The sequence below is a fragment of the Nyctereutes procyonoides genome, unplaced genomic scaffold, assembly GCF_905146905.1.
Source record: "Nyctereutes procyonoides isolate TBG_1078 unplaced genomic scaffold, NYPRO_anot_genome, whole genome shotgun sequence".
Lineage (NCBI taxonomy): Eukaryota > Metazoa > Chordata > Mammalia > Carnivora > Canidae > Nyctereutes > Nyctereutes procyonoides.
Genome location: NW_026575114.1, coordinates 754,608 through 898,786, shown reverse-complemented (window position 1 = coordinate 898,786; position 144,179 = coordinate 754,608). Strand labels below are relative to the sequence as shown.

Genomic DNA, 144,179 nt, shown 5'->3' with positions numbered 1-144,179 from the left:
CTGAGGGCAAACAGAAACTGGGTCCCTGCCTTAAAGAGTCAGCATAATAGCATATGAACAGCATTTTAAACAGCATTTGGGACATGTATAAGGAGATGTATTTACTACTCCCAGAATATACTTGAGTGTGTTTGGAGGGGTGTGGTGGGAGAAATCTTGGGGACTTGAGGATTTCTCCAAGAAAAGAACTGGGCAGTTCCATTTCCTCCCAGACCTGAAGCCAAGACAACACCACATGTACAGACCCTCTGTGAACACTCTCTACCATGAACCTGGTTCCCTCATTCTCCTGCAGATCCACCATATCCAACCAGTCCTACTACACAGGTGTCCATCCAAAGCAACTCCTGCCCCAAAACACACTGCAAACAGTCCCAACAGTGAGTGGTGACACTCCAAACTGTCTCCTGCCCTGGGGAGAGGGGAAGATATCCATGCACACCAGTATGTCCACAGTTGCAGTGCTCAAATCTTGGCTAGTAGCAGAGAGCATGGACGGCTAATCGGTGCAACTGCAGCCCTAGCAGGTATGGCTGCTATTACTGCCCACTCTGAAAGCCTTAGGGCACAAGGCAGAGATATCATCCTCCAAGGCCCTCCAACAGTAGCTCCTGCACATGAGCTTATGGCAGGCATCTTGCTGACTGCTGACACCATCCAACCTCTAGCCCATGATGGCGCAGATTGGTCCCTTGATGGCACAAGGACAAAAATCTTCATGGTGTAACAAGCACAGTGGTCATTGCAGCCAAGTGAACTGAAAGAAATTATAGTTCAGTCACAATAATAAAGTGCACACACCCACATGGGACATATCCTTAGAGTGCCGGTTCTAGGGAACAGGGGCATTGTGCTACTGGACACTACAGAATCTCTTCTTTATAAAGCCACTCCTGTCAAGGTCAAGAAATGTCTCTGATCTTCCAAATACATAGGAAACAAGCACAGACACTTACACATAATAATGATATAGAGGACTATGTCCCTAGTGGACAAGGACAAAACCCCTTCAAAGTGCTAAATGAAACAGAAATAATATGACTGTTATCATTCAAAGGAAGGACTGTAAGATATTAATGGGATTTGAGAAGATTGCAGTGTGCCAGTGATTCTTTTGACAAAGATAGGAAATATTGAAAAGGGATCCAGTATTAGATAAATAACTCAGTAACTGAAATAAAATATACAGGAGATAAGCAATTGCAAATAAGATGATGCAGAAGAATGGATCAGTGAGCTAACTTGTATACTGGCCATGTTGGCTGTGATATCTCCTCTTTCATTGGTGATTTTATTTATTTGGTTCCTTTCTTTTTCTTTCTTTCTTTCTTTCTTTCTTTCTTTCTTTCTTTCTTCTTTCTTTCTTTTTAAAGATTTTATTTATTTATTCATGAGAGACACAGAGAGGCAGAGACATAGGCGGAGGGAGAAGCAGGCTCCCTGTGGGCAGCCTGATGTGGGACTCCATCCCAGGACCTGGGATCATGACCTGAGCCAAAGGTAGAGTCACCCAAGTGCCCTTTTTTTGATAAGTCTGGCTGGGGGCATATCAATTTTGTTAATTATTTCATAGAACCAGCTCCTGGTTTCATTGATCTCTTCTGGTATATTTTTTTTATTTCTATATTATTTAATTCTGCTCTAATCTCAATTATTTGCCTTCTTGATTTCCTGTTCTTTCTCCAGCTCTTTTAGATCTAAGTTTTGATTCTGCGTTTGAGACTTTTCCAGCTTCTTGATGAAAGTCTGTTTTGCTATACACTTCTCTCTAAAAACCGAATTTGCTATGTGTCAAAGGTTTTTGATCCTTGTGTTTTCCACTTAATTTGTTTCCATGTATTTTTTAAATAATTTTCAAAGTTCATGATTAACCCATTCACTCTTTTGTAGGATACTCTTTAACCTCAACATACTTGTGGTCTTTCTTTTTTTTTTTTTTTTTCTTGTGGTTGACTTCAAGTTTCAACACTTTGTGGTCTGAAAATATCCACGGTATGTTCTCATTCTTTTTGAACCAGTTGAAGTTTGTTTTGTGAACCAGTATGTGATTTTTCTGAAGAATATTCCAAGTGTACTCAAAAAGAATGTGTATTCTGATTAAGGATGAAATGCTCTGAATATATGTCTTATGTCCATCTCTTCCTGTGTGTCATTCAAAGCCTTTGTTTCCTTATTTGTCTTTTGCTTAGATGATCTGTCCATTGCTGTGATTGGGGTCTTAACTCCCCTACTATTTATTTAAATAATAAATTTATTTTTTATTGGTGTTCAATTTGCCAACATATAGAATAACAACCAGTACTCATCCCATCAAGTGACCCCCTCAGTCCCTGTCACCCAGTCACCCCCAGCCCCCGCCCTCCTCCCCTTCCACCACCCCTAGTTCATTTCCCAGAGTTAGGAGTCTTCATGTTCTGTCTCCCTTTCTGATATTTCCTACCCATTTCTTCTCCCTTTCCTTCTATTCCCTTTCACTATTATTTATATTCCCCAAATGAATGAGAACATATAATGTTTGTCCTCCTCTGACTGACTTAGTTCACTCAACATAATGCCCTCCAGTTCCATCCACGTCGAAGCAAATGGTGGGTATTTGTCATTTCTAATGGCTGAGTAATATTCCATTGTATACATAAACCACATCTTCTTTATCCATTCATCTTTCCATGGACACCGAGGCTCCTTCCACAGTTTGGCTATTGTGGACATTGCTGCTAGAAACATCGGGGTGCAGGTGTCCCGGTATTTCATTGCATCTGTATCTTTGGGGTAAATCCCCAACAGAGCAATTGCTGGGTCGTAGGGCAGGTCTATTTTTAACTCTTTGAGGAACCTCCACACAGTTTTCCAGAGTGGCTGCACCAGTTCACATTCCCACCAACAGTGTAGGAGGGTTCCCTTTTCTCCAAATCCTCTCCAACATTTGTTGTTTCCTGCCTTGTTAATTTTCCCCATTCTCACTGGTGTGAGGTGGTATCTTATTGTGGTTTTGATTTGTATTTCCCTGATGGCAAGTGATGCAGAGCATTTTCTCATGTGCATGTTGGCCATGTCTATGTCTTCCTCTGTGAGACTTCTGTTCATGTCTTTTGCCCATTTCATGATTGGATTGTTTGTTTCTTTGCTGTTGAGTTTAATAAGTTCTTTATAGATCTTGGAAACTAGCCCTTTATCTGATACGTCATTTGCAAATATCTTCTCCCATTCTGTAGGTTGTCTTTGAGTTTTGTTGACTTTATCCTTTGCTGTGCAAAAGCTTCTTATCTTGATGACGTCCCAATAGTTCATTTTTGCTTTTCTTTCATTTGCCTTCCTGGATGTATCTTGCAAGAAGTTACTGTGGCTGAGTTCAAAAGGGGTGTTGCCTGTGTTCTCCTCTAGGATTTTGATGGAATCTTGTCTCACATTTACATCTTTCATCCATTTTGAGTTTATTTTGTGTATGGTGCAAGAGAGTGGTCTAGTTTCATTCTTCTGCATGTGGATGTGCAATTTTCCCAGCACCATTTATTGAAGAGACTGTCTTTCTTCCAGTGGATAGTCTTTCCTCCTCTATCGAATATTAGTTGACCATAAAGTTCAGGGTCCACTCCTGGATTCTCTATTCTGTTCCATTGATCTACATCTCTCTTTTTGTGCCAGTAACACATTATCTTGATGACCACAGCTCTGTGGTACAACCTGAAATCTGGCATTGTGATGCCCCCAGCTATGGTTTTCTTTTTTAATATGCCCTGGCTATTCGGGGTCTTTGCTGATTCCACACAAATCTCAAAATAATTTGTTCTAACTCTCTGAAGAAAGTCCATGGTATTTTGATAGGGATTGCATGAAACGTGTAAATTGCCCTGGGTAACATTGACATTTTCACAATATTAATTCTGCCAATCCATGAGCATGGAATATTTTTCCATCTCTTTGTGTCTTCCTCAATTTCTTTCAGAAGTGTTCTATAGTTTTTAGGGTATAGATCCTTTCCCTCTTTGGTTAGGTTTATTCCTAGGTATATTATGCTTTTGGGTGCCATTGTAAATGGGATTGACTCCTTAATTTCTCTTTCTTCAGTCTCATTGTTAGTGTCTAGAAATGCCACTGACTTCTGGGCATTCATTTTGTATCCTGCCATGCTGCCAAATTGTTGTAGGAGTTCTAGCAATCTTGGGGTGGAGGCTTTTGGGTTTTCTACCTAGAGTATCATGTAGAAGAGTATCATGTAGAGTATCATTGAGGTGAAGAGGGAGAGTTTGACCTCTTCTTTGCCAATTTGAATGCCTTTAATGTCTTTTTGTTGTCTGATTGCTGAAGCTAGGACTTCTAGTACTATGCTGAATAGCAGAGGTGAGAGTGGACATACCTGGCTTGTTCCTGATCTTAGGGGAAAGGCTCCCAGTGCTTCCCCATTGAGAATGATATTTGCTGTGGGCTTTTCGTAGATGGCTTTTAAGATATCGAGGAAAGTTCCCTCTATCCCTACACTCTGAAGAGTTTTGATCAGGAATGGATGCTGTATTTTGTCAAATGCTTTCTCTGCATCTAATGAGAGGATCATATGGTTCTTGGTTTTTCTCTTGCTGATATGATGAATCACATTGATTGTTTTACGAGTGTTGAACCAGCCTTGCATCCCGGGGATAAATCCTACTTGGTCATGGTGAATAATTTTCTTAATGTGTTGTTGGATCCTATTGGCTAGTATCTTGTTGAGAATTTTTTCATCCATGTTCATCAGGGATATTGGTCTGTAATTCTCCTTTTTGGTGGGGTCTTTGTCTAGTTTTGGAATTAAGGTGATGCTGGCCTCATAGAATGAGTTTGGAAGTACTCCATCTCTTTCTATCTTTCCAAACAGCTTTAGTAGAATAGGTATGATTTCTTCTTTAAACGTTTGATAGAATTCCCCTGGGAAGCCATCTGGCCCTGGACTCTTGTGTCTTGGGAGGTTTTTGATGACTGCTTCAATTTCCTCCCTGGTTATTGGCCTGTTCAGGTTTTCTATTTCTTCCTGCTCCAGTTTTGGTAGTTTGTGGCTTTCCAGGAATGCATCCATTTCTTCTAGATTGCCTAATTTATTGGCGTAGAGCTGTTCATAATATGTTTTTTAAATCGTTTGTATTTCTTTGGTGTTGGTAGTGATCTCTCCTTTGTCATTCATGATTTTATTAATTTGAGTCTTCTCTCTCTTCTTTTTAATAAGGCTGGCTAATGGTTTATGTAACTTATTAATTCTTTCAAAGAACCATCTCCTGATTTTGTTGATCTGTTCCACAGTTCTTCTAGTCTCGATTTAGTTGAGTTCTGCTTGAATTTTTATTAACTCTCTTCTTCTGCTGGGTGTAGGATCTAGTTGCTGTTTTTTCTTTAGCTCCTTTAGGTGTAAGGTTAGCTTTTGTATTTGAGTTCTTTCCAGCTTTTGGATGGATGCTTGTATTGCGATGTATTTACCCCTCAAGACTGCTTTTGCTGTATCCCAAAGATTTTGAATGGTTGTATCTTCATTCTTATTAGTTTCCATGAATCTTTTTAATTCTTCCTTAATTTCCTGTTTGACCCTTTTATTTCTTAGCTGGATGGTCCTTAACCTCCATGTGTTTTAAGTTCTCCAAATTTCTTGTTGTGATTTAGCTCTAATTTCAAGGCATTATGGTCTGAGTATATGCAGGGGACAATCCCAATCTTTTGGTATCGGTTCAGACCTGATTTGTGACCCAGTATGTGGTCTATTTTGGAGAAAGTTCCATGTGCACTTGAGAAGAATGTGTATTCAGTTGAGTTTGGATGTAAAGTTCTGTAGATATCTGTGAAATCCATCTGGTCCAGTGTATCATTTAAAGCTCTCATTTTCTTGGAAATGTTTTGTTTAGAACACCTATCGAGGGGATCCCTGGGTGGCGTAGTGGTTTGGCACCTGCCTTTGGCTCAGGGCGAGATCCTGGAGACCCGAAATTGAATCCCATGTCGGGCTCCCCGTGCATTGAGCCTGCTTTCCCCCTGCCTGTGTGTCTGCCTCATTCTCTCTCTCTCTCTCTCTTTCTCTCTCTGACTATTGTAAATAAATAATAAAAAAATTTTTAGAAGACCTATTGAGTATAGAAAGTGCTAGATTGAAGTTACCAAGTCTAAGTGTATTATTATCTAAGTATGTTTTAATTTGGTTATTAATTGATATATTTGGCAGCTCCCTCATTCGGGGCACATATATTGAGGATTGTGAAGTCCTCTTGTTGGAAAGATCCTGATATAGTGTCTCTCTTCATCTCTCACTACAGTCTTTGGGGTAAATTTTAGTTTATCTGATATAAGGATGGCTACCCCTCCTTTCATTTGAGGACCATTTGAATGGTAAATTGTTCTCCAACCTTTTATTTTCAGGCTGTAGGTGTCCTTCTGCCTAAAATGAGTCTCTTGTAGACAGCCAATAGATGGGTCCTGCTTTTTTATCTAGTCTGACACCCTGCACCTTTTGATGGGGTCATTAAGCCTGTTCACGTTCAGAGATACTATTGAAAGATGTGAGTTTAGTGTCATCATGACATCTATTCAGTCCGTGTTTTTGTGGATTGTTCCACTGAACTTCTTCTTAAAGGGGAATTTTGAGAGTCTCCCTTATAATTTTGTGCAGAGCTGGTTTGAAGATCACATATTCTTTCAGTTCCTGCCTGTCTTGGAAGCTCTTTATCTCTCCTTCCATTCTGAATGAGAGCCTTGCTGGATAAAGTATTTTTGGTTGCATGTTTTTCTCATTTAGGACCCTGAATATATCTTGCCAGCCCTTTATGGCCTGCCAGGTCTCTGTGGAGAGGTCTGTTGTTACCCTAATACTCCTCCCCATAAAAGTCAGGGATTTCTTGTCTCTTGCTGCTTTAAGGATCTTCTCTTTATCTTTGGAATTTGCAAGCTTCACTATTAAATGTTGAGGTGTTGGACGGTTTTTATTGATTTTACGGGGGTTCTCTCTATCTCCTGGATCTGAATGCCTGTTTCCCTTCCCAGATTAGGAAAGTTTTCAGCTATGATTTGTTCAAATACATAATCTGGACCTCTGTCCGTTTCAGCACCCTCAGGAACCTCAGTTTAACATAGGTTTTTCACCGGTGATGGAGACTGAGGATGGCTCAGGTGGGTGGCCCACGGAGACAGAGCAGCCAATGGTGCTGAGCTGGCTGAGCCACTGGCCCAGGAGTATCTCTGCTCCACTCACAGCCGTGAAGACCAAGCTGGGTCAATAAAGTTTTACAAACGGAAAAAAACAACAACATAGGTTTTTCTTCCTCATGCTGTCATTTATTTCCCTTAATCTATCCTCATGGTCTTTTACTTGTTTGTCTCTTCTTTCCTCAGTTTCCCTCTTTGCCATCAACTTGTCTTCTATGTCACTCACTCGTTCTTCCACCTCGTTAACCCTTGTCGTTAGGACTTCTAGTTTGGATTGCATCTCATTCAATTGGTTTTTAATTTCTTCCCGATTAGATCTAAATTCTGCAGTCATGAAGTCTCTTGAGTCCTTTATGCTTTTTTTCTAGAGCCACCAGTAGCTTTATAATAGTGCTTCTGAATTGGCTTTCTGACATTGAATTGTAATCCAGATTTTGTGACTCTGTGGGAGAGAGGGCTGTTTCTGATTCTTTCTTTTGAGGTGAGGTTTTCCTTCTAGTCATTTTGCTTAGTGCAGAGTGGCCAAAAACAAGTTGTATTGGGAAAAGGAGAGAGAGTAGAGAAGTAAGGAAAAAAAGAGAAAAAGAAAAAAGGAAGAAAAAAAGAGAAGAAGAAGAGAAAGAAAAAGAAAGAAAGAAAAAAAAGGGGTGGGGGAAGCAAACACAAATCAAAAAAACAAAACAAAACAAAACCACGGGCGAGTATCCTCTGATTCTGTATACTGTAAGTCCCTTCACTTCCCCTGGAACTTTCCATTGCTGCTTGGTCAATAATTTGTTTTTCCCCTGTCCGTCCAGCTGGTCTTCTGGGGGAGGGGCCTGCCGTGCTGATTTTCAAGGTGTTAGCACTTGGGGGAGCTGCTCTGCCCCCTGCCTGGTGCAGGGCTCAGTGGGGGTTGTTTACCCGGTGAGGCCCCAGGAGGAACAGCCCCAGTGGCGGGGCCAGCCCTGGAGCCCTGGAGTCAGCTCCCGCAGTAGCTCCGGAGCTCTCCGTCTGCAGGGCCTGGAGGCTCCAGGGCGGGGCCGCTGATCTGCTCAGCTCGGGGCAGGAGCGTCCTCGCTGTCCTGGGCCCTCCCGGCCTCTGCCTGTCCCGGGGGAGGCCGGATCCTGGGCTGTGTCCCGGCGCCCTGTGCTCCCGGGCCTGCGCTGTGGGATTCGCGCTCCCGCCCCGCAGCCCCCTCCGCGGAGTCGCCGCCCGAGCCACTCCGAGCTGCTCCGGCCCCGCCGTGCGCGCTGCAGCCCTTAGGGAGCTCGGCGCACTCCCCCGGGGCGCAGGTGTCTGTTAGTGTCCCAGGGAGCCCGAGGGCATCCCCGCCCTCCTGGGGTCCTGCTCTAACTCCCTGCGGGCCCCTTTCCGCCCGGGAAGGTTGGTGCAGCTCCTGCTTCTCTGGGACGGGGCTCTCCTGTCCTGGGGACACTCGCCCCGGCCTCAGCCCGGCTCCTTGTGGGGCCCCTCCCCCTCGGAGGCCTTTTGTGTCTTTATTTCTTTTTCCCCGTCTTCCTACCTTGATAGAAGCGCGAACTCTTCTCACTGTAGCATTCCAGGTGTTCTCTCTTTAAATCTCAGGCCGAATTCGTAGATTTTCAGAATGATTTGAAGGTTTATGTAGGTAATTTGTTGGGGACATGTGACTGGGGACCCTACTCTTCTGCCATCTTGCCCTTCTGTACCTCCTTTTTAGTACAGCCTTTTTAATTTAATTTAATTTAATTTAATTTAATTTAATTTATTATTTTATTTTATTATTTTGTTATTTTATATTTATGCCTTTTATGAAGTCTTTCGCTTCAGCTGACCACACCAGTATTTGCTGTTCCTATACTTCTTCCTTTGGTTTTATTACCTAGATTGTTTTAACCAATATTCTAAAAAGCAATTTCCAGATGAATATCTGTCATAGACTCTACATAGAAGTTCACACTGTTTTATATAAATGAGTCTCCAAAAGGAACTGTGACTCAACATGTTTAAATAATACTCAAAATTTGCAAGCTTGAAGCACCTCATTGGCTCAGTCAGCAGAACAAGCAGGTCTTAATCTTGGAGTCATGTTGGGCATAGAGCTTACTTAAAAAATGCACCCCCTGAAATTTTGCAACCTGCAGAGAGATACCTGACCCCAACTGTGTCACTTGTGTTTCTTTCATCTAGCAGTTTCACATCTGTAATTATCTTGCTTATTTATATTGCATATCTATGTTTGTGAGTGTGTATGTGTGTGTCCAATATTATCCAATTGCAAGGACCTTAGCAGTTGTATTTGCTGCTGTAACTCTTACTAAACCCAAGTTTGGCTACTTGTCACCCAAGAGATTGAAAATAATATGAACTTTTTCCCCGAGCCAGCCACCTCGGGGAAAGGTAGACTCTTGTCCCAAAGCCACATTTGTAGTTTCTGTCTAGGCCAGAGGGTTTTAAAGGGATGGGTGTTGTCAATCAGTGAGGGGGTACACTTGTCTCTAATATTTCCTGATTATGAGTAGATTTAGCAATGGCTATTTAGGTTTCAGTGGTTGAGTGTGATCCAAGAGGTCTAATTCATGTTCTGTGGCACATAGAGGCTTTCTTTTCTCCTTTGCAAAAGGAGTGTAAGATTTATAGAAACACAAGGAAGGTTAGAAAATCAATCATATAAACTTAAGAATGAGTTAGGGATAAACAGGGCTAGGCAGGGCTAGGTAAAGGGCCATGGAAGCAGGCTCACAGAAATCCCAAAAATGCTGAGGTATAAGGAAACCAGAGATAGTGGAGCAGCCAGACCACCTTGGCCTAGGTGTGGGCAGGGAGGGTGTCTTTTTATGACGGTCATCTGTAACCAACAAAGAATAACTAGACCCCAAAGAAGAAGTGAGCCATTGAAGATGTTATCACCAGTCCTAACTCAAACCAAGACAGCACAAGAATCTCAAGGCCATAAGCTTCCCAGTCAATTCTCAATAAAAGGCTGCCAATACAAGAGCTCAGTGGCAACCCTGTTGGCAGCCCTCTCACTCTTGAGAGCTTTCTCTATATCTTTACTTAATAAACTTCTCTCTCTTTACTCTCTCTCTTGTGTCCGCAAGATTCATTTTTTGACTCTGTGAGGCAAGAACCGAGCTCTCCTGTATCAAGAATACCTGTTAAAGATCATCATACTAGTTTATAATGATCAAAGTGGCTTCATAACACTAGTCTCTGAAAGAATAGAAAAGCACATTTTAGGTGTTTACATCTTTCTTCAATTAATGAGTGCATCAGTAGATGGAAGATGCAGTTGTGGTTCCCCTTGGCAATAATTACACTGAAAACAAATATTGTTGACTGGTCTGATAGGTGAGAACAAATCCAGTGATTATGAAATCTCAATGGCAGGATGGTGTGGAGCAAAACACAACTAAGTAGGATTTCCTAGTACATGCCTCATTTTTACTTCTTCAGATGCCTGTGTCTTTTGTGAAAATGTGATCTTTGACATTGATCACAATAGAAGAGCCAAGGCTAGAAACATCAGTGCCCAAAAGAAGGTTACAGTTGTAATGATTCAAGAGAGATTTTTTTCTTAAGAGATTTTTTTATAGATCTTGGAAACTAGCCCTTTATCTGATACATCATTTGCAAATATCTTCTCCCATTCTGTAGGTTGTATTTCAGTTTTGTTGACTGTATCTTTTGCTGTTCAAAAGCTTCTTATCTTGATGAAGTCCCAATAGTTCATTTTTGCTTTTGTTTCTCTTGCCTTCATGGATGTATCTTGCAAGAAGTTACTGTGGCCAAGTTCAAAAAGGGTGTTGCCTGTGTTCTCCTCTAGGATTTTGATGGAATCTTGTCTCACATTTAGATCTTTCATCCAAAAAAAAAAAAAAGGTCTTTCATCCATTTTGAGTTTATCTTTGTGTATGGTGCAAGAGAGTGGTCTAGTTTCATTCTTCTGCATGTGGATGTCCAATTTTCACAGCACCATTTATTGAAGAGACTGATATTCCTCCAGCAGTATTTGGAATAAACAATTGGGAAGGGTGGATGGAATTGAGAAGGAGGGCCTTATAATAATCAGATGTTTGGAATGTGGAATTACAAACAACTTTATTTTTTGAAACTGGACAAATAGCTGTGACAAAGGTAGAATTTAAAGAACCCATGTGGGGAAGCCTGGGTGCCTCAGCAGTTGAGCATCTGCCCGTGGCTCAGGTCCTGATCTGGGGTCCTAGGATCAACTCCCACATCAGACTTTCTGCAGGGAGTCTGCTTCTCTGTCTGCCCATGTCTCTGCCTCTCTCTGTGTGTCTCTCATAAATAAATAAATAAAATCTTAAAAAAAGAGCCTATGTGTAGTGGAAAATTTGATATCAGCATATATGGACTCCATTGATTTGTAAGTTTTATGGTTATTGAGTATAAAATATGTAATAAATAAGCCAAAGAGTGTGGCATATTTCTTATTTCAGGGATTGCTAAAATACTGGCACAAAAACAGACACATAGATCAATGGAACAGAATAGAGAACCCAGAAGTAGACCCTGAACTTTATGGTCAACTAATATTAAATAAAGGAGGAAAGACTATCCACTGGAAGAAAGACAGTCTCTTCAATAAATGGTGCTGGGAAAATTGGACATCCACATGCAGAAGAATGAAACTAGGCCACTCTCTTGCACCATACACAAAGATAAACTCAAAATGCATGAAAGATCTAAATGTGAGACAAGATTCCATCAAAATCCTAGAGGAGAACACAGGCAACACCCTTTTTGAACTTGGCCACAGTAACTTCTTGCAAGATACATCCACGAAGGCAAGAGATACAAAAGCAAAAATGAACTATTGGGACTTCATCAAGATAAGAAGCTTTTGCACAGCAAAGGATACAGTCAACAAAACTAAAAGACAACCTACAGAATGGGAGAAGATATTTGCAAATGACGTATCAGATAAAGGGCTAGTTTCCAAGATCTATAAAGAACTTCTTAAACTCAACACCAAAGAAACAAACAATCCAATCATGAAATGGGCAAAAGACATGAAGAGAAATCTCACAGAGGAAGACATAGACATGGCCAACACGCACATGAGAAAATGCTCCGCATCACTTGCCATCAGGGAAACACAAATCAAAACCACAATGAGATACCACCTTACACCAGTGAGAATGGGGAAAATTAACAAGGCAGGAAACCACAAATGTTGGAGAGGATGCGGAGAAAAGGGAACACTCTTACACTGTTGGTGGGAATGTGAACTGGTGCAGCCACTCTGGAAAACTGTGTGGAGGTTCCTCAAAGAGTTAAAAATAGACCTGCCCTATGACCCAGCAATTACACTGCTGGGGATTTACCACAAAGATACAGATGCAGTGAAAGCCAAGACACCTGCACCCCGATGTTTCTAGCAGCAATGTCCACAATAGCCAAGCTGTGGAAGGAGCCTTGGTGTCCATCGAAAGATGAATGGATAAAGAAGATGTGGTCTATGTATACAATGGAATATCACTCAGCCATTAGAAATGACAAATACCCACCATTTGCTTCAACGTGGATGAAACTGGAGGGTATTATGCTGAGTGAAGTAAGTCAATCGGAGAAGGACAAACAGTGTATGTTCTCATTCATTTGGGGAATATGAATAATAGTGAAAGGGAATATAAGGGAAGGGAGAAGAAATGTGTGGGAAATATCAGAAAGGGAGACAGAACATAAAGACTCCTAACTCTGGGAAATGAACTAGGGGTGGTGGAGGGGGAGGAGGGCAGGAGGTGGGGGTGAATGGGTGACGGGCACTGAGGGGGACACTTGACGGGATGAGCACTGGGTGTTATTCTGTATGTTGGTAAATTGAACACCAATAAAAAATAAATTTATTATTAAAAATTTATTAAAAAAAGAAAGAAATATGAATTTATGTGTTTTTTTCTTTGTTTGGTTTTGGTGTTGTTTAAAGCATGAAGTTTTGATACAGTGTCTTGAAAGGAAGCAGTCTACATTGATGTCAACTACTTCTCTTCCTAGTCAATTTGATTTGCAGGTCTTCAGCAGCAGCAAAGTGTCAGATGTCATGCAATGCTTTCTTCAGCTGTTACATATATATCTAGGTGTCAAGTCCCAAAGGTTGGCTGGATCTGGGTAGTGAGGAGGATCTTGGGTCATCCCTTCCAAGGAGATTCAAGGGCAGTCTTTATTCTTAGTGATATTCCAAAGCAGGACAGTGAGGGAAAATGGAAAATGCTAATTTGGAGAGTTGAGGAGGCTAGAATTCAGTTTCCAATTCAGTTTAAAAGTATGTAGCAAAATATCAAAAGCAAGTAGCAAGATTAGAATCTAATATCTTCAAAGGTATAAATATGTTTTTTCTTCTACAATCCTCCCTCATTTTTAAAAAGATTATAACAGCATTTTTTTTCATCTCAAGCTTGGCCTGATGATTTACATAATTGCAACAGGGATGGAGATTGATACTTTTGACACTCTTTTTAAGAGTGTTTTTGCTAAAAACTTGTAAATAAGTTATCAGGCAAAGTTTTCAAGGGCTTTACTGGCTTCATAGAGTCAACCTTAGTTTTTGAAAACAATCTGGTCATATCTGAGTCTATGAACATCTTTCTTAAATATTACAACCCAGCTAAACCCTTGACATTAGAGCTAATATTGCCAATTATGGCTTGTTATAAGAAAAAGTTCTCATTACACTTATAAAAATAGCTAACTATATTGCCCTCAAAAGAATATTCATCCCACCAAGCAAGTAGAAAGGCACTACAAGGTGCTGTACAAAATGGAAGGCTTTTATAGACAGAAGTGAGAAAAGATTAGGAAAGAGATTAGCTCATTTTTCTTTGGGGAATGAGAAGAGTCTCAGACAGATTACATCATTGGTGCTGAGCAGAAAATTCCAGACTTATCAGTTAAGACTACTTTACTAGGGAAGTATGAAACTGCAATTAGGTTAAGTATTAAGCCCAGGTTTGGTGACAAGGGCTTAGCACAATGACTCCATTTGAGGCCTGTTGTTTCTTTTTAACAGAGTTGCCCTGGCATTTGGGGACTGGTTGCTTGAATATATGGTGATTCTGGTCAAGTGGAGTCTTTATAGGACTATTCGAGTTGGGTTTGCTGACATGGCACTTTGGGCAAGAGAAGCTCCATTTTGGGCCTAGAAATCTATTTCAACAAGGAATATCACCTAGAAAAAGAAGGGACCTAGAGATTATCTAAAACCTAAGCAAGGGTGTCCTGAGTCTGAGAGAGAAGAGGCATGTATCTGAGTCACTTGGAGAAGATCCATTTTTTAAATAGATTTTTAAAATATTTTATTTATTTATTAATGAGAGACAGAGAGAGAGAGAGAGAGAAAGGCAGAGACACAGGCAGAGGGAGAAGCAGGCTCCATGCAGGGAGCCTGAGGTGGGACTTGATCCGGGGATCAAGATCTGGGGATCTTGATCTCCAGGATCATGCCCTCGGCTGAAGACAGCACTAAACCGCTGAGCTACCTGGGCTGCTGAAGATCTATTTTTTTAAAGTTAGTCTTCTCCTGGGGCACAGGAGAAAAGGTGGAGGAATTTCTTACCTAGAAATGTTTTCTAGGAGCACAGGACTCAGGTAAAATTAACTTTACTCTGGCTCAGTTCCAGGAAGTTGAGTCTTTTACATGATTCCACAACTACCTTTATTGATGACCCTGTGTGATAATTGGATGTGTTAAAGACAATGAGCCTTAAACAGAGTCATTTATATTAAGCCCCACATCACCAAACTGAGACATAATTACAGTTTCAGTTATCCCAGAAATGGAATCTCACATTGGCTAACCAGAAATTGCCTGATCAACATTCTTTAGTGGAGGTCTGCCTAAGAAACCTCAGTCATCTCCTCTAAGCACAGCTACCTTGCAATAATCAGTTCACTTTTGCCTAGTACAACTTCCTTGTTCCTGCTCCCGTCTGCCTATAAAAGCCTTTCATTTCATAGAGCTCTCTGAGGCTCTGTTCCACCTTTTAGACTGAAAGCTGCCCAGTTCATGGATCACAGAATAAAGCCAATAAGATCTTTAAAATGTACTCAGTTGGATTTTGCTCTTAACAGAGGAAACAACAAAATTACCCACCACAGTGCACAGGACTACATTTATTTGTTAGAGTTATGCAGGCGTTCTTTGTTCTCTCCGGGACACTTTTCCAGAAATAGAAACACTGGCAACTTCGGACCCCTGTGGCTGCTCCTCAGTTCCACTCAGAGCATCCATCAAGTTCTTTTTTTTTTTTATAAATTAATTTTTATTGGTGTTCAATTTACCAACATACAGAATAACACCCAGTGCTCATCCCGTCAAGTGTCCCCCTCCATGCCCGTCACCCATTCACCCCCACCCCCCGCCCTCCTCCCCTTCCACCACCCCTAGTTCATTTCCCAGAGTTAGAAGTCTTTATGTTCTGTGTCCCTTTCTGATATCTCCCACACATTTCTTCTCCTTTCCCTTATATTCCCCTTCACTATTATTCATATTCCCCAAATGAGTGAGAACATACACTGTTTGTCCTTCTCCGATTGACTTACTTCACTCAGCATAATACCCTCCAGTTCCATCCACGTTGAAGCAAATGGTGGGTATTTGTCGTTTCTAATGGCTGAGTAATATCCCATTGTATACATAAACCACATCTTCTTTATCCATTCATCTTTCGATGGGCACCGAGGCTCCTTCCACAGTTTGGCTATTGTGGACATGGCTGCTAGAAACATCGGGGTGCAGGTGCCCCGGCGTTTCATTGCATCTGAATCTTCGGGGTAAATCCCTAACAGTGCAATTGCTGGGTCGTAGGGCAGGTCTATTTTTAACTCTTTGAGGAACCTCCACACAGTTTTCCAGAGTGGCTGCACCAGTTCACATTCCCACCAACAGTGTAAGAGGGTTCCCTTTTCTCCGCATCCTCTCCAACATTTGTTGTTTCCTGCCTTATTAATTTTCCCCATTCTCACTGGTGTGAGGTGGTATCTCATTGTGGTTTTGATTTGTATTTCCCTGATGGCAAGTGATGCAGAGCATTTTCTCATGTGCATGTTGGCCATGTCTATGTCTTCCTCTGTGAGATTTCTCTTCATGTCTTTTGCCCATTTCATGATTGGATTGTTTGTTTCTTTGGTGTTGAGTTTAATAAGTTCTTTATAGATTTTGGAAACTAGCCCTTTATCTGATATGTTATTTGCAAATATCTTCTCCCATTCTGTAGGTTGTCTTTGAGTTTTGTTGACTGTATCCTTTGCTGTGCAAAAGCTTCTTATCTTCATGAAGTCCCAATAGTTCATTTTTGCTTTTGTTTCTTTTGTTTTCGTGGATGTATCTTGCAAGAAGTTACTGTGGCCAAGTTCAAAAAGGGTGTTGCCTGTGTTCTCCTCTAGGATTTTGATGGAGTCTTGTCTCACATTTAAATCTTTCATCCATTTTGAGTTTATCTTTGTGTATGGTGCAAGAGAGGGGTCTAGTTTCATTCTTCTGCATGTGGATGACCAATTTTCCCAGCACCATTTATTGAAGAGACTGTCTTTCTTCCAGTGGATCGTTTTCCTCCTTTGTCGAATATTAGTTGACCATAAAGTTCAGGGTCCATTTCTGGGTTCTCTATTCTGTTCCATTGGTCTATGTGTCTGTTTTTGTGCCAGTACCACACTGTCTTGATGACCACAGCTTTGTAGTACAACCTGAAATCTGGCATTGTGATGCCCCCAGCTATGGTTTTCTTTTTTAAAATTCCCCTGGCTATTCGGGGTCTTTTCTGATTCCACACAAATCTTAAAATAATTTGTTCTAAGTCTCTGAAGAAAGTCCATGGTATTTTGATAGGGATTGCATTGAACGTGTAAATTGCCCTGGGTAGCATTGACATTTTCACAATATTAATTCTGCCAATCCATGAGCATGGAATATTTTTCCATCTCTTTGTGTCTTCCTCAATTTCTTTCAGAAGTGTTCTATAGTTTTTAGGGTATAGATCCTTTACCTCTTTGGTTAGGTTTATTCCTAGGTATCTTATGCTTTTGGGTGCAATTGTAAATGGGATTGACTCCTTAATTTCTCTTTCTTCAGTCTCATTGTTAGTGTATAGGAATGCCATTGATTTCTGGGCATTGATTTTGTATCCTGCCACGCTACCAAATTGCTGTATGAGTTCTAGCAATCTTGGGGTGGAGGCTTTTGGGTTTTCTATGTAGAGTATCATGTCATCGGCGAAGAGGGAGAGTTTGACTTCTTCTTTGCCAATTTGAATGCCTTTAATGTCTTTTTGTTGTCTAATTGCTGAGGCTAGGACTTCCAATACTATGTTGAATAGCAGTGGTGAGAGTGGACATCCCTGTCTGGTTCCTGATCTTAGGGGAAAGGCTCCCAGTGCTTCCCCATTGAGAATGATATTTGCTGTGGGCTTTTCGTAGATGGCTTTTAAGATATCGAGGAAAGTTCCCTCTATCCCTACACTCTGAAGAGTTTTGATCAGGAATGGATGCTGTATTTTGTCAAATGCTTTCTCTGCATCTAATGAGAGGATCATATGGTTCTTGGTTTTTCTCTTGCTGATATGATGAATCACATTGATTGTTTTACGAGTGTTGAACCAGCCTTGCATCCCGGGGATAAATCCTACTTGGTCATGGTGAATAATTTTCTTAATGTGTTGTTGGATCCTATTGGCTAGTATCTTGTTGAGAATTTTTTCATCCATGTTCATCAGGGATATTGGTCTGTAATTCTCCTTTTTGGTGGGGTCTTTGTCTAGTTTTGGAATTAAGGTGATGCTGGCCTCATAGAATGAGTTTGGAAGTACTCCATCTCTTTCTATCTTTCCAAACAGCTTTAGTAGAATAGGTATGATTTCTTCTTTAAACGTTTGATAGAATTCCCCTGGGAAGCCATCTGGCCCTGGACTCTTGTGTCTTGGGAGGTTTTTGATGACTGCTTCAATTTCCTCCCTGGTTATTGGCCTGTTCAGGTTTTCTATTTCTTCCTGCTCCAGTTTTGGTAGTTTGTGGCTTTCCAGGAATGCATCCATTTCTTCTAGATTGCCTAATTTATTGGCGTAGAGCTGTTCATAATATGTTTTTAAAATCGTTTGTATTTCCTTGGTGTTGGTAGTGATCTCTCCTTTCTCATTCATGATTTTATTAATTTGAATCTTCTCTCTCTTCTTTTTAATAAGGTTGGCTAATGGTTTATCTATCTTATTAATTCTTTCAAAGAACCAACTCCTGGTTCTATTGATCTGTTCCACAGTTCTTCTGGTCTCAATTTCGTTGAGTTCTGCTCGAATTTTAATTAACTCTCTTCCTCTGCTGGGCGTCGGGTCGATTTGCTGCTTCTTCTCTAGCTCCTTTATGTGTAAGGTTAGCTTTTGTATTTGAGTTCTTTCCAGTTTTTGAATGGATGCTTGTATTGCGATGTATTTCCCCCTCAGGACTGCTTTTGCTGCATCCCAAAGATTTTGAACAGTTGTATCTTCATTCTCATTAGTTTCCATGAATCTTTTTAATTCTTCCTTAATTTCCTGGTTGACCCTTTTATCTTTTAGCAGGATGGTCCTTAACCTCCACGTGTTTGAGGTCCTTCCAAACTTCTTCTTGTGATTGAGTTCTAATTTCAAGGCGTTATGGTCTGAGAATATGCAGGGGACGATCCCAATCTTTTGGTATCGGTTCAGACCTGATTTGTGACCCAGTATGTGGTCTATTCTGGAAAAAGTTCCATGTGCGCTTGAGAAGAATGTGTATTCAGTTGAGTTTGGATGTAAAGTTCTGTAGATATCTGTGAAATCTATCTGGTCCAGTGTATCATTTAAAGCTCTCGTTTCTTTGGAGATGTGTTTAGAAGACCTATCAAGGGTAGAGAGAGCTAGATTGAAGTCACCAAGTATAAGTGTATTATTATCTAAGTATTTCTTTACTTTGGTTAATAATTCGTTTAAGTATTTGGCAGCTCCCACATTCGGGGCATATATATTGAGGATTGTTAAGTCCTCTTGTTGGATAGATCCTTTAAGTATGATATAGTGTCCCTCTTCGTCTCTCACTACTGTCTTCGGAGTGAATTTTAGTTTATCTGATATAAGGATGGCTACCCCTGCTTTCTTTTGAGAACCATTTGAATGGTAAATTGTTCTCCAACCTTTTATTTTCAGGTTGTAGGTGTCCTTCTGTCTAAAATGAGTCTCTTGTAGACAGCAAATCGATGGATCCTGCTTTTTTATCCAGTCTGAAACCCTGGGCCTTTTGATGGGGTCATTAAGCCCGTTCACGTTCAGAGTTACTATTGACAGATATGAGTTTAGTGTCATCATGATATCTATTTAGTCCTTGTTTTTGTGGATTGTTCCACTGAACTTCTTCTTAAAGGGGAGTTTTAAGAGTACCCTTTAAAATTTCTTGCAGAGCTGGTTTGGAGGTCACATATTCTTTCAGTTCCTGCCTGTCTTGGAAGCTCTTTATCTCTCCTTCCATTTGGAATGAGAGCCTTGCTGGATAAAGTATTCTTGGTTGCATGTTCTTCTCATTTAGGACCCTGAATATATCCTGCCAGCCCTTTCTGGCCTGCCACGTCTCTGTGGAGAGGTCTGCTGTTACCCTAATATTCCTCCCCATGAAAGTCAGGGACTTCTTGTCTCTTGCTGCTTTAAGGATCTTCTCTTTATCTTTGGAATTTGCAAGCTTCACTATTAAATGTCGAGGTGTTGAACGGTTTTTATTGATTTTAGGGGGGGATCTCTCTATTTCCTGGATCTGAATGCCTGTTTCCCTTCCCAGATTGGGAAAGTTTTCAGCTAGGATTTGTTCAAATACATATTCTGGCCCTCTGTCCCTTTCGGCGCCCTCGGGAACCCCAATTAAACGTAGGTTTTTCTTCCTTAGACTGTCATTTATTTGCCTTAATCTGTCTTCATGGTCCTTTAATTGTTTGTCTCTTTTTTCCTCAGTTTCCCTCTTTGCCATTAACTTGTCTTCTATGTCACTCACTCGTTCTTCCACCTCGTTAACCCTCGTCGTTAGGACTTCTAGTTTGGATTGCACCTCATTCAGTTGATTTTTAATTTCTGCCTGATTGGATCTAAATTCTGCAGTCATGAAGTCTCGTGAGTCCTTAATGCTTTTTTCTAGAGCCACCAGTAGCTGTATAATAGTGCTTCTGAATTGGCTTTCTGACATTTAATTGTAATCCAGATTTTGTAGCTCTGTGGGAGAGAGGGCTGTTTCTGATTCTTTCTTTTGAGGTGAGGTTTTCCTTCTAGTCATTTTGCTCAGTGCGGAGTGGCCAAAAACAAGTTGTATTGGGAAAAGGAGAGAAAGAGAGAGAAGGAAAGAAAAGAGAAAAAGAAAAAAGAAAAAGAAAAGAAAAAGGAAAGAAGAGAAGAAAAAGGGAAAGAAAAAGAAAGAAAGGTGAAAAAAAAGGGGTGGGGGAAGCAATCAGAAATCAAAAAGAAAAGAAAAAAGAAAAGAAAAAAAAAAAACCACGGGGGAGTATTTCTGTAGACTTTAAGTCCCTTGACTTCCCCTGGAACTGGTCCGTCCAGCTGGTCTTCTGGGGGAGGGGCCTGCTGTGCTGATTTTCAGGTGTTAGCACTTGGGGGAGCTGCTCTGCCCCTGCCTGCTGCAGGGCTCAGCGGGGGTTGTTTACCCCATGAGGTCTCAGGAGGAACAGTTGCAGTTGCTATGGCAACTCTAGAAGCCTGGATTCAGCCTCCGAAGGAACTATGGGTCTCGGGGCTCTCGGCTTTCCATCTGCAGGGCCTGGAGGCTCCGGGGCGGGGCCGCTGATCTGCTCAGCTCGGGGCAGGAGCGTCCTTGCTGTCCTGGGCCCTCCCGGCCTCTGCCTGTCCCGGGGGGAGGCCGGATCCTGGGCTGTGTCCCGGCGCCCTGTGCTCCGGGGCCTGCGCTGTGGGATTCGCGCTCCCGCCCTGCAGCTCCCTCCCTGGAGCCGCTCCCGAGCCCCTCCGAACTGCTCCAGCCCCGCCGTGCGCGCTGCAGCCCTTAGGGAGCTCGGAGCACTCCCCTGCGCTCGCAGGTGTCTGTTAGTGTCCCCGGGAGCCCGAGGGCATCCCCGCCCTCCTGGGTCCTGCTCCAACTCCCTGCGAGCCCCTTTCCGCCCGGGAAGGTTGGTGCAGCTCCTGCTTCTCCGGGACGGGGCTCTCCTGTCCTGGGGACACTCGCCCCGGCCTCAGCCCGGCTCCTCCGGGGCCCCTCCCCCTCGGAGGCCTTTTGTTTCTTTATTTCTTTTTCCCCTCTTCCTACCTTGATAGAAGCGTGAACTCTTCTCACTGTAGCATTCCAGGTGTTCTCTCTTTAAATCTCAGGCCGAATTCGTAGATTTTCAGGATGGTTTGAAGGTTATCTAGGTAATTTGTTGGGGACAGGTGATTTGGGGACCCTACTCTTCCGCCATCTTGCCCCTCCTCCCATCAAGTTCTTCTCAAGAATAAGATGGGTTTGCAGAAGCCCTGGGAGCATGTGCAATTCTCTATGAAATCCCCCTCTATATATCAAGGAGGTGTTGTGGAATTTTATAACTCTTTGGAGGAAACCTCATCATACAGGTAATTCTCAACAATCCATTGACATCACTACTTCTTTAAAACAGCAGTTTTGAATATTTTAGTTTTTAATTTTTAATTTCAGTTTTTAATTTCAGATCAGGGTCACCTTGAAACATGGTATGCTTTCTTTTAAGAGGCCCTGGATTATCTAAAATTAAATGATCTCACTGGGACTGATGCCATTCGAGATGAGGGAAGGTGAAGGAATAAGGAGGTTAGAAAGGGAGGGTGGGAATAGAACACCATCATGAAAGAGGAGAGTCTATGCAGCTTAGTCACCGAGTTTAGAAGTGATGACATCCCTTAGCCAGGCTCTTCTCCTCATTCCTTCCCCATCATATCTCCCCTTGGTCTATGCATCCCATTTCAGCTTTTCTAGAATGTCACTGCCCTCCAAATAATTGCAAAGAGAGCTGAGGGTAATCTATATGTCATGTTCTTAAAATGTGGTCAGTGGACAAGGGCATCCCCAGGGACGCTTGCAGAAATGCAGAATCTCAAGCCCTTCCTAAGATCTGATGGATCAGAATCTGCATGCTAATAAGATTATGGATAATTTGGGTTTTTTTTTGCACATTAGTGTAAGAAGCCCTTGATAGGATTCAATAGGCACTACCTCAAAATATGGCACTTTGGTGTGCTGAATATTTTGAGATGAAGGAGTTTGTGAAATGGTATGTGCAGGAAGGACTTTCTGATCTTCTCCCTGAAGTAAGTAAGTCATGAGATCCTCACTTGGGATCCCTCCCTATTCCTAGAGAACAGGAACATCTTTATTGCCAAGATGAAGGGACCCTGAGAGGAGTCTGAAGACACAGGCCTTGCTACATCGCCCCTAGTTTATTACATTTGGCTTATAGCCCACTTTTCATATTGCTCCATCACTGTCCACTCTTCCTCAAATCTAGCATACAGGGCAGGCTGGGTGGCTCAGCGGTTTAGTGCCGCCTTCAGGCCAGGGTGTGATCCTGGAGACCCAGGATCGATTCCCATGTCAGGCTCCCTGCAGGGAGCCTGCTTCTCCCTCTGCCTTTGTCTCTGCCTCTCTCTGTGTGTGTGTGTGTGTGTGTGTGTGTCTCTCATGAGTAAATAAATAAAATCTTCAAAAAAATCTAACATACAATAATTCTTCAGGGATTTTATTCTTATGAAGTCTCCCATGTCATATAAAACTTACACTAAACAAATTTGCATACTTTTATCTAATTTATATATCTTTGTCAGTTTAATTTTCAAACCCAGACAGGACAGAAAAAGGATATCCCCTATACTCTTGCTGTATTATGCAAGGAATGATAGTAAGTCATGCTCCTTAGACCTAAAGGGGTTTTTTAAATAATAAATTTACTTTTTATTTGTGTTCAATTTGCCAACATACAGAATAACACCCAGTGCTCATCCCTCAAGTGCCCCCATCAGTGCCCGTCACCCATTCACGCCACCCCCCATTCTCCTCCCCCCCACCCCCAGTTCGTTCCCAGAGTTAGGAGTCTTTATGTTCCCTCTCCATTTCTGATATTTCCTACACACTTCTTCTCCCTTCCCTTATATTCCCTTTCACTATTATTTATATTCCCCAAAGGAATGAGAACATAATGTTTGTCCTTCTCCGATTGACTTACTTCACTCAGCATAATACCCTCCAGTTCCATTCATGCAGAAGCAAATGGTGGGTATTTGTCGTTTCTAATGGCTGAGTAATATTCCATTGTATACATAAACCACATCTTCTTTATCCATTCATCTTTCGATGGACACCGAGGCTTCTTCCACAGTTTGGCTATTGTGGACATTGCTGCTATAAACATCGGGGTGCTGGTGTCCCGGCGTTTCACTGCATCTGAATCTTTGGGGTAAATCTCCAACAGTGCAATTGCTGGGTCGTAGGGCAGGTCTATTTTTAACTCTTTGAGGAACCTCCACACAGTTTTCCAGAGTGGCTGCACCAGTTCACATTCCCACCAACAGTGTAAGAGGGTTCCCGTTTCTCCGCATCCTCTCCAACATTTGTGGTTTCCTGCCTTGTTAATTTTCCCCATTCTCACTGGTGTGAGGTGGTATCTCATTGTGGTTTTGATTTGTATTTCCCTGATGGCAAGTGATGCGGAGCATTTTCTCATGTGCTTGTTGGCCATGTCTATGTCTTCCTCTGTGAGATTTCTCTTCATGTCTTTTGCCCATTTCATGATTGGATTGTTTGCTCTTTGCTGTTGAGTTTAGTAAGTTCTTTATAGATCTTGGAAACTAGCCCTTTATCTGATACGTCATTTGCAAATATCTTCTCCCATTCTAGAGGTTGTGTTTTAGTTTTGTTGACTGTATCCTTTGCTGTGCAAAGGCTTCTTATCTTGATGAAGAGCAATAGTTCATTTTTGCTTTTGTTTCTTTTGCTTTCGTGGATGTATCTTGCAAGAAGTTACTGTGGCCGAGTTCAAAAAGGGTGTTGCCTGTGTTCTCCTCTAGGATTTTGATGGAGTCTTGTCTCACATTTAGATCTTTCATCCATTTTGAGTTTATCTTTGTGTATGGTGCAAGAGAGTGGTCTAGTTTCATTCTTCTGCATGTGGATGTCCAATTTTCCCAGCACCATTTATTGAAGAGACTGTCTTTCTTCCAGTGGATCGTCTTTCCTCCTTTATCGAATATTAGTTGACCATAAAGTTCAGGGTCCACTTCTGGGTTCTCTATTCTGTTCCATTGATCTATGTGTCTGTTTTTGTGCCAGTACCACACTGTCTTGATGACCACAGCTTTGTAGTACAACCTGAAATCTGGCATTGTGATGCCCCCAGATGTGGTTCTCTTTTTTAAAATTTCCCCTAGCTATTCGGGGTCTTTTCTGATTCCACAGAAATCTTAAAATAATTTGTTCTAACTCTCTGAAGAAAGTCCATGTTATTTTGATAGAGATTGCATTAAACGTGTAAAATGCCCTGGGTAACATAGACATTTTCACAATACTAATTCTGCCAATCCATGAGCATGGAAAATTTTTCCATCTCTTTGTGTCCTAGCCTCAGTAATCAGACAACAAAAAGACATTAAGGGCATTCAAATTGGCAAAGAAGAAGTCAAACTCTCCCTCTTCGCCGATGACATGATACTCTACATAGAAAACCCAAAAGCCTCCACCCCAAGATTGCTAGAGCTCATACAGAAATTTGGTAGTGTGGCAGGATACAAAATCAATGCCCAGAAATCAGTGGCATTTCTATACACTAACAATGAGGCTGAAGAAAGAGAAATTAAGGAGTCAATCCCATTTACAATTGCACCCAAAAGCATAAGATACCTAGGAATAAACCTAACCAAAGAGGTAAAGCATCTATACCCTAAAAACTATAGAACACTTCTGAAAGAAATTGAGGAAGACCTAAAGGGTTTTGACACTACTTAAATGCTTAAGGATTTTCATTCTTTAAAAATTAATGTAACAGTAGAAACTCAGACAAAACTTGGCGTAAATCTCTGATTCATTTCTTCTTGAGCAAAGAATGATTTATTGTAAAGCATCAAGTGCCACATAGGTAAAATGAAAACAATGAAAATCATGCTGATCTTTGACAAATGCAGAGAGGATTAGAGGTTTAAGAACACCTGACTCACAGCATGATCTTGATAAACAGGTTTTTCTCAGTAATGAAATAAAAACATATCTGAAAATTTAATGATCCATTAAGACTAAAATGTCCCTTATGTCATTTATATACTTCTTGGTTTATCTACAATTTAAACCAGATTTGGGGATAATGCTAAAGATTGGGGACAAAAGATAGGAAAACAAACAACATGACTTGATGAAAGGCTTTGGATGAGAATTTGAAAAAAAAAGTGCAATGTGTTAAAATAGCCCATGTTTGATGGCTGTCAGATAAATTATCAGTCCATGATTATTCTGAATAAAGGACCCACAAATTTGTTAACCAATTTAAAACAAACAAAAACCAAGGCAAAATTCTGAATAAGAAAAGTAGTTTCCTCTTTGGCACTCTGGTGTAAGTTGTGAAAAACCTTTATAACTACTCATCACACTCATCTTCAGATCTGGATTATAGATCATTTGGAGGGTTTTGAATGCTATGTGTTGTACAGTTCACTCATTAAAATGTTATTGGAATTGAAACAGTTATAGATGTCTAGGAAAAGCTATATAAGTTTGGAAGGACGAGTTAAGAGCAGGTCTGATCCAACAGGTCCAGATGCCATCACTGGCTGGTGAGGAGGTGACAAGCAGATGGAGATATCTATCTCTTAACCCTTCCCCAACTCTCTTTTACCCAGCAGGAGCCTCTGCAGAGCCACCTTCACTTCCTTGTTTCTGAGGGTGTAGATCAGGGGGTTCAGAAGTGGTGTGACAATGTTGTAGAAGAGGGTGAGGAACTTTCCCTGGTCCTGGGAAGAGCTGTTTCCTGGTTGCATGTACATGTAGATGATGTTTCCATAGAAAAGGGAGACCACTGTGAGATGGGAGCCACAGGTGTTGAAGGCCTTCTGTCTCCCTGATACTGACTGAATGTGTAACACAGCTCTCATAATATAGCTGTAAGACACCAGAATGAACACCAGGGGGGAAAGCACAATGCCCACTGCCAGGACAAAGACAGTGCCCTCGATGGCAGCTGTATTGACACAAGCCATCCGGATCAGGGCAGGCACTTCACACAGGAAGTGGTCCACACTGCGATGCCCACAGCGGGGTAAGTGCAGAGTGACTGGGGACATGGCCAAGGAGTTGGCCACCCCACAGCTCCAGGCCACTGACACCAAGCCCACGCAGAGGCGCGGATTCATGATCACCATGTAGTGGAGGGGTTTGCAGACTGCAACAAACCGGTCATATGCCATGACAGCCAGGAGCAGGCACTCCACACCACCCAAACCCAGAAATAGGAAGAGCTGAATGGCACAGCCTGTGTAGCTGATGGTCTTGTCATGTCCATTCAGGTTATATAACAACTGAGGGATGGAGCTGGTGGTGAAACTGAGGTCCAGGAAAGATAGGTGAGTGAGGAAGAAGTACATGGGAGTGTGGAGGTGGGGGTCCAGCCGGGACACCAGGATGATGGTGGTGTTGCCCGCAAGGGTCAGGAGATATGCAATAAGAATGACCACAAACAGGATCCTCTCCAGGTAGGGGCGATCAGAAAACCCCAGAAGGATGAAATTTCCCTGAGTGCTCTCATTGGTCCCACCCATCTCTACTGTACCTAAGAGAAATATTGATACTAATAATAGTAGCACCTGTGATAAGGGAACACTTACAATGACTCAAACATTCTTTCATGCTTTTTTTTACATTTATTTAGTCATTTAACCTCCAAGAACAGTGATATGGAGCTGGCATTCTTTCTATACCTGACTTACAGAAGGGGAAACTGAAACAGATGTGTTAAGCAAATGATCATATTCCAGAAAGTAGCTGAGCTGATTTTGATCCCAGAAAATTGAACGTAGAATCCTCAATCTTTACTGCTGGAACTGATTCTGATTCCAATGACCAGAGAGAAAATGCTGCTATGGTCCAACCTTTGATTCGTATGAAGAGCCAATGTCCTAAGCTCCTGCTCAGTATCTGAGTAGCTCAGTCAGTTAAGTGCCTTCAGTTCAAGTCATCATCTCCAGGTCCTGGTATCCCCCGGGCCCCGTGGAAGTCTGATTCTCCATCATGCTCTTCCCTTCCCCCCATTCTCTCTCTCTCTCTCTCTCTCTCTCTCTCTCTCAAATAAATGAAAGCTTTAAAAATAAGAAAGAAGATAATTTTTTCTCCCAAAGCATTATTCAGTGTTTGAGGGAAAAAAAATCACATTATCGATTAGATAGTAAAACTTTAATGTGATAATTCACATACATGTGCAGAAACATCTATCAAATTTAAATTTCAGAAATAAATCACAATAAAAAGAAAGCATGTTTGAGGACAGAAACCATAAGTCTTACAGATCAATGCAGAGAAATAGATGTAAAGCATCTTGGGCTACAGCTCCAATACCCCTTAGTCAACAAGACACAATTCTAAGATCTTGGGAAGTTTCTTTACTTTCTTCATAGTTTTCTCACCTAAAATGGTAATAATAAAACTGTCTTATCTATCTTACAGATTTATCTTGAAATTTTTTTAATATGGAAGAAAGGTGGTAAATGTAAAAGTCTATAAGTGTGTTGCATAAAAGTTATGTGTCATATGAACAGGGAATGGGAAAACAACCCCAGGAGATGAGGCAAGGAAATTCTGAGAAGAAGAAAAAGTCTAGTGAGAGGAAGCTGCCTTTAATGTACATCCAGACATCCTTTGGAAATATGATAATTAAAACATGATCATTGAAAAGAAATTTGGGTGGGGATACTGTGGATCCCTACTTCACTCCTTTCAGAAAAATAAATTCAAATCACACACAACTACTCTATAAGAAAGAATGATAGTTGGTATTGTTTGTTTTTTTTTTTCCTGATTATCTGGGATTTAGATAGAGCTCACAAAATAAGTTAAAAGTCCCAAAAGCTATGAAGCACGCAGGGAGCCTGCTTCTCTCTTTGCTTATGTCTCTGCCTCTCTCTCTGTGTCTCTCATGAATAAATAAATAAAGTCTTTAAAAAGGGGGGGCACCTGGGTGATTCAGTGGTTGAGCATCTACCTTCAGCTCAGGTTGTGATCCTGGGTCCTGGGATGGAATCTTGCATCAGGCTCCCCGCAGGGAGCCTGCTTCTCTGTCTGCATCTCTGCTTCTCTCTCTGTGTCTCTCATGAATAAATAAATTTAAAATCTCAAAAACACATTAAAATCATTCTCATTGATGGTTAAGGATATAAAATATAAATATAAAACTATTTACTTTTTTAGGTAGGTAAGCTTTTAAAGATGCGATATATATACAGAGCTTGGAAACTATGGGGAAATAAACCCATCAACGTCTGATAGGAATTAAATGGGAATAATACCTTTGGAAGGATAAAGATAATTAATTAAAAGTACACATTTATCTTGACATTGTACATGTCATACATGAATTATTTTCACAACTTCTATGTGAAGGTAAGAATGACTCATTAGAAAATTTGCAATGATTGAAAGACACAGTTAATGTTTTTATGTCTTATCTTGCCAGCTCTTAACCAAGAGGCTACCTCTTGTCTTTGGAATGACCAGAGTTACTTGTCCTGCACTACCGGGACTCTCAGAAGGTGTGTTCTTGAGCTCTGCGCTAGCACAGGCTTCTCTCCATGGAAGAAACCTGTCTTTCATGAGGAGTATGGAATAAAGTCATTTTATGAATGGTTCTAGGCAAGGGACAAATATTTTCTTCCCAGAAATTCAAGCTTTGGAAAGAATCCAATCAGTTTTATTTTCTCTATATAGAGATCTTTCTCAGCACTCTGGTTCAGCATTAACAATTTCCCAACATACAGTTGCACTTCATAAGTACACTTTACAGCCACTCTGAATATCTTCATACTTAACCAAATTGTGCACCTGTTCCTGCACATAGCAAATTTTACCATACATTGTGTGAATTTGTCACTACTCTCCTGGTGACAGAAGATATTGGGCAATATCCACTATTTTATCATTCATACAAGGACACAAAGTAAGAGGGTTAGGGTTAGGGTTACAGTTAGGGTTAGGGTTAGGATTAGGTTTAGAGTTAGGGTTAAGGTTAGAGTAGTAGCTCAAAGAGTAAACAATTAATTGCATACTGTTTCATTTCAAGTTTGTCCTACCTTGGGGAAGCATTTCCTCTTCATTGCTCAAAGCTAGAGACACTGAAAATATCAAGTGCTAAACTAGAAAGACCTGACCTCTCCCCACACACATAGGTGGTGACTCATGTAAAGGTCAGGAAATTAATCCAATGAGTGATGATTTGGTTTGGTTTTTTAGACATGATTTTGTATGTAATTTGAGATAGAAGGGCAGCCTGTGTGTATAAATGAAATTATTACCTTGTAAAGCAGTTGTTTGGGAGTGTGAGCTGACAGTGTACCAAGAGGTATAAAACCTTTCTCCCTGTCGGTGCTGGTCAAACACTGGGAATACCATTGCATCCAAGTGCACTATTCTACTGCAGAAATACCCACACTCAATCCACAAGTCAAAAAATGTACTATTTTTCAGTTCCTGGAGGGCAGATGGTCATATAATCATTTATTTTCCAAGTATTTTTAACCTTAAAGATTTAGGAGTTTTAAACTCAAAAGTGGGGCCACAATAGCAGATGATAGGTGTGATGCATTTGCTTATGTATAGCTTTTTTCTGGGTGTTTGTGTCATAATCCATAAACTTTCCAACAACAAAGAGGATATTCTCATTTTTTTAATTTTTCTGTTCCTTTGATTCATTTCATATGGCTTTTTTAAAACAAACCAAAAGAGAAGTACAGATTTATGAGCTGTGGTCCTAAATCCAGAAATCTACTCACCATTTTTTACTTATATGCACCAGGTACCTAAAAGTCAGAAGACAGAAGGTGCAGATCTAGGTGGAAGACCTTCATAGGATTGTGCAATGTCTTCTCCCCAGCTACTGGGTTCACACAGGTGCTCTAGCCAAATGCAGTTCCAGATATTGGAGGAAAGAAGGCATCTCTCCTGGACTTCACCCATGCTTCTATAAATGCAATAGATCATAATATTTGTACAGATGGCAATGACAATATGATGCAGCTCTCCTGAGGAAAGACTGGGTAGGGATTATAGTGGTGGTCTTGAGTCATCAACAGTCCCAAGCTCTGGGGAACCTTCTAAACCCACAGGAGTCATTAGCACATATACTGAGGTGTGCTGTAGACATGTATCACATCAAACTGTTCAATCTCCCATAGGGTCCAGACAAAAAAATGAAGACCAAAAGAATTTGTCCCCAGATATAAAGAATATTTATTCTTTCATGTAAGTAAAACTGGGGACCCAATCCATTGTTGTTCTATAAACATAAATACTGATGGGTCATTTGCTCACCTGTTACTGAGAATTATTTTGTCTAAAAAACAAATGAGGCATAATCAGTCCCATACAACCTGGATCATGCTTTATCTGTTCCTTTTTCTTTTGTTTTTTTTTTTTCCCTCAGATCCATGGAAAATAGGGCAAAAGTATTTTGACTTTTTTAAAATAAAAATTTAATGTATGATAAAAAGCCATTGTCTTTAATAGTGAAAAAAATGTCAAAGGTACAATGATTAATAGATATTTTATTGTTAATTTAAGGAGCTAATTGGATGAACTATTTTGTTTCATTTATTTATTTTTGGATCTGAAAGGAAGACAGTATACACTGATTTATACTTTATGGTTTTAAAACTATGAGAAAATTAAGCAGATGTAATGAACCCCTAATTTTGTTAGATTGTGTGCATATGGCATGTTTTTAATGATTTTATAGAAATAAATTTGCCATCATAAGGGTGGATTTTTTAAAATAATGATAAAGTAAATAAATAAATTGAAATAGGGTCCCTGCAATCAGCCAAGCATTATTAGAGAAAAATCAGACTAGTTTGAGCCAATTAGCTAGGGAATTTATCAAAGGTACTATTTGGGTACTTTTGTGTACATAGAGTAACAGAATCAGGGGATAAAGACATTATTCCATATACATCAATATGTATAACTTGTAGGTTTGTAGAATGTGTATTCTGTACGTATTCAGACAATCTTCATTGTTGTGCCTTCCCTTTATGGCAGGGGAGCAAATCCATAGGGGGACCCAGTAACACCTAGCAAACCTGCATGGAGGAGTCCATGCTTGAAGAGCAGACAGGTTTAATAAATCCCAGTGTTCCCAATTTCTCTGCCCTTTGGGACACTAAGAGTTGAAATTGACCCTCTAAATTTGCTAAGTCCTTTCTCTCTGCTAAGGCAGCTATTTTACTTCCTATTCCCAACCAGTCCTGCATATCACTCTCCTCCTTCATTCAAGGCCTGCTTAACATGTTAGAATCATTAGCTTAGTTGGTTAATTCACTTGAAAAAAACAGTCACCTGATCGAGGGTAGGGTAGAAGAATGACCAAATTAGTAACTTGAATAAGCTATCCAGTCTTCTGTTAATCTGTAAACATAGCTCTGAAGAGTTATAGCTTCAAAAAAGCTAAAATCTAATGTTGGTGGTTTACTTTGTAATCCTTCTTTGTGATTGAAGTTATTCTTTATAATGATTGGGACAAATCAAAACCACAATGAGATACCACCTCACACCAGTGAGAATGGGGAAAATTATCAAGGCAGGGAACAACAAATGTTGGAGATGTTGTGGAGAAAGGGGAACCCTCTTACACTGTTGGTGGAATGTGAACTGGTGCAGCCACTCTGAAAAACTGTGTGGAGGTTCCTCAAAGAGTTAAAAATAGATCTGCCCTATGACCCCGCATTTGCACTGCTGGCGATTTACCCCAAAGATACAGATGCAGTGAAACGCCGGGACACCTGCACCCCGATGTTTCTAGCAGCAATGTCCACAATAGCCAAACTGTGGAAGGAGCCTCGGTGTCCATTGAAAAATGAATGGATAAAGAAGATGTGGTCTATGTATACAATGGAATATTACTCAGCCATTAGAAACAACAAATATCCACCATTTGCTTCGACGTGGATGGAACTGGAGGGTATTATGCTGAGTGAAATAAGTCAATCAGAGAAGGACAAACATTATATGTTCTCATTCATTTGTGGAATATAAAAAATAATGAAAGGGAATAAAGGGGAAAGGAGAAAAAATGAGTGGGAAATATCAGAAAGGGAGACAGAACATGAGAGACTCCTAACTCTGGGAAACGAACTAGGGGTGGTGGAAGGGGAGGTGGGTGGGGGGTGTGGGTGACTGGGTGACAGGCACTGAGGTGGGCAGTTGACGGGATGAGCACTGGGTGTTATTCTATATGTTGGCAAATTGAACACAAATAAAAAAATAAATTTATAAAAAAGTCCAATGTATAATAACAGAATGATGCACAGTGATAGGGAAGTAATGGGGAAGAGAAGAGATCCAAGATGTCCTATAGGTGTAGGGGTGTCTCTCCTGTGCAACTGGAGATAAAGTTGAAAGAAACTTTTTTTTTTCAAAAAAAAGGTTTTAGTCCATATAATTTTATAGACTGTTTCCCCACATTCTTGGGTTATGAGAAGTGTCATAGAGAGTGCATACGATGTAACTTAATGCATGATTCAAAAATATTGTTTCATTGTCATTAAAGCTACAGGATGTTCAGTGGGACAATTGCCTGGCTATGGTAAGTCATCATGTGCCTAGAATCCATTATCTTTACAAATTAATCCTTCTATTCAAATTTTCTCTATACCTAAAAATTGATTTTACTCATTTAGCACTTGACACTAAACTTTATTGGTCAGTGGTTGTGTAGTTATAAATAATAGTAATAATAATGATAATAATAATAATAAATTATATTTTGCAAAAACACTTTGAGATCCACCATTGAATTCTGTCCTCTGAAAGTCAATCATTTATTTATTCAACAAATATGCATTGAGTGATAACCATGTACAAACCAGTATTTAAGGTGCTTGAGATAAAAAAACTGAAAAATATTGTTATCAATAAACAAATATCCTTCCCTTCAGAGTGCCTGCATTCTACCATGAAAAGGTAAAACAAACAAACAAAAATAAACTCAATAAATAAGAAAACAGCATAATGAATACATTTAGAAATTGTTAAGTACAATAGTGGTAAAAAAGAGCTGCCTCTTTTGGACCTGGTAAAAGAGACTGGGGAGAGTAGGATCTGGGTGGACACCAAAGTGGTTCAGACTGTATAGTTCTGACCAAGAAGCTGGGTTTGAGAAGGTTTAATGGGGAAAAAAAAGGGGATGAGTAAGGGAGACATGTCGGTAAAGAGAATTTCAGGTAGAGGGCACAGCTGGCAGAAGGGTGCCTTGATGGGAAATGCCTGGTCTGGTATAAACCCGGCCTAGATGCCAGGGTAGAGGGAGGAGGATAAAACCAGAAGTATGTGGAGGGAGAGAGAATCAGAATCAGATAATTAACTGGTGCTCAGATACTCCAGTGTTTATACGTTCACTGTAAATATTACCACTTTAACTCTAAGTTCAAAGGAGAGTCATTGAACTCAACTTATTGTCTTGGGACCTGAAGGATCAGACCAGCTGCTGCATTCATAATGGACATGAGAGGGGCTGGAATATAGCCGAGATTAATGTTAGGAAACTAGTGTAGTAACCCAAGGAAGAGGATGGAAGTTCAGACCACAGTTGTAGCAGCAGAGTTAAATTATCTATGTATTCTGGGGGTAAAGCCGGGGTTTACTGATGGACTGGATGAGGACTAAAGAAATCAAGACAGGAGTCAACCAGATTCTTGGCCTGAGCAATTAGAAGGATGGAGTTCCTTTCCACTGAGATGAAGAAGCCTTTGGGTGTGTGTGCATGTGTGTGTGTTTTTCAGGAGAAAGAACAGAGAAGAAAATAAGGGGAAGTTCGGGGAATAGGAAAGATCTTTAAAGAGAATTTAAAGAAGAGAGACTCCTAACTCTAGAAAACAAACAAGGGGTGGTGAAAGGGAGGTGGGCGGGGGGTGGGGGTGACTGGGTGACGGGCACTGAGGAGGGCACTTGATGGGATGAGCACTGGGCGTTAAGTTATATGTTGGAAAATTGAACTCCAATAAAAAAAATTAAAAATACTAAAAACAAAATAAAGAAGTTAGCTGTTAATGAACCACAGTTCCAGAGAGAACAGAAGAAACCTCTCAGGAATTGGAAAGGAAAGGAGAAAGGGCTATACTAGCAGATGCACAAAACTTCTTGAAGCTTGGAAAGCAAGGAATGAAGGAAGAATTAACTTGATTGAATGATTGACATAAATCATGATAAGATGTAAAGTGAGATAACAGGATGGGAGGGGGACAGTGGAAACCAGGATGTAAACTTTCTCAAGGGACTAGTTATTCTCTGTTCATGCCTTGAAGAGGGTGGAAGGCCTGAGACTGTGCCACGGTGTCCCTCTGCCTGCTAAGCCCCTGGGGAGGTGTGATCTCCTGATGTCCACAGGGAAGAGTCCCTAGGGCTCTGAGTGTATGTTCTCTCTACTGCCTCCTGTCATGGATCCCTGACATTACAGTCACATGAATAAGTGCTTCACTAAATTGGCGGTTCCTGTTTAATTCCTGACGATGGATAAGCATGAGCAGAAACCCAGGGCATGAGCCTCTTTTCTACTTGGACCATGCATGGAAGAGGACTAGGATATGTGTGGTCTATGAGATATTAACAAGGTACATGTAAGAAAACATTATTATTATCTCCATTTGGAAAGGAGAGATGGAGAAAGGAATTGTTTGCTTATGATCAAATATAAACATATCAAAAAAGTGAAGGTACAGAAATCTTTGTTTAATACAAAAGCTCATCAATAAAGTATGTAGAGCCATCTGGAAATAGTTTATGAGACTGTTCCGTTTCTAAAATTATTATACTTCATGATAGTCCTCCAAATGTAAAAATCTGCAAAGAAAAATGTTTAAAAATCTAGAAAGAAAACCATATTGATGACCTTATTAGAAAGTAAGTAAAAATTTTTAATCAAAGAGATATTTCTGCAAGATAAAATAGGTTAAAATTCAAGGTAGAGTTAAAGTGGAGCATTAAAGTATTGGCAGATTATTATCAAAGTAATGCTAACTAAATTTTCCTTTAATCAATAATTGTATGTCATTTTAACATTTAGCAGTTGAGCATTTTAGCTTTTGTTTGGCAATTATTTATTAGACATAGATATAGAGAAATGTAGAAGCAAATTTAGCCTTCAGTGATTTAAGAATTTTTTTAGGAAGGTATGGAGTATACATTAAAAATAAGTCAAATATTATTATCAGTCCATCATCATCATCACCTTTATATTGTATTTAAGTAGAAACATTTAATTAAAAACAATCATGATCTTAAATATTTTCCATAGCATTGTAAGGCTCATACCATTATTTCACTTATAGGAACCATATTAATTTGCTGAGATCTAAAGAGAAAGGCATTATTTGAGGTCTTGCCACTAGTAAATGGCTAAATCAAAGAACTAATTGAATCAGAACTCTGAGAAATTTCCACTCTAAAAAAAATATCTCCAATGATAAAGGAAAAAGTTGCAGTCCCAGAGAGGCCTGGAGTCATAATCAGTTATATTTGAATCAGAGGAATGTATTTCATAATCCTTAGAAATTAGTTGAGTATAAAGAGGATTTAGAAAATAAATGAACAGGGGATCCCTGGGTGGCTCAGCGGTTTGGTGCCTGCTTTCAGTCCAGTGGGTGATCCTGGAGTCCTGGGATGGAGTCCAGGCTCCTGCCTGGAGCCTGCTTCTCCCTCTCTGCCTGTGTCTCTGCCTCTCTCCCTCTCTGTCTCTCATGAATAAATAAATAAATAAAATATTTAAAAAAATAAATGAATATAGTCATAGGAAAATTGAATGTAAAAAGAAATGGTTCTGAATTTGTTAATCTAGAAAGAAATGGAATCTTATCCATAACAGGAATGAAGAAAAAAAGGAGCAAGAAAGAGAGAAAACTAGAGACAGAGGCAGGCAGAGAGACAGAATGAGAGAGGAGGAGAAACAGAATTACAAATCTGATGCTGGAATTGTATTGGACTGTTCTCCACCAATTCAAGAATTGCCATTTCTGAAAAAAAGTCATTTCAACATGTCTGTTGACTTGGAAAAGCCTTATCAAGAAAATGTGGGACTCCATCTGGAAGAAGACTTGAGGAGCCCACTCCATTTCACAAATTATGATCTATGTGGATGTCAGGCCAGCTCAGCCAGAATGCAGTGACTCTTGATCTCAGGGAGTGAGTTCAAGTTCCAGGCAGGATACAGACAGAGATCACTTTTTTTTTTTTAAGTATGTTCTACAATTCTCCAAATGTAAATATTCCATATTTTCTGTTTTGTCCTGATGGAAAAATGTCCATAGCAAGATGGATTAAAGTGCTAATGGGGGCAATTGTTGCTGCTTAGCATGTTCCTATTGTCCAGTCCACCCTGGGAATCTTTGCTAAGTGGAAAATTCTCAGGAACAGAATTTTAGAAATGATCATGTCTCATATTAGAAGCAGAGTCAAGATGACTGCTGGATGCCCAAATTTCTAACTCTGCTTCTGTCATAGGTGGCAAGGTAAGAGGAATCGTGTCACAGATGAAAAAATAAGGTCGGAGAATACCAGAGAACAGTTGGTTGAATGAGTAGATGTAAGACCCGTTTGTTACATTGTAAAAGGAGATTTCACCTGCTTCATAGTCCAAAAAAATCCCAATGCAGTGAGGCCGTTCCAGGTGGAGGAGAGGCACCGAAGGGGAGGCAAGGACCATGTACTCATTCCCTTTGAGCAGCCACATGGCCCAGACACCGTTCTCAGGAGAAGGTGTGGTCTCTCCCTTCCTTGGCACTGTCTCTTGACAGACACCTAAACCCCATTCTGCTCTTTCTCCCACCATGACTTCCCAGTAATGCCTCCCTGAGGAGAAGTTCTGCAAACCCAGGATACAAGGCCATGTGTCAAATCTTTCAGGGTTGTTGGGGAGATCCCTCCACCGCTCTCCATCCTGCACAGTACGAAGATCGGCCGTCAAGAGGAGGCTAGGATGTGCTGTGACAGGGTCCAGCTTTACATCAACTGTGGGAAGAATTTTGTGGGAAATGTGAAAGGTCAGAAAAGACTGGTTAAAACATAATAAGCTGCAATATTATGGATAATAGTCATACTGTTCCTTATTCTTCTCTCTCCAATAACTCCTATGGGAAGCAAAATGAGTAGTTTACCTTGAGGGTTGCTGAGTATATTCTTCATCACTTCCTTGTGTATCCCACTGCTACCTCTGCATAGCTCAGGACTCATGACTGCCTCAATAAAAACATAACCATTGATGATGTGACAAATCGCATGTATTAACCATTTAGAGTCCTTTCACTTACATTCAGAGCAGTGGGGTAATCTTAGGAAGACCTTCTGAATTTATTTTTTTCTCAAAATCCATAGAAAAAATTGTTAATTTGAAATTCACCACTTTCAAGTTATGTCACTGCTGTAGGCAAAATTCTAAGATGAGCCCATGGCCTCCAGACCTTGGTGCTACTCTCATATTTATGTTTATTATACGGAACATGATGGGGTAGATCTAACCTAATATAATCACATGAACCCTTAAAATCAGAAACATTTTTCTGGCTATTGGGTTGATGGAAGGAAGTCAGAGATATTTGAATTTCATATGTCATTGCTGGCATTGAAGATGGAATGAGCCACAAGAGGAGCAAGGCCAGTGACCTCCAACTGACAGCCAGCAAGGAAACGGAGATCTCAGTCCTACAACTGCCAGAACTACCTTATGCCAATAAACTAAATAAGATTGAAAGTGGAGTCTTCCCCAGACTCATCAGAAGAGTCAAGCCTGGCCAACACCTTAATATTGATCTTGTTAAAACCCAAGCAGAGAAATGAGCTGACCCCACAGGAATGTCTGGTCCACAAAACTATGACCTAATAAATGTATGTGGTTTTAAGAAGCAAAGGTGTTGGTAATTTATTACACAAAAGAAAACCTATACTGATATTGTGAAATCCCAGGGAGATTGATGTGAAGTTTTACTTATACACACAATAAATACAACTATATGTAAAATTTCCTCAGAGAACAAGGCAGGGTGTAAAATATTCAAGGTTTTTTCTTTATAAATGTTCAAAAATAATAAATTTCTTTAATATAGTTTTATTTTTAATATCATAACAAATACTACTAAAATGGTACCATTTGTCTCTAAACCACTTCTGGTGATCTTGTGTTGAAACTGTAACTTGAGTGGGTCATGTAAGGAATATATCATCACTGCTAATGCATTCAACCACCCTCAAGGTGACTTATCATCCCCACATTACACATGAGGAGACTCAAAGTTGGAGTTCATGTGACTTTCCCAAACTCTAGAGGTCATAAATAACAGATTGAAATGTGGGCTTCCATGGAACTGTGTTAGGCCTACTTAATGTATGCACTCTCTTTACACATCATTTCCATGCCAGCACACACCCTTGCTTGATTTATGAGAAAATAAATCTGTGAAATAGTTGTTAATATGGTCTATCTCCAATTCCTCCCCCACCCCTCTCTCTTATACTCAATTGCTTATCATGATGTAATGAAACTGCCCATGTCTGTCTTTCCAGTGACCTCCCCCTGGTGAGTAGTCATTAGAGTTCACCTTAAATTACTTTTCTATAGCAGTCAATGCTGTTGAGAATCCCTTTGTCCTGGAAAACCACCTTTCTCTTTCCCAAAGACACTGATGCTTTCCTTCCCTGTCTACTCATCACTCATTCTTGGTCTCCTGTGCTGCTTTCCCCTCTTCTCCATCCAGTGGTTTCAGGACTGGAACCTTTTCTTTCCTTCTTAGCTCACTCTCAGTGTGTTCCTGGGCTGGTTGGATCATTGCTTTAATTAAATTCTGTTCATATGCTTACTGATTCCAAATGCACATCTCTACCTTAGAGAGGTAGACTTTTCTCTTTCTCTGACAACTCATATCTAATACAACAGCAGATTTTGACAGCTTTACTTTCTAAATATGCCAAGATTCTGTCAACATTCTCCATCTCAGCACTTCCGATAATACTACCATGCTGATCCAATCCACAAACATCTCGGATTGAATGACTGCAAAGGCTCCTAATTGCTTTTCCCACTTAAAGCCTTGCCCCTTTGAATTTATTCTCAATTAAACGTACAGAGTCAGAGTCTCAAAACATTAGTCTGATCATGTTATTCCTCCATTCACAACTTTTCATGAATTTCTTGCTTCATGCAAAGGTAAAGCATCCTGGTCACAGTGACCTGCCCGTAACACCCTAAGCTAGTTGGTCTTTTCTTGGCCTCACTGACTCTTCCCTTGCTTACTTCTCCCCTGTCACACAGACGTCTTCATAGCTCCTGGAACACATCTTCTAATTTCTATCTCAGGCCTGGGTACTCATTGTTTCTGATGCCTGGAATGTTTTTCTCCACATCAGATATTTGATGATTTAACCCCAAGGGACCTTCCTTGATTGTCAAATTCAAATGAGATGCCCTAACCTAAGAATGTCTGGCTATCCTTACCTTATTTGTTTCCCCAAAATTTTGTATCTTCTAGCATTCTATGCATTTTTCATAATTTAAGTAAATATGTACAACATGAAGCTATGGATTTGTAGGATTTGGGGTTCTTGTTCAATAATATATTTTAATACTTAGGTGTCTGACACAAAATATAGGATATTTCTTGAATTGATTCATTAATTATTTAATTCATTAAAAATGGAAATATGAGGACACTTATTATAGGAGTGTAATAAATTACAGAGGTCATATAGTTACTACATGTTTAATCTGCCCATCATTGAACAGGGCTGCTAAAATGGGTTTTCTCATGAAGGATGGCTGAAGCTTCCTTCCAAGTAATGAAACTAGCATTTAGCCACAGTTTGTCTGCTTTGCTGGGTATAACTTGGATTAAACAGAGAAATACTAATGTTGAATCTATATTGCTTTGAAGAACAACATAATCAGACCTAACAAACTCATTTATGTACCACATTTATTCCTACATGACAATAAATAACTGAATATATTTGGCTTTATTCACTACCTAATTTAAGCAACTTATCAAATTATAGATAATAAAATAAATTTGATACACAGCAATGTTTTTATATTGATAGTTTTTGTTTTCAAAAAAATTCATTTAGCCCTCCAAACAATATATGTTTTCAGCATTTTGTTTTATTTTAAATATTTATTTATTTATTCATGAGAGACACACAGAAAGAGGCAGAGACACAGGCAGAGGGAGAAGCAAGCTCCCTGCGGGAAGCCCGGCGTGGGACTCGATCCTGGGTCCCAGGATCATGCCCTAAGCCAAAGGCAGATGCTCAGCCACTGAGCCACCCAGGCATCCCTGTTTTCAGTATTTTATAAACAGGGAAGTTAATATCCATTGGAACAAATGTTATTCATATCACCGCAAATAAACTCTGAATCATACTTTCAAGCCTAATTTTTCTAACTAAATGTAGCTTAAATGGGTGTTAGTGACTCTGATTCTCTTTATAACTCTACACAAATATCCCAGTTCTGTTTCTTCTGAACACAGCACTCTCTCCCATCCACCGTTATAACTTGGTATGACCATGTGACTCACTTTAATTAATGACGTCTTCAGGGAAGCCAGTGTGCCACATTATTGTGGATGCCTGTAAGGACCAGAGTCTAATCCACCAGAACTTAGCAGTTTCCCAGAGCGACCAGCAACAGAAAGGAGGTGGGGCTCTACCTGGATGGGTCCCAGGAGAAGATGAAGTGAAGCACGTGTCTCCAGAATCCACTAGTAAACCAATGATATGATCTAGAAATAAGCCTTTGATGGGGTGCCTGGTGGCTCAGTGATTAAGTGACCAGCCTTTGGTTTCAGCTCAGGTCTGATGTTCGGTCATCAGATCAAGCCTCACGTCTGACTCCACATCCGGTGAAGAATTTGCTTGGGTTACTCTCTCCCACTATCACAAATCAATAAATAACTCTTTAAAAATTCAAAATAAACTTTGAATTCTATCTGTTACTGCTGCCTGACTTGTCCAGAAACAAGATGCAATAACAGCCAAACCATGTTATAGTTCTCCTTGCTCAAAGAGCAGCCTACCTTGGAACTTTCTCAACATTTCCCTCATCCCAGGGATGCGACACATTGTCTTCAGTTCCATGGGGATGGTCTCTGCTTCCAGCTGCATGACATCCTGACTTCTGAGAAGGGCACAGAACAGAGAATTCTCAGTACAGTGTATCCACTAACTTCCTTGTCCTCCCCCAACCCATTTCCTAAGTCAGAAAGGAAACATACCGGCTCAAGGCTCCTCTCACACCCTGAAAGTAAAAGAGAAATATGAGCAGGTGTGAGTCAGACCTCCAAACCACTTTTGACGGATTGGAAACAAACCATTAACATCTCTTTAGGAATGAATGGAAATAATTAAGTATGAAGATAAAACTATAGGAAACATGAATCTCTCTTGACAAAATCCAAAAATTGGCTGTTGAATTTTCTCTTTAATTAATTAATTTATTTTTTTAATAAATTTATTTTTATTGGTGTTCAATTTGCCAACATATAGAATAACACCCAGTGCTCATCCCATCAAGTGCCCGCCTCAGTGCCCATCACCCAGTCACCCCCACCCCCCACCCACCTCCCCTTCCACCACCCCTAGTTCGTTTCCCAGAGTTAGGAGTCTTTCATGTTCTGTCTCCCTTTCTGATATTTCCCACTCATTTTTTCTCCTTTCCCTTTTATTCCCTTTCACTATTTTTATATTCCCCAAATAAATGAGACCATATAATGTTTGTTCTCCCACTGACTTATTTCACTCAGCATAATACCCTCCAGGTCCATCCACGTCGAAGCAAATGGTGGGTATTTGTCGTTTCTAATGGCTGAGTAATATTCCATTGTCTACATAAACCACATCTTCTTTATCCATTCATCTTTCGATGGGCACCGAGGCTCCTTCCACAGTTTGGCTATTGTGGACATTGCTGCTAGAAACATCGGGGTGCAGGTGTCCCGGCGTTTCATTGCATCTAAATCTTTGGGGTAAATCCCTAACAGTGCAATTGCTGGGTCATAGGGCAGGTCTATTTTTAACTCTTTGAGGAACCTCCACACAGTTTTCCAGAGTGGCTGCACCAATTCACATTCCCACCAACAGTGCAGGAGGGTTCCCTTTTCTCCGCATCCTCTCCAACATTTGTTGTTTCCTGCCTTGTTAATTTTCCCCATTCTCACTGGTGTGAGGTGGTATCTCATTGTGGTTTTGATTTGTATTTCCCTGATGGCAAGTGATGCAGAGCATTTTCTCATGTGCATGTTGGCCATGTCTATGTCTTCCTCTGTGAGATTTCTCTTCATGTCTTTTCCCCACTTCATGATTGGATTGTTTGTTTCTTTGCTGTTGAGTTTAAGAAGTTCTTTATAGATTTTGGAAACTAGCCCTTTATCTGATAGGTCATTTGCAAATATCTTCTCCCATTCTGTAGGTTGTCTTTGAGTTTTGTTGACTTTATCCTTTGCTGTGCAAAAGCTTCTTATCTTGATGAAGTCCCAATAATTCCTTTTTTCATTTTGTTTCTCTTGCCTTCGTGGATGTCTCTTTAATTTTAAAATCAGTTTTCCTCTACTACAATATCAGACTACACAAAGTTTAGGTTAATTCCAACGATATCAACCAATTTATTTCTGAATTGATACTTTTGACATTTGGATATATTAATAAAGAGTTACATTTTGTCACACAAATAGATGGAATTAAGGTAAAAATAGACCTCATATATTTCCAGAATTTATTTGAGGGACAGAGAAAGGTATTGACAAAAAAAAATTACTTCTGATGCCCAAATTTCTCATTCTTTGGACCACCACAACATAGCTATGAACCCATATGGAATAGGTTACATAACTAGATAAAAAGGTAAGTCATTAATTAATGGCAACATTTTATCTCAAAGAGATTATTTAAATAAATTACCTATTTTACATTTTCCTTTTGCCTATGAAAATAGCCACATATCAGATAAATTTTGAGAAGGCATAAAAGCAGGAAAATAATTGACTTTAGTTTTTACAGGACTGGTAGGCCTTTTTTTTTTTGGCCTTTGTTGGTAAAATGCTGCTTGCTAGTACTGAGGAGGAAAGGGAAAGGTGGATATAAGAATGAACATAAATAATTTTAGGATATATTCTCCCTAAGATATGTAGTATAAGTCATTTTAACACTGATTTTAATGAGCACTAATAAGTGATTGTTTTCAGTGCTGTGTTTTGAAATATGGTAAAATGAGATGATGGATGTTGTATTTGAAAATACTAAATTTCTGTGTATGCTTATTTTCTGAAGTTCAGAAAATCAATTACTTTCTGATGCTTAGTTTGCTCACATAGAAATGAGCCTAATAATAATAATAATAATAATAATAATAATAAGTGTTGCTTATATACAGAGATATATTGAAAACAAAATGGATTAAGTGAAATAAAATAAATAAATATGCTTTGTAAGTTTATTCATTTCATGAACTTCCCAACTGTGTAACCAGTGCCATGTACTCACTGTACTTGTAAACATTACATAGATAGTCAATATGAAGATTTCCTGGCACTTTCAGTGTCTGGATCTAAGTCAAGGTGGGATCTGAGCATCAGCTACTAGATGAGGATGTGGATTATTAGTTGAGAATCTCCTGAATGGGTCATTGGGGATGAGACAGAATGAAGTGTGCCCAGAAGTCTTCTATTGCAGTGCATTCTATCATGCTAATACACACACATTAACAATAGCTTTCTCAGTTCCCTTGGGATTTTGATGACCTCGCGGAGGATTAAAAACAAGTAAGTATTCCCTGTTTCCTGTCTGAAGTATAATACCTAACTGATTGTGAGGAAATGGCAAGAAGTCCATTTAATCCCTCCCCACCATGCCTGGAATGCACATGCAATATGGACAAGGAAATCCATGTTTACCCCAAAGTTTAACAGGAACATTTGAAGATGGACAGCTTAAAATATTATTCATATGTTTAACTACTGACATGGAAATGGATTACAGAAGACTTCTGGAATTGTCATTATCCTCATTGACAGATTGTGAGGATTTTAGGCAACACAGTGTGGACTGTCCATTTTTTGTTTAACCTTATCATAAGATCAAATTAATTTTACTTTCCAAAAATACTTAATTTTGGTTTCTACTATGAACTGTTTTATACATTTCTCTAGGGTCCCTTCTCATTCTGATGCTAGAACTTAGATTCAAGGTATGTTCCAAACAGATTCTATGGTGTCCTTTTCCTACAATGCATAGAGGCCCAAGTGGTTTGCTGTGTGTGGGTGAAAGCTCTGTATCCCCTGTGGTCTCACATCTGCCCCTGGCTTTGCCTCAGCGCCCAGGCTCACCTCCAGCAGAGCCAGAGCTGAGCGCTGGCACCTCTCCTCCAGCTCCTGGGCCAGCTCCTTCAGAGCCCTGCCCTGCTGCACCAGCCTGTTCTTGTTCTCCCGCAGTCTCTGCAGGGTGGCTCTCTCCTCCTCCTCCAGCCTCCTCAGCTGCAGCTGCTCCTCTAGGGCCAGGAAGCCACGATACTTCTCAAACTCCAACCTGAAGCGCTGCCTTTGGATTTCCACTTTCTCCTGGAGTGACACAGGGGATCAAATCATCAACAAAGGGGTATCTTCAGATATAGGGTAGGGAGCTGACAGCAGCGTCTAGAGACACCTCCAAAGAGACCATAATTCTGCCCAATGATTGATTGGCTGCATTTTAACAACAAGCAGAAACCCAGAGCCGTGCGATTGGACAAGTGGTCTGCTACAGTTTTCAAATTTAGAGTCTGAGAAAGACGGTTGGATTTGAGTTCTCAGTGTGCAACGGGCTTGGGGACCAGGCAATTTTACCTGCAAGTTTTGGTACCATATTTAAATTATGGGGGAAGAGGAGTGTGGGGATTAACAAGTCAATTGGAGAATGACAAACATTATATGTTCTCATTCATTTGGGGAATATAAATAATAGTGAAAGGGAATAGAAGGGAAGGGAGAAGAAATGGGTGGGAAATATCAGAAAGGGAGACAGAACATGAAGACTCCTAACTCTGGGAAACAAACTAGGGGTGGTGGAAGGGGAGGAGAGTGGGGGGCAGGGGTGAAAGGGTGATGGTCACTGAGGGGGGAACTTGATGAGATGAGCACTGGGTGTTATGCTATATGTTGGCAAACTGAACTCCAATAAAAAAATAAAGAAAAAAATAAATACCTATTAAACTGCTGAGCAGAGTGACTCACATGCAATGATTACAGAATGAAGTTAAAATATATTAAAGTAGTCACTAGAATGACAACACTGTGGAAACAAACGAATCTCTGTGAAGAGAGATTAGACAGACCTGGATTTAGACATTAGAATGTGAACATTGTTTAGTAATTGGAAATTGTGAAAACTTAAAGTTAATGTTCTCTGCTCAGTCAAAAAAGAAGTAAATGATCCACAGGCCATTTATTGCAGTTAACTTCAGAAAATTAATCCTTATTTCTACCCAAATCTTACATGTACATGTTTTAAATAGACCTAAGGAATATACTTTGACACAGCATCATTATACATACATTTTATTCTCTTAAGACTGAGATGTGGAAGACTAACTTTAAAAAAAGAAGAAGAAGAAAAATGACATGCAACAGAGGATATTCCAGACAGTGGGCAGAGGGGAGTATTTTTAATAAAATGCAGCTGGAAGCTTAAAAAAGGGTATAGAAAGCAAATTCAACTGCCATAGTATCTCATTTTGGATTCCCTTTGCTAAACATTGTAAGGTCTTGGTTTGATTAAAGGGCATCAGATATCATCTTTTTCTAAAACAACAAAACAAAAACAAAAACAAAATTAGTAATGGTTCTAAAATCCCTTAAGACTCCTGCAATTTTCCATCTCAACCTCTTTCTGCCACTTTCTAATCCACTGGGTTAATATAATCCTGACTTTAAAAAAATGTTTTTAATAATAAATTTATTTTTTATTGGTGTTCAATAAATGGTGGGTATTTGTCATTTTTTTAATTTTTTTTAATTTTTATTTATTTATGATAGTCACACACAGAGAGAGAGAGAGAGGCAGAGACATAGGCAGAGGGAGAAGCAGGCTCCATGCACTGGGAGCCCGAAATGGGATTCGATCCCGGGTCTCCAGGATCCGCCCTGGGCCAAAGGCAGGCGCTAAACTGCTGCGCCACCCAGGGATCCCTATTTGTCATTTCTAATGGCTGAGTAATATTCCATTGATCCTGACTTTAAAAAAAATTAATCAACTCTAAACTCCATAGTTTGATCTGAAAGATACAATTCATGTAATTTATCCATGATGTTGGAGCCTGAGCTGTTGAGGAGTGGTGCTAGTAATCCAGTCATGGAAGAAGAGTGGAGTTACCCCATGAGGGACAGCATGGTATAAGATGAGGTTTGGTTGTAATCCTGATTTCTACCACATCCTCCTTTTGAGAACTACAATTATATCTATTGACATAAATAGGAGAAGTGTTTTTGTAGAAGTTAGAGTTCATTTTAGTAAACCGGTGTGTATTGCATTTGGTCTACAAGGCTACATTCTCCGTAGTAAAGATCATGCAAAGTTTATATGACTTAGAACAGGGATCTTGGAATCATCTCTACTTAGAATAATTAGTGGAGTGTTTGCAAAATGCAGAAACCAAGGTCTTGTGTCTGGAGCTTCTGATTGTGTAAATCTGTGGTCATGTCATGATTGAAAACAATTGACTTAGATTATTAGCCTAAAAAGAACAAAAATTATCAATAAATGTTTAACTTTACATATCATATGGATAACTATAGAAAAAGATGAGATTCAACACATAAGAAAAATGTAGCATAAATGGTCTTTATGGAAATATCAGGGTGAGGATAGAGTATAAGATGTAATTTTCAAGAAAAGAGAAATGAAATAATTAGAAAAGTATAGAAAACAATCAGAGAAGAAGGGTTATTTGGAGAAGGCCAAATAATAAAAATACTCTATAAAATAAATCTTATATATGTCATATATAAGATATGCATATGTATAAATATGCATATAATTTCTATATATAGATTCTCAATCTTTACCCTATTGATATTTGACCAGATGATTATTGTGAGTTTTTATGGGCTGTTCTGTGCATTGTAGGGTGTTTGACAGAATGCCTGGCTTTCGCCCATGGAGTCCCAGTAGCAAACTCCCCTCCCTACCCCCCAGATTGTGTCTACAGATATTGCAAATATCTCTTGGAAGGCAAAATCACCACAGACTGAGAACCATTGTGTATGAGTGCGTGTGTGTGTGTGTGTGTGTGTGTTTGTTAATAGGTAAGTGAAAAAAATGATGAAGTATAAAAAAAAGAAGATACATATATGGCTTACTGACAAGAGGCTGAAAGTTCAGATTATCCTCCTATATGTAAAATGATCACTATTACCTGTATTTCATGTTTATCGATCTTGTGAAATATTTATTATATAATTTGTCCAATGAATACACACATACACACACATTTTAAACTAGAAATGATGTATGAGACTCTACGTACTAGGAATGGAGCAGTGAGTTATATAGTATAATCAAGATCAGTAAGACTACTTATTTATAATTTGGATTGGGGTAGTATTAATAGAGATAAAAATAACACAAATACATGGTATAATTTGAGGGAATGTGATGATCCAGGTTGATGCAGATGTTTCTCGAGAGCAACTATGTAAATGGAACAAAAGTGTGGAGCAGAGAAGGTGGTTGAATAGTAATTGAATGATTGGATCTTTCAGACAAGCTAGTCTCCTGAAGTCCCAAGATACTTTTACCTTCCAAACGACAGTTTTCTTCCCCATGTTGGCCTCCTGAGTCAAGGTCTCCTCCATCTCCTTCCTTATTAGTTCTAGGGCCATCTGAAGCTTTGTCTGTTTGGAAAGATATAGATATAGATATATTAACCCATTATAGATGCCCCAGATCAGCACCTAATATCAAGCAGGCATGTTGGGAAATAAAAGATCAATTAAAATAGGTCCTACTAAGTACAGAAAAACTTTTAACCTCATTAATGATTAAGTAAAATATAAATATATTTTAAATGTTAATGCCAGTTATAATCAAAGATTTATCTAAAAGTATGTTCATTGCAACATAATTTAAAATAGTAGAACAGTAACTTACCATATGTCAAAAACAGGAGAGTGAGGAAAATGTATTCCATATTAACATGATGGAATTAAAATAAGATGCTGCAGAATATCGAATGACAGGAAACATTCACAACTATAAAGTCAATTAAAATAAGTATATTTTATATGAATTGACACAAATTTTGAAAAAAAGTGCTTGTAATAAATATATAAAAAACTAAGTAGAGGGGCACCTGGGTGGCTCAGTCAGTTGGGTGCCTGCCTTCAGCTCAGGTCATGATCCCAGGGTCCTGGGATTGAGTCCAGCATTGGGCTCCCTGCTAGGCAAGGAGTCGGCTTCTCCCTCTCCCTTCCCATACTCATGTTCCCTCTCTTTCTCGCTGTCTCAAATAAATAAAATCTTTTAAAAGAACAACTAGGTAACAACAAATGTTCAGTAGATGACACTGCATCTACTACTGCTTGGTTGGAAGTGATGTTATTCCTTATATCTATATATTTCAACGTTTTAAAATTATTTATTGCTTTATAATAAGAAAGTTGTTTATTATTATTTGGTCAAATAGAATCTTATAAGTTACTAATTTTCAAGTGAAAAGGAGATACAAAAAAAGAAAAGGAGATACAGAATATCATAAACCTTATGAGAGATTTATAAAATAATGAGATGAGCTCCTTTCAACCCTACAAATCTGCTGGAGGTAAACATATGTATTTAATCTATAGAGAACCCTCAGAAAGATACATATGTACAGACATTTTTATATTCTTTGCTAAGTCATTCAGTAGATCTTAGGGAAAATTTGAGAAAAGAAAACCTTTTCCCAAAGTCATTTAATATGCCTTATACAGCAACTGGCTTTTATTTTATTTTATTTTCTAAATAATTTATTTTTTCATGAGAGACACAGAGACATAGGCAGAGGCAAAAGCAGGCTCCCTGCTGGGAGCCTGATGCAGGACTCAAACAGGACCTGAGCCAAAGGCAGGGGCTCAACTGCTGAGCCACCCAGGCATCCCCAACAACTGCCTTTAAAAGAGATTGCTATAATTTTATCTGTGATGCTGCATATAAAGTACCAGAAAGATTCATAGAAGTATTTGACAAGATGAGGGGAGTGACATTTGTTTTAGTGTTTGCAAGAAATAGAACTTTGATATTTATAGAAAAGATCCCTTACACAGAAAGAAAGACTGATCAAAAACAAGTAGGTGAGGGATGCCTGGGTGGCTCAGTGATTGAGCACCTCCCTTAGGCCCTGGAGGTGATCCTGGAGTCCCGGCATCGAATTCCACATCGGACTCCCTGCATGGAGCCTGCTTCTCTCTCTGCTGTGTCTCTGTTTCTCTCTCTGTGTGTCTCTCATGAATAAATAAATAAAATCTTAAAAAAAAGAGGTGAAAAACATGTGGCATGTTTGGGGCCAGCAGTGATTAGGCTAGTTTTGCCGGATCTCATAGTTGTTGACATAAGAACTGTGGAAACAGAACTTAGGACCCCAGGGAAGTTTGACTTATAGGCTAAAGGGTTTAACAAGTATTTATTTGGTATTTAAATCAGGACTATTAAAATACAAGGAACTTCTTTAGACATATTACATATAGCCAAGTTACACTGAGTTAACTTCTGGATAAAAAGAAAGGAGGAACAGCATACTTTAAAAGTGTAGCTAGAAAGGAGCTGGCACCTGAATTTTATAGATGACAACCAAAATAAAAAAGAAAAGCTAAGAGATATTTCCAGGCATGTCAGGAAGAAAGTTGAGGTGGAAAATATCCCAAAAACCTTTTTTTTTTAAAACAATCAAAGGTAAAAATATCATCACTATCATCGTCATCATCATCATCATCATCATTTTAGAAAGTCAATATTCGAAATTTATTTAATTGAGACAGTACTTCTGTTAAACATGTTCATAGACTGAAGACAAGTCCCACTCCCCTTGTGGTAGTAGCTGTTCCTAATGCTGGAAATTTAAATGTAATCAGAATATGTCAGAGAACTTCTGGAGAGCACCAACCAGTAGGAAAAATTCTATCAGAGTTTCACAGATGCCACTTTTGGGGGCTAAGTACCCCAATATGAGCCACCTTCCCCTTGAGGGTGCCCACATTATGTGAGCCCAAATCTGTGTGGAATAGACCTGCCTGTGTGTGAAGCCACAGATTTTTACCTCAGGGTACACAAGCATCTGCAGGCTTTAAAGATGATGAGAGCCATGTGCCCAGCAGACTCTACTGTCCGAAACCCAGGGTTGTTTTGGTGACAATATAAAGTAACATAGAGATAAGCACTTATTAAAAAGCAAGGTATCGTACAACTAGGAAGCATTTACAATCAAGATAGATACTTATCATGAAGAGCCCATTGGATATCACAGCCTTCCACACCAGACCTCTAGCCCTCCCAGAACACCAGCCTCAGGAAGAATAAAAGCAGGATGAAAGTAAAGGGCTAGGGAAGGCTTCTCAGAGGAGAAGAAAGAGTAAAATAACGGAGCACTTGAGCTTTTGAACAGAGGTCTCAGAAAGGGTTTCCATACCACAAGGCAAGAAGACCAGAGCTGAGTGTGAGCTGTGAGGCAAGAGGGGGTGAGAAGGGCGCGGAGTCATTCAGATCAGGACTATGTCCTTTGGATTTGTCCCTGGGCAAGCCACCAACACCGCGGGCTCAGGCCGCTCCTGTCTGGGCCGTGACTCCAGGCTCGCCATCGAGCCTCTCCACCTGCGCCTCGCGGTGTGCATGCACATCCGGCTCTCACCTGGTAACACCTAGCTGCGTCCTGGAGCGGCGCTGTATGGTGGCTCCTGTGCTCCGGAGTGGTGTCGCAGACCCAGCAAAGCACCTCCTGGTCCTCCTCGCAGAACAGGCTCAGGTCCTCACCATGCCGTGCACACTGGCGCACCCCCAAGGGCCCAGCGCCCAGCCCCAGCTGCCGCACGCTGTCCACCAGGCTGGCCAGCTGCCGATTAGGCCGAAAGCTCTCCAGCGCAAAGGGGCCGCGGCACTGCGGGCAAGCATAGAGGCCCCCCTGCGCGCTGTACGACTTCTCGCAGAACTCGGAGATGCACCTAAGGCAGAAGCTGTGGCCGCAGGCCACGCTGACTGGGTCCTGCAGGAAATCCAGACACACGGGGCACCTGGCCTCCTCACGCAGCCGCTCCCCAGGCGCCCCCGAGGCCATGGCCGTAGGGCCGGAGGTCGCCTGGCCCGGGGTGATAGTTGCACTGTCCTCCCCAGCTGCCCGCACTATCTGCCCTTGAGGTCTGGCACAGGGCGGAACCCCACAGCCTCAGGAGAGGCAGATGCAGCCTGGGTTTTATCCGCTGGCTCTGCTTCAAGAGTCCAAATGAGCCACTCCTGGTGAAAAGTTGCAACTCAGTGACAAGGATAAAATTGACGTTTTAGTAATCATGGCCTCCTAGGAAACTGCATATTTGTAACAGAATCCCTCACACTGTATCTTCATGGAGCCCCTACTCTCAGGTTTCAATCTCAGTGCATTTGGAGAATTGCTGAGCTCTGGCCTTTCATTATTTTTCTCAACTACCCCATGGCTTTCTTATCCTTACATAGTATAACAATTTCTTAAAATCTTTTCCAAACTTTACTTTTTTCTACCCACTCCATCCCATTAATTATAAAAGGAATGAGTAGATGAGCTGATCTGGGGATATGACAGGTGTATAACTCAGCAAATATTTGCAACATACATATCTGGCATAGTTCAATGAGGGTCCTATAAGGATTGTGTGCCTGTTATTATTGTTGCAAAGCATATCTTGGAGGTGACAAGGCTTTCCTCAGAAGGAATAATTCACGCGTAGCCCCTCAGAGCTGCTGCAACTCTGAAGTCTGAAGATTGAGAAAGATGCATAAGAAGCAAGATAATTTGAAGAGAGGAAGTGATACCTACTCAGGATGAGTGTGGTGAGGTCAGTAGGTCAACTGAAAAGTAACAAATGCAGGGAGTGTCTGTCACTGAACAAAAATGTGATTTCCATTTTGAATTTGAAGTTATGGTAGCTATGCATGGACCAAATCATCCAGACCCAAGGGTAAGCGAAAGACAGAATGTTCCAGTTCTCAAAGAACCTTACAATCCAACAAGAGAACTCAGGCAATTAGAAAGGAATCGCTCAGCAGTGCTACAAGATTATAATAGAGGACTCTGGACTAACCTGCAGGGTTGGGGCGAGGCCGGCAGGGAGTCTCTGAGCTAACAACTGAAGGGCCAGTACAGGCAGTAAGCAGGAAGGGAAGCCATCAACAGAGCAGTAAGAGGCCACAGGGTACACAAGCCTGAACTGTGCTAGGAGGGAGCAGGACACAGCCTGGGACCAGAGCCCTCCAGGCAGGCTGTGTGTGGGGCCAGATGAGGGTGAGTGGCAGCAGATAAGGTCCCCATGACAGGCAAGGACAGATGACTCAGGTCTTTGGGGTTCCTGTGAAGTTTGCAGTCCTTTTTTTTTTTTTTTAAGATGTATTTATGTATTTGAGAGAGAGAGCATGAGTGAGGAGAGGGGTAGAGGGAGAGGGAATCTCCAGCAGAATCCCCACTGAGCACAGGGCCCAAGAAGGGGTGGGGGTACAGTTTATCAGTACAGTTTATCCTAGAAGCTAATGGATGAGGGAATTTCAAAGATGACAATATCACGTCAAAAGTGAGATCCATGTTTTTCTACATTTTACATATATAGTTAGGTTTTTGTTTACATCCCTGAGGCTCTCAATGATGCTAGAAACATTTCTATTTTATTGGGAGACACAATAAGCAATATATATATTCGCTCAAATGTATGGATGAATTGATAAGACAGCTCACTGGAATGCAGATTTGCTAATTCCTGGGAAGCTGAGGAGCTTGCTGGCTTCAGTGTGGGGGGCACAGTGGTCTTCAGGGGGTGAGCTCAGTGTCTGAATGGACATCCGATGGCATTTCTTCCCAGCTGATTGTAATGTAGCTGAGTTTTGTTTTGTCTCCAGACTTGTTAGCTTGGGAATGAAGTCGATGACATCCTTGTTCTTAGAGAAACACAATTCCCTCCAGTCTGTCTGTGCAGGTAGGCACTGGGCCTGATTATAATTTGATTTCATTGTATTGCAAATGCTGTGAAGTGACTGCCTGGGTACCTTTTTGTTTAATAGGGTTGGTCTCACATTTGTATTTTCTCATTCAGCTTCTTCTAAGGTGAAGAGAAAACCTCCGTGAGCCAATACACACATATTTCAGTGCACTCCCTCCCAGATTCCTCCGTCTGATTCAGGTTGCATCGTTCCAAATCCACCCCAACCCTCACTAATGCTCCTTTTCTAGGTCTTTTCATCTGTGTCTTATCTTCTCTGACAACACAGGATCCTCCATCCTTGGACTATGCCTCCCTGCTCACCTTCCCTAACTTCTTGGGCATGGTGGCTTTGGGTCTTAAACTGCTGCCTTCAGGACATCCATAGTTTTCTCCCTTTCAGCCTCTCGCTCTCCCTGGCACACTTTTGTCTCAGCCCTGGGGATTCACAATCTCCTAGACTCAAGCTCCTCCTCCTCCACAGGAAGAAAAAAAAAAAAAAAGCAACAGTTACTGACACAGCACTTTCCTTCCTATTTGTGGTTTTCAAAAGGATCTTGGTTGGTTTTCATTCAGCAGTTACAGCCTGCGTTATTGTTGTTCCTTTTTTTTATTCCCCAGAAACTGCTTTTGTGATTCATTGAGCTAAACTTTTCAAACGTGCTCTGTGGACACAGCCTCAACTCTCCCTAGTTATACTAAAGGGCGGCTGCATCCAGGGCAGCTCTGTGTTTCTGAGGAAGGAATCTGGTAAGAGGAGTTGAAGCAGAGAAGGTCTTTCTGACTCTGAGGGAGAACTGAGGGTCTCTGAGACATTGGAAGGTGCAGGGGGATAAATGCCAGCCTTTGGCTGGCTTTGCACACGCATGAGCTCCATTCCTCACATGTGCATGTTAGCAAATGTAGATTTATGTAGTAATGCTATATTTAAACAGTGATTTATATTAGAATTTTCTTTTAAATAATTTGAGTGTTTTAAGGACAAAAATGTTTCCTATTCATATTTTTATTCCAAAATCCCTTCACTCAGAGTCTGCACAGAGTAAGGGCCCAGTATAGTTTCTGGGGTAAATTAATAAATACAATGACCCATGTGAGATTTGCAATAATTCTCTGAAAAAAAAAAAAAAACATGTTGCAAGCCCCGTGCATATATTAGATATGAGACATGAGATAATGCAGGGAATAGAAAGAGACCCTGTCTTTATTGTATGTTTAGTGTTTGATGATGGTGTACTCTGCAAAGCAGGGCAGGAATGCCATTCCTCCTTCAGCAGATGGTTTTAGGAACAAGGCAGTGGATATGGGCATCAAATGCAGAGTTAATCAAGGTGAAGACCTCAGAGCTTATATGCAGCTGCAGGAGGGAGCTGGGACACGGGGAAAATAGTAAGGCAGTGGCACATATTACCAGGTGTACCCACTGGTGAACAACCAGTGGGCACATGGATGGCAAGACTGAAAACAGTATACTTAAGCATGTGGAGAAATGGTTCACAATGGAACTACCGAGTGTCCAGGGAGATCTGGAACTGTCAGCCTGCCTCAGTAGTGTGAGTAGAATCTGGTCAGAATAAACACAAGCACAAAATCCAATGAAGTATGCAAAGGATGTCCTGAGATGTCTAGTAGTTTGATGAGGTTCTTAGTCCAGCTGTGGATGGGGAAAGACCAGCTGATGACCAGTTTTGCATGCTCTGCAAATGTGTTTAGATTTTTATTTGTGAGTAATGGGTACTGATGACCGATTTTCAGTGATCATCACTGAATGTGATACCCATTCCCTGTTGTCGTCTTTTCTAGGGTTTTGGCCCTATGGGTCACTATGAATTAGAAGCTTTGCCTATCCTCAGGGATGTTCCAGTGTGGCTGCGAGCATGCAGTAAAATGGGTCATAGGTGTTTCTCCCAGCTTGTAGAGGCAGCCTGAACTCAACTGTATTTACATAGATTCTGTTACCATAAATTCAATAAATGTAAAAATAGACCTTCTAGGCCTCCTGGGCCATACCTCCAGGCAAGACGTGTGAAAGACTCTTCAATGAAGGCAATTCCTCAACAATGTTTTCTATCTCCATTCTATTAAAGTACATAAGAAAAAGCAAAGTCATTTCCCTATATAGAAAGACTTTGGGGATGCCTGGGTGACTCAGTGGTTGAGCACCTCCCCCTGGCTCAGGGCATGATCTGCAGTCTCAGGATGGAGTCCCACATCAGGCTCCCTGCCTGGAGCCTTCTTCTCCCTCTGCCTATGTCTCTGCCTTTCTCTCTGTGACTTTCATGAATAAATAAATAAAATCTTAAAAAAAGAAAGACTTTCACAATTAATGGCCTAGTATGGAATCCAGTGTTTTCATATAGAGCTATTGTTGTAAACCGGTTTGACACAAAAATATGTATTGACACTTAGTACTTATAGGACATGCCCCATGCCAAGAATGTCTGTGAATTCAAGAGGCTGTACAAACACACTATAGCATTAGAAGGAAAAGCATGACTCATAAAGGAGAATTTTTCCTGGTCTCTATAAAATTTAAAGAAACATAAGAGGGTATACACAATTGTTTTAAATGATGGGAGAGCTGGGAAAGAAATCAGGAAGAAATCACTGCGATATTTGAAAAGGATTTCCCAAGATTGGAATAACAGGATGCAAAACATTTAATTAAAATGAAAAAAAAAGGGGAGTAGATGATGAAGTCTAGCCTCATTTTTTTTACATAAATGAACACATTATCAAAGTATAAAGAATTTACACATTCATCCCAGAAGTGGAGCATTCATATGAAATGTTTTGTGAAGCAAAATAGCATAAAAAAGCAATCACCATTAACTTACCCAGAAAGATTTTTGAGCATTTCCAGACCTCCAAACAACCTCTCTTAGGCTCTTCCATTACCTAGGAATGCATCTTGCTGACAAATGCAGAAACGAAATCAAGAAAAAGCACATTATATCTCATTGCTTGCTGCATTCTCTACATAGTTAATGATGTGGTAGAGCCATTACCACCACTTTTTCAATAGAGTTATTGATAATATTGTGTTTTTTAGAAATCCTTAATGTTCAAGGACAAAAATGGGCAATGTGTTATTTTATTTAATAAGACTATTTTCTAGTCTTAAGACTTTCTTTCTTTGGTCACAAGGTGCAAAGGTATGGTGGCTTGCTTCTGAGTGTAATTCCTGGGGAGGAGCTTGATGGGGCTCCCCTTCCTGCTGAGAGAGCATACCACCTCTGTCACTGCTCCCTGCAGAACAAACACTGAATGCTAATCTTGCTGCTTTTCACTCCTTTTGTTAAAGCAAAAATCCACTTGAAATTTCTTTTTTTTTCTTCCTTTCTTTCAGTAATGCACTTCCTTTTTTAACAATAAATTTATTTTTTATTGGTGCTCAATTTGCCAACATACAGAATAACACCCAGTGCTCATCCCGTCAAGTGCCACCCTCAGAGCCCGTCACTCATTCACCCCCACCCCCCGCCCTCCTTCCCTTCCGCCACCCCTAGTTCATTTCCCAGAGTTAGGAGGCTCTCATGTTCTGTCTCCCATTCTGATATTTCCTACCCATTTCTTCTCCCATCCCTTCTATTCCCTTTCACTATTATTTATATTCCCCAAATGAATGAGAACATATAATGTTTGTCCTATTCCAATTGACTCATTTCACTCAGCATAATACCCTCCAGTTCCATCCACATTGAAGCAAATGGTGGGTATTTGTCATTTCTAATAGCTGAGTAATATTCCATTGTATACATAGACCACATCTTCTTTATCCATTCATCTTTCCATGGACACCGAGGCTCCTTCCACAGTTTGGCTATTGTGGACATTGCTGCTACAAACATCAGGGTGCAGGTGTCCCGGCGTTCCATTGCATCTGTATCTTTGGGGTAAATCCCCAACAGTGCAATTGCTGGGTCGTAGGGCAGGTCTATTTTTAACTCTTTGAGGAACCTCCACACAGTTTTCCAGAGTGGCTGCACCAGTTCACATTCCCACCAACAGTGTAAGAGGGTTCCCTTTTCTCCGTATCCTCTCCAACATTTTTGGTTTCCTGCCTTGTTAATTTTCTCCATTCTCACTGGTGTGAGGTGGTATCTCATTGTGGTTTTGATTTGTATTTCCCTGATGGCAAGTGATGCAGAGCATTTTCTCATGTGCGTGTTGACATGTCTATGTCTTCCTCTGTGAGATTTCTCTTCATGTCTTTTGCCCATTTCATGATTGGATTGTTTGTTTCTTTGCTGTTGAGTTTAAGAAGTTCTTTATAGATCTTGGAAACTAGCCCTTTATCTGATAGGTCATTTGCAAATATCTTCTCCCATTCTGTAGGTTGTCTTTGAGTTTTGTTGACTGTATCCTTTGCTGTGCAAAAGCTCCTTATCTTGAAGAAGTCCCAATAGTTCATTTTTACTTTTGTTTCTTTTGCCTTCACGGATGTATCTTGCAAGAAGTTAATGTGGCTGAGTTCAGAAGGGTGTTGCCTGTGCTCTCCTCTAGGATTTTGATGGAATCTTGTCTCACATTTAGATCTTTCATCCATTTTGAGTTTATCTTTGTGTATGGTGCAAGAGAGTGGTCTAGTTTCATTCTTCTGCATGTGGATGTCCAATTTTCCCAGCACCATTGATTGAAGAGACTGTCTTTTTTCCAGTGGATAGTCTTTCCTCCTTTATCGAATATTAGTTGACCATAAAATTAAGGGTCCACTTCTGGATTCTCCATTCTGTTCCATTGATCTATGTGTCTGTTTTTGTGCCAGTACCACACTGTCTTGATGACTACAGCTTTGTAGTACAATCTGAAATCTGGCATTGTGATGCCCCCAGCTATGGTTTTCTTTTTTAAAATTCCCCTGGCTATTCGTGGTGTTTTCTGATTCCACACAAATTTTAAAATAATATGAGGCCAGCATCACCTTAATTCCAAAACCAGACAAAGACCCCACCAAAAAGGAGAATTATAGACCAATATCCCTGATGGACATGGATTCAAAAATTCTCAACAAGATACTAGCCAATAGGATCCAATAACACATTAAGAAAATTATTCACCATGACCAAGTAGGAGTCATCCCCAGGATGCAAGGCTGGTTCAACATTCATAAAACAATCAATGTGATTCATCATATCAGCAAGAGAAAAACCAAGAACCATTTGATCCTCTCAATAGATGCAGAGAAAGCATTTGACAAAATACAGCATCCATTCCTGATTCAAATGTTTTTATTTTATTTTTATTTATTTTTTTAAAGATTTTATTTATTTATTCATGAGAGACAAAGCATGAGAGAGAGAGAGAGAAAGAGACAGATACAGAGACAGAGACAGAGACACAGACACAGACACAGACAGAAGGAGAGCAGGCTCCATGCAGGGAGCCAGATGTAGGTAGGACTGGATCCTGGGTCTTCAGGATCACAACCTGGGCTGAAGGCAGCACTAAACCGCTGAGCCACCTGGGCTTCCCATATTTTTCATGATATGTTTTTAATCCGCATTATCCAGCTTAGTCTTAGATGTGATGTTTATCCACCTGTGCTCTAATATCTTCTTTCCAGAGAAGAGACATCCACCCTTGTCACCAAGTCCTTGAATATTAGAGGAAAGCTCCATGGCGCCTCCTACCTTCCATTGTTTGCTGTCTCACCAGGCAGCCAGGTTGATTTGTGAAGCTTGATTTCAGAGCATTGCTCATGTTCCATGTCCTCTTCAGCTGGCTGCCCCTCATGTGTAGACAGTGATGATCTTTGTAGGCATGGACACCCTCTCATCTCCATAAATAGAGCTGTGGCTACTGTGTACAAATGAAAGTGCCAGAGAAAACTGTCAAAGTACATAGTCTGCTGTGAAGACCTTATCATGCCTTTCATTTTTTTTTTTCTGCAATGGAGGAATTACACGTCTAGATTTGAGATTAGATAGGAAAAGCACACCGCACACAAGAGTAATGTGCAGTCTATCAATGACACTTGATTTTGTTCCCCTAAATTTAATAGCCTGAGAAAAGACCTAAGGAGGAAAGTTAGTTATAAAAGTAGTTGCAACAAATGCCGAGATGATCCAGGTTACATAAAATTAGCTAAAAACAACCAAGATACAGGCTATATAGTAGTAGCCTAATTGCATTACCATATATGTAGAACTCACAAAAAAAGTTTGGAAGGTAAGACATCAGGTGCCTACCTCTGGGAGATAGTAATATGGATCCCAACCTCAAGTAACTTGGACCTTCTTCCCAACAGCCTTTATTACCTGTAAGCACCATGGCTTCTGATGGTGTAGTATATGACATATCCACAGTTGTGGCCATTTGCTGTATATTTTATTTCATCACAGTTTACTAACTTAAAATTATTTTTACTACAGTTTATTGCATATTAATTAAGAATTATGTTGTTGAGTTAAAAATAAACATCCATTTATGCATATCACATCAAAACAAGTTTAGTGATATTTTTATCTACTTCTTTCCATGTTTTCTGAAAAGTATATACATGAATCATAGTATTTCAAAGAATTGTTATTAAAGCAAACATCAATGCATCAGATGATAATGACCTTTCATACACTTGGATTTGTTGTTTTTATTTTTTTTCTGTGTTTTTGTTTTGTTTTGTCTTTAATCCTGCTATACCACAAATGGTTTGAGGACCTTTTCTTTTCCAAATCATCTTCCAAAACTCAAACTAAAACAGCCTTGCAGACCAACTCAGATATTGCATTTCCAAATCATCTTCCAAAACTCAAACTAAAACAGCCTTGCAGACAAACTCAGATATTGCATGTCCTTTGATAAATTGACAGATTCACGTTTAGAATGAGCTTGGGTACAGATCACTTTCATTGCATACATTAATTTTTGGTCATAAATTGTTTTTTTTTTTCATTCAGTTATACTTGCAATTAAAATATGATGGCAGAATGCCATTCAACAAAAAGCTGCCATCATATATCCAGTTCTCAGGACAGGTGGTTCTTGCTGTATTTTAGAGAAACACTCATTTTGACTCGATTTTTATCTCACCATTTTTAAGACTAATCCTAATTTTTAAAAAAACACCACTCCAAAAGAATGTAAAAATTTGTCTATCTTGAATGTGTTATAGACATCTAAGCCCCAGTGGGCAGAAGCGAATCTCAGAAGATTGGTTCCATTGTTTACTAACTCAATTGACAAATTACAGAAAAATATCCGGGGACCAGGATTCTCAGAAGGGCTTGGTCCCCAAGAAACCCAGTTATTGAAAGGAGAGGCCTATTTCACCCAGGGTCAAACCCCAGTAGAGGAGATGGCAAATTTCTGCTTGCATGAGGAAAGCACAGCCCACATTTGGGTTCCAGGAAAGCAAGGCAGACCTTGGAGCAGGGACACTTTAGGGCTCTCCATGCTCGGAAGAAAGACAGGTAGGAGAGGCTTATGTAGACAGGCAGAGAGGTTTTCAGAAGGAAATCAACATAGTGTATGTTTTAGTGTCAAGTGACATAAATTTTGTTGTATTGTTTGCTTTGGCTGTTGACATTGAATTCTAAAATTACACAGACTCCAATAAATTATTCCTCATTATCTAGGCAATTTGGCCTCTGCTGATGATGCTCTATCTATATGGAAACTAAGTAAATTTTCTCGCTTAAATTGTCTAGCACATAAATCTGTAGTAACTGAAAAGTAACCAAGAAGGAATTCTTAAGGAGCCAAGGTCCATTGGTTGACTCTAGGCAAGATTGCAACAACATTTTTAATGTTTATTTTCATATAATTTCAAAGGAAGCTAAAAAAATAGAGCTGAGGTTATACTGGTGGCTCTAGTACTAAAATGAACTCAGCATTTTGGAAGGCAGATCTTTTCATTTTGATTTGATTTGTTTCCTGCTTTTTTTAAGCTAATATAATTAAGGCACTTCTAGCATTTGACTCTTGACTTGAGGTCCTAAGCTCCCAGAATGGCAGCTGAGTAGCCCGAGAAGATATCATGAAGAAGCTTGTATCCGAGCAGACTAGGATATGAGCCACTTAGAAATATACAGAGATAATATCCCAGGTAACTGAATGTGTTGAATCAAAAAGAGTCAAGACCTATGTTTGAACAATACTAAGGGGGCTGGAGTGCTGGGAGCAGAATGGAATAGAAGAAAAGTGGATAAAGAGATTGTAGAGGAAGTGAAAAGAGAAGTAGGGCCTGCTATACCATGAAGGCTTTGGGTTTTCTTACTTAAGCTTTAAGAAATCACATACCATATAGTTCAATATGTATAAGACACATCCAATACTGTATCCCTGATAACAAGTGCATAGATTTTGCTAAAATGTTGTTTTCATTTTATATGAATTTTTTTGCAGTCGAATGAAGATAATATTCCCAATGATTTTGCTCAAATATGAGAGGAAGAAAAGAACACAGCAAAAATAGTGAACTAAAACAACAACAAATTAACAGGACAGTTGATTTCTAATGTGTCCACAAGCTGATCTGCCACATTGATTCACTCACTTATCAGGAATGATTCACAGTACCCTGTGCTGCCAGTAAACCCAGTAAGCTATGCACCATTGTGGACTTTGAGCAGAGGAGTGACACATGCTGTCCTCTGTTTGTTTGTTTATGTATTTATTTATTCTGTCCTCTGTTTTAAAAGTTTCATTCTGGCTGCTTTATTGAGTATTTACTGAATACTCAGGGCACTGTCAAGGGCAGGTGGATGTGGATAGGGTACAAGGAGACTACTGAACAATCCAGGTGAGAGGAAGTGGCATTTCTGCAAATGTTTTCAGATGGAGCCAGATGATTTTGGTAAGAAATTAGATCCTAGGTATGAGAAAAACAAAAGTCAAGTTTTCTGGCCTGAACAAGTGGGAGGATGGAATAGTCACTAATGAGATGGGAGAGACATACAGGGGGAGACTCTTGGGTGAGAAAGAAATGCAGGTTAGTTAGTGCTAAGTTCCAGATTTTTTAAAGATTTTATTTATTTATTAATGAGAGACTCTGATAGAGAGAGGCAGAGACACAGGCAGAGGGAGAAGTAAGCTCCCTGCAAAGAACCCAATGTGGGACTAGATCCTGGACCCCAGGATCATGCTCTGAGCTGAAGGCAGGAGCTCAACTGCTCAGCCACTCAGGCATCCCAAGTTCCAAATTCTATTTTGACATATCAATGTGCATTTCAAATAGGGAAATTATTTACATGAGACATATTCAAGCTTAATACACAAATTTTGCTGTGAGGACCAGGTTATAGAATTTACAGTAAAGAGCCTGCATCAAACCTCAAGGACAATGAAGATATATTGAGAGGTATTCAACCCTGATGTCCTATACTAACAGGTTGGAAGATGAGGAAAGATGCTAAACAAAAAATAGATATGATGTGAGATACAGGTCTGTAGTTGAATTCAGATGGTGCATAGCTGGGCATGTTCAAGGCAAGAGTAGATCCAGGAAGACAGTGGAATCATCTAGCCATTCTGACAACAGGTTAAGACATTTGGAATGCTTGAAGAGCCACTGAAACGTGACATTACTACTTTGGTGGAGTGATGAGGGGAAAACCCTAATTGTAGTGGATTCAAGGCAGGGGGATGCAGGCAGTCCACAGAGACAACACCCTCAGGAAGTGAGTAGACAGATGCAGGCAGTAGGTTCTGGAGAACAGAATGACATCAAGACCTTGTCTTTCCTGTTCTTTCTTTTTCAAGGGAGAAAAAAACCAGCTTGCTTATATGCTAAGGAAATGATCTGGCAGACAGGGACCATTGTTAACTCAGGGGAGTAAGGAAGTGTCATGCCTTCTATACTTCCCACCATGTAGGAGGGTGTAAGAACTAAAGCATGTGTGGAGGGAATTGCCCTAACCCAGGAATAGACTTTTAATTTGGAGGATTATTAGGAAGCAGATGCAGAGGACCTGAAGGTGTACTTGGGGAATTCAAGTGCCTGAGCATCTGGATATTCCCACTGGAGGATTTCAGTTTTCTTCAGAACAATAGGTCTTTTGTTGAAGGTATGTATAGACAGACAAGGAAATGTTGGAGATGTCCAAAAGAGAAAAACGTATGAACTAGTCACTGGGGAAAATGGAAGAGTACATGGATGAAAAAAAGGTGGAGTCATTGTTCCACAGGACTACAGACACTCAGAATTACTGGTTATGAATTTTAAAATGACAACATTATGTTTTGCCCCTCATCTCCTTCATTTCAGGAAAGCTTAGGTACGGCAGGTGGATATTGCCTTTACCCAGGACTAGCTTTGACAATGAAGGAAAGGAAAGCAAAGGAAAGGTGACATATTGAGTTTATACAGGATACATGCTCAGTGGCTCAGTATGGTATCCAACTGGGCAATAAAAGGCACCAATGGACGTATGCGTTAGCCCAGCACAAAGCTTCCTACCTCCCCCCCACCATGTACACACACACACACACACACACACACACACACACACAGAGCAAGGAATACACACACATAAATACAGTTTGAAAGGAGAATGAGTAAACTTCCCCAAGGTGTCACAGGAGATATGCTCTGTCTGATTTCTATATCAGACAAAGTCTATCTGTGAGAAAACAAAGTCATTGCTTCCATATGTGCCTGTTTTAAAAATGCCATTATGTTTAGTTTCCATGTTGGCATTGTATTCGAGATTTTTTGTTTTGTTCTGATTCTTTGTTTTGTTGTTTTTGTTTTTATTTTTATCTTTGGATCTGAGACTTCTAAATTTCAGAGAACACAAGAAATGGAATTTGCTGAGGTTCTTTCCAAGATCTAACATCCATATTCCGCTTGTGATGTCAAAGTAATTTCTTATAAAAGCAAGATGAAATTTTTGCTATAAAGTGCTTGTCCTTGTAAAGTGTTATACATAGAGATCTAAGCTATTAAAAAAATTTCTCTCATCTACAAAACATCAATAAATACATATATTTGTATGGCTTGTGTACAGTGCTTTTCCAAAATATTTTTCCTTCCACAGGCAATGAAGCCCCCAAATGTGTCCAGTGTCACTGAGTTTCAGCTGCTGGGGTTCCAGAACCTTCTTGAATGGCAGACGCTGCTCTTTCCCATTTTCTTGTTCATCTACTTTCTCACAGTCACAGGTAATGTTGTCATTATTGCAGTGGTGAGCGAGGACCAACAACTACACTCACCCATGTACGTATTTCTCAAACATCTCTCCTTTCTGGAGATCTGGTATACATCCACCATTGTGCCCCTTCTCCTAGCCAACCTACTCTGCCATGGCCAAGCCATCTCCTTCCCTGCGTGTATGATGCAGCTTTACTTCTTTGTGTTCTTTGGGGCTACTGAATGCTTTCTTCTGGCTATGATGGCTTATGACCGATATCTGGCCATCTGCAACCCACTCCACTACTCTTTCCTGATGAGTCCTGAAATCTGCACCAAGTTGGTGGCAATCTCCTGGTTGACAGGTGTTGGCACAGGATTTCTGCCCTCGCTAATGATTTCCAAGTTGGATTTCTGTGGTCCTAACCAGATCAATCATTTCTTCTGTGACCTCCCACCCCTCATGCAGCTCTCATGTTCCAGTGTGTTTATCACCAGGATGGTCATCTTTATCCTGTCAATTGCAGTGCTGTGCATTTGCTTTTTTCTTACTCTCATATCCTATGTTTTCATTGTATCTACCATATTGAGAATTCCTTCAGCCTCTGGCCAGATGAAGACCTTTTCCACATGTGTCTCCCATTTGGCTGTTGTCACTATGTACTATGGGACCATGATCTCCATGTATGTTTGCCCCAATGACCACTTATCACCTGAAATTAGTAAGATCATTTCTGTCTTCTACACTGTGGTCACCCCATTGCTGAACCCTGTCATCTACAGCTTGAGGAACCAAGAATTCAAAGAGGCTGTTAGAAGAGTCATGAGAAAAAAGTGTGGTATCTATGGAGTAAGAGTGAAGGGGAGTTTATGTGTTAGGTAAGAAAAATTAACAATAGATTAAGTTTGGGAATGTGTGAGTGGCAGGTTTGGAGCCTTCAAACTGTAATGCCATCCTTGGCACTATGTTGAATTCCACAAGCCATAATAAAATAATTTCTTCATGACCCCTTACCAAAACAATCATTCAGAAGACAAGTCATCCTTATCAAATCATTTTCGGGGCAATTTTGTCCTTTGAAATTTTCTTTCACCTTCTGATAAGAATCTAATTGTGTGATTTCAGGGTATGATGATTTCACACATTACTTTCAGATTTTACAATAGGATTTATCCTGAGTTCATAAAGCATAGTGTAGAAAGTTATACATCTTTTAAGTACTGGTAGGAGACTAGCCTTATAGATTCAAATCCTGGTGCTTTCGGTGCCTATGAAATGTCTATGGAGTGAATGAAGATAGAGAAATTATTATTGACCTAATGACAAGAAAAAGAAGGGGTTTTTTAAATACCAAAAAATCTATCTATAGGAACTTAGAAATTTTAATGTTTTTGTTTAATAAAATCACAGGAAAGAAAAGAAGAGAAGGAAGATGACAGAGGGAAGGAAGCATAAGTGGAGGGAGAGGGATAGGCGGAGAGAGAGAAGAAGGAAGAAGAGAAGAGAGAGAAAGACAAAAGACACAGAGAGAAAGTAAAAAAAAAAAGAAAAGAAAGGAAAGGAAGCAGATGTGAGGGGAGGAAGTTGGGAAGAAAGGAGTCAAAGTTTCTTTTATCAGCAAATATCTAGAAGACCTCTATTAATCCTGCCTACTATCTCATTCATTAATTCCACAAATATTTTCAAGCCCTTTATATATGCCAGTCCTCTTGCTGCATTCTGGATTGCCCAGGGACATAATGGCAAAGCAATGCCCAAGGAAAGTTTTGGCTGAATGGAGCCTCTAGCTTTGAAAGAGAGAGAGAAATGTAATGACTTATGAATGGAATAATGGATTTATGTCTATTTGTGATGTTTGCTGTGAAACAATAAGGTATACTATGGTGCATTACATAGAAGGAGGGTCTGAATCAACATAGAGGGTTAGGAAAAACTTTCCATGTTAATGTTGTAGTTTAGCCAACCTTATACAGATGAGGAGAATGAGATTTAAAGCAGTAGTCTAGGGATCCCTGGGTGGCGCAGCGGTTTGGTGCCTGCCTTTGGCCCAGGGCGTGATCCTGGAGACCCGGGATGGAATCCCACATCGGGCTTCCGGTGCATGGAGCCTGCTTCTCCCTCTGCCTGTGTCTCTGCCTCTCTCTCTCTCTCTCTGTGACTATCATAAATAAATAAAAAAATAAAAAAAATAAAGCAGTAGTCTATTTAACTCAGCATAATGCCCTCCAGTTCCATCCACATTGAAGCAAATGGTGGGTATTTGTCATTTCTAATGGCTGCTGGGGGTGGAGGTGAATGGGTGACAGGCACTTAAGGGGGCACTTGACAGGATGAGCACTGGGGGTTATTCTGTATGTTGGCAAATAGAACACCAATAAAAAATAAATTTATTATTAAAAAAAGAAAGGAGTAGTCTAGGTAAAGGGCAGGAGATGAATGTTGGGGGAAGCCTGGGGAACCTGGAATGGAGGAAGGAGATGAGTTTGGAGAGAAAGGCAGGAGCTGGTCCCTGAAAGTGATTCAAAGACCTATAAGCGGTTTTGGAATTTACACTAAGGCAAATGCTTGGTTATTGAAGGGTATCAAATGGTAACTGATAAGATATATTTTGCATTTGCAATTTTTCCTAGTGTTTAGAGAAAAGAGTGAAAGAAAGAAACTGAAAAAAAGAAAGGAAGAAAGAAAGAAAGAAAGAAAGGAAAGAAAAAAAGAAAAAGAAAGAAAAGAAAGAAAGAAAGAGAAAAAGAAAGAAAGAAAGAATGAGTAGGTGGAATCATAGCAGTAACCCACATGGGAGAGGAGCTTCGCTTGATTTTAGTTTTTTTTTTTTATTGAACACCAATGTGTTCAATTTCCCAACATATAGAATAACACCTAGTGCTCATCCCATCAAGTGCCCACCTCAGTGGCCTCACCGAGTCACCCCCACCACCCAAACAACTCCCCTTCCACCACCTCTAGTTCATTTCCCAGAGGCAGGAGACTTTCATGTTCTGTCTCCCTTTTGGACATTTCTCACTCATTTTTCTGCTTTCCCCTTTATTCCCTTTCATTATTTTTATATTCCCCAAATGAATGAGACCATATACTGTTTGTCCTCCGATTGACTTATTTCACTCACTATAATACCCTCCAGATCCATCCACGTCAAAGAAAATGGTGGGTATTTGTCGCTTCTAAAGGCTGAGTAATATGCCATTGTATACATAGACCACATCTTCTTTATCCATTCATCTTTGATGGACTCCGAGGCTCAGGCCTAGGTTTGGCTATTGTGGACATTGCTGCTTTAAAAATTGGGGTGCAGGTGTTCTGGCATTTCATTGCATCTGTATCTTTGGGGTAAATCCCGAGCAGTTGCACTGCTGTCGTAGGGCAGATCTATTTTTAACACTTTGAGGAACCTCCACACAGTTTTCCAGAGTGGCTGCACCAGGTTCACATTCCCAACAACAGTGCAGGATGGTTCCCCTTTTTCCGCATCCTCTACAAAATTTGTGGTTTCCTGATTTGTTAATTTTCCCCATTCTCACAAGTGTGAGGTGGAATCTCATTGTGGTTTTGATTTGTATTTCTCTGATGGCAAGTGATGCAGAGCATTTCCTCATGTGCTTGTTGGCCATGTCTATGTCTTCCTCTGTGAGATTTCTGATCATGTCTTTTGTCCATTTCATGATTGGATTATTTGTTTCTTTGCTGTTGAGTTTAATACGTTCTTGATAGATCTTGGAAACTAGCCCTTTATCTGATGTGTCCTTTGCAAATATCTTCTCCCATTCTATAGGTTGTCTTTGAGTTTTGTTGACAGTATTTTTGCTTTGCAAAAGCTTCTTATCTTGATGAAGTGCAATAGTTCATTTTTTCTCTGTTTCTCTTGCTTTCATGGTTGAATCTTGCAAGAAGTTACTGTGGCCAAGTTCATAAAGGGTGTTGCCTGGGTCCTCCCCTAGGATTTTGATGGAATCTTGTCTCAATAATGATCTTTCAACCATTTGAGTTTATCTTTGTGTATGGTGCAAGAGAGTGGTCTACGTTAATTCTTTTGCACGTGGATGTCCAATTTTCCCAGCACCATTTATAAAAGATATTGTCTTTTTTTCCAGTGGGTAGTCTTTCCTCCTTTGTCAAATATTAGTTCACCATAAAGTTGAGGGTCCACTTCTGGATTCTCTCTTCTGTTCCATTGTTCTATGTGTCTGTTTTTGTGCCAGTACCACAGGGTCTTGATGACCACAGCTTTGTAGTACAACCTGAAATCTGGCATTGTGATGCCCCCAGCTATGGTTTCCTTTTTTAATATTCCCCTGGCTATTCGGGGTCTTTTCTGATTCCTCACAAATCTTACAATAATTTGTTCCAACTCTCTAAAGAAAGTCCATGGTATTTTGATAGGGATTGCATTAAACGTGTAAATTGCCCTGGGTAACATTGACATTTTCTTTTTTTTTTTAAATTTTATTTATGATAGTCGAGAGAGAGAGAGAGAGAGAGAGAGAGAGAGAGAGAGAGAGAGAGGCAGAGACATAGGCAGACGGAGAAGCAGGCTCCATGCACCAGGAGCCCGACGTGGGACTCGAACCCGGGTCTCCAGGACCCTGCCCTGGGCCAAAGGCAGGCGCTAAACCGCTGCGCCACCCAGGGATCCCAACATTGACATTTTCACAATATTAATTCTTCCAATCAATGAGTATGGAATAATTTTCCATCTCTTTGTGTCTTCCTCCATTTCTTTCAGAAGTGTTCTATAGTTTTTAGGGTATAGATCCTTTGGCTTTTGGTTAGGTTTATTCCTAGGCATCTTATGCTTTTAGGTGCAATTGTAAATGAGATTCACTCCTTAATTTCTCTTTCTTCAGTCTCATTGTTAGTGGAAAGAAATGCCACTGACTTCTGGTCGTTGATTTTGTATCCTGCCACACTGCCAAATTGCTGTATGAGTTCTAGCAATCTTGGGGTGGAGGCTTTTGGGCTTTCTATGTACATATCATGTCATCTCCAAAGAGGGAGAATTTGACTTCTTCTTTGCCAATTTGAATGCCTATTATTTCTTTTTGATACCTGACTGCAGAGGCTAGGACTTCTAGTACTATGAAGAATAGCAGTGGTGAGAGTGGACATCCCTGTCATGTTCCTGATCTTAGGAGAAAGACTCCCAGTGTTTCCCCATTGTGAATGAAATTTGCTGTGGGCTTTTCAAAGATGGCTTTAAAGATGCTGAGGAATTTTCCCTCTATCCCTACACTCTCAAGAATTTTGATCAAGAATTGATGCTGTATTTTGTCAATTGCTTTCTTTGCATTTGTTGAGAGGATCCATTGGTTCTTGTTTTTTCTATTATTGATATTACCTATCATATTTATTGCTTTACTGGTGTGGAATTGGTCTTACATCCCAGGGATAAATTCTACTTGGTCATGGTGAATAATCTTCTTAATCTACTGTTGGATGCTACTAGCTTGTATCTTGTTGAGAATTTTGGCATCTATGTTCATCAGGGATAATGGTCTATAATTTCCTTTTTTGATGGGGTCATTGTCTGGTTTAGGAATTAAGGTGATGCTGGCCTCATAGAATGAGTTTGGAAGTATTTCTTCCCTTTCTATCTTCTCTATTCTGTTCCATTGATCTATGTGCCTGATTTTGTGCCAGTACCACAGGGTCTTGATGACCACAGCTTTGTAGTACTACCCAAAATCTGGCATTGTGATGCCCCCAGCTATGGTTTCCTTTTTTAATATTCCCCTGACTATTCGGGGACTTTTCTGATTCCATGCAAATCTTAAAATAATTTGTTCGAACTCTCTGAAGAAAGTCCATGGTATTTTGATAGGGATTGCATTAAACGTGTAAATTGCCCTGGGTAACATTGACATTTTCACACTATTAATTCTGCCAATCCATGAGCATGGAATATTTTTCCATCTCTTTGTGTCTTCCTCGATTTCTTTCAGAAGTGTTCTGTAGTTATTAGGGTATAGATCCTTTACTTCTTTGGTTAGGTTTATTCCTAGGTATCTTATGCTTTTGGGTGCAATTGTGAATGGGATTGACTCCTTAATTTCTCTTTCTTCGGTCTCATTGTTAGTGTCTAGAAATGCCACTCACTTCTGGGCATTGATTTTACATCCTACCACACAGCCAAATTGCTGTATGAGTTCTAGCAATCTTGGGGTGGAGGCTTTTGGGTTTTCTATGTAGAGTATCATGTCATCGGCGAAGAGGGAGAGTTTGACTTCCTTGCCAGTTTGAATGCCTTTTATTTTTTTTTCAGTGCATTAATATTTTTTTAAAAATTATTATTTATTGGTGTTCAATTTGCCAACGTATAGAATAACACCCAGTGCTCATCCCGTCAAATGCCCACCTCAGTGCCCACCACCCAGTCACCCCCACCCCCCACCCACCTCCGCTTCCACCACCCCTAGTTTGTTTCCCAGAGTTAGGAGTCTTTCAAGTTCTGTCTCCATTTCTGATACTTCCCATTTATTTTTTCTCCTTTCACCTTTATTCCTTTAATATTTCTTATATTCCCCAAATTAATGACCAAAAACTGTTTGTCCTTCTCCAACTGACTGATTTCACTCAGCATAACGCCCTCAAATTCCATCCATGTCAAAGCAAATGGTGGGTATTTGTCATTTTTAATGGCTGAGTAATATTCCATTGTATACATAAACCACATCATCTTTATCCATTCATCTTTCAATGGACACCGAGGCTCCTTCCATAGTTCGGCTATTGTGGACGTTGCTGCTACAAACATCGGGGTGCAGGTGCCCTGGCATTTCATTGCATCTGTATTTGGGGTAAATCGCCAGCAGTGTAATTGCTGGGTCGTAGGGCAGATCAATTTTTAACTTTTGAGGAACCTCCACACAGTTTTCCAGAGTGGCTGCACCAGTTCACATTCCCACCAACAGGGTAAGAGTGTTCCCTTTTCTCCGCATCCTCTCCAACATTTGTGATTTCCTGCCTTATTTATTTTCCCCATTCTCACTGGTGTGAGGTGGAATCTCATTGTGGTTTTGATTTGTATTTCCCTGATGGCAAGTGATGCCCAGCATTTTCTCATGTGCTTGTTGGCCATATCTATGTCTTCCTCTGTGAGATTTCTCTTCATGTCTTTTGCCCATTTCAGATTGGATTCTTCGTTTCTTTGATGCTGAGTTTAAGAAGTTCTTTATAGATCTTTTAAACAAGCCCTATATCTGATACGCCATTTGCAAATATCTTCTTCTATTCTGTAGGTTGTCTTTCAGTTTTGTTGACTGTATCCTTTGCTGTGCAAAAGCTTCTTATCTTGATGAAGTCCCAATAGTTCATTTTTACTTTTGTTTCTTTTGCCTTCACGGATGTATCTTGCAAGAAGTTAATGTGGCTGAGTTCAGAAGGGTGTTGCCTGTGCTCTCCTCTAGGATTTTGATGGAATCTTGTCTCACATTTAGATCTTTCATCCATTTTGAGTTTATCTTTGTGTATGGTGCAAGAGAGTGGTCTAGTTTCATTCTTCTGCATGTGGATGTCCAATTTTCCCAGCACCATTGATTGAAGAGACTGTCTTTTTTCCAGTGGATAGTCTTTCCTCCTTTATCGAATATTAGTTGACCATAAAATTAAGGGTCCACTTCTGGATTCTCCATTCTGTTCCATTGATCTATGTGTCTGTTTTTGTGCCAGTACCACACTGTCTTGATGACTACAGCTTTGTAGTACAATCTGAAATCTGGCATTGTGATGCCCCCAGCTATGGTTTTCTTTTTTAAAATTCCCCTGGCTATTCGTGGTGTTTTCTGATTCCACACAAATTTTAAAATAATATGAGGCCAGCATCACCTTAATTCCAAAACCAGACAAAGACCCCACCAAAAAGGAGAATTATAGACCAATATCCCTGATGGACATGGATTCAAAAATTCTCAACAAGATACTAGCCAATAGGATCCAATAACACATTAAGAAAATTATTCACCATGACCAAGTAGGAGTCATCCCCAGGATGCAAGGCTGGTTCAACATTCATAAAACAATCAATGTGATTCATCATATCAGCAAGAGAAAAACCAAGAACCATTTGATCCTCTCAATAGATGCAGAGAAAGCATTTGACAAAATACAGCATCCATTCCTGATTCAAATGTTTTTATTTTATTTTTATTTATTTTTTTAAAGATTTTATTTATTTATTCATGAGAGACAAAGCATGAGAGAGAGAGAGAGAAAGAGACAGATACAGAGACAGAGACAGAGACACAGACACAGACACAGACAGAAGGAGAGCAGGCTCCATGCAGGGAGCCAGATGTAGGTAGGACTGGATCCTGGGTCTTCAGGATCACAACCTGGGCTGAAGGCAGCACTAAACCGCTGAGCCACCTGGGCTTCCCATATTTTTCATGATATGTTTTTAATCCGCATTATCCAGCTTAGTCTTAGATGTGATGTTTATCCACCTGTGCTCTAATATCTTCTTTCCAGAGAAGAGACATCCACCCTTGTCACCAAGTCCTTGAATATTAGAGGAAAGCTCCATGGCGCCTCCTACCTTCCATTGTTTGCTGTCTCACCAGGCAGCCAGGTTGATTTGTGAAGCTTGATTTCAGAGCATTGCTCATGTTCCATGTCCTCTTCAGCTGGCTGCCCCTCATGTGTAGACAGTGATGATCTTTGTAGGCATGGACACCCTCTCATCTCCATAAATAGAGCTGTGGCTACTGTGTACAAATGAAAGTGCCAGAGAAAACTGTCAAAGTACATAGTCTGCTGTGAAGACCTTATCATGCCTTTCATTTTTTTTTTTCTGCAATGGAGGAATTACACGTCTAGATTTGAGATTAGATAGGAAAAGCACACCGCACACAAGAGTAATGTGCAGTCTATCAATGACACTTGATTTTGTTCCCCTAAATTTAATAGCCTGAGAAAAGACCTAAGGAGGAAAGTTAGTTATAAAAGTAGTTGCAACAAATGCCGAGATGATCCAGGTTACATAAAATTAGCTAAAAACAACCAAGATACAGGCTATATAGTAGTAGCCTAATTGCATTACCATATATGTAGAACTCACAAAAAAAGTTTGGAAGGTAAGACATCAGGTGCCTACCTCTGGGAGATAGTAATATGGATCCCAACCTCAAGTAACTTGGACCTTCTTCCCAACAGCCTTTATTACCTGTAAGCACCATGGCTTCTGATGGTGTAGTATATGACATATCCACAGTTGTGGCCATTTGCTGTATATTTTATTTCATCACAGTTTACTAACTTAAAATTATTTTTACTACAGTTTATTGCATATTAATTAAGAATTATGTTGTTGAGTTAAAAATAAACATCCATTTATGCATATCACATCAAAACAAGTTTAGTGATATTTTTATCTACTTCTTTCCATGTTTTCTGAAAAGTATATACATGAATCATAGTATTTCAAAGAATTGTTATTAAAGCAAACATCAATGCATCAGATGATAATGACCTTTCATACACTTGGATTTGTTGTTTTTATTTTTTTTCTGTGTTTTTGTTTTGTTTTGTCTTTAATCCTGCTATACCACAAATGGTTTGAGGACCTTTTCTTTTCCAAATCATCTTCCAAAACTCAAACTAAAACAGCCTTGCAGACCAACTCAGATATTGCATTTCCAAATCATCTTCCAAAACTCAAACTAAAACAGCCTTGCAGACAAACTCAGATATTGCATGTCCTTTGATAAATTGACAGATTCACGTTTAGAATGAGCTTGGGTACAGATCACTTTCATTGCATACATTAATTTTTGGTCATAAATTGTTTTTTTTTTCATTCAGTTATACTTGCAATTAAAATATGATGGCAGAATGCCATTCAACAAAAAGCTGCCATCATATATCCAGTTCTCAGGACAGGTGGTTCTTGCTGTATTTTAGAGAAACACTCATTTTGACTCGATTTTTATCTCACCATTTTTAAGACTAATCCTAATTTTTAAAAAAACACCACTCCAAAAGAATGTAAAAATTTGTCTATCTTGAATGTGTTATAGACATCTAAGCCCCAGTGGGCAGAAGCGAATCTCAGAAGATTGGTTCCATTGTTTACTAACTCAATTGACAAATTACAGAAAAATATCCGGGGACCAGGATTCTCAGAAGGGCTTGGTCCCCAAGAAACCCAGTTATTGAAAGGAGAGGCCTATTTCACCCAGGGTCAAACCCCAGTAGAGGAGATGGCAAATTTCTGCTTGCATGAGGAAAGCACAGCCCACATTTGGGTTCCAGGAAAGCAAGGCAGACCTTGGAGCAGGGACACTTTAGGGCTCTCCATGCTCGGAAGAAAGACAGGTAGGAGAGGCTTATGTAGACAGGCAGAGAGGTTTTCAGAAGGAAATCAACATAGTGTATGTTTTAGTGTCAAGTGACATAAATTTTGTTGTATTGTTTGCTTTGGCTGTTGACATTGAATTCTAAAATTACACAGACTCCAATAAATTATTCCTCATTATCTAGGCAATTTGGCCTCTGCTGATGATGCTCTATCTATATGGAAACTAAGTAAATTTTCTCGCTTAAATTGTCTAGCACATAAATCTGTAGTAACTGAAAAGTAACCAAGAAGGAATTCTTAAGGAGCCAAGGTCCATTGGTTGACTCTAGGCAAGATTGCAACAACATTTTTAATGTTTATTTTCATATAATTTCAAAGGAAGCTAAAAAAATAGAGCTGAGGTTATACTGGTGGCTCTAGTACTAAAATGAACTCAGCATTTTGGAAGGCAGATCTTTTCATTTTGATTTGATTTGTTTCCTGCTTTTTTTAAGCTAATATAATTAAGGCACTTCTAGCATTTGACTCTTGACTTGAGGTCCTAAGCTCCCAGAATGGCAGCTGAGTAGCCCGAGAAGATATCATGAAGAAGCTTGTATCCGAGCAGACTAGGATATGAGCCACTTAGAAATATACAGAGATAATATCCCAGGTAACTGAATGTGTTGAATCAAAAAGAGTCAAGACCTATGTTTGAACAATACTAAGGGGGCTGGAGTGCTGGGAGCAGAATGGAATAGAAGAAAAGTGGATAAAGAGATTGTAGAGGAAGTGAAAAGAGAAGTAGGGCCTGCTATACCATGAAGGCTTTGGGTTTTCTTACTTAAGCTTTAAGAAATCACATACCATATAGTTCAATATGTATAAGACACATCCAATACTGTATCCCTGATAACAAGTGCATAGATTTTGCTAAAATGTTGTTTTCATTTTATATGAATTTTTTTGCAGTCGAATGAAGATAATATTCCCAATGATTTTGCTCAAATATGAGAGGAAGAAAAGAACACAGCAAAAATAGTGAACTAAAACAACAACAAATTAACAGGACAGTTGATTTCTAATGTGTCCACAAGCTGATCTGCCACATTGATTCACTCACTTATCAGGAATGATTCACAGTACCCTGTGCTGCCAGTAAACCCAGTAAGCTATGCACCATTGTGGACTTTGAGCAGAGGAGTGACACATGCTGTCCTCTGTTTGTTTGTTTATGTATTTATTTATTCTGTCCTCTGTTTTAAAAGTTTCATTCTGGCTGCTTTATTGAGTATTTACTGAATACTCAGGGCACTGTCAAGGGCAGGTGGATGTGGATAGGGTACAAGGAGACTACTGAACAATCCAGGTGAGAGGAAGTGGCATTTCTGCAAATGTTTTCAGATGGAGCCAGATGATTTTGGTAAGAAATTAGATCCTAGGTATGAGAAAAACAAAAGTCAAGTTTTCTGGCCTGAACAAGTGGGAGGATGGAATAGTCACTAATGAGATGGGAGAGACATACAGGGGGAGACTCTTGGGTGAGAAAGAAATGCAGGTTAGTTAGTGCTAAGTTCCAGATTTTTTAAAGATTTTATTTATTTATTAATGAGAGACTCTGATAGAGAGAGGCAGAGACACAGGCAGAGGGAGAAGTAAGCTCCCTGCAAAGAACCCAATGTGGGACTAGATCCTGGACCCCAGGATCATGCTCTGAGCTGAAGGCAGGAGCTCAACTGCTCAGCCACTCAGGCATCCCAAGTTCCAAATTCTATTTTGACATATCAATGTGCATTTCAAATAGGGAAATTATTTACATGAGACATATTCAAGCTTAATACACAAATTTTGCTGTGAGGACCAGGTTATAGAATTTACAGTAAAGAGCCTGCATCAAACCTCAAGGACAATGAAGATATATTGAGAGGTATTCAACCCTGATGTCCTATACTAACAGGTTGGAAGATGAGGAAAGATGCTAAACAAAAAATAGATATGATGTGAGATACAGGTCTGTAGTTGAATTCAGATGGTGCATAGCTGGGCATGTTCAAGGCAAGAGTAGATCCAGGAAGACAGTGGAATCATCTAGCCATTCTGACAACAGGTTAAGACATTTGGAATGCTTGAAGAGCCACTGAAACGTGACATTACTACTTTGGTGGAGTGATGAGGGGAAAACCCTAATTGTAGTGGATTCAAGGCAGGGGGATGCAGGCAGTCCACAGAGACAACACCCTCAGGAAGTGAGTAGACAGATGCAGGCAGTAGGTTCTGGAGAACAGAATGACATCAAGACCTTGTCTTTCCTGTTCTTTCTTTTTCAAGGGAGAAAAAAACCAGCTTGCTTATATGCTAAGGAAATGATCTGGCAGACAGGGACCATTGTTAACTCAGGGGAGTAAGGAAGTGTCATGCCTTCTATACTTCCCACCATGTAGGAGGGTGTAAGAACTAAAGCATGTGTGGAGGGAATTGCCCTAACCCAGGAATAGACTTTTAATTTGGAGGATTATTAGGAAGCAGATGCAGAGGACCTGAAGGTGTACTTGGGGAATTCAAGTGCCTGAGCATCTGGATATTCCCACTGGAGGATTTCAGTTTTCTTCAGAACAATAGGTCTTTTGTTGAAGGTATGTATAGACAGACAAGGAAATGTTGGAGATGTCCAAAAGAGAAAAACGTATGAACTAGTCACTGGGGAAAATGGAAGAGTACATGGATGAAAAAAAGGTGGAGTCATTGTTCCACAGGACTACAGACACTCAGAATTACTGGTTATGAATTTTAAAATGACAACATTATGTTTTGCCCCTCATCTCCTTCATTTCAGGAAAGCTTAGGTACGGCAGGTGGATATTGCCTTTACCCAGGACTAGCTTTGACAATGAAGGAAAGGAAAGCAAAGGAAAGGTGACATATTGAGTTTATACAGGATACATGCTCAGTGGCTCAGTATGGTATCCAACTGGGCAATAAAAGGCACCAATGGACGTATGCGTTAGCCCAGCACAAAGCTTCCTACCTCCCCCCCACCATGTACACACACACACACACACACACACACACACACACACAGAGCAAGGAATACACACACATAAATACAGTTTGAAAGGAGAATGAGTAAACTTCCCCAAGGTGTCACAGGAGATATGCTCTGTCTGATTTCTATATCAGACAAAGTCTATCTGTGAGAAAACAAAGTCATTGCTTCCATATGTGCCTGTTTTAAAAATGCCATTATGTTTAGTTTCCATGTTGGCATTGTATTCGAGATTTTTTGTTTTGTTCTGATTCTTTGTTTTGTTGTTTTTGTTTTTATTTTTATCTTTGGATCTGAGACTTCTAAATTTCAGAGAACACAAGAAATGGAATTTGCTGAGGTTCTTTCCAAGATCTAACATCCATATTCCGCTTGTGATGTCAAAGTAATTTCTTATAAAAGCAAGATGAAATTTTTGCTATAAAGTGCTTGTCCTTGTAAAGTGTTATACATAGAGATCTAAGCTATTAAAAAAATTTCTCTCATCTACAAAACATCAATAAATACATATATTTGTATGGCTTGTGTACAGTGCTTTTCCAAAATATTTTTCCTTCCACAGGCAATGAAGCCCCCAAATGTGTCCAGTGTCACTGAGTTTCAGCTGCTGGGGTTCCAGAACCTTCTTGAATGGCAGACGCTGCTCTTTCCCATTTTCTTGTTCATCTACTTTCTCACAGTCACAGGTAATGTTGTCATTATTGCAGTGGTGAGCGAGGACCAACAACTACACTCACCCATGTACGTATTTCTCAAACATCTCTCCTTTCTGGAGATCTGGTATACATCCACCATTGTGCCCCTTCTCCTAGCCAACCTACTCTGCCATGGCCAAGCCATCTCCTTCCCTGCGTGTATGATGCAGCTTTACTTCTTTGTGTTCTTTGGGGCTACTGAATGCTTTCTTCTGGCTATGATGGCTTATGACCGATATCTGGCCATCTGCAACCCACTCCACTACTCTTTCCTGATGAGTCCTGAAATCTGCACCAAGTTGGTGGCAATCTCCTGGTTGACAGGTGTTGGCACAGGATTTCTGCCCTCGCTAATGATTTCCAAGTTGGATTTCTGTGGTCCTAACCAGATCAATCATTTCTTCTGTGACCTCCCACCCCTCATGCAGCTCTCATGTTCCAGTGTGTTTATCACCAGGATGGTCATCTTTATCCTGTCAATTGCAGTGCTGTGCATTTGCTTTTTTCTTACTCTCATATCCTATGTTTTCATTGTATCTACCATATTGAGAATTCCTTCAGCCTCTGGCCAGATGAAGACCTTTTCCACATGTGTCTCCCATTTGGCTGTTGTCACTATGTACTATGGGACCATGATCTCCATGTATGTTTGCCCCAATGACCACTTATCACCTGAAATTAGTAAGATCATTTCTGTCTTCTACACTGTGGTCACCCCATTGCTGAACCCTGTCATCTACAGCTTGAGGAACCAAGAATTCAAAGAGGCTGTTAGAAGAGTCATGAGAAAAAAGTGTGGTATCTATGGAGTAAGAGTGAAGGGGAGTTTATGTGTTAGGTAAGAAAAATTAACAATAGATTAAGTTTGGGAATGTGTGAGTGGCAGGTTTGGAGCCTTCAAACTGTAATGCCATCCTTGGCACTATGTTGAATTCCACAAGCCATAATAAAATAATTTCTTCATGACCCCTTACCAAAACAATCATTCAGAAGACAAGTCATCCTTATCAAATCATTTTCGGGGCAATTTTGTCCTTTGAAATTTTCTTTCACCTTCTGATAAGAATCTAATTGTGTGATTTCAGGGTATGATGATTTCACACATTACTTTCAGATTTTACAATAGGATTTATCCTGAGTTCATAAAGCATAGTGTAGAAAGTTATACATCTTTTAAGTACTGGTAGGAGACTAGCCTTATAGATTCAAATCCTGGTGCTTTCGGTGCCTATGAAATGTCTATGGAGTGAATGAAGATAGAGAAATTATTATTGACCTAATGACAAGAAAAAGAAGGGGTTTTTTAAATACCAAAAAATCTATCTATAGGAACTTAGAAATTTTAATGTTTTTGTTTAATAAAATCACAGGAAAGAAAAGAAGAGAAGGAAGATGACAGAGGGAAGGAAGCATAAGTGGAGGGAGAGGGATAGGCGGAGAGAGAGAAGAAGGAAGAAGAGAAGAGAGAGAAAGACAAAAGACACAGAGAGAAAGTAAAAAAAAAAAGAAAAGAAAGGAAAGGAAGCAGATGTGAGGGGAGGAAGTTGGGAAGAAAGGAGTCAAAGTTTCTTTTATCAGCAAATATCTAGAAGACCTCTATTAATCCTGCCTACTATCTCATTCATTAATTCCACAAATATTTTCAAGCCCTTTATATATGCCAGTCCTCTTGCTGCATTCTGGATTGCCCAGGGACATAATGGCAAAGCAATGCCCAAGGAAAGTTTTGGCTGAATGGAGCCTCTAGCTTTGAAAGAGAGAGAGAAATGTAATGACTTATGAATGGAATAATGGATTTATGTCTATTTGTGATGTTTGCTGTGAAACAATAAGGTATACTATGGTGCATTACATAGAAGGAGGGTCTGAATCAACATAGAGGGTTAGGAAAAACTTTCCATGTTAATGTTGTAGTTTAGCCAACCTTATACAGATGAGGAGAATGAGATTTAAAGCAGTAGTCTAGGGATCCCTGGGTGGCGCAGCGGTTTGGTGCCTGCCTTTGGCCCAGGGCGTGATCCTGGAGACCCGGGATGGAATCCCACATCGGGCTTCCGGTGCATGGAGCCTGCTTCTCCCTCTGCCTGTGTCTCTGCCTCTCTCTCTCTCTCTCTGTGACTATCATAAATAAATAAAAAAATAAAAAAAATAAAGCAGTAGTCTATTTAACTCAGCATAATGCCCTCCAGTTCCATCCACATTGAAGCAAATGGTGGGTATTTGTCATTTCTAATGGCTGCTGGGGGTGGAGGTGAATGGGTGACAGGCACTTAAGGGGGCACTTGACAGGATGAGCACTGGGGGTTATTCTGTATGTTGGCAAATAGAACACCAATAAAAAATAAATTTATTATTAAAAAAAGAAAGGAGTAGTCTAGGTAAAGGGCAGGAGATGAATGTTGGGGGAAGCCTGGGGAACCTGGAATGGAGGAAGGAGATGAGTTTGGAGAGAAAGGCAGGAGCTGGTCCCTGAAAGTGATTCAAAGACCTATAAGCGGTTTTGGAATTTACACTAAGGCAAATGCTTGGTTATTGAAGGGTATCAAATGGTAACTGATAAGATATATTTTGCATTTGCAATTTTTCCTAGTGTTTAGAGAAAAGAGTGAAAGAAAGAAACTGAAAAAAAGAAAGGAAGAAAGAAAGAAAGAAAGAAAGGAAAGAAAAAAAGAAAAAGAAAGAAAAGAAAGAAAGAAAGAGAAAAAGAAAGAAAGAAAGAATGAGTAGGTGGAATCATAGCAGTAACCCACATGGGAGAGGAGCTTCGCTTGATTTTAGTTTTTTTTTTTTATTGAACACCAATGTGTTCAATTTCCCAACATATAGAATAACACCTAGTGCTCATCCCATCAAGTGCCCACCTCAGTGGCCTCACCGAGTCACCCCCACCACCCAAACAACTCCCCTTCCACCACCTCTAGTTCATTTCCCAGAGGCAGGAGACTTTCATGTTCTGTCTCCCTTTTGGACATTTCTCACTCATTTTTCTGCTTTCCCCTTTATTCCCTTTCATTATTTTTATATTCCCCAAATGAATGAGACCATATACTGTTTGTCCTCCGATTGACTTATTTCACTCACTATAATACCCTCCAGATCCATCCACGTCAAAGAAAATGGTGGGTATTTGTCGCTTCTAAAGGCTGAGTAATATGCCATTGTATACATAGACCACATCTTCTTTATCCATTCATCTTTGATGGACTCCGAGGCTCAGGCCTAGGTTTGGCTATTGTGGACATTGCTGCTTTAAAAATTGGGGTGCAGGTGTTCTGGCATTTCATTGCATCTGTATCTTTGGGGTAAATCCCGAGCAGTTGCACTGCTGTCGTAGGGCAGATCTATTTTTAACACTTTGAGGAACCTCCACACAGTTTTCCAGAGTGGCTGCACCAGGTTCACATTCCCAACAACAGTGCAGGATGGTTCCCCTTTTTCCGCATCCTCTACAAAATTTGTGGTTTCCTGATTTGTTAATTTTCCCCATTCTCACAAGTGTGAGGTGGAATCTCATTGTGGTTTTGATTTGTATTTCTCTGATGGCAAGTGATGCAGAGCATTTCCTCATGTGCTTGTTGGCCATGTCTATGTCTTCCTCTGTGAGATTTCTGATCATGTCTTTTGTCCATTTCATGATTGGATTATTTGTTTCTTTGCTGTTGAGTTTAATACGTTCTTGATAGATCTTGGAAACTAGCCCTTTATCTGATGTGTCCTTTGCAAATATCTTCTCCCATTCTATAGGTTGTCTTTGAGTTTTGTTGACAGTATTTTTGCTTTGCAAAAGCTTCTTATCTTGATGAAGTGCAATAGTTCATTTTTTCTCTGTTTCTCTTGCTTTCATGGTTGAATCTTGCAAGAAGTTACTGTGGCCAAGTTCATAAAGGGTGTTGCCTGGGTCCTCCCCTAGGATTTTGATGGAATCTTGTCTCAATAATGATCTTTCAACCATTTGAGTTTATCTTTGTGTATGGTGCAAGAGAGTGGTCTACGTTAATTCTTTTGCACGTGGATGTCCAATTTTCCCAGCACCATTTATAAAAGATATTGTCTTTTTTTCCAGTGGGTAGTCTTTCCTCCTTTGTCAAATATTAGTTCACCATAAAGTTGAGGGTCCACTTCTGGATTCTCTCTTCTGTTCCATTGTTCTATGTGTCTGTTTTTGTGCCAGTACCACAGGGTCTTGATGACCACAGCTTTGTAGTACAACCTGAAATCTGGCATTGTGATGCCCCCAGCTATGGTTTCCTTTTTTAATATTCCCCTGGCTATTCGGGGTCTTTTCTGATTCCTCACAAATCTTACAATAATTTGTTCCAACTCTCTAAAGAAAGTCCATGGTATTTTGATAGGGATTGCATTAAACGTGTAAATTGCCCTGGGTAACATTGACATTTTCTTTTTTTTTTTAAATTTTATTTATGATAGTCGAGAGAGAGAGAGAGAGAGAGAGAGAGAGAGAGAGAGAGAGAGGCAGAGACATAGGCAGACGGAGAAGCAGGCTCCATGCACCAGGAGCCCGACGTGGGACTCGAACCCGGGTCTCCAGGACCCTGCCCTGGGCCAAAGGCAGGCGCTAAACCGCTGCGCCACCCAGGGATCCCAACATTGACATTTTCACAATATTAATTCTTCCAATCAATGAGTATGGAATAATTTTCCATCTCTTTGTGTCTTCCTCCATTTCTTTCAGAAGTGTTCTATAGTTTTTAGGGTATAGATCCTTTGGCTTTTGGTTAGGTTTATTCCTAGGCATCTTATGCTTTTAGGTGCAATTGTAAATGAGATTCACTCCTTAATTTCTCTTTCTTCAGTCTCATTGTTAGTGGAAAGAAATGCCACTGACTTCTGGTCGTTGATTTTGTATCCTGCCACACTGCCAAATTGCTGTATGAGTTCTAGCAATCTTGGGGTGGAGGCTTTTGGGCTTTCTATGTACATATCATGTCATCTCCAAAGAGGGAGAATTTGACTTCTTCTTTGCCAATTTGAATGCCTATTATTTCTTTTTGATACCTGACTGCAGAGGCTAGGACTTCTAGTACTATGAAGAATAGCAGTGGTGAGAGTGGACATCCCTGTCATGTTCCTGATCTTAGGAGAAAGACTCCCAGTGTTTCCCCATTGTGAATGAAATTTGCTGTGGGCTTTTCAAAGATGGCTTTAAAGATGCTGAGGAATTTTCCCTCTATCCCTACACTCTCAAGAATTTTGATCAAGAATTGATGCTGTATTTTGTCAATTGCTTTCTTTGCATTTGTTGAGAGGATCCATTGGTTCTTGTTTTTTCTATTATTGATATTACCTATCATATTTATTGCTTTACTGGTGTGGAATTGGTCTTACATCCCAGGGATAAATTCTACTTGGTCATGGTGAATAATCTTCTTAATCTACTGTTGGATGCTACTAGCTTGTATCTTGTTGAGAATTTTGGCATCTATGTTCATCAGGGATAATGGTCTATAATTTCCTTTTTTGATGGGGTCATTGTCTGGTTTAGGAATTAAGGTGATGCTGGCCTCATAGAATGAGTTTGGAAGTATTTCTTCCCTTTCTATCTTCTCTATTCTGTTCCATTGATCTATGTGCCTGATTTTGTGCCAGTACCACAGGGTCTTGATGACCACAGCTTTGTAGTACTACCCAAAATCTGGCATTGTGATGCCCCCAGCTATGGTTTCCTTTTTTAATATTCCCCTGACTATTCGGGGACTTTTCTGATTCCATGCAAATCTTAAAATAATTTGTTCGAACTCTCTGAAGAAAGTCCATGGTATTTTGATAGGGATTGCATTAAACGTGTAAATTGCCCTGGGTAACATTGACATTTTCACACTATTAATTCTGCCAATCCATGAGCATGGAATATTTTTCCATCTCTTTGTGTCTTCCTCGATTTCTTTCAGAAGTGTTCTGTAGTTATTAGGGTATAGATCCTTTACTTCTTTGGTTAGGTTTATTCCTAGGTATCTTATGCTTTTGGGTGCAATTGTGAATGGGATTGACTCCTTAATTTCTCTTTCTTCGGTCTCATTGTTAGTGTCTAGAAATGCCACTCACTTCTGGGCATTGATTTTACATCCTACCACACAGCCAAATTGCTGTATGAGTTCTAGCAATCTTGGGGTGGAGGCTTTTGGGTTTTCTATGTAGAGTATCATGTCATCGGCGAAGAGGGAGAGTTTGACTTCCTTGCCAGTTTGAATGCCTTTTATTTTTTTTTCAGTGCATTAATCTTTTTTTTAAAAATTATTATTTATTGGTGTTCAATTTGCCAACGTATAGAATAACACCCAGTGCTCATCCCGTCAAATGCCCACCTCAGTGCCCACCACCCAGTCACCCCCACCCCCCACCCACCTCCGCTTCCACCACCCCTAGTTTGTTTCCCAGAGTTAGGAGTCTTTCAAGTTCTGTCTCCATTTCTGATACTTCCCATTTATTTTTTCTCCTTTCACCTTTATTCCTTTAATATTTCTTATATTCCCCAAATTAATGACCAAAAACTGTTTGTCCTTCTCCAACTGACTGATTTCACTCAGCATAACGCCCTCAAATTCCATCCATGTCAAAGCAAATGGTGGGTATTTGTCGTTTTTAATGGCTGAGTAATATTCCATTGTATACATAAACCACATCATCTTTATCCATTCATCTTTCAATGGACACCGAGGCTCCTTCCATAGTTCGGCTATTGTGGACGTTGCTGCTACAAACATCGGGGTGCAGGTGCCCTGGCATTTCATTGCATCTGTATTTGGGGTAAATCGCCAGCACTGTAATTGCTGGGTCGTAGGGCAGATCAATTTTTAACTTTTGAGGAACCTCCACACAGTTTTCCAGAGTGGCTGCACCAGTTCACATTCCCACCAACAGGGTAAGAGTGTTCCCTTTTCTCCGCATCCTCTCCAACATTTGTGATTTCCTGCCTTATTTATTTTCCCCATTCTCACTGGTGTGAGGTGGAATCTCATTGTGGTTTTGATTTGTATTTCCCTGATGGCAAGTGATGCCCAGCATTTTCTCATGTGCTTGTTGGCCATATCTATGTCTTCCTCTGTGAGATTTCTCTTCATGTCTTTTGCCCATTTCAGATTGGATTCTTCGTTTCTTTGATGCTGAGTTTAAGAAGTTCTTTATAGATCTTTTAAACAAGCCCTATATCTGATACGCCATTTGCAAATATCTTCTTCTATTCTGTAGGTTGTCTTTCAGTTTTGTTGACTGTATCCTTTGCTGTGCAAAAGCTTCTTATCTTGATGAAGTCCCAATAGTTCATTTTCCCTTTTGTTTCTTTTGCCATCATGGATGTATCTTGCAAGAAGTTACTATGGCTGAGTTCAAAAGGGTGTTGCCTGTGTTCTCCTCTAGGATTTTGATGGAATCTGGTCTCACATTTAGATCTTTCATCCGTTTTGAGTTTATCTTTGTGTATGGTGTAAGAGAGTGGTCTAGTTTCATTCTTCTGCATGTGGATGTCCAATTTTCCCAGCACCATTTATTGAAAAGACTGTCTTTCTTCCAGTGGATCGTCTTTCCTCTTTGTCGAATATTAGTTCACCATAAAGTTGAGGGCCCGTTTCTGGATTCTCCAGCATCCCTAAAATAATTTTTTCATTTGACATAGATTTTATTTTTTTCAGATTTATAATTAAAACAATCTAAAATAAATCAAATAATTGAATCTTCTCTAAAAGCTTCACAACTTTCTAATGGAAAAGAGTTAATGCAATCTCTAAATATCCATCTTAACACATTAAGCTTTCAAAAATTTTTTCCTAGTTTTTTTTTCATTTTCACTAATAGCATAATGAATGATCAAAATACTCATTTTAATCTATCTTTTGCTGACATGTAAACTCTTTTTAAAAAGTTCAATATCAACTCATCTAATATTTGATGAATGCATGATTTTTAATTTTTTCACTTAGCAATTCACTAAAATCCAGAAAAAATGACTATATGATATCATCAAGAATTTTTCTCCAAATTAAAAGAAAATAGTCAAAAGATCAATTATTAGAGAAAATTTAAAAGACTTATACTTCATTTGAATAAATCATCAGAATTCATTAAAATCTTAAAAAAAAAAAGACTCATTTGTTTTGCAAAGATCTGAATCTTCAATTCATTTTCATTCTTAATAATTTTCTATTTAGATATTCATTCTAATATAATCATATATCAAAAATTAAAATATTTTAAAAAGAATTTCACACTTGCTTACCCTTTGAAACTTCTGGAAGACATTTCCAAAGAAAAAGTATATGAATCATTCCTGACTTTAATGATCAATGAATCATCTATTAATCTCATGTCATTCTTTATAAATAGAAAACTTCACATATCAAAATGAATTCTTAGAATGTTCTCATAACACTATGATCATTCAATCTTAAGAGCATTTATTAAGATTTCCCATAAAGAAAAATATAAAAACTGAGCACCCTGGTCATTTTTTCTTATATTCAAAATTTGAATTAATAAAATTTAAAAATTTTCCTAAAACTTTCTTCTACTCATTTCATTAAAAAAAAATAACTGCAATTTCATTTCTTCTCTCTTATTTTCCTACTGAAGCTGATTCATTTTTTTATTTCAAAAAATGCACAATTATATATCATCAAAAATAATTTTTTCATTCTATATGATGTTAATTTAACTGATTTTTAAAAATTTATAAATCTTTAATAATAATTGAAAATCATATTCTACTGAACTCCATTTACATTTCATCTAAACATATTCAGAAATCCAAAAAATTTCATCTTTCATCATTAATGAATTTCTTTCTAGTCTTTCTCATTAAACACTTAAATCATTCATTTCAAATATATCTAAACTTCATTTCCTCTCATTCAGAATCATATGAATTTAAAAAATTTTTTAAATTTAACAAACAAAAAGATCAAGCTAACATTTTTTTTCATCTTTAGCCTTTTTTATTTAAATATTTTTTTAATAAAAGAAAAAAAAAGTTCATCAATGACAGTTAGTAGTAAAAAAAAAAACAATACAAAAATCAATTTAATTTATGAAAAAAAAAGAGTCAATCATAATATCATTGAAATTAGCATCATATCCTTTTCATCTTATTCATTTAATAAGCTGCAACATTTAATTTTCATTATTCTTCAACCATAAACCTATTCATGTCATTCTTTCCAAATTTAGACTCATGACTCAATTATCTATCATATCAAATGTTTATTAAAGCTCTCATTCTCTCTTTTCATATAAAAAAAAATGATTAATTGTTTATCTTTCCTTTAGAATTTGATTTAAAAAAAGAATTTTTGAAATCAATATTATTAAATACTATTTATTCCAGCAGATGACCTTGAAATCAGAATGCAATTTTAGATTATCAATTTTTATTTCATTAATTTTTTTTTTTTTATTTTTTTTTTTTTATTTTTTTTCTTATTTTTTTTTTTTTTTTTTAATAAATTTTTTATTGGTGTTCAATTTACCAACATACAGAATAACACCCAGTGCTCATCCCGTCAAGTGCCCCCCTCAGTGCCCGTCACCCATTCACCCCCCCCCCCCGCCCCCTTCCACCACCCCTAGTTCTTTTTCCCAGAGTTAGGAGTCTTTATGTTCTGTCTCCCTTTCTGATATTCCCACTCATTTCTCTCTCCCTTCCCTTATATTCCCTTTCACTATTTTTTATATTCCCCAAATGAATGAGAACATACAATGTTTGTCCTTCTCCGATTGACTTACTTCACTCAGCATAATACCCTCCAGTTCCATCCACGTTGAAGCAAATGGTGGGTATTTGTCGTTTCTAATGGCTGAGTAATATTCCATTGTATACATAAACCACATCTTCTTTATCCATTCATCTTTCGATGGACACCGAGGCTCCTTCCACAGTTTGGCTATTGTGGACATTGCTGCTGCTAGAAACATCGGGGTGCAGGTGTCCCGGCGTTTCATTGCATCTGTATCTTTGGGGTAAATCCCCCAACAGTGCAATTGCTGGGTCGTAGGGCAGGTCTATTTTTAACTCTTTGAGGAACCTCCACACAGTTTTCCAGAGTGGCTGCACCAGTTCACATTCCCACACCAGTGCAAGAGGGTTCCCCTTTCTCCACATCCTCTCCAACATTTGTTGTTTCCTGCCTTGTTAATTTTCCCCATTCTCACTGGTGTGAGGTGGTATCTCATTGTGGTTTTGATTTGTATTTCCCTGATGGCAAGTGATGCAGAGCATTTTCTCATGTGCATGTTGCCATGTCTATGTGTCTGTGTCTTCTCTCTGTGAGATTTCTGTTCATCTTTTGCCCATTTCATGATTGGATTGTTTGTTTCTTTGCTGTTGAGTTTAATAAGTTCTTTATAGATCTTGGATACTAGCCCTTTATCTGATATGTCATTTGCAAAATTCTCCCATTCTGTAGGTTGTCTTTTAGTTTTGTTGACTTCCTTTGCTGTGCAAAAGCTTCTTATCTTGATGAAGTCCCAATAGTTCATTTTTGCTTTTGTTTCTTTTGCCTTCATGGATGTATCTTGCAAGAAGTTACTGTGGCCAAGTTCAAAAAGGGTGTTGCCTGTGTTCTCCTCTAGGATTTTGATGGAATCTTGTCTCACATTTAGATCTTTCTCACATTTGATTTTCATCCATTTTGAGTTTATCTTTGTGTATGATGTCCAAAGAGATGTCTAGTTTCATTCTTCTGCATGTGGATGTCCAATTTTCCCAGCATTTATTTGAAGAGACTGTCTTTCTTCCAGTGGATGGATAGTTTCCTCCTTTATCGAATATTAGTTGACCATAAAGTTCAGGGTCCACTTCTGGGTTCTCTATTCTGTTCCATTGATCTATGTGTCTGTTTTTGTGCCAGTACCACACTGTCTTGATGACCACAGCTTTGTAGTACAACCTGAAATCTGGCATTGTGATGCCCCCAGCTATGGTTTTTTTTTTTTAAAATTCCCCTGGCTATTCGGGGTCTTTTCTGATTCCACACAAATCTTAAAATAATTTGTTCTAACTCTCTGAAGAAAGTCCATGGTATTTTGATAGGGATTGCATTAAACGTGTAAATTGCCCTGGGTAACATTGACATTTTCACAATATTAATTCTGCCAATCCATGAGCATGGAATATTTTTCCATGAGCATGGAATATTTTTCCATCTCTTTGTGTCTTCCTCAATTTCTTTCAGAAGTGTGTATAGTTTTTAGGGTATAGATCCTTTACTCTTTCTTTGGTTAGGTTTATTCCTAGGTATCTTATGCTTTTGGGTGCAATTGTAAATGGGATTGACTCCTTAATTTCTCTTTCTTCAGTCTCATTGTTAGTGTATAGAAATGCCACTGATTTCTGGGCATTGATTTTGTATCCTGCCACGCTGCCAAATTGCTGTATGAGTTCTAGCAATCTTGGGGTGGAGGCTTTTGGGTTTTCTATGTAGAGTATCATGTCATCTGTGAAGAGGGAGAGTTTGACTTCTTCTTTGCCAATTTGAATGCCTTTAATGTCTTTTTGTTGTCTGATTGCTGAGGCTAGGACTTCTAGTACTATGTTGAATAGCAGTGGTGAGAGTGGACATCCCTGTCTTGTTCCTGATCTTAGGGGAAAGGCTCCCAGTGCTTCCCCATTGAGAATGATATTAGCTGTGGGCTTTTCGTAGATGGCTTTTAAGATGCTGAGGAATGTTCCCTCTATCCCTACACTCTGAAGAGTTTTGATCAGGAATGGATGCTGTATTTTGTCAAATGCTTTTTCTCTGCATCTCTTGAGAGGATCATATGGTTCTTGGTTTTTCTCTTGCTGATATGATGAATCACATTGATTGTTTTATGAGTGTTGAACCAGCCTTGTGTCCTGGGGATAAATCCTACTTGGTCATGGTGAATAATAATTTTCTTAATGTACTGTTGGATCCTATTGGCTAGTATCTTGTTGAGAATTTTTGCATCCATGTTCATCAGGGATATTGGTCTGTAATTCTCCTTTTTGGTGGGGTCTTTGTCTGGTTTTGGAATTAAGGTGATGCTGGCCTCATAGAATGAATTTGGAAGTACTCCATCTCTTTCTATCTTTCCAAACAGCTTTAGTAGAATAGGTATGGTTTCTTCTTTAAACGTTTGATAGAATTCCCCTGGGAAGCCATCTGGCTGGACTCTTGTGTCTTGGGAGGTTTGATGGAGGTTTCCTCCCTGGTTATTGGCCTTCAGGTTTTCCTCCTGGTTTTTTGGCCTTTTCAGGTTTTCTATTTCTTCCTGTTCCAGTTTTGGTAGTTTTGTAATAATGCTTTCCAGAAATGCATCCAATTCTTCTTGTTGCCTAATTTATTGGCGTATAGCTGTTCATCATATGTTTTTAAAATCATTTGTATTTCCTTGGTGGTGGTAGTGATCTCTCCTTTCTCATTCATGATTTTATTAATTTGAGTCTTCTCTCTCTTCTTTTTAATAAGGCTGGCTAATGGTTTGTCTATCTTATTAATTCTTTCAAAGAACCAACTCCTGGTTCTGTTGATCTGTTCCACAGTTCTTCTGGTCTCGATTTCGTTGAGTTCTACTCGAATCTTTATTAACTCTCTTCTTCTGCTGGGTGTAGGATCTATTTGCTCTTTTTTCTCTAGCTCCTTTAGGTGTAAGGTTAGCTTTTGTATTTGAGTTCTTTCCTGTTTTTGAATGGATGCTTGTATTGCGATGTATTTCCCCCTTAGGACTGCTTTTGCTGCATCCCAAAGATTTTGAACGGTTGTATCTTCATTCTCATTACTTTCCATGAATCTTTTTAATTCTTCCTTAATTTACTGGTTGAACCTTTCATCTTTTAGCACGATGGTCCTTAACCTCCATGTGTTTGAGGTCCTTCCAAACTTCTTGTTGTGATGTAGTTCTAATTTCAAGGCATTATGGTCTGAGAATATGCAGGGGACGATCCCAATCTTTTGGTATTGCTTCAGACCTGATTTGTGACTCAGTATGTGGTCTATTCTGGAGAAAGTTCCATGTGCACTTGAGAAGAATGTGTATTCAGTTGAGTTTGGATGTAAAGTCTGTAGATATCTGTCAAATCCATCTGGTCCAGTGTATCATTTAAAGCTCTTGTTTCTTTGGAGATGTTGTGCTTAGAAGACCTATTGAGTGTACAAAGCGCTAGATTGAAGTCATCAAGTATAAGTGTATTATTATCTAAGTATGTCTTAACTTTGGTTATTAATTGATTGATGTATTTGGCAGCTCCCACACTCGGGGCATATATATTGAGGATTGTTAAGTCCTCTTGTTGGATAGATCCTTTAAGTATGATATAATGTCCCTCTTCATCTCTCACTACAGTCTTCGGGGTAAACTTTAGTTTATCTGATATAAGGATGGCTACCCCTGCTTTCTTTTGAGGACCATTTGAATGGTAAATGGTTCTCCAACCTTTTATTTTCAGTCTGTACGTGTCCTTTGCAACAGGCAGTTTTGATTGCTATTTATTTTATGTCTCCCTGCAATTATTCTGTCACAGTAATCACCTTTTTTTGTTATCTTCCCTATGCTCAGGAAGCTGATTCCTTTCATTTCAGAAGGGATTAATACTGATTTACCTACCAGGGGTAGATTACATTAACATTCATCTTACCATTTTTTTAAATATTTTATTTCTTTATGAGAGAGAGAGAGAGAGAGAGAGAGAGAGCGAGCAAGCTTGGGCATGAGCCAGGGGAGATGTAGAAAGGAAGGGAGAGGTCAACTCTGCTGAGCAAGGAGCCTGATACAGAGCTGGATCACAGGACTCTGCGAGATCATGACCATAGCAGAAGGCAGATTCTTAACAGACTGAGCCACCAGGTGCCCCTCCTCTTACCTTTTTTCATGTATTCTAATAGCAGCCTTTGTCAATTGGTAGGGTGGAACTTCCTTCCCTGGGAAGGGAAGCCAAGTTGGCTTACTTGGCCAATTGGAAATCAGTGACATGATGCAATCAGTGTTAAAAAGCACTTGTGTCAGTGATTTTGAGTGCTTTTTTATTTCTATCATTGCCCTAGGCAACCCAGGCAAGCCATCTGGACCCAGGAAGAAAATGAGATATGATGGCAATAGTGGATTTATATTTGTGTTCCTCATTTAATTATTGAATGTAACAGACTAGTAAATGTCCTTTTTTATTAATTTAAAGAAATTTTGTAGTAAAGCGTGATTGAAATATATTGACTGATTTTTCTTCTTTTGAAATGATGGTTTTATTTTCCCCTTTCATGTTAAAGTAATGAATTACATTACTGTATTACTTAAACATTTAGTCAGATTACACTTATTCTATGTAGCCATTGATGGTCTTTTTACATGATTCAATTTTTAATTTTCTGAATTCCCCTATAACATTTGCCTCCATGTTGATGAGTGCAATTCTGTAATATTGAACTATCCTTATTTGGTTTTGAATATAGTTAAAAATAGATCTGCCCTACAACCCTATAACTGCACTGCTGGGGATTTACCCAATGATACAGATGCAATGAAACGCCAGGACACCTGCACCCTGATGTTTCTAGCAGCAATGTCCACAATAGCCAAACTGTGGAAGGAGCCTCGGTGTCCATTGAAAGATGAGTGGATAAAGAAGATGTGGTCTATGTAGACAATGGAATTACTCAGCCATAAGAAACGACAAATACCCACCATTTGCTTCAACATGGATGGAACTGGAGGGTATTATGCTGAGTGAAATAAGTCAATCGGAGAAGGACAAACATTATATGTTCTCATTCATTTGGGGAATATAAATAATAGTGAAAGAGAATATAAGGGAAGGGAGAAGAAATATGTGGGAAATATCAGAAAGGGAGACAGAACATAAAGACTCCTAACTCGGGGAAACGAACTAGGGGTGGTGGAAGGGGAGGAGGGCGGGGGGTGGGGGTGACTGGGTGACGGGCACTGAGGGCGCACTTGACGGGATGAGCACTGGGTGTTATTCTGTATGTTGGTAAATTGAACACCAATAAAAATAAATTTATTATTAAAAAATAATAAATAAAGGTATATTAACCTAACATGATGAAATGAAGCATTCTGCCTTTTCCCACTCTCTGAGGAATTAGATCTAAATGATAGTTACTATTTCTTTGGATGATTGGAGGAGTATAAATGAAAAAATCAGGTGGCTTTTTTATTATGTAAACTAAATCATAGTTCTATGAAATAGCAGACACCACTGAAGAGCCAATTATATCCTCTAGTTCTTAGCACTCAGTGTATACAAACTCACTTTCACTCATATGTTTGTATGTCATGCCTGAGTGCTTATTGGGCTCTTGAACCAGTTGTGTAGAAGGTTAGAGGTACCAAAAACCTAAAATATTCTGTATCTAGCTCTTCATCAATGACTAACAGGTGTTGATGTGTTAACTACCTTGCCTCATGGATGGGGTAACCATGGAATGCATGCTTTCTAGTGGCTCTGAGTCCTCTCTTGGATTAAGCTCCCATTTCCAAAAAGGGTTATTGGTAATTATATACCCAAAATAGCATTTTGAAATTCAATTACTCACCAGCCAGGTCTAAAATGAGATCCTATTCCTGTAAGATGGTAGGGTAGTGGCAACCAGTGACATTCTGAAGTGTAAAAGATACTAGTAGTTTCACTGTTATGATTGGTACAGGAGGCAGGTGGAATTAAATAGGCTAATAGTATTTCTCTAGCATTTGAGTTATGTCAGCAATGGTTTTTAATATTCAAAAGTTTAGTGAGCCCTTGCCATTAGCAAGCTCAAGCTAGGGACTCAAAAACTCAGTAAGTTTTGAGTTATTATTTTAGTGAGTATCAAGTTTCAGCTTGAGATGATGCATAAGCTCTGAAGATAGACAGTGGTCATAGCTGCACAGCAGTGTAAATATACTTAATGCCACTGAATTGTGCACTCAAAAAGAGTTTTATGTATATTTTACTATTAATAAAAGCAGCAGGTATGAATCCTTATTTGTATTAAAATATATGTGTAAATATTCATAGAAAAATGTTTAAATGAATATACATGCAGAGAAAATATGGTGGTTATATTGGTCAAAAAACAAAACACAAAATATCACTTATGAAATTCTATTATTATTATTTGCTTATTCATCACTATCCTCTTTGCCATTTGAACATTTACCTAGATTGCCTTCTTTACTGTTTTCCATTGGTGTCTATGGGGTATGTTTGCATATAGCAGAGCTAGAAATACATATTAAATGAAACAAGGGCTAAAAATGTGAATTCCATTAAACTCTTGCTTTTACTGCTTTTGTGACACTTCATATCTCACATAACTTCCTTTGCTTCATCATCTTTACATTCATTTGAATAAAATATTTCTAATCTCTTATAGTCATAAAAATGTTATCCTATTGACAAATAGCTGAACTCTTCTTATTACTTGAAGCAGTTATATGATTTTACATTGGCATGTTTTAGTAGACTGGGGGAAATAGAATCATATACATTGAATGTGTAGACTTTTCATTCATTTCTGAACAGTTGTTGATCTAACACGTGTTAGATCAACAAACAACCATAAGTGATGCAAATGTATATAATTAGAAAAGGTATTTACAGATTCAAATAAATATGACAGATTTTAAAAGTATAGCTTTTCAGTTGTAACTAACTGTAACATACTTAATTGAAACTTATTTAGCCAGAAGTGGAACACAAATGAATAACAACATAGGTACCCATTGAATGGGTTCAAGGCATGCCCTAGAAGCCTTGTTAGATATGAGGAGGTTCTAACAGAAAAAATAGATGAACACAATTATTATTTTTCTAGAACAGTCACATTTTTCCCCTAAGAGCGTCTAAATTTTAAAGGAATCAGAAAACACAGATAGGAAGGAAGCTGATGAATCAAACTAGCTTTTTATATCTGGTTGCTAAATCCTAAATCCATGGCTTGGAACATTCAGAGTATTTAATGGTCAGGAAATAGTATTGTATGCGAGAAGAATATCTTTATGGTTTGTGTATTACAAAATATTTTTATGGCACAGAATATTTTTGAAAATACTTGTTCCTTATGAAGGAGCTCAGTTTCTGTGAAATACATAATTCATAGTAACAATGATGGATCATAGTTTATGTTAGTCTAGGTACTTACTTTGGAGTGATTTCCTCACTTGAATCTAATTAAGATGTTTTGACTATTTTTTCAAATAGTAGAAAAAGTACTTCAATCTATGTTGAAATTCCAAGGTCATTATTACTATTGGCTTAAAAAACCCTCTTATTATAAAAAAAAGTGTGTTCAATATTCAGTAGTTGAAGAAATTGCCTACTATTCTGAAAAATATATATATTGTAAGTAGGCCACTATGATATATTTCTATTACTTACCTATTAGTTATCTGCACAATTAGCAGATGCTTGTAAGTTCTGATAAATTCCTCTGCCACAGGTAGATACACAGTCATAATCTATGGCATAGAAGTGGGAGCATGCCTGTGTTCTCCTCTAGGATTTTGATGGAATCTTGTGTCACATTTAGATCTTTCCTCCATTTTGAGTTTATATTTGTGTCTGGTGAAAGAGAGCAGTCTAGTTTCATTCTTCTGCATGTGGATGTCCAATTTTCCCAGCACCATTTATTGAAGAGACTGTCTTTCTTCCAATGGACAGTCTTTCCTCCTTTATCGAATATTAGTTGCCCATAAAGTTCAGGGTCCACTTCTGCATTCTCTATTCTGTTCCATTGATCTATGTGTCTGTTTTTGTGTCAGTACCACACTGTGTTGATGACCACAGCTTTGTAGTACAACCTGAAATCTGGCATTGTGATGCCCCCAGATATGGTTTTCTTTTTTAATATTCCCCTGGCTATTTGGGGTCTTTTCTGATTCCACACAAATCTTAAAATAATTTGTTCTAACTCTCTGAAGAAGGTCCATGGTATTTTGATAGTGATTGCATTAAACGTGTAAATTGCCCTGGGTAACATTGACATTTTCACAATATTAATTCTGCCAATCCATGAGCATGGAATATTTTTCCAATATCCTTTTTGAACTCAGCCACAGTAACTTCTTGCAAGATACACACATGAAGGAAAAAGAAACAAAAGCAAAAATGAACTATTGGGACTTCATCAAGATAAGAAGCTCTTGCACAGCAAAGGATACAGTCAAGAAAACTAAAAGACAACCTACAGAATGGGAGAAGATATTTGCAAATGACGTATCAGATAAAGGGCTAGTTTCCAAGATCTATAAAGAACTTATCAAACTCAACACCAAAGAAACAAACAATCCAATCATGAAATGGGCAAAAGACATGAACAGAAATCTCACAGAGGAAGACATGACATGGCCAACACGCACATGAGAAAATGCTCTGCATCACTTGCCATCAGGGAAATACAAATCCAAACCACAATGAGATACCACCTCACACCAGTGAGAATGGGGAAAATTAACAAGGCAGAAAACCAAAAATGTTGGAGAGGATGCGGAGAAAAGGGAACCCTCTTAACTGTTGGTGGGAATGTGAACTGGTGCAGCCACTCTGGAAAACTGTGGAGGTTCCTCAAAGAGTTAAAAATAGACCTTCCCTACGACCCAGCAATTGCACTGTTGGGGATTTACCACAAAGATACAGATGCAATGAAAAGCCGAGACACCTGCACCCTGAGGTTTATAGCAGCAATGTCCACAATAGCCAAACTGTGGAAGGAGCTTCAGTGTCCATTGAAAGATGAATGGATAAAGAAGATGTGGTTTATGTAGACAATGGAATATTCCTCAGCCTTTAAAAATGACAAATACCCACCATTTGCTTCGACGTGGATGGAACTGGAGGGTATTATGCTGAGTGAAATAAGTCAATCAGAGAAGGACAAACATTATATGGTCTCATTCATTTGGGGAATATAAGTAATAGTGAAAGAGAATATAAGGGAAGGGAGAAGAAATGTGTGGGAAATATCAGAAAGGGAGACAGAACATGAAGACTCCTAACTCTGGGAAACGAACTAGGGGTGGTGGATGGGGAGGAGGGCGGGGGCTGGGGGTGAATGGGTGATGGGCACTGAGGGGGGCACTTGACAGGAACTGGGTGTTATTCTGTATGTTGGTAAATTGAACACCAATAAAAAATAAATTTATTATTAAAAAAATAAAAGAAGTGGGAGTATGACTGCTAAGGATTGTAACAGACATGGAGCCATGGGTAGATCTGTCTATATGTAAAATCAAAATTTAAATTAAAAAAGGGATAACTGGGCAGCCTTGGTGGCGCAGCGGTTTAGCGCCGCCTGCAGCCCAGGGTGTGATCCTCAGGACCCGGGATCCAGTCCCGCGTCAAGCTCCCTGCATAGAGCCTGCTTCTCCCTCTGCTTATGTCTCTGCCTCTCTCTCTCTCTCTCTTTCTCTCTCTCTCTCTCTCTGTGTCTCTCATGAATAAATAAATAAAATCTTAAAAAGGGGGAATAATTTATACCCAGTATTTCAAAGTGGAAGTCAGATTGTGTTTAATATTATTTTATACTAAAAATAGTCCTTATGCACCAAATGCAAAATGTAAATTAATATTAAAAAATGGAGAAAATTATGCAATAAAGCTAACAACATATCTAAAACAGAAATACCTAACACTGGCCTCTGAACTCAAATCACTAGATGGTACAAGAATTTGATTTTTAAAACACTTGAGGCACAGAAAAAAAAAAAGGAAACAATAATAATTACTTACACATCTATATCTGTCTACCTGATCAGTGTGAGTATGTATTACGAATGAATGTGCATATTTTTACATCTATATGCATTACTTTTAAGTAAACCCAGATAAGGATTAGGAAGTACATATATTCTAAATTTCTTCCTTATTCAAGAATATTACCATTTAGTGACATGACAAAATCATTTTATCACCAGACTTGAAGATATATTTGTTGTAAAGATATTATCTTTCAGATTTTAAAGATCTTGAGTTTGTTACTATGCCTATACATTTACTGAAGACGTCTCAGGGATTCCTTGCCTTTCTCATTTCGAAGACTATAGATAAAAGGGTTCAGCATTGGCATTACAATGGTGTTCAGCACTGTGGCAAATTTGTTAACATCCATCACATTGTCCTTTTTTGGGCAGACATAGATAAAGATGGAACTTCCATAATACAGTGTCACTACAGTGATGTGTGAAACACAGGTGGAGAAAGCCTTCTGTCGTCCCTGCACAAAGGGAATTCTAAGGATTGTAATGATAATGTACATATAAGACACTCCTGTCAGGAGCAGGGAGCCCAAGAGCAACACAGCAGAGGATATAAAATCAGCCAATTCAGCCAGAGAGATATCTGCACAGACCAGCTTTAGCACAGGGCCATTGTCACAAAAAAAGTGATTGATTATATTTGGCCCACAAAAGAGCAGAGGAGCAGTTAAGATGGATGATGCTAAAATTGACAAAAATACACCTACATAGGATCCCAGAAGTAACATTATGCATGTCTGTTTGTTCATGATTATGGCATACCTCAGTGGGTTGCAGATGGCAATATATCGATCAAATGACATGACAGGATGAAGAACTCTTTGGATTTCAGAAGGAAATAGAAGAAAGATTGTGTGAGATACCCCACAAAGGATATTGCCTTGTTGAGGGAAAATGTGTTAGCTAGCATCTTAGGTACCACTGTGGAGGTGATGGCAACTTCAAGGAAAGAAAGATTGGCCACAAAGAAATACATGGGTGAATGCAGACGGTAGTCACCACACACCAAAAGGATAATCATGGTGTTGCCAATCAGAGCTGTCATGTACATGAGCAGGAATGCAGAAAAAAGAGGAATTTCTATTTCTTTCTCATTCTGAAATCCCAGAAGAATGAATTCAGTGACTCTGGTCTTGTTTCTGCAATCCATAATGTTGCCACTTCCACCTGACATAATAAAACACATAAGTTCATGGCTGGTCTTTGCACCTTAAAGATAGTGTGAAAGCACACTATCTTTAGCAATTAATAATCTCTCTCTTTGTGGAAGGATGATAATGAAAACAAATTGAACTAATTATGTTTTTTTCCCAGTGTATAAACAAGTCCTGAGATGAACTGTGGGGGACAGTTCTACTGTAAGATTGTGATAACTCTTCTTTAGAAAGACCAGTGAGGCTCCCCCTCTGTGTAGGGCCCCCAAGACTGAAGTTAGCTATTCATGAGTCATGAACAGATGAGTAGTGCCCTTTGGGAGGGACACATCACAGTGACCTTAATGTATTCAGATGTAGAGTCATTCATTCAGAGTGCTGGCAGACAGAGTTGCAATCAAGTCTAATTCTATATTAACATGTATGTACAAAATACCTTTTGAAAGCTATTTTATGGGCAGCCCAGATGGCTCAGTCATTTAGCACCTCATTCAGCCCAGGGCATGGTCCTAGAGACCTGGGATCAAGTCCCAGTTGGGCTCCCTGCATGGAGCCTGCTTCTCCCTCTGCCCGTGTCTCTGACTCTCTCTCTCTCTCTCTCTGTCTCTCATGAATAAATACATAAAATCTTTAAAAATTAAAAAAGCTATTTTATTATCATTGAGAAGAAAAATATTAAAAACAGCAATAACAACAGGACAAAAACCTAGACATGATCAGTAGTAGGTTCATGGCTTTTGAGTTACAGGTTCCAACCTCTGTTACTGCCAAATTGATCACCAAAGAAAGTAAAATCAGCCTTGTGTAATTTCCATGTAGAATCACATTTTATAGTGAAAAAAGTGTTTGCAGGTCTTTTAAGAGTAAGCAAAGAATCAAAGATATGACTTTTTATTGTTGATTATATATATCTTGGGATTCAAACACAGCAAACATTAGGAAAGAAGGATAGAAAATTGAGCTTCTGAATTTGACTAAAGAAGCAGCAAAGCCTAATTTTGTACAGTTCATTCGACAAACCAAGAAATAAAAAGTACATAGAAAACAGGACCATTCTTGGAAAGGTTTTTTGTTAGTTTGTTTTTGTTTTGTTTTGTTAATTAAAGGGAATGATTTGAAATATCAGATTATAAGAAACACAAATTTGATATTGATAGTTATTGGAAAGGCCAATTTAAGTTGGCTTTTCAATTGCTACTTCTCGAGATGTGATGAGTGAGTATGGTAGATGTTAGCTAAAATTTTTTTTTATCATGGAAGGGTCAATATTAGAAATAAGATGACACCTTGTGTCTTTTAGTTTAGTCTTTACTCATTTTTTGGACCCCAAATATTTATTCTTTCACTAATTTTTATTCTTATATATTTACTTCACAATGAGCAAGCCAATGAGGACACAGATAAATTTCTAACTTATTAATATTATTCATTTTATGATAGAAGAGGGAAAGATGGATCAAAGTTGGGAGTTTTCACTGTGATTCCTTATAATGACTACTGTGAATATAAAAACACAAATTCAGTATTTTAGTTAATTGGAACTAAATTTCCTAATGCAGTGACATGGTATGAAGAACTTCAATTTACCTTCCTGTAATCACAGAAAGGAAAGGAAATATTGATGGATTTGGTGGAGAGAAAAATAAAAGTAATTGTGGAGTAAGATGTCTTTCTTGTGACCTCCTAAACGATTGGTTTGACCACGGACAATTAATAACTATGAGTAATTAATGGATGCCTGAGGGCCCTTGAAATGTAAAATGAAACTAAATTCTCAAGTTGGGAAAGTAACAATCCATTCAGCCAAATCTAAGTTTTCCAAAGTTGCCAGGAAGTGAAAAATGGAGGAGAAAGAAGAAAATCAGTGATGTGGGGGAGGGGGTGGAGAAGAAGAAGAAGGAGAAAGAGGAGGAGGAGGAGAGGAGTAATGAAAGACCATTAATTGAAAGAGAATAATATTACAAGTTCTCTACTTATCTGCTGAAGTGCACCTCAGAATTTTTACGAATGTGCAAGTGCATGATTTCGGATCATTCTTCCTTTATAACTTCATGATTTGGGTGCCACCCATGCTTGGCATAATTTCTATGGATTATGTTCTTCTGAGACTTTCAGAAACAATGGAGGGGAGTATACAACCATGATTATAGGAGACTTTATAAGGACTCTGTGTAGGAGCGAATGATTCAAAACTATGGAGTACCAATGATCACATGTGCAGATTATTGGAATTTAGAAACAGGAGGGAGGCCTGAGTTCTTTATTGCTGCTTCTCTAGGGGCAGATCTCTACTGAAACAATAGTCTCCAGAGAATAATTTATGACAATTTTAATTAAAATAAAAGTTTCTCAAATTAGAAAAGAATTGTAAACAGAACTTCTATAAGAAATAGATTGAATCTAAAACAAAAACAAAAACAGCCAAATCATTAGATGCTTGTGAATCAATCCTTTAATTGCAGTATAATATTATGAGATGTGTTTTCATCTTCATCTTCATCATCATAACCATCTACATTTATTTAAGACTTTGTACTAGGCATTCTTCTAAAAATTATATTTTTAAAAAATTTACAAAAACATGAATAGATTGTTTCTCCCTCTGCCTGTGTCTCTGACTCTCTTTATGTGTCTGTCATGAATAAATAAATAAAATCTTTAAAAAATAATTCAAAATGGACTAACGTCCTAAATTTAAGACGTATCAATATAAAATTAGAAGGAAACAGGGGAAAAGAAACCTGACCTTGGATTTATCAGGAATTTCTTGGCTATGACATCAGAAAGAAAAAGGAAAACACGCTTAGACAAGTGAGAATACATCAGACTAGAATTTTTCTTCACAGTTAAGAAAATAGCCAGAGTAAAAAGGCAAACTATGAAATGGTAGACAATATTTGAAAAACATATATTTGATAAGGAGATAATATCTAGAATATCTAAAGAAAACCACACAACTCAACAACTTAAAAGCAAAATCACCTGATTAAAAAATGTTCAAAGGAACTAAGCTGGACAACTAACTACCCAAATTCAAGACTTACTATAAAGTTTTACTAATGAAGACAACATGAAATTTGCCAAGGAATAGATGAATAGGCCTTGGGCACCTGGGTGGCTCAGTGGTTGAGCATCTGCCTTCGGCTCAGGTGGTGATCCTGGGGTCCTGAGATTGAGTCCCATATCCAGCTTCTTACAGGGAACCTGCTTCTCCCTCTGCTTATGTCTCTGCCTCTCTCTCTGTGTCTCTCATGAATAAATAAAATCCCATTAAAATGACATCACAATACATCTTCGTTTTGATGGTACTGTTGTTTCTTGTCTGTGGTGGTGAGTATTCAAAATTAAATGCAAGAAAAATTGTATAGAATTTAATATATCAAAAAGACCCTGTTGAATTTTTTTTTATTTATGATAGTTACACACACAGAGAGAGAGAGAGAGAGAAAGAGGCAGAGACACAGGCAGAGGGAGAAGCAGGCTCCATGCACCAGGAGCCCGACGTGGGATTCGATCCCGGGTCTCCAGGATCGCGCCCTGGGCCAAAGGCAGGCGCCAAACCGCTGCGCCACCCAGGGATCCCGACCCTGTTGAAATTTGAATAACTTTGATGGATTTTATTAATGTCAATATTCTGGTTGTAATACTGTAGTTTTTCCAAGTAACATTAGGGGACACTAGACAAAGTATAAAAGGGATTCTTTGTATGATGTCTTTGATTTTTTTAAATTAAAATAAGAAACAAAGCATAGGATCATAGGGGAAAGAAGGGAATGGGAAGTCATCAGAGAGGGAGACAAACCATGAGACTCTTAACTCTGGGAAACATACTAAGGGTTGCTGGAGGGGAGGTGAGCGGGGGATGGGGTAAGTGGGTGAGGGGCATTAAGGAGGGCACGTGATGAGATGAGTACTGAATGTTCTCTACTAAGAGGAAGTAAACAGCTGAAAAGACTAAAAAATCAACAAGATTATTGCATCCATAAAAATTGGACATAGGGCAAACTATTGCCTGCCATCCAAGGCAGGAGAGACAGGCAAATATGTGGAGTCACAACTTACCAAAGCAGAGAGTCAGGAGCAGAAACCAGCATGGAAACCAGTGCTGGGTAGGAAGGGTTAAAATGGTTGCTTATTGATTAATTGCTGGAGGTTTAATGTAGACAGCTCAGTTAACTGTAAGGGTACCCTTAGAGCCACCAGAACATTGTGAGATTTATCTCTAGGAGTTCACCTATATTCCAGTAGTAAATATCTGAAAAATATCACTCTATGCTGCCAACAGGGTGAGGAGAAAAAACACATGTCTGAGATATGCCAAAGAGCACACCAGTGGCCATGGTACCAGTGGCAGTAGCAGCAGTGGTGGTACTGGTGGGGGCAGAGACAATGGTAGCAGGATCAACAGGTAAAAGTAAAAGTGGGAAGTGAAAGTCTGCCCAGCTGTGTGAGCTGCAGCTGGAGGTCTCACTGCTCTTCATCAACACCCACATTTCTGAGAGAGACCCTCTGTGACAAGGACACAGAAAGAAAAAGGAAAAAGGCAATGACAACAGAAAGAACATGTTTCCTGCTATCAGTCTGAACAGATCAGATGAGAGAGAGAGAAGTGATCTGAAAGAGAGGAATTAAATAATGGAGGTAGAAGAGGACAGATATAAATTTAAAAGAAGTGAAGAAACTTTATCTTTGGAATTTGCAAGCTTAACTATTAATGCAGAGGTGTTGAATGGTTTTTATTGATTTTAGGTAGGGATCTCTCTATTTTCTGGATCTGAATGCCTGTTTCCCTTCCCAGATTAGGAAAGTTTTCAGCAATGGTTTGTTCAAATACATATTCTGGACCTCTGTCCCTTTTGGCACCCTCGGGAACCCCAATTAAATGTAGGTTTTTCTTCCTCAGGCTGTCGTTTATTTCCCTTAATCTGTCTTCATGGTCTTTTAATTGTCTGTCTCTTTTTTCCTCAGTTTCCCTCTTTGCCATCAACTTGTCTTCTATGTCACTCACTCGTTCTTCCACTCATTACCTCGTGGTTAGGACTTGTAGTTTGGATTGCATCTCATTCAATTGATTTTTAATTTCTGCCTGATTAGATCTAAATTTTGCTGTCATGAAGTCTCCTGAGTCCTTTATGCTTTTTTCTAGAGCCACCAGTAGCTTTATAATAGTGCTTCTGAATTCGCTTTCTGACATTGAATTGTAATCCAGATTTTGTAACTCTGTGGGAGAGAGGCCTGTTTTTGATTCTTTCTTTTGAGGTGAGGTTTTCCTTCTAGTCATTTTGCTCAGTGCAGAGTGGCCAAAAACAAGTTGTATTGGGAAAAGTAGAAAAAGAGAGGAGAGAAAGAAGGAAAGAAAAGAGACAAAGAAAAAAGGAAAAAAGAGAAAGGAAAAAAAGGGGTGAGGGGAGCAAACAGAAATCAAAAAGCAAAAAAAAAAAAAAAAAACACGGGGGAGTATCTTCTGATTCTGTAGACTTTAAGTCCCTTGACTTCCCCTGGAACTTGTCTGTCTCATACAGCAGTTTGGTAGCGTGGCAGGATACAAAATCAATGCCCAGAAATCAGTGGCAATTCTATACACTAACAATGAGACCAAAGAAAGAGAAATTAAGGAGTCAATCCCATTTACAATTGCACCCAAAAGCATAAGATACCTAGGAATAAACCTAACCAAAGAGGTAAAGGATCTATAACCTAAAAACTATAGAATACTTCTGAAAGAAATTGAGGAAGACACAAAGAGATGGAAAAACATTCCATGCTCATGGATTGGCAGAATTAATATTGTGAAAATGTCAATGTTACCCAGGGCAATTTACACGTTTAATGCAGTCCCTATCAAAATACCATGGACTTTCTTCAGAGAGTTGGAACAAATTATTTTAAGATTTGTGTGGAATCAGAAAAGACCCTGAATAGCCAGGGGAATTTTAAAAAAGAAAACCAAGCACTGGGTGTTATTCTGTATGTTGGTAAATTGAACACCAATAAAAAATAAATTTATGAAAGAAAGAAAGAAAGAAGAAAGAAGGAAAGAAAGAAGACAGAAAGAAAGAAGAAAGAAAGAAAGAAGAAAGAAAGAAAGAAAGAGAAAGAAAGAAAGAAGAAAGAAAGAAAGAAAGAGAAAGAAAGAAAGAAGAAAGAAAGAAAGAAAGAAAGAAAGAAAGAAAGAAAGAAAGAAAGAAAGAAAGAAAGAAAGAAAAAAGAAAACCATAGCTGGGGGCATCACAATGCCAGATTTCAGGTTGTACTACAAAGCTGTGGTCATCAAGACAGTGTGGTACTGGCACAAAAACAGACACATAGATCAATGGAACAGAAATAAAGAACCCAGAAGTGGACCCTCAACTTAATGGTCAACTAATATTCGATAAAGGAGGAAAGACTGTCCATTGGAAGAAAGACAGTCTCTTCAATAAATGGTGCTGGGAAAATTGGACATCCACATGCAGAAGAAGGAAACTAGACCACTCTCTTGCACCAGACACAAAGATAAACTCAAAATGGAGGAAAGATCTAAATGTGAGACAAGATTCCATCAAAATCCTAGAGGAGAACACAGGCAACACCCTTTTTGAACTTGGCCACAGTAACTTCTTGCAAGATACATCCACGAAGGCAAAAGAAACAAAAGCAAAAATGAACTATTGGGACTTCATCCAGATAAGAAGCTTCTGCACAGCAAAGGATAAAGTCAACAAAACTAAAAGACAACCTACAGAATGGGAGAAGATATTTGCAAATGACGTATCAGATAAAGGGCTAGTTTCCAAGATCTATAAAGAACTTATCAAACAACACCAAAGAAACAAATAATCCAATCATTAAATGGGCAAAAGACATGAACAGAAATCTCACAGAGGAAGACATAGACATGGCCAACATGCACATGAGAAAATGCTCTGCATCACTTGCCATCAGGGAAATACAAATCAAAACCACTCTGGGAAACGAATAGGGGTGGTGGAAGGGGAGGAGTGCGGGGGGTGGGGGTGAATGGGTGATGGGCACTGCAGGGGCACTTGACGGGATGAGCACTGGGTGTTATTCTGTGTGTTGGTAAATTGAACACCAATAAAAAATAAATTTAATAAAAATAAAATAAATAAAATAAAATAGAATAGAATAGAATAGAATAAAATAAAATAAAATAAAATAAAATAAAATAAATAAAATAATGGGAAAAAAAGACTAGGAAAAGACCCCCTAGGAACACACAAAAAAATGGTGTGGAGGTAGCTAAGTAAGCAACCTCATGAATGTATAAAGTGGGTTCATATCCAAATTGCAGATGCCTGAATCTAAAAGTAAAGAGCCTATTCCAAGCTTTGAGAACAAAAGTATGGAGTAAACTGCGAGAGATACTCAAAAGCATCCACACTGATCCACACGTAAGATGGATATCACACTGGGAATTCTAAAATAGAATTCATGTACAAAGGAAAACCCATAGGTGGCAGGTAGGACCTATGACTGAACCTAATCAGGTCAGATACCAATTCAAAGATCATCATTCTCCATAGGATATATTAAAAACAAACAAACAAAAATCAGTAGAGTCCCATGCTATTCAGCTGACCAGATTACAATGCCAGATTGTCTGACAGATAAAATGGAAAATCTTAACAACTCAAATACAAATAGTTAATATATTTCATCAAAATAGATTTTCAGAACATGATGAAAAATGAAGAGATTCATCTCAACAAAGTGGAACACTTACCAATAATGCCAATAAACCATGCTTCCTTCTCTAATTATCTTCAGGCAGTAAGAAGCCAATGCTATGAAGGCCCTTGATCTCAATTAAATTAACACCATTAGTAAGGAAAGCAAGAATGGCCAATGAGTAGCCAACTAGTTGTCTCTGCCACAATCCCTCATTTTCCCCAGTCAAGTGGTCCTAAATTAAAGGTGTCTATATCTGTACACAGATGAACGCATGAAGACAGACAATAGATTTTTTTTTACCATAAAATAGGTCATATACACAAGTATGTGTGTGTGTGTGTGTTGTGTGTGTGTGTGTGTGTGATACATGTATGGATTACAGCAACAAATATTTTACCTGAATTGATACAGTTCAAAAGATATTATATTATGCATTATAACAAACAAAAAATGCTGCCAACTAACACAATGATTTATTGTCACTGCATATTCATATTTCATACTCATTAAAGTTACCCTCCAGGGCACCTGGGTAGCCCAGTTGGTTAAGCATCTGCCTTCAGCTCAGGTCATCACCCCAGGGTCCTGGGATCGAGCCCCATACCAGGCTCCCTGTTCAGCATGGGTCTGCTTTTTGCTTCTCCTTCTGTGCTCTTTCTCACGAGTAAATAAATAAAATCTTTATTTAAAACACCTAATCTCTTAAAAAATAAAAGTTGCCCTTCAGGCTGATTATTGACACATATTACTCTTGTAACTACATGAAAAGTAAAGTTAATAAAATAAATTGGTTATTTCTAAGACAATGACAACCATATCACTTAGGGATAATTCTGCTTTCAAACATGTTAAAGTATAAAAATTAAATACTTGTATACCCAAAACCTTATTTAGGAAATAGGACAATTTCTAACATTGTTGGTTCTCTTTTGTATATTTTCCAGGTGACATCTCTTTTCCACCAGAGAGATAGCTTTTCTCAAAAGAAACTACCTAACAGGCAGTTATCTTGTTTGGTCTCATTTTCAAACCATTTTATTAATCAAATTCTATTTTTTGACTTGCTTCTTTAACTTTCTCTCCCAGGAGGGAGATTCATCCACACCCATGTGCATAGCTGCCAATGTGGTGTAGTATCCAACAGTACATGTATACCGTAATTTATCAATTCTTCATTTGATGAACATGGGAGATAATTCTTGCACTTTGCCTCAGAATTCCCATAGTTATCTTCTGGAATACATTCATGAGTTTCCTCAGGGTATTGACTCAGATGTGGAATTGCTAACTCCAGATGTTAGTTTTTCATATTCTGATTACTGAAAAATGTGGCTGTACTCCTCCCTGACCTATGAATATCCTGAGAGAACACAAGTCCCATTCTTCCTTAATCTAACAGATGTGACATCTATATGAGGCAACCTTTAGAGGGAAGAGTATCTTACCCAATAGTATGGGACTTTCAGTTAGCCCAAGGAACCATAGGCCAACAATGCTTAAGGCAAGGAGCAGTACTCCTCTTGGTTCTGTTGAGCAAAGGCATGAGTAGAGCTGTGCTAGGCAGGAAACTAGGATCTCGGGCTATAGCTTAGGTGGTGTCACAAAATCTTTTGAGGTCATTATTAGACTATGGAACATGTAAATGAAGAAAAGACAATAGTGTTTTATTGCAAAAGGCAAGTATTATTTATTCAATGCCAAAAGGAATCTATCTGGAAGTACCTTGTTCTCCATGACCTGGTACCTCTTATGATGGACTTCCATGGTTACTGCCTCCTTGGTCACAGATGTTATGGTACCAGTGATGCCAAGACCCTCTGCATACCACCCACTGCCTGCATGACAGCCTCCATGCTACTCTCCTCCACACTTCCTCTACCTTACCTACAGTAAGTAGGTAAGCTCTTCTTAGTAAAGAGCTCACTGAAAAGTTTCTCACTGAAACTTTTATTTCAGAAACTCATAATCTTGTCTGCATTGTGGAGAGCTCTGAAGATCTGAACAAAAAAAAAAAAAAAAAACATCTGGAGGGTTCAATTTGAAGATCCTGAAAATGAGTCAAGATGATACACACTGAAGGTATCCCACTGACAATGAAAGGAAGAGATTCTTAATTTTGACTCTTACTTAACTGAGTCATGGATTCTGATTCAAAAGCCTACTACTGATCATATCATTCCTTGCCTTAAAAAACAAAATAAAAAACTATAATAATAACAACAAAAAACTTCACAGTTAAGTGCAAACTTCTAAGCATGGTATTTGAAGTATGTGGCAATCTGCCCCCCCCCCCCCGCATTTTAACCATCTTATTGTCTCTTTCACAGGCACATTGGACTTTAGCCAAACTCGACTAGTGACTATCTCTTGGACATGTTTCCTTTTTTCCTCTAGGAGGTGATACTGGGAAAGCATTGCTCAAATTCTGCTCCATGCTGTACTTTTATACCTTTAATACAGCTCGTCTGTGAGCTCCCTATGGGCTTTGTTTATGAGACTGCACACTTCACCCTGCCCTGACTAGAACAAAGAATCTGACACACAGTTGGCTCAAAGTCAATGTTTACGTAACAAAAATAACAAATCAGGGGTACCTGGGTGGCTCAGTCGGTTGAGCATCCAACTCTTGGTTTCAGCTGTCACTTTTTTATTTTTTAAGATTTTATTTATTCATGAGAAAGATAGAGACATAGGCAGAGGAAGAAGCAGGCTCCATGCAGGGAGCTCGACGTGGGACTCGATCCTGGGTCTCCAGGATCACACTCTGGGCCAAAGGCGGTGCTAAACCACTGAGCCACCCAGGCTGCCTGGTTTCAGCTTATATCGTAATCTCAGGGTCATGAGATGAGAACTCCACTGGTCTTAGTGGTTAGCAGAGAGTAGACTTGGGATTCTCTCTCGTCCCCTCCCCCACTTGCTCTCTCCCTCTCTCAAATAAATAATCTTGAAAAAAATAATGAATTATCAGATCTTGTCCTAGCAAACTGGAATACCTTAAAATACAAAGGCCAAGTCTTATCTGTCCAAACTGAGTTCATTATTATATTTTCTCACCTTTTTGTATCTTCCCAGCTCTATGAACAGCACTACTATCCACCTGTTGAGTAGAAAGCCTGTGTCATATTGTCTATCATCCCTCTATCCCTTGCCTAATCGTTTACCATGTTCTAAGGGGTCTATGCTCATGGCCCCTCTATATGCCTGATGCTCAGTCCTTTTATCATTTCTCCCCTGCATGGCCATAGTCCTAACTGGCTTCTCTGATTCCAGTTTTCTTGCATTCACTTATGCAGTGGTCATTCTCAGCACAAGTGTGGTAAAATAACTCCTTTGCCCCCCACATCTCTGTAGAGCAAGTCCAATGACTGCATAAGCATGTCTTACCCCTGCATCTCCTGAGCTATGAGCTTCCCCTCACCCAGCTGCCTCTACCCTTTGAAACTGTGTAAGCTATATCCTGTAACCTAGCATGTACTCACCACTCTGCCTAATTGTTTATATATACCAGTTATTATTACAGAACATGTGATACTAATTTAATTGTTTCAAGAAATGAGTAAATTGACCCACTTTAAGAAAATTATGTTTCCCTATGTTTGAAATGGGTGGGTGAACTGTGATGATATCTGAGATAAATTCTAGTTGATGTCCTTGAGTTCCATGAATGGCTAAAGTGTGTTGCCTCAGAGACTAGGAAATGCTGCACAAGAGTGTTCAGGGCAAGGAAACCAATCTCTGGATTATGGAACATTACCTGACCAAGTTCTAGACAAGCTCTTCCTCAATTTCTGAGATAACCTGCAAAACAAGAGAGAACAACCATAGTCAAAACAAGTATGGCATAGTGACAAGATTTTGTTAAACAAACACTATTTTCCGGGATCCCTGAGTGGCGCAGCGGTTTGGCGCCTGCCTTTGGCCCAGGGCGCGATCCTGGAGACCCGGGATCGAATCCCACGTCAGGCTCCCGGTGCATGGAGCCTGCTTCTCCCTCTGCCTGTGTCTCTGCCTCTCTCTCTCTCTCTCTCTCTCTCTCTCTCTCTCTGTGACTATCATAAATAAAAAAAAACACTATTTTCCAATAAAAAGCACTAGGACTCCCTGGAGAAGCAGTTGATTACAAGTCTAGGGAAAATATGAGCTTGGAAAATCTGGAAGTGCTAGAAAGTACTAAAAGACAAGACAGGGATTGTGGCTGGAAGACAGGAAACAACCTAAAGGAGTTTGCACTGACGTTAGGTAGAATAATCAAACCAACGATCCAACCAAACAACAAAAAAGCAAAGCTGATTATACTCAGAATAAATATCCATGTCATAAATAATTGAATAAAAACATAAATGAGGGATGCCTGAGTGGCTCAGCAGTTGAGCATCTGCCTTTGACTCAGGACTTGATCCTGGTCTGTGATCCAGTCCAGCATTAGGCTCCCAGTGGGGAGCTTGCCTCTCTCTCTGTCTGTGTCTCTGCTTCTCTCTGTGTGTCTCAGGAATAAATAAAATCTTAAAGAAAAAACCATAAATGAAGGATAAAAGATACTTCTTCCTAACAGTGGATACCAATTGATATATATGCAGAGGGAACTAGAGAAACAAAATCTGCATTAGAAAAACACAAGAATAACTGGTGCAGACAAAATCCTCTGATGAATGCTAAAAGTGAGGGGCAAACAATTAGAGGAAAATAGGACTTTACGAAACGCCAGGACACCTGCACCCCGATGTTTCTAGCAGCAATGTCCACAATAACCAAAATGTGGAAGGAGCCTCGGTGTCCATCGGAAGATGAATGGATAAAGGAGATGTGGTCTATGTATACAATGGAATATTCCTCAGCCATTAGAAACGACAAATACCCACCATTTGCTTCGACGTGGATGGAACTGGAGGGTGTTAAGCTGAGTGAAGTAAGTCAATCGGAGAAGGACAAACATTATATGGTCTCATTCATTTGGGGAATATAAAAAATAGTGAAAGGGAATAAAGGGAAAAGAGAGAAAATGAGTAGGAAATATCAGAGAGGGAGACAGAACATGAGAGACTCCTAAACCTGGGAAACGAACAAGGGGTGGTGGAAAGGGAGGTGGGTGGGGGGTGGGGGTGACTGGGTGACAGGCACTGAGGGGGGCACTTGATGGGATGAGCATTGGGTATTATGCTATGTTGGCAAATTGAATTCCAATAAAAAATAAATAAATAGGGGATCCCTGGGTGGCGCAGCGGTTTGGCGCCTGCCTTTGGTCCAGGGCGCGATCCTGGAGTCCCGGGATCGAGTCCTGCGTCAGGCTCCCAGCATGGAGCCTGCTTCTCCCTCCTCCTGTTTCTCTCTCTCTCTCTCTCTATGTCTATCATAAATAAATAAACAAATCTTTAATAAATAAATAAATTAATTAATTAATTTTAAAAAGAAAATAGGACTTTACAAAGAAATAATTAGTAAATGCAGTGTGGGATCTTGGACCCAAAATGCCAGTGTATTCAAATGTTTACCTGAATTACTGTTCTGCAGCATCATTAATCCTCTGGTTCTGACCACTTACTATACTTATGCAGTGTGAACATGGGTGTAGCCACAGAAGGAATATACAGAAACTGTACTATCCTTTCGCAACTTTTCCACACGTCTGAGTTTGTTTTAAGAATACTCATCTTTGCCTTTCAAAATAGCCATAAGAATAATTCTCAAGTGCTGAGGAAGAGCACAGGTTCGGTGCAAGAAAGACAAATTGAAATCCTACTGTACCACTCATCAGTATGTGTATCTTTGTCCATGTTACTTATGTACTCTGAACCCCCATTTCTTTCCTCTGACTGTTTCTGGTTGTGAGAATGAGATTGTGCACACAGTGCCAGCACAGGGTGGGTAAGAAACAAGACTGTTTCCTTCCCTGAGGGGCCCTCTAGTTAGCTCCACATATGTCCCTGCCATCCCTGAGGGGCTGTCTACTGACTCCACACACATCCATGTCCTCCCTGAGGGGCCTTCATACTGGCTCCACACACACCCATGTCCTCCCTGAGGGACCATCTACTGGCTCCAGGTCTATCCCTGTCCTCCCTGAGGGGCCCTCACACTGTCTCCATGAACATCCCTGTGCTGAGGAGCCTTTATACCAGCTCCACACCCCTTCCTGTCCTCCCTGAGGTGCCATCTACTGGCTACACGCTGGTCTCTGTCCTCTCAGAGGGGATTCATACCAACTCCATGACCGTCCCTATCCTCCTGTAGGGCTTTCATACCTGCTCCACGCCCATCCTTGTCCTTCATGAGGGGCCTTCATACTGGCTTCATGCACATTCCTGTCCTGAGGGGCCATCTACTGGCTCCACACCAATTCCTGTCCTCCCTGAGGCGCCATTTACTGACTCCTGGCCCGTCCCTGTCCTACCTAAGGGGTCTTCATACCTGCTCCATACCTGTCCTTTTCCTACCTGAGGGGCCTCCATGCCTGGCTCCATGCCTGTCCCTGTCCTCCCAGGGGGCCTTCATAACGGCTGCAGGCTAGTCCCTGTCCTCCCTGAGGAGTCTTCATACTGGCTCCATGCCATCCTTGTCCTCCCTAAGTGGTCATCATACCTGCTCCTTGTCCATCCCTCTCCTCGCTGAGGGGCCTTCATACCTGCTCCACACCTGTCACTGTCCACTCTGAGGGGCATTCATACCTACTCCACATTTGTCCCTGTCCTCCCTGAGGGGCATTTATATTGGCTCCACACACATCCCTGTCCTGAGGGGCCTTCATACCACCTTGACGCCAGACCGTCCTCCCTGAAGTGCCGTCTACAGGCTCCAAGCCCTTCCATCCTCCCTGAGGGGCCATTTACAGACTCCGCGCCAGTCCCTGTCCTCCCTGAGGGGCCTTCATACTGGCTCCATGCTCATCACTCTCCTCCCTGAGAGGCTTTCATACTGGCTCCATGACCTTCCCTGTCCTCCCTGAGGGGCCATCTACCAGCTCCATACCCACCTCTGTCCTCCCTAAGGGGACTTATTACTGGCTTCATGCACGTCTTTCCTCTCTGAGGGGCCATCTAAAGGCTCCATGACCTTCTTGTCCGGCCTAAGGGGCTATCTACCAGCTTCATGTTCATTCCTGTCCTCCCTGAGGGGTCATCCACCAGCCCCATGCCCTTCCAGGCCTCCCTGAGGAGCTATCTACTGGTGCCATTCTTGTCCCATCCTCCCTGAGGGCCGTCTACAGTCCCTGTCCTCTGAGAGCTCATGGTTCTGAGAAGCAAACATCCAGACTATAGGAAACTCACAACTTCTCTCCTGATCTTACTGCTTGTCTAGCTGTGCCTTCCAGTATTTAGCATTTGGGATTCTCTGCAGTAAATGAAGAGGATGAGAAAAGGAGTGTGCAACCCCGTCTACTGTACTGCAAGCTCCTTGGGGAGAGATCCAGTGTCTCACTCATCCTGACTGACCACGCATATCTCAGGACTGGGCATCTGAAAGTGGAAGAGTGAATTAAAGCCAATAGAAGACAGGAAGGAAGGGAAATCTGGGCACCCACCTGGACGAATGGATGAAGCTGAAGCTAACTAACTCCTGGAATGAGGAACCATGTCCTTGCCCCTTTAGGTTGCTCTCGTCCTCTGTTTTACCTCCCTGAGTGGTTCTATGTGATTTCAGTGATGATTCGTCTTCCACCATCCCACCAGGATGTGAAGGCCTTTTAGCAGGAGTGCTCTCCTTTTCCTTGCTCTTCCTTAGGACTTCATCCTGGACTTGGGAGACTCTGTGGCCCCCATCCTGTTTGCTCACATTGCCTTCACTCTGGAAAGATGAGTTGGAGGGTCCCACTTCTGGACCTTCAGTGGTCTCCCTAACAGGTCTGCTGATTATCTCCCCTCCTGCAACCACACTCACACTGCCCTGAGGAGATACTGCTGCCCCATGGCTGGACCCTGCAGATGGGATTAGGAGAGACAGGGTGTTCCTACACACAGAGTATGTGTGGGAAGCAAGTTGCCTGATTCCTTCCCCACCACTATAAGCATGAGATGTGACCCCAGACACATTGGTGACCGTGGGAAGGCTCTTGATGCTGTCCTGATCTTGGTCCCCTTGTCCACGGAGCTCCATGGCCTGTACCGAGAAGAGAAACAGGGAAGGAGAGAAGTGAGAGGAGAAGAGATTGTCACTTGCTTTCTTAATGCTGAACCACCCAAGAGCTTATAATTAGGAGAAACTCTGAGGTCATCAAGTCCAGTGGATGCAGGAGTCCCCTCTATGGCACCCCCAAAATGGTCACTCCAGTTCTGTGTGGACAGTTCCGGAAAAGCATTATTGCCATTCAGTGAGCATTCCTACACTTATATTTTAAATGCTTGTCTTAGCAATTCTGCAAAATAGGTTCCTAAAAGAGACTGCTGGTCAAGAACTATTACATTTTACAGTCTCATATTTAGTAACAAATTGTGCACTTGTGTACAAAGCATGCAGCAATGCCACAGATGCACTGAGAATGTAGTGCCTGGCTCCAGGTAAGAAAGGGGTTTCCCATATTTGAAAGTGTCCCACAACAGATCAGACTGTCTAGGCTGGAGCAGTGATTGTTCCAGAGCGGGCTGGGCACTGAGGATAATGTTGAGGGTATTACAACACTGGCAATGAGGTTAGAGGAGCTGACATCTGAGGAACCATGGATATTCAGAAGCACTTGGGACCTTTCCCGTGTGGCAGGGTCTCTACAGGGTGCCATATTTGGCCAAAGTTCATCCGAATGTAATGCTTTCTCCTAGTGAGCCTCAGAAAGCAGCCTGGAAGAGCCTTAGCTGCTCTTCTAAATCACCCTGACCCCATGCCCAAGTCTATGCAAAGGCTTACTGCTGGGCTCTTCCTATCCTCTGCCTCCAACACAGGTAAGGAGATCATGTCACCAGCAGGTTGGGCCTGGGTACCACTGTAAGCCTCCAGTGGTGGTCTTAGCAGGTACACTAAGTCTTCCCAGCATGCAAACAGGTCTTCTTTTGCATCTGAAGGAAGGCACAGTTGTAGGTAAAAAGAGCGGCCAGTGGCAAGCTTCAAGTGGAACTGTTTTTTTTCATGATTATAGATGGATAACTTTACAAACTTCAAAGGAAGCAGCCTGTTGGGGAGCAAAGAGTGCAGGATTAGGTTGAGGTAAGTGGGAAGGAAGAGGGAGGGAAGGAAGAGGGAATAGATGCTGACTTTGGCCTAGTCAGCATCTATTCCTCTCCTAAAGATCTGCAAAATCCTCTCCACTTGACCACTGCTCTCACATCCACCTCCTCAGGTCCAGCTTTAATTCAGAGAACAGCACTTAGCTCACTGTACCTCATACCACACCACAAGGTTCCTGACCACCTATGAAGACCACCCCTCACTCTGCCATGCAAGGCCTGCTACATGTCCCTGACTTTCTTCCTAGTCTTATTCTCACAACCCTTCTTCTATAATCAAGAGCCACTTTCCCTACAAAGCCTGGTGGGCCCCAATACATGTGTTTGATTTCTCTGAATCCACACCACAGTTGCTGGTCATGCACTGCAGAGCTCTCACACTTTGGGTTCTGTGTTGTGGCAAATCACGTGCTTGCCGGTCTTGTCCCTTCTGCATATATCCTGTATGATGGGACTAAAGTTCCTGGACTCACCTGGTCAGCTCCAAGCTCTTTGTCGACTTGAGGTCCTTTATCTGGGTATCTTGGCTATTTCTGGCATTGGCTGCACAGCTCACAGCTGGTTGTGCCAGAAGCATGACATCCGGCATTGTGAGGCTGGGGGTGGTATATGCGATGCCCACTGTCACCATTTGCACATTGTTGTGCATATCAATCACTTCTCCTCTTCTGTTGATCTGTTGTTGGAAGGAAGAGGGAAGCAGCACTTCTTACATCCTCTTCTATCTGCCCTCATCCACTCTACTCCTAAATACAGTGGTCACCAGAGTTCTTTGTTGTGGCAAAAATTCAAAGGGAAGTAGTTCAAGCTGTGTACTGTGCCAACAGAACTGACTCAATCTCCCTCTCCAAGCTGACTTCTCACAGGAGCCAAACTCCCTTTCCTCAATATGCCTGGGATCCTGTGCTTTTGTACTCAGAAGTGCCTGTGATCACTATTAAAATAATAAATGCATGCACAGCCTAAGACGCAACAATTCAGCCTCTGAAAATGTATTCTACGTTTACGTGCACATGCCCCAGTGGGATGTACAAAGTTGTTCATCACCACAATTTTGGCGACAAGAGGATGGGCACAACCCAATACTTCTCCATAAGTGTTTGGGTAAACAAATGTAGAACTTCTTGCAAAATGGACATTTTATTAAAAATAAAAACAACGTCTTTACATCAAGAACACAAATGCAAAAAATAATGAAATGCAAAGGGATTATTCTGGACTAAATGAGTAAAGAGGTGTGACAATCAAGGGTAATACAAGATCCTGGATTAGGAAATGGAGCTCTTAAGAACATTATTGGGACAACTGAGAAAATGTAAACACACACTATATATTGCATGATAGCATTCTGTGAACATTAAATTCCATGAAATCGTGTCATGGTTACATAAGCAAATGTCCAAGTTCTTAGAAGACACATGAAGAATTTAAAGATAAAGGGACAGGGACACCTGGGTGGCTCAGCGGTTGAGTGCCTGCCTTCGGCTCAGATCTTGATCCCTGGATCCGGGATTGAGTCCTGCATCAGGCTCCCTGTGCTTCTTGCTTTGCCTATGTCTCTACCTCTCTCTCTCAGTCTGTGTCTCTCATAAATAAATAAATAAATCTTTAAAAAAATAAAGATAAAGGGATAAAATAAAATAAAATAAAATAAAATAAAATAAAATAAAATAGTGACATAATACTAGCCACTTATACCTAACTCTCAAATAGTTGAGTGAGGGTAATAATCTGTGTGTTGTATGTGTATGGGTTTACTGGTTCTTAATCCTGCCTATACATTTCAATCAACTGGGGGCTCTGAGGTGTCCTGCTATCCAGACTGGCTAGGTCATTACACCAGAATTTTGGCAGTGGGTCCTGGGCATGTGTGTTATCTCCACTTTCCAGGTCATTCCAAGGTTGAGAATCAGTAATGTGGGACCCAGGAAATTTAATAAAAATCCCCTACCCCTACCCCTGGACAAGCAGAACAGGACTAACTCCATTTTGTGCTGCACCCGCCACCTCCTGTATGTCCCCTACATGACCTGCTTATTGCTTAAGGCACTGCCCCATCCTAGTCAAGCAGCTGAGCACACCCTTACCGGAAATTGGCTCATAACAATGTAACCCCGCCTTGTGCCCACCAAAACTGTGCGCCAATTCCGACCAGAGTGATAGGCCAGTTCAAATGGTCACTATAGGGATCCCTGGGTGGCGCAGCGGTTTGGCGCCTGCCTTTGGCCCAGGGCGGATCCTGGAGACCCGGGATCGAATCCCACGTCAGGCTCCCAGTGCATGGAGCCTGCTTCTCCCTCTGCCTGTGTCTCTGCCTCTCTCTCTCTCTGTGACTATCATAAAGAAAAAATAAAAAAATAAAAAAAAAAACAAATGGTCACTATAGGGTAAATTGTGATTCAATCGGCCACCTGCATGTGGACCGACATGACTGTGCAACTTTCTGCGTATGTTACAATCCCATTGGCCACTGGCTCCTATAAAGCTGCTACGCTTTTTAGCCTCGGGGTCCAAGTCCCGGCTCCACTGTGTCGGATATACTTGGACCCAAGCTCGGGCTTGTAAATAAACCCTCGTGTGTTTGCATCGGTGTCGGCTCCTTGGTGGTTTCTCGGATTCGCAATCTTGGGCACAAGAAGTAATAGATGTAGAGTCATGGAGCTCCCGAGTTGATCCTCATTTGTCAACTCTCACCTGCTCTTCTCTCTGTCACACTTACAAGGTGTGTGGGTGCTCACACCAAAAGTTCAGTTCATACTGTCCCGCTGTCCCTTCGTACAACCCACACCATCATCCCATAAGCCCTAGAGTAGCAACTGTCTGAACTGAAGCCCAGAAAGCCTGGGCCTCTGCCACATGACGGTCTGAGAAAGTCATTTTCCTCTCTGGAATTGTCTGCTCCTCAGTAAGATGAGATCTTCATTCTGCCTACATAAGTAGGTTGCTGTGAGGCTCACAGGAAATGGACACCAAATTGCTTTGGATACTGAAGAGAACCATAGAAATATGGTTTCAAGATACCTGGAGCTTCACATTCCTACAAAACATATTGAGTGAGTGAAAGCAACCTGTACATAACACAAGCAGTAGGACATGATGTCAAAAGTCCACATGTCCCACACAAGAACACTGTACTACATCTCCAAGAGTCACAGAACATTTAACAAGCACTTATGATGGGACAAAACCTGCAGGGGAATAATGACCAACTTGGGGCAGTGGTAACTTGGGAGAAAGGGAAATGCAAGAAGGGAAGTGCATCCACGTAGATTAAATCATAATCATGTTTTTCCTCAAAAATATTACACTTACAGACTACATTGTTGCAATATCACTAAAGAAATCGGGCACTCAGCATATAATGGATCCTCAATAAGATGTGGAAAGAAAAGAATGAAAGAAGGGGGTATTACACATGTGAATCAAGGAAAAGAGAGGAGGGGGCACACATGTGAACCAGGGAGAAGGGGGGGTACACGTGAATCAAGGAGAAGGGAGAAGGCAGATACACCCCTGAAACAGGGAGGAGAGGGGACACTACTGAATCAGGGAGGAGGGGAGGGGGGCACACTCTTCAATCAGGGAGGGGGAGGGGGCACAAATGTGAATCAGGGTGAAGGGAGAGGGGGGATACATCCCTGAAACAGGGAGAAGGAGAGCACATTCCTGAATCAGGGAAAAGGGGAGGGGGGTACACCTCTGAATCAGGGAAGGGGAGAGAGGGGCACACACGTGAATCAGGGAGGGGGAGGGGACACACCCCTGAATCAAGGTGGGGGGGGCAGCCCACACTGCTCACCTGGATGAAATCACTCTCAAAGACGGGCATGTCCTTCAGCAGGGTGTACTCTCCCCTGCACAGGTGCCGCTGCAGCTTCCCCGAGGACCTGTTGAACATGTGTAGGATGTGGCAGGTGTGGCTGCTATGATAGGGCGAGGGCGTGCTGCTGTCCATGGCCATCTCTTGGAGACACCTGGCAGGAGGAGGCAGCTTACCATCTGCCTTGGCACCCCTGGCACCCCAGCAGGGTAACACCCACACCACACCGTGCTGGGATTCACATGCAGGGGTCGTCTGTGCAAATCTAGCCCCTGCACCCCGCTGTCAGCACATTCGCAGGCACTGCCCGCCTGTGAACAGGAGGCCAGCCAGCGCCACCAGGACAACTGCACAGTCAGGACACCCGGTGCAGCCCACGGTATGAACCCTTCCCCTCACTCCTCAGCCAGCTATCCTCTTGCAGTGAACAACCTGCACAACCTCGGGGACAGGCCCTGTGGACTCCTGACTCTCAGACACCTCCAGCTTTCATTTTCTCACTTCTATTGGCCCAAGGTTACAACAGCTCAGTGCGTTCACTATGGATTCACTGCACCCAAGAAAGGTGCCACCTCTTCTATCCAAGCACACACAATTCCCTTATCTGAGCTTTTCACTTATTCTCAGCTCTGGAAAGCTCTTCCATTTAGAACATTGCCCTCCCCTCCTGGGTCAAGGTCAGGGTCAGGCCCACTTGGACAGCAGTGGCCTTGCCCTGTCCTGGGCGAGTCCCTTCCTGTCAGGCCTTCCTACCACCCCCTCCTGTGCTCACCTCCCTGTGCTCACCTCCCAGTCCTTCCCCACCCCACCCCCAGTAACATCCCCCTGCGCCCTCCCTGCGCTCACCTCCCTGGGGATTTCCACCCCAAAGCTCACCCCTCAGGAGGTCCTGCCCCGCCCCCTTCCAGCTCCCTCCTCCTGGCAGCTCTCCCCCAGGCAAACTCCAAGCTCACCACCCCCACCCCCACCCCCACCCCGTCTAGGTCATGATCTTGGCTGGGTCACACCATTGACACCAAACCAGGCAGCCCCACCTCCGCCCCCTGCCCCGTGGAGGGGATGGACTGACCCCTCGCCTCCGGGTGGGCCTCCGAGAGCTGCGGTGGAGCGGCCGCCCCCGCCACCTCAACGTCCCCACACCCCTGAACACTCTCCCACCTGTGTGTGCCCCCTGGAACTCCCGCCTCTGCGCCGCCCCACAGGCTGCCTTTAAACTCTGTCCATTGTGACCTATAGCCGTCGCACAACACTGTGTCCTCATCCCCACAGCTGCCCCCTCAGAAAGCGACACAATTTCATCGAAACGCCGCCAGCGCCCGCAGGAAACTACAGCAAAAGGCGCACAGATGAAGTTACAGCCTCCACTTGGCAAGGGTGTCCCGCCTCTGCGGAATGCCAGAGTGCGCATGCGCACCCCTGAAGGCACACAGGCGCGCGGCCCGCGGGCACTCTGCCTGCCGGCTCCTCTGCTCCTGGACCTGAGAGGGGGCTGGAGAGCTTGCGCAAGCGCAGCACACACAGTGAGCACCCTCCGCACTTTTTTTTTAAATAAAGATCCTATTCATTTATTCATTAGAGATCCAGAGAGAGAGAGAGAGAGATAGAGACAGGCAGAGGGAGAAGCAGGCGCCATGCAGGGAGCCCGATGTGGGACTTGATCCTAGGCCCTGGGATCACAACCTGAGCAAAGGCAGATGCACAGCCACTGAGCCACCCATGCGTCCCCAGCCCCGGTGCCTTAAGGGTGGGCCAGCAGGAGCGCAGACGTAGCCACTGCCTACCTGGAGTGACCAGGGAGGTCAGAGGGGTCAGAGAAAATGTGCAAAGACTGTCTGCTATTAGTGCTGGAGGGAGCTCAGACTGGAAAGTGAACCTTCTTGGCTTTATAACAACTTAGGGAATATTGTGGTGGCAGAAAGTGCTTCTGTTCCTGTCTTTGTCTACAGCCTTCCCTGACCTTTTCAAGGGAGACACAGAAAATCCCAAAACCAGGGAGAACCAGAAAACAATTCAGTGAAAGCATGCAAACAGTACTCCTGAACAATCAGACAGACATGACAGAAACATGTATTCAGTAACCTAAGGGTCTTTCCAGTGTGTAGGTAGAAAACAACCCCCCCCCTTTTTTTTTTTACAAACTGAAGAGCACATATTTGAGGACCTGCCTGAAAAATCCCGTAGCCTTCTACATTTATAATGCCTACAGCTGGGTTCCAGTGGCTCTGCAGGGCGTTGTGCAAGCCTGTCTCCGTGGAGCCCCAGTTCAGCGGTTCTGCAGGGTGCTGTGCAAGCGTTTCTCTGTGGAGCTGGGTTCCAGTGCAAGCATGTCTCTGTGGAGCTGGGGTCCAGTGGCTCTGCAGGTAACTCTGCAAGACTGTCTCACTGGAGCTTGGTTCCAGTAGCTCTGCATGTTGCTTTGCAAGCCTGTCTTTGTGTTGGTAGTCCTGAGTGAAAGAGGAGTAAAGCATTCACTAACCACCTTGGAGGTTGGCTTTGTTCCAGTGGACAGCAGGGTCTCATCCACCCAGAAACAGTCCAGGCTGGAGGACATCAGGCTGATGGTTGGGTCTCAGTGCAAATCCTGCACCCAGAGAAGTGCTGACTCAAAGAGGGATCCTCCAAAGGAAATCCAGGGATAGTGGCCTCTACTCTAACCAGGGAATGAGGAACTAGTCCAGGCTCAGGCTACCTCTGTTAAAGAGCCAAAACCCCAGACAACTCTTCAGATCCTTTAGGGACTGAGGAGTGAAGTTGTCCCCACTATGATGAGCAGGAAGCCCAACATGGGACTCGATCCCAGAATCCCAGGATTATGACCCTAGCTAAAGGCAGGCATTTAACCAACTGAGCCACCCAGGTGCCCTGATCTCATTCTTTTTTATGGCTAAATAATATTCTATTTTATGTATACCACATCTTTATCATTTATCTATCAATGGATACTTGTGTTCCTTGTATATCTTAGCTATAATAAATAATGCTGCTATAAACACAGGGGTGTCTATATATTTGTGAAATAGTGTTTTATGTTCTTTGGGTAAATACACAGTAGTGGAATTAAAGGACTCTTTTTTTTAAATTTTATTTATTTATTCATTAGAGAGAGAGAGAGAGAGAGGCAGAGACACAGGCAGAGGGAGAAGCAGGCTCCACACGGGAAGCCTGATGTGGGATTTGATCCTGGGTCTCCAGGATCATGCCCTGGGCCAAAGGCAGGCGCTAAACCACTGAGCCACCCAGGGGTCCCCCACCAGTAGTGGAATTAATGGAACATATGATATTTCTATTTTGAATGTTTGAGTAACTTCCATACTAAATCCACAGTCATTTCCCCAATATATTTCCCATAAGTGAGCACAAGCGTTGCTTTTTCTCCTCTTCTTTGCCAATACTTATTTTTTGTGTTTTTTTATTTTAGTCACCTTAACATGTATAATGAAATATAGCATTATGATTTTGATATGATTACCTGGATGATTAATGATGTTGAGTACTTTATTAATTGATTTTTATTGAAGTATAATTAACATACAGTGTTATATTGATTTCAGGTGCACATTATAATGGTTCAACAATTCTATACATTTCTTAGTGCTCATCAAGATAGATGTATTCTTATTCCCCTTTATCTATTGCACTAATCTCCCCACCCATCTCCCTCTTGTAACTACCAGTTTGTTCTCTGTCTTTAAGAGTTTGTTTTTTAGGAAGATAGGATGACAATGGAATAAGAGAACCCTAGGCTCACCTTAGCCCACCAACACAACTAGATGACTACCAAATAATTCCAAATACTCCATAAATAAATCTGAAGACTTAAAGGACAAATTCAACAACTAAAGGGGGAGAATAAGCCACGTTGTAGAACATAGGAAGTGTAGAGATGTAGTTTAGGGAAAAAAATAGATTGCAGGTGCTGAGGAAGAGAGGTAGCTCTTTCTGTGGGCAGAGATGAGGAGGAGTAGAGTCCACAGAGGAATGCACAAGGAGAACATTTCCCCAAAATCATTGGCTAAGAGAATGAGAGGGGCTGATTTTTGTGAGTTCTGGCAAACAGAGGGCTTAAAGCCTGGAGTTTTAAAGGCCAGTGGACTTAGCTGGCATAGAGCCCTGAGGGCACTTCCCTGCTCATGGAGAGAAGACAGGCAAGCAACCCAGGGGCAGAGGGCCCTGAGAAGTGCCTACATCTCACAGGGGAGGCATAGTTCACTCTTCTTGGAACACATTTTTGAGAGGTGGCATTCAGAGAGGTGCCTCTCTGAGACAAAGGAGTCATGAAGCACCATTTCCCTCCTCTCCCCTTCTGCATAGATGTAGAACCACCTGCAGAGTGAGGCTAACCCTAATACCAGCTGCCTAGCTTGCTTGCTGCAGGTCCCAGGCCAAGCACTCTGGTGCAAACTGCCCTTCGCAGATAAATATGCATCAGTCCTAGTGTGTCAAGAACTTCCCACAGATGATCAGCACAGGGCCCTGCCACAGACCATCCCTAAAGTTTGGAGTTTTAAGGATCAACTGACTTGACTGGGATAGAGTCCAAGTTGTGCTGCTCCTGGCAGGCAAACAGCCTAGAGACAGACAATATGAAAATGGAGATCTGAAGAATGCATGGGACACACAGGAGGAGATTACTTGCTTTTCTGGAGTGCTTCCCTGAGAGCAAGCAAGCTCAGAGACCCTTCTCCATGGACAAAGGAGCTGACTCCTGCATTTCCCTCCCCTGCCTTCTGCATAAACCAACTTCAGTAAACAGCACTATACCAACACTGGATTGCAACCTGATTACACCTAGTCCCCTTAACCTGTGCTCTGCTGGTAATGCTTTTCTGGGGGAAAGTGTGCCTGGGTCCCATCCCAGTGTGTCCCTTCCCTAGAAGAACAGCAGAAACCCTGCATACACCATGTTCCCCAACCAGAGAATTTTACAAGCCTTCAGTTCTACTGGGAGTAAAATCAGTTCTCATTTAATAAGAAAACCAGAACAAACCTAGTTAAAATTCAGCATACTCCAGCCAAGGTCTAAACACTTCCCACTGCAGGCAAGGAGAGCCTCTGTAGAAGATGACCCTGAAGGATAGAGCAGCCAAAACAATAGCAGAGTGCTCGCAGCACATATCAGAGACACACCCTGAAGCATCAGGTCCTGGACACTGTATGACCTCTTCTCCATAAAGCCTTTACACTCAGGAACAAGAAACATAACAGATTTTTCTAATACAGAGAAGATTGACTCTTAGTCAAATGCCAATGTGGAGAAATTCATCCCAAAAGAAAGAACAAGATAAGGTCATGGGCATAGATTTAATTGAAATAAATATAAGTAATATGTCTGATGGAGAATTTAAAGCAACATCATATGTATGCTCACTGGGTAGAAGAATGGGAGACTATAGGGACACTGTTACTTCAGAGATAAAAGAATTACAAAAAAAAAAATAGAAATGAAAAAAAAAACAACAACTGAGTTTCAAAACAGACTGGATACAATAAGCATAAGGATGGAAGAAGCAGAGGAAGGAATAAGTGATATAGAAGATAAAATAATGGAAAACAATGAACTTGAACAACAGAGAGAAAGACGAATTATGGAACAGGAGAATTGACTTAAAGTACTCAGTGACACATCGCATATAATAACATTCTCATCATAGGAGTCACAAAAGAAGAGAGAGAAAAGGGGGCAGAAAATTTATTTGAAGAAATAATAGCTAAAAGATTCTCATATCTGGAGAAGCGGTTTCAAGATACAGGGGGAGGGGATCCCTGGGTGGCTCAGCGGTTTAGCGCCTGGCTTCGGCCCAGGGTGTGATCCTGAAGTCCCAGGATTGAGTCCCACATCAGGCTTCCTGTATGGAGCCTGCTTCTCCCTCTGCCTGTGTCTCTGCCTCTCTCTCTCTCTCTCTCTCTCTCTCTCTCTCTCTCTCGTCTCTCATGGATAAATAAATAAAATCTTAAAAAAAAAGAGAGCCAGGGAGAACAGAAAACTTCCATCAAAATCAACAAAAACAGGCCAACACCAAGGTATATTGTAGTTAAATTTGCAATATGTGGCTATCAAGAAATATCTTAAAATCAACAAGACAAAAGGAGTGCCTAATGTACAAGGGAAGACTTAGAAGGCTAGCTACAGACCTCTACATAGAAACTTGGCCAGCCAAAAGGGACTGGCATGATATATTCAACACGCAGAATGGGAAAAATCAGCAACCAATAATACTCTATCCAGCAAGGCTATCATTCAGAATAGAGAAATAAAGAGCTTCCCAAACAAATAAAAAAAATAAAGTTTGTGACAACTAAACCAGCCCTGCAAGAAATATGAAAGGGGATTCCTTCAATGGAAGGAAAAGACAAAAAGTGACAAAAAAAAAAAAAACAGATAGGAAGAGGGAAAATATTCAGAAACAATAAAACAACAGACAAGTAATAAAATGGCACTAAATTCGTATCTATCAATAATCACTCTGAATGTAAATGGACCAAATACTCTAATCAGAAGACATAAGGTGTCAGGATAGACATGAACAAAACAAAACAAAAGACTCATCCATATGCCACCTATAAGAGACTCATTTTAGACCTAAACATAGTTGCACATTGAAATTGAGGGGGATGGAGAAACATTCATCATGAAAATTGACAAACAAAACAAAACAAACCAGAGTAGCAATACTTGAATCAGAAAAACTATATTTCAAACAAAAAACTGTAACAAGAGATGAAGAAGGGCACTATGTCATAATAAGGGACAATCCAACAAGAAAACCTAACAATTGTAAATACTTATGCCCCTAACTTAGGAGCACTCAAATATATAAAATAATTAATAACATGCATAGTGAAACTCATTCATAATACTACAATAATAAGAGGGAACTTTAACACCCAGTCAACGCAATGGACAGATTATCCAAGCAGAAAATCAACAAGGACACAATGGCTTTGAATGACACACTGGACCAGATAGACTTAACAGATAAATTCAGAACATTTCATCCTATAGCAGCAGAATACACATTATTTTTAAGTCCACATGAGACATTCTCCAGACAGATCACAAACTGACTCACAAACTGAGTCACAGTCCAGCCCCGACAAGTACAAAAAGATTGAAATCATACCAGGCATATTTTCTAACCGAATACTATTAAACTTGAAGCCAACCACCAGAAAAAGTTTGGAAAAATCACAAATACATATGATTTAAAGAACATGCTACTAAGGAATTAATGAGTCAAACAGAAAATGAAAGAAGAAATTTTTTTAAAATACATGGAATCAAACGAAAATTAAAACACAATGATTTGAAGCCTTTGCAATGTAGTGAAAGTGGTCCCAAGAGGAAAGTGTATAGCAGTACAGGCCTAATGCATGAAGCAAGAAAAATGTCAAATAAACAATCTAATCTTACACCTAAAAGATATAGAAAAAGAAAAACAAATAAAGCCAAAAGCTAACAGAAAGACATGGAAACTGAAAACAAATGAAAGAACAGATCAATGAAATGAGGAGCTGGTCCTTTGAAAAAAATTAATAAAATTCATATATCCTTAGCTAGACTTATCAAAGAGTAAGGACACAAATAAATTTCAAATGAGAGAGAAGTAACAATCAATACAACAGACATACAAACAATTATAAGAGAATATTATGAAAAGTGATATGGGCAACCAGGCAGAAATAGATAAATTCCTCAAAACGTAAACTACCAAAATTGAAACAGGAAGAAATAGAAAACTTGAACGGACCAATAACAAAAAAATAATGAAAAAGTAAGTCAAAAACTTCTCAACAAACAGAAGTCCTGGGCCAGAAAAATTCACAGGGGAATTCTACCAAATATTTAAAGAAGATTTAAAACCTATTCTCAAACTGTCCAAAAAATAAAAATGGAAGGAAAACTTCCAAACTCATTCTATGAGGCTGGCATTGCCTTGATCACAAACCTAGACAGACTTCACTAAAAAAGAGAATTACAGGCCAATATCCCTGATGAACATGGATGTACAGTTCTCAACAAAATAATAGCAAATCAAATTCAACAATGCATTGAAAGGATTATTCACCACAATCAAGTGTTATTTATTCCTGAACCCCAAAGGTATTTGCAATTTAATCAGTGAGGTATACCACATTAATAAAAGAAAGAAAAAGAATTATATGATCCTTTCAATAGATTCAGAAAAAAATTTCACAAAGTACAATATCCATTCATTATAAAAACTCTCAACAAAGTAGGCTTAAATGAAACACATCACAACCTAATGAAGGTCATATGTGAGAAAACCACAGCTAATATTCTTCTTGGGAAAAAAACAGAGCTTTTTTTCTATAATCAGTAACAAGAGAGGGATGCCCACTCCCACCACTGTTGTTAACACACTACCAGAAGCTCTAGTCACAGCAATCAGACAAGAAAAAGAAATAAAAGACATCCAACTTGGCAGGGAAGAAGTCAAAGTTTCACTATTTATAAATGACAATTATGCGCTCTATATAAATATCAAAAGACTCAACCAAAAAATGCTAGAACTGATAAATGAATTCAGCTAAGTTGCAGGAAATAAAATCAAAGTATGAAACGCTCTTGCGTTCCTCTACACCACTAATGAAGCAGCAGAAAGAGAAATCAAGGAATCATTCCCACTTACAACTGCAGCAATACTCATAAAGTATTGCCTTCATCCCCAGGCTGAGCCCCCCAGAACAGGGCAGAGGTCACAGCCTGTGCCTCTTTCCCCATGGAGGACAGAAGAAGGTCCTCTGGTGCTCTGAGAATGTAAGGAACCTAAGGGTTCTGGCTGAGAGTCCGGAGACTCAGAGAAAACAGGAACTGTTTTCATGCTCATGCTCATGCGTGAGCCCAGGCTGGGTGTGTGGGAGGTGTGGCCCTGGTGGGCTCAGGCTCCAGGGGTGTCCCTACACTGTCCATCCTAGGTCAGGGGGCTCCCTGTGCTCCCAGACCCAGAGGCCAGCCTTACCTCCAGGTTTCCAGGGCCTCAGCATGGGCCATGCGGGTATGCTCCTGGCCAGGACAGGTGGAGCAGGGTGACTCAAGTGGGCTGAGACTCTGGCAGGGCACACCACTGCCTGTGTGTTTTGACTTTGGACTTTAATCAACTCCTAGAGAATGGAGGGGAAGACTAGGTTATTTACAGGAAACAGTATCTGCATCTGTTCTCAGTTGGACACATTTTGCCACAGGTAGAGACTTCAGGATACTCTGGCATTTTAGAAGCAATTCTCAAAGGGCTTACTTTTATTTTCAAGAAAATAATATTTTAAAAATTCCTAAAACATTTGTATCCTCCATATTGGGAGCCACATAGTGCTTTAAATGCCCCATATTAGGAATTTTTCACTTCAGGACAGGGAGTATCTGATGATATAGTTTATTGCAGGACAGTAAAACAAAATAAAACAAACCAGACAAAAAAACAGGTACTTTAGTGATTCATCAGTTGCATATAACACCCAGTGTTCACCACATCACATGCCTCCTTAATGCTCCTCACAAAGTTACCCATTTCCCCATCCCCTCCCGTCCAGCAACCCTGTTTGTTTCCTAGAATTAAGAATCTCTTATGGTTTTTCTCCCTCTCGGTTTTTATCTTACTTTTTCTTCGCTTCCCTATGTTCAACTCTGCAACTGAGGAATCGGTAAATTCTACCCTTGAAACTAATAATACTTTATGTTAAATAAATTGAATTTAAAAAATCTCACAATGATATCTACTTAATATTAAAGTGAACCCTTGTTCGCACTTTTCAAAAGAATGCTGAATTCATCAAGTACCTGGTTTTTAAGTTACTATGTTCAGTTAATATAAAGCTGAGACTTTGTGATTTTTGGTTTATTTATGACAAAGTTATACCAATTAAAACACACACACACACACACACACACACACACACACACACCAATTACTTTAGTGCAAAAGTTAGATGAATTGGCTCATTCATCTCTATGGTAATGACTTTCTCTCCTTTATTGATGTTCCTTGTTTGTGACAACTTAAAGTTTCCATTTCCAAGTTCCTTACATGCAGAAGATTTCAGTCATTCTTTTGCCCAGACCATACAGCAGCTGCTCCAAGATAACCTAGATCTTGGCATACATGTGCAGATTCTCCAGAAGACACCTTTACCCCAACGACTGTAAATGTGTGTCCACTCACCCTGAGTTAAGTAAATGAAAACATGTCCAGGAAGGAGTCTTCCCAACTGAGACACCAACCTTACCACTGAGACTCAGCCTCAACCTTGGCCTGAGTGCTGGAGAGACCCTAGGGAGAAGTGCCTTTGGACCCATGGATCCCCCATGGATGTGCAAAATAAGAGTGAATTTCTTTTTAGCCATGATTTTAGCATGGTAAAATTTAGCTTGTAATTGGGCTACAATTAGTTAATAACTTGTCGCTTAAAATCTGTAGAATATATACAGATATTTTTATTTTCTTTCTTAATATTGGTGATCTGTGGGATCCCTGGGTGGCTCAGTGGTTTAGTTACTCTCTTTGGCCCAGGGTATGATCCTGGATTTCTGGGATCTAGTCCCACATTAGGCTCCCTGTATGGAGCCTGCTTCTCCCTCTGCCTGTGTCTCTGTATGTCTCTCTCTGTGACTCTCATGAATAAATAAATAAATTCTTTTTAAAAAATTGGTAATTTGTTATTTCTTTTTTTTCTCAGTAAGTTCTTATATATTTGTTAATTAATAGAACCAACACTTATTTGGCATGAGTTCTGCTATGCTGTGTATGTTTTCTACTTCTTTTTGATTTCTGTTTTTATCCCCATAATTGTTATCTGTTACTTTTGGTAAAGTATGCTCTTCCAGGTATATTGTGTGGAAACATGCATAATTTATTTTCAGCCTGTTACTCTGACGAAGGCATTTAAAGTTAAAATTTCACCAGTAAGTCCTACTTTAGAATCAGGACAGAAATGTTGCCTTGTGCTTTTATCGTTGACAATGAGACACATTCAAGGTATTTTCTATTGTGTTCTTTATTTTTTCTTACACCTTGGGTTTATCTTGAAATATTCACTTAATTACCAACTCTTTGGGGATTTTTATGAACATTATTTTTTATTTATACTCTAATTTAGCTCCATTATTAGAAAATATGTTTCACATGATTTCTTTGTTTTGAACTACACTGAGAATGATTTTGCAGACCAGCCTGTGGTCTGTCTTTTTTTTTTTTTTTTTTTTTGTGGTCTGTCTTGATGAACTTTTCATATTCACTTCCTAAGAGTCTGAGGGCTTACAAAGTATGTTACTCCAAAATATGCCACTTTGGCATGTTGATTATTCTAAATTAAAGGCGCTAAGAAACAGCAGGTAAGGGAGGGCACTCTAACCCTCCCTTTTATTCCTGAAAGTAGGAGATAAAATTCCCTGTGAGAGGTGTCTTCCTCTAACAGGAGGAAGGGAGACATCCTCATTGCCAGAAACAGGGATTTAGGATTGAAAAGGCTGTGTAAACCAACCTTGTTAATGCTTCACCATTTACTACCAGTAGCCCAAGACCCTGTGCTTTGCAAATTCTTCAGAAATCTATTATTTCTTTTTTTGAAAGACATAGAATTTTCCTGCCCTGGTCACTACCTCACACCTTCATTGTATTGTGAAGACTTTCATGTACGTGTAAAAATTCAATGAAACTCATATGCTTTTCTCTGTTAATCTGGTTTATTTCACTTCAATTCTTAGGTCGAACCAGAGATCCTAAGAGGGCAGAGGACTATTTTTCCTCTTCTATGAATAGAATGTCTGTTATGAAGATTGTGCCTTGTTTTGATGTTTAGTTGGATCAAATTGTTTGATGGTATTTAATTATTCTATATGCTTACTGATATTTTTACTGATAATTGCTTAGTATTTATCAATCACTGAGAGAAGAGAGCATATTAAAATCTGACTATCATTGTGGGTCAGGGAGTTTTCCTTGAAGTTCTATGAATATTGGCTTTATGAACTGGATGCTGTTTTATGTTGTCACATAATTTGGAATATTGTGACTTTGTGGAAAGTGCCTCCTGTCTCCATTATGTGGTACTCTTGATTACCTCTTCCAATAATTTTCACCTTGAAATGTATTTGGTTAATATCACTGCTTCTTCCATTATCCCTTTGCTATATCCACAGTACATCTTCTTTATTCTATACTTTTCTCTGCATCTTTCTTTAGAGTGAATCCTTTGCTGACTGTGTGAATCAAGTTCTTTTTTTGTCCAACTGACAATCTCTGCCTTTATTGGTGTTTGTTGCTTTAAGTCCACTGCTATTTACTTAATTTCTGTTTTAGCTTTGAGTCTACCTGATATTTATTTTCCCTTATCTGATGGTGACTGCTACTGTTCCTCAGTTTATCCTTTCCTTTTTTTGTTAACGTCACATTACTTTAGTTTTTATTTTTATTTTTTTATAAATTTATTTTTTATTGATGTTCAATGTGTAAACATATAGAATAACACCCAGTGCTCCTCCTGTCAAGTGCCCACCTCAGTGCCCGTCACCCAGTCACCCCAACCCCCCACCCGCCTCCCCTTCCACCACCCCTAGTTCAATTCCCAGAGTAAGGAGTCTTTCATGTTCTGTCACCCTCACTGATATTTCCCACTTGTTTTTTCTCCTTTCCCCTTTATTCCCTTTCACTATTTTTTATATTCTCCAAATGAATGAGACCATATAATGTTTGTCCTTCTCCAATTGACATTTCACTCGGCATAATACCCTCCAGTTCCATCCACGTTGAAGCAAATGGTGGGTATTTCTCATTTCTAATGGCTGAGTTATTACTTATTCCATTGCATACATAAACCACATCTTCTTGATCCATTCATCTTTCGATGGACACCGAGGCTCCTTCCACAGTTTGGCTATTGTGGACATTGCTGCTAGAAACATCGGGGTGCAGGTGTCCTGGCGTTTCATTGCCTCTACATCTTTGGGGTAAATCCCCAACAGTGCAATTGCTGGGTCGTAGGGCAGGTCTATTTTTAACTCTTTCAGGAACCTCCACAGAGTTTTCCAGAGTGGCTGCACCAGTTCACATTCCCACCAACAGTGCAAGACGGTTCCCTTTTCTCCACATCCTCTCCAACATTTGTGGTTTCCTGCCTTGTTAATTTTCCCCATTCTCACTGGTGTGAGGTGGTATCTCATTGTGGTTTTGATTTGTATTTCCCTGATGGCAAGTGATGCGGAGCATTTTCTCATGTGCATGTTGGCCATGTCTATGTCTTCCTCTGTGAGATTTCCCTTCATGTCTTTTGCCCATTTCATGATTGGATTGTTTGTTTCTTTGCTGCTGAGTTTAATAAGTTCTTTATAGATCTTGGAAACTAGCCCTTTATCTGATATGTCATTTGCAAATATCTTCTCCCATTCTGTAGGTTGTCTTTTAGTTTTGTGACTTTATCCTTTGCTGTGCAAAAGCTTCTTATCTGGATGAAGTCCCAATATTTGATTTTTGCTTTGTTTCTTTTGCCTTCGAGGATGTATCTTGCAGGAAGTTCCTGTGGCCAAGTTCAAAAAGGGTGTTACCTGTGTTCTCCTCTAGGATTTTGATGGAATCTTGTGTCACATTTAGATCTTTCATCCATTTTTTTAAAATTTTTATTTATTTATGATAGTCTCACACACACACACACACAGAGAGAGAGAGAGAGAGAGGCAGAGACACAGGCAGAGGGAGAAGCAGGCTCCATGCACCGGAAGCCCAATGTGGAACTCGATCCTGGGTCTCCAGGATCACGCCCTGGGCCAAAGGCAGGCGCCAAACCGCTGCGCCACCCAGGGATCCCTTTCATCCATTTTGAGTTTATCTTTGTGTATGGTACAAGAGAGTGCTCTACCTTCATTCTTCTGCATGTGGATGTCCAATTTTCCCAGCACCATTTATGGAAGAGAATGTCTTTCTTCCAATGGACAGTCTTTATTCCTTTATTGAATATTAGTTGACCATAAAGTTCAGGGTCCACTTCTGTGTTCTCTATTCTGTTCCATTGATCTATGTGTCTGTTTTTGTGCCAGTACCACACTGTCTTGATGACCACAGCTTTGTAGTACAGCCTGAAATCTGGCATTGTGATGCCCCCAGCTATGGTTTTCTTTTTTAAAATTCCCCTGGCTATTCGGGGTCTTTTGTGATTCCACACAAATCTTAAAATAATTTGTTCTAACTCTCTGAAGAAAGTCCATGGTATTTTGATAGGTATTGCATTAAACGTGTAAATTGCCCTGGGTAACATTGACATTTTCACAATATTAATTCTTCCAATCCATGAGCATGGAATATTTTTCCATGTCTTTGTGTCTTCCTCAATTTCTTTCAGAAATGTTCTATAGTGTTTAGGGTATAGATTCTTTACCTCTTTGGTTAGGTTTATTCCTAGGTATCTTATGCTTTTAGGTGCAATTGTAAATGGGATTGACTCCTTAATTTCTCTTTCTTCAGTCTCATTGTTAGTGTATAGAAATGCCATTGATTTTTGGGCATCGATTTTGTATCCTGCCATGCTACCAAATTGCTGTATGAGTTCTAGCAATCTTGAGGTGGAGGCTTTTGGGTTTTCTATGTAGAGTATCATGTCATCGGCGAAGAGGGAGAGTTTGACTTCTTCTTTGCCAATTTGAATACCTTTAATGTCTTTTTGTTGTCTGATTGCTGAGGCTAGGACTTCCAGTACTATGTTGAATAGCAGTGGTGAGAGTGGACATCCCTGTCTTGTTCCTGATCTTAGGGGAAAGGCTCCCAGTGCTTCCCCATTGAGAATGATATTTGCTGTGGTCTTTCCAGGAATGCATCCATTTCTTCTAGATTGCCTAATTTATTGGCATATAGCTGTTCATAATATGTTTTTAAAATCGTTTGTATTTCCTTGGAGTTGGTAGTGATCTCTTCTTTCTCATTCATGATTTTATGAATTTGAGTCTTCTCTCTCTTCTTTTTAATAAGGTTGGCTAATGGTTTATCTATCTTATTAATTCTTTCAAAGAACCAACTCCTGGTTCTGTTGGTCTGTTCCACAGTTCTTCTGGTCTCGATTTCGTTGAGTTCTGCTCAAATTTTAATTAACTCTCTTCTTCTGCTGGGTGTAGGGTCCATCTGCTGTGTTTCCCCAGCTCCTTTATGTGTAAGGTTAACTTTTGTGTTTGAGTTTTTTCAAGTTTTTGAATGGATGCTTGTATTGCGATGTATTTCCCCCTCAGGACTGCTTTTGCTGCATTCCAAGGATTTTGAACAGTTGTATCTTCATTCTCATTAGTTTCCATGAATCTTTTTAACTCTTCCTTAATTTCCTGGTTGACCCTTTCATCTTTTAGAAGGATGGTCCTTAACCTCCACATGTTTGAGGTCCTTCCAAACTTCTTGTTGTGATTTAGTTCTAATTTCAAGGCATTATGGTCTGAGAATATGCAGGGCACGATCCCAATCTTTTGGTATCGGTTCAGACCCGATTTGTGACCCAGTATGTGGTCTATTCTGGAGAGAAAGTTCCATGTGCACTTGAGAAGAATGTGTATTCAGTTGAGTTTGGATGTAAAGTTCTATAGATATCTGAGAAATCCATCTGGACCAGTGTAACTTTTAAAGCTCTCATTTCTTTGGAGATGTTGTGCTTAGAAGACCTATCGAGGGTAGAAAGAGCTAGATTGAAGTCACCAAGTATATGTGTATTATTATCTAGAATTTCTTCACTTTGGTTATTAATTGCTTTAAATATTTGGCAGGTCACACATTTGGGGCATATATATTGAGGATTGTTAAGTCCTCTTGTTGGATAGATCCTTTAAGTATGAGATAGTGTCCCTCTTCATCGCTCACTACAGTCCTCGGGGTAAATTTTAGTTTATGTGATATAAGGATGGCTACCCCTGCTTTCATTTGAGGACCATTTGAATGGTAAATGGTTCTCCAACCTTTTATTTTCAGGTTGTAGGTGTCCTTCTGTCTAACATGAGTCTCTTGTAGACAGCAAATAGTTGGGTCCTGCTTTTTTTAATTTTTATTTATTTATGATAGTCACACACACACACACACACACACACACAGAGAGAGAGAGAGAGAGGGGCGGGGGAGAGGGAGAGACACAGGCAGAGGGAGAAGCAGGCTCCATGCACCAGGAGCCCGATGTGGGATTCGATCCCGGGTCTCCAGGATTGAGCCCCGGGTCAAAGGCAGGCGCCAAACCGCTGCGCCACCCAGGGATCCCGGGTCCTGCTTTTTTATCCAGTCTGAAACCCTGCGCCTTTTGATGGGGTCATTAAGCCCATTCACGTTCAGAGTTACTATTGACAGCTATGAGTTTAGTGTCATCATGATAACTATTCAGTCCTTGTTTTTGTGGATTGTTCCATTGGACTTCTTCTTAAAGGGGAATTTTGAGAGTCCCCCTTAAAATTTCTTGCAGAGCTGGTTTGGAGGTCACATATTCTTTCAGTTCCTGCCTGTCTTGGAAGCTCTTTTTCTCTCCTTCCATTTTGAATGAGAGTCTTGCTGGATAAAGTATTCTTGGTTGCATGTTCTTCTCGTTTAGGTCCCTGAATATATCCTCCCAGCCCTTTTTGGCCTGCCAGGTCTCTGTGGAGAGGTCTGCTGTTACCCTAATACTCCTCCCCATAAAAGTCTGGGATTTCTTGTCTCTTGCTGCTTTAAGGATCTTCTCTTTATCTCTGGAATTTTTTAGCTTAACTATCAAATGTTGAGGTGTTGAACGGTTTTTCTTGACTTTAGGGGGTATCTCTCTATTTCCTGGATCTGAATGCCTGTTTCCCTTCCCAGATTAGGAAAGTTTTCAGCTATGGTTTGTTCAAATACATATTCTGGACCTGTGCCCCTTTCGGTGCCCTCGGGAACCCCAATTAAACGTAGGTTTTTCTTCCTCAGGCTGTCATTTATTTACCTTAATCTATCCTCATGGTTTTTTAATTGTCTTTTTTCCTCAGTTTCCCTCTTTGCCATCAACTTGTCTTCTATGTCATCACTTGTTCTTCCACCTCGTTAACCCTTGTCCTTAGGACTTCTAGTTTGGATTGCATCTCATTCAATTGATTTTTAATTTCTTCCTGATTAGATCTACATTCTGCTGTCATGAAGTCTCTTGAGTCTTTTATGCCTTTTTCTAGAGCCACCAGTAGGTTTATAATAGTGCTTCTGAATTGGCTTTCTGACATTCAATTGTAACACAAATTTTGTAATTCTGTGGGAGAAGACGCTTTCTGATTCTTTCTTTTGAGGTGAGGTTTCCCTAATAGTCATTTTGGTCAGTGCAGAGTGGCCAAAAACAATTTATATTGGGAAAAGGAGAAAAGAGAGGAGAGAAAGGAGGAAAGAAAAGAGAAAAAGAAAAAAGGAAGAAAAAAGAAAAAAGGAAGGAAAAAGAAAAAAGGAAGAAAAAAGAAAAAAGAGAAGAGAAAGAGAAAGAAAAAGGGTGGGGGAAGCAAACAGAAATAAAAAAGCAAAAAAAGAAAAAAAACCATGTGGAGTATCTTCTGATTCTGTAGACTTTAAGTCCCTTGACTTCCCCTGGAACTGGTCCGTCTAGCTGGTCTTCTGGGGGAGGGGCTTGTTGTGCTGATTTTCAAGTGTTACCCCTTGGGGGAGCTGCTCTGCCCCCTGCGTAGTGCAGGGCTCAGTGGGGGTTGTTCACCCCGTGAGGCCCCAGGAGGAACAACCGCAGTGGCAGGGCCAGCTCTGCAGCCCTGGAGTCAGCTCCCGCAGTAACTCCGGAGCTCTCCGTCTGCAGGGCCTGGAGGCTCCGTGGCGGGGCTGCTGATCTGCTCAGCTCGGGGCAGGAGCGTCCTTGCTGTCCTGGGCCCTCCCGGCCTCTGCCTGTCCCGTGGGGAGGCCGGATCCTGGGCTGTGTCCCGGCGCCCTGTGCTCTGGGGCCTGCGCTGTTGGATTCGCGCTCCCGCCCCGCAGCCCCCTCCGCGGAGCCGCCGCCCGAGCCCCTCCGAGCTGCTCCGGGTCCCATCATGCGCGCTGCAGCCCTTAGGGAGCTCGGCGCACTCTCCCGGGGCACAGGTGTCTGTTAGTGTCCCGGAGCCCGAGGGCATCCCCGCCCTCCTGGGTACTGCTCTAACTCCCTGCGAGCCCCTTTCCGCCCGGGAAGGTTGGTGCAGCTCCTGCTTCTCCGGGACGGGGCTCTCCTGTCCTGGGGACACTCGCCCCGGCCTCAGCCGGGCTCCTCGCAGGCCCCCCACCTTGGAGGCCTTTTGTTTCTTTATTTCTTTTTCCCCCGTCTTCCTACCTTGATAGAAGCACGAACTCTTCTCACTGTAGCATTCCAGCTGGTCTCTCTTAAATCTCAGGCCGTATTCGTAGATTTTCAGGATGCTTTGAAGGTTATCTAGGTAATTTGGTGCGGCCCGGTGATTTGGGGACCCTCCTCTTTCGCCACCTTGCCTCTCCCTCCTATTATTATTATTATTATTATTATTATTATCTATTTACTTTGACATTAAGTTTGGTTTCTTTCCATTGTTTCATTTTTCATTATTGATCTGTTCTGCTTTTCTAATTTGCCATTTAATTCCTCTAGTGTTTTTTTATATCAGTTGTTGCATTATTCAGCTTTGACATATTCATTTTTTCTTTTCTTTTTTCTACCTGCATGTTAAAGCTCTTACTGAATTCATCCACTCTTCTCAAGTTCAGTGATATCTTTACGTCCATTACTTTGAGTTATTTATCAGGCATATTACTTATCTCCATTTCATTTACCTTTTTACTATATATATTTTTTTGTTCCTTAGTTTGGATATATTTCTCTGTGACCTCATTTTGTTTTTTTTTTTTATAAATTAATTTTTATTGGTGTTCAATTTACCAACATACAGAATAACACCCAGTGCTCATCCCGTCAAGTGTCCCCCTCCGTGCCCATCACCCATTCACCCCCACCCCCCGCCCTCCTCCCCTTCCACCACCCCTAGTTCATTTCCCAGAGTTAGAAGTCTTTATGTTCTGTGTGACCTCATTTTGATTCTTTGTTTTTTTCTATGTATTGAGTAGGTCAGCTAGATCTTCTGGTTTTAAGAGTAGTGGCATGTGTAAAAGATGTCCTCTGATGCCTTATAGTGAATGCCATTAGTCATTAGAATCGGGCACCCTAGCAGTATCCCCTGTGAGGATAGCTTGCACTCTCCTCTTGTAGCTGAGCTGCAATTTCCTTCAGCTTAGCTAGCTACAATGGTCAAGTTTGCCTTTTGTGGATGAATGTTGAGAGGCATGGATGAGGCTGCTATGAGCTTCCTGGTTGGGGGGCTGGCAGTCAGCCTAGCAGTCTGCAATTAGTCTTTCTGCCACATTTGTGAGTGCATCAAATGGTAGATATTCCTCTCAGCACCGCCTGCTAAGAAGCCAGGTTGCTGGAACTGCACACATGATGATGTGTGGGCTATACCTCTCTTACTTCAGGGCAGGAGTCATTTCAAAAGGATGCATGCCAAGGTGAGTGGTTGAGATGATGCAGGTTTGCAAGGGAATGCCAGGTTTGCAGGTTTGCAAGATGATGCAAATTTGCAAGGGAATGCCATGGTGCACAGTGCTAGCAATATTTATGAAGAGTGTATTGTTGGCTCTCTTGAGACTCTAACTATCTTGATCATGTTAGAAAAAAAGGATATGTCACCTGCTAGCAATTTTTTTCCTTAAGAAATCTAAATGTGGGCAGCCCGGGTGGTTCAGCGGTTTAGGGCCACCTTCAGCCCAGGACCTGATCCTGGAGACCCGGGATCGAGTCCCATGTTGGCTCCCTGCCTGGAGCCTGCTTCTCCCTCTGCCTGCCTCTGTCTCTGTCTCTGTCTCTGTCTCTGTCTCTGTCTCTGTCTCTGTGTGTGTGTCTCATGAATAAATAAATAGAATCTTTAAAAAAAAGAAATCTAAATGTTCCTACTCCTCCACCACATTTTATAAGATTAGCCAATGAATCTTCTTCACTATTCTCCAGGCACTTTTAAAACTGCTGCTTTTGTGCTGTGTCTTGGGATGAATTATTTAGTACACTGTTTCATTAAAGGTGTGTCATTGTTATCCTGTTATCCATTAGCTCTTCAAGAATTTAGCCAGCTACTTTTAAGCTCATAAAGTTAAGCACTACTGGTTTTCGAAGTCAAACGTTATGAGGACTTCTTCCCTGTGCAGGTCCCCAGTACCAAGACACTTGGTGTGGAGTATGATCATCTCACACCTTTATGCTTGTGATGTTCCTTTCATTTTTCCATCAATTTCACTGAGGTTACCAACCGTGTCTCCCATCCTTTCCTTTTTGATGTAGTCTTCTCTCTGTGAATAACTATGAAATGTTTTTGTTTGTTTGTTTGTTTTGTTTTCTCTGCCAGTTGACTACAGGTTGTTTTCAGAATTAGTTGCATAGATGTAGCTGATACACCACTTTGTCCATGATGGGAGGTAAGATCAGGATCATCCTAATCTTGTCCTTCTATAAATTTGCTATTTATACCCAAAAAGATTCAAGAATGTTGAGTTCAACTTGAGACCTAGACATTGATTATTATTTAATTTACAAATATAAAGTAAAATCTCATATTTGACTAAATTTAATTTTTAAATTTAAAATAATTTTATTAAATTTTATCCCCAAACTTAATAATGTCCCAAAGGTGTTTATTAGTAAAGAAACCTACATTGGAGTACTTGAAAATCACATATGAAAAGTTCTATTTACATAGAGCTGCAATCACCTTGCTTTCCTGAAACCAACAACACCATGTTGGTATCTCTCTTTTTTTAAGATTTTATTTATTTATTCATGAGACACACACACACACACAGAGAGAGAGAGAGAGAGAGAGAGAGAGAGAGAGAGAGTCAGAGACACAGTCAGAGGGAGAAGCAGGCTCCGTGCAGGGAGCCCAATGTGGGACTCAATCCCTGGACTCCAGGATCACACCCTATGCCACAGGCAGGTGCTAAACTGCTGAGCCACCCAGGATCCCCCATGATGGTATCTGAAATACCAATTTGAGAATTGGAATACCAATTCCAACTCTATCATTGTCCATGCTGTAAAGATGTCCTTTACGCAGCTGGGGAGTACTTTTCAATTACTAAGATGTCACACATTTCCCCATAAGCTTCCTGAGAGCTGTCACCACCTCTTTGTTCCTCAGGCTGTAAATGAGAGGGTTCAACATGGGTGTTAGGATATTGCTGAATACAGAAAGAGCTTGGTCTTGCTCCGCACTGTGGGAGGAAGTGAAAGACATATAGATAAATATGTTTGGGCCAAAGAAGAGACTCACCACAGTTAGATGGGAAGAGCAGGTGGCCAGAGTTTTTTTCCTGCCTTTGACAGAGTTCATACGAAAGACAGTGAGGAAGATGAGGGTGTAGGAAACAGTGATGAGACTGAAAGGTACAACAAGCAACACAATGCTTGTCACAACCACCACCAACTGATACAATGAAGTGTCTTCACAGGAGAGCTTAATTAGGACTGGGACCTCACAGAAGTAGTGGTGGATCTCCCGTGATCCACAGATGGGAAAATGCATAGGGTAGACTGTATGGATAAATGAACTTACAGAGCCTCCAATCCAACACCCAAAAATCATGTGCATACAGACCCTAGGGCTCATGATAATGGGATAGCGCAATGGGTTGCAGACAGCCACATAGCGGTCATAAGCCATGAGAGTCAAAATAAGGCACTCTGACATTCCCAACATCAGGAAGAAGAAACTCTGTGTTCCACAGCCAATCCATGATATTGTCCTTTCCCCTGTGAAAAAATTAGAAGCCATCTTTGGAACAATGGTGGAAGTTAATGTCAAGTCAATGAGGGAGAGTTGACTGAGGAGAATGTACATGGGCGTATGAAGTTGAGAGTCTCCCCAAATCAAGACAATCAGAAGTATGTTTCCCAGGAAGGCAAAGATGTAGATGAAGATGATCACAAGGTTGAGAACAATAGAATGCTGAAATTCAGGAAAGAGTCCCACAAGGATGAAGTCAGTTACTGAGGATTCATTTCCACCCACCATGCCTCTAAAAGAAATGCAACAGGGTTGGGGGACAAATTAAATGTATTAGAACAGATGATGTTCAGTATAGGTATTATATCAATAGTTGGATGTAAAATTTTATATTTTCTCCCCAACTTTAGAATTTCATATTTGCCATAGTCTCATCAGAGATATTTCACTATTTATTGTTGAGCAATTGCCTAAATATTTCTTAGATAATATTAGAAGAATTGATAACTTCAGTGCCTCTGTTGAGTGTATTTTTTCTTCTTTCTTTCGCTCTTCTTTTTCTTTCTTTCTTTCTTTCTTTCTTTCTTTCTTTCTTTCTTTCTTCTTTCTTTCTTTTTTTTCTTTCTTTCTTTTTCTTTCTTCTTTCTTTTTCTTCTTTCTTTTTTTCTTTTTTGATTAGAGAATCTTGTAATAACTATGCATCTATTTCCTACAAGTATGAACCTAAAATTCTGTATATTATTTCTGATAGTTATGGATCCTAGTTATTAGCTCTTGTATATGGGGGGAAGGAACATCAAATTAATCCATTTAATTTCACTTTAAAATTGCAAATTAGGGCAGCCCAGGTGGCTCAGCGGTTTAGCACCACCTTCAGCCCAGGGCCTGATCCTGGGGACCCAGGATTGAGTCCCATGTCTGGCTTCCTGCATGGAGCCTGCTTCTCCCTCTGCCTGTGTCTCTGCCTCTCTCTCTCCCTATCTCTGTCTCTCATGAATAAATAAATAAAATCTTAAAAAATAAAATAAAATTGCAAATTAGAAAATACTAATGAGATCCCATTTAATTTTATTTGACTTCTCATTATAATGATGTAAGCATAGTAATGAAAATTGCCAGACTTATTGCCCTTCTCGGAAATCTTAAATATTCTGTATTGTTAATAAAGTAACTTCAAAAGAGTATGTGTCCAATAAATATTAACGATAAACTTAACAAAGTCCATGGAATTCAAGAGGACCTATTTTCAAGCAGAATGTATGACAAATACCTTCACTGCAATTGCATCTCTTCTGGTGAGAGCAAAAGTTTTACCCTCCATGACACCTTACTGAAAAGTAGAATCTTCACCCCAATCTAAGTAAGACAAATATACACGTGAAAGTTTCCATATGCATCACTGTTTCCTAGCTGATGATATGAAGATATTTGTTGTTCTCTTAGTCATAAGTCTGCTGAAATATAAAATAAAGAGCTAGTTATTAATCTTGTTCTGTCACTAATGAACCCAATGACTAATCTCGCTAATCCTACATTATTTCAGGAACAAAAAAAAGTAGTTCTTGAAAAGTCTTCACCACTTATTTATTTTTCCTTCTAGGTTTATTGAATGACCATGATATATATTTTATATACATATATACACATACAGTTATATATGTAAGTTTAATTATATACATATATACACATGAGATTAGATATAGAGTCATTTATAACAACATGTAACTAAAGAGAGGGGTCAATGCTGAAGTTAAGGCTGGCATAGTATGATATATCAACACAAAGATCTGTCTGAAAAAGATAAGTGTGGAGAATGATGTAACATTTAATTTGAGCTATGCCTACCTTAGGACACAGTAACTCATATAAGTTTAAAGACTTAGGAAATTATCTGTTCTGTCAAAACTCATGTTGCAAAGTAAATTGGAAGAAAAGCTAGAATTCTTACACAAATTATTATTTAACAATTTTGAACTGTGTAAACTGTTTTCAATTTTCTCATTACTGAATGGCTTCATGTAACACAGATGTGTATGATATTTATGTAATAAATATATAACACATAATAAATTTAATAATAAGATGATGTCTATGATTAAGTGTATGTGAGGAATGACAGATTCCAAGTTTTCAAAATTTATTTATTGTCATCATCATCATCATCATCATCATCAGTAGCATTAAAACAACAGTGCTCTGCAATCTATTCTAGGTATGTACTCCAATCTTCAATTATACAAGCCACATAATTTTTCAAAGTTATCAATACATGACCTCATAACTTTTAGAACACTAATGGTGAAGACTTTAAAAATACAGATAAT

At 40.2% G+C, this 144,179-nt stretch overlaps 5 protein-coding genes across 5 annotated transcripts; 2 read left to right on the top strand and 3 right to left on the bottom strand.

Moving 5' to 3' along the window:
* Positions 1-25,944: 25,944 nt before the first annotated feature.
* Positions 25,945-26,889, bottom strand: LOC129515018 (olfactory receptor 2W3). Its single transcript, XM_055333718.1, has one exon. It carries the CDS (start codon positions 26,887-26,889, stop codon positions 25,945-25,947), a length of 945 nt encoding a protein of 314 aa, XP_055189693.1.
* Positions 26,890-36,740: 9,851 nt separating this feature from the next.
* Positions 36,741-51,638, bottom strand: TRIM58 (tripartite motif containing 58). Its single transcript, XM_055333717.1, has 6 exons — positions 51,216-51,638; positions 48,133-48,228; positions 44,689-44,919; positions 41,584-41,606; positions 41,386-41,486; positions 36,741-37,330 (listed from the first exon to the last, which is right to left on the bottom strand). Exons 1-6 carry the CDS (start codon positions 51,636-51,638, stop codon positions 36,741-36,743), a joined length of 1,464 nt encoding a protein of 487 aa, XP_055189692.1.
* Positions 51,639-64,502: 12,864 nt separating this feature from the next.
* LOC129515003 (olfactory receptor 11L1-like) lies at positions 64,503-65,474 on the top strand. The gene has a single exon (XM_055333703.1). The coding sequence runs from the start codon at positions 64,503-64,505 to the stop codon at positions 65,472-65,474; it is 972 nt and encodes a 323-aa protein (XP_055189678.1).
* A 13,008-nt stretch (positions 65,475-78,482) lies between these two features.
* Positions 78,483-79,454, top strand: LOC129515002 (olfactory receptor 11L1-like). Its single transcript, XM_055333702.1, has one exon. It carries the CDS (start codon positions 78,483-78,485, stop codon positions 79,452-79,454), a length of 972 nt encoding a protein of 323 aa, XP_055189677.1.
* Positions 79,455-141,207: 61,753 nt separating this feature from the next.
* Positions 141,208-142,143, bottom strand: LOC129515016 (olfactory receptor 2T27-like). The gene has a single exon (XM_055333716.1). The coding sequence runs from the start codon at positions 142,141-142,143 to the stop codon at positions 141,208-141,210; it is 936 nt and encodes a 311-aa protein (XP_055189691.1).
* Positions 142,144-144,179: the final 2,036 nt, after the last annotated feature.

Excerpts from the sequence above, each read along its gene's own strand:
- LOC129515018 (XM_055333718.1), bottom strand. The coding sequence starts at position 26,889 with ATGGGTGGGACCAATGAGAGCACTCAGGGAAATTTCATCCTTCTGGGG.
- TRIM58 (XM_055333717.1), bottom strand. The coding sequence starts at position 51,638 with ATGGCCTCGGGGGCGCCTGGGGAGCGGCTGCGTGAGGAGGCCAGGTGC. Across the intron at positions 41,607-44,688 it reads CAGCTCTGGCTCTGCTGGAG|GGTGTGAGAGGAGCCTTGAG; the intron begins GTGAGCCTGGGC and ends TTTTACTTTCAG. Across the intron at positions 37,331-41,385 it reads AATGTTGAGAAAGTTCCAAG|TTGATGTAAAGCTGGACCCT; the intron begins GTAGGCTGCTCT and ends TTCTTCCCACAG.
- LOC129515003 (XM_055333703.1), top strand. The coding sequence starts at position 64,503 with ATGAAGCCCCCAAATGTGTCCAGTGTCACTGAGTTTCAGCTGCTGGGG.
- LOC129515002 (XM_055333702.1), top strand. The coding sequence starts at position 78,483 with ATGAAGCCCCCAAATGTGTCCAGTGTCACTGAGTTTCAGCTGCTGGGG.
- LOC129515016 (XM_055333716.1), bottom strand. The coding sequence starts at position 142,143 with ATGGTGGGTGGAAATGAATCCTCAGTAACTGACTTCATCCTTGTGGGA.